The sequence below is a fragment of the Calliphora vicina genome, chromosome 3 (assembly GCF_958450345.1).
Source record: "Calliphora vicina chromosome 3, idCalVici1.1, whole genome shotgun sequence".
In the NCBI taxonomy this organism is placed as follows: Eukaryota; Metazoa; Arthropoda; class Insecta; order Diptera; family Calliphoridae; genus Calliphora; species Calliphora vicina.
This window is the reverse complement of record NC_088782.1, coordinates 100,439,274-100,583,452: the sequence shown is the minus strand read 5'-3', so window position 1 is coordinate 100,583,452 and position 144,179 is coordinate 100,439,274.

The following is a 144,179-nucleotide window of genomic DNA, read 5'->3' as shown; positions in this document are numbered from 1 at the left end:
CGTGCGACTTAAAACAAGATTTTAATTATTTGGACAAATTTCCAAAAATATCCATTTTTCTTCTCTAATAAAAAATAATTTAACAAAACCAAAAATTAACTATTGTTATTATATATATCTATTAATATTCTATTAATATTATATTAATATACATCCTTTCTTTTGACTGAACGATTTTTTATTTTGTTTTAATAAAAAAAATAATTTAATATACTATCTCAAATCTTAATTTGACAAAAAAGACTAAAAACCGGTTATTCGAACCGGTTTTTGATAGAAAAAACCGAAAACCGGTTTTTAAAAATTAAGCTTTTTCGAATTATTCGAAAACCGGTTTTTAGAATATGTCGAATAACGGCTGATTCGAATCTCCATTTTCAAATTTTTAAAAATTTTGTTAAACAAATTTCAGAATTGGGATTTATTGAGATCATAATAGAAAATAAAAATATGAAAAAATTATGTCAATACCTCCTACAGGTTTTCCGTAACTACGATTTAAATTTCGGGAAAAAACATTTTTTTGTCATATTTTGACGAATGGGAACAATTTACTTACTGTTATGAATTTTAAGTAAAACCTATACAGAATCTCATAGTTCAGATAATTTTAAATAGACTCTTAAAGTTTTACTAAAACGGACAACTTTGACTCTTAAAGGGTGAAGGTCAAATGTAAAATTTTGCAATATTTGGAATTTCTAAATGAAAAATTTCGAAATATAATATATTTTCTGGCCGATTTTAATGAAAGTTGAGAAAAATATACATTAGGGTCTAGTATTTACAATAATATACAGTGCGGCCAAAGGTACCTTTGTCCGGCCAAAAGTCGAAAATGGTACAAAATGATCCACAAATATGTATATGGGGTTTTTTGGGGTCGCTGATTACGAATCAGTTATCAGCAAATTCAAAATGGCCGACCTAATATGGCGTCATTTCATACGAAAAAAAAATTAAATGAATTTTCTAATTGATTAAAAGTTTTTGTTTTGATATTTTTAGGGTATATAATTAAAATTTTATTAAAAATTAACAAATTTAAAATGGCGAAATGCAATATGGCGATGTTAAGGTAGGGTCACACATGGCAAATATTTGCTCAAAAAAGCGTAACCACTTTTTTTAGTACAAATTTGTTTGACGTGTATACTCTTACAAGTGTTTTGTAAGATCAAACAGCATCAAATAAAACAAAAATAAATTTTTTGTTTTGAATCATACTAAAGGTAGGATCACACGATTGCCGCTATGCACCAATTATTGGTCTATTTTATACGTCAATCGTGTGATTTCACAACTTATTGGCTCATATGTCAAACCACAACAATATTGTGCTTATTTGGCCCAATCAAATGCAACACTGGTGCGGCAATCATGTGAATGCTTGATAGGCAACATGCACCAATAAAAAAGTTAAAAATACAACAATATTTATTGTGTTCTAGTGCGGCAATCAAAGAAGACAATTGCGCCAATATTCATTTTTGTAAAAGAAATATTCTTTTTGTGAGCCACTCTTTGACCCACATACATCTTTTAACATTTCTTTATTAAATTTTTTATACGATAATTAAGGCCGACGCAATTTTATTTTTTTATTTAGCAAATAATTTTTTCACAATTAGATTTTTTTACATTTATGTAAACAAAACAAAATTTAACATCTAGACAACAGCTGTTTCTCTGAGTTGCCGCAAACTAGAACAATCGTGTGACTGGAATGCGACAATTATTACCACTATATCGCTTTGCGCCAATTAACGACAATCAAATTTATATAAAATGAGGCAATCATCTGACTGCAGAGAATTTGATTGGGACAATTTCTTTATTGGGCCCCAATTCAGCACAATAAAAATTGTATTAAATTGGTGCATTGCGGCAATCGTTTGATCCTACCTTAAGTAAAATAAGTTTTTTAAATAAATAAATGAATTCAAATGTATTTTATTTAGTGGTTACGTCTTTTTCGTCAAATATTTGTCATGTGTTACCCTACCTTTAGAGTACATTCAACAAATACATGCATATGTATTTTACTGTATATTTCTATATATAAATGTGGTGTTTATTTTATGTTATTTCATGTTAAAGCGTACCACCTTACAAGCAAAAAAAAAGCTCTATAAACCTTCTAGTAAGTATTTTTGCAAGGTAGTTATCAAAAAAATTAAATTTTTTTTGCCGAACGTAGGGTAACTTGCAAATACTTGCAGCTAAATTTTATTTTATTTGTTAAATAATACTTTGACTTATTACCTACAATAGCTTAGAGAGCAGGAAAAAGCAGGAAAAAAATTTCACTCAATCACATCAATTTTGTTTAACAAATTAAAAATAAAAATTAGTCCTTACATATCACTTTCTTAAAATTTACTATTTAGAAATTTATATTCAGATTTTGCTTTTACGTATTATATTTACCTTCAGCTGTAGAGTCCATTATGTTTCGTTTGATTTGCTTGATTACAAAAACTTTGACACCTGTTTAACGGAAACTCCTTCTAGTCGATCTTTCCTACGGTAGTGTGCCATTCGTGTGAAGGCCTCATTCAAACTGAAATTATGAATGGTATTTGAGGCAAGGGCCTTACTATGATAATTTGTTATCTCCTAGAGCATTTCTTTAACAAACCCAATGACGAAATACCCCCAACTAAAAACTTTTTTTCTTCAACTTTTGGCCGGACTGTGCAACAGTGCAAAAATGGCTTTTAGCCCTTAAGAGCACTAGGGGTCAAAATGACTGTTTTTTTCGTAATTATAAAAGTTGAGGTTCATACCCAAGTGCTATTAAGAGTTAATTTAAATTTTTTGCTGTTATTTTAAATTATGGAGTTTATGTTATATTTTCCCCAAATTTCATTAAAATGCACAAAAATATATTAAATTTCACTATCTTTCCATTAGAAATTACAAATATTGAAAAATTTGACATTTGACCTTCACGATTTAAAGGTTAACGTTTTCCGATTTTAGTAAACCTTTCAGACTATATTTAAAATTACCTGGACTATAATATTATGAATAGGTTTTACTTAAAATTCATAACAGTAAGGAAATTGGTCTAATTCGCAAAATATGGCAAAAAAAAATTTTTTTCCGAAAATCACAAAATTTAAATCGTAGTTACGGAATTTTAATTCTCTTTTGTGATCTCAATAAATAAAAATGTGATAATCAAAAAATTCTGAAATTTGTTTAACAACATTTTTAAAAATTTGAAAATGGAGATTCCTAACAGCCGTTAAATTTTTTTTTTTTTTTGGACATACCTGCGAATAGGTTAACGGTATCCTACAAAGACAAAAATGCGGATATATATTAACAAAAAATTGGCTTTTATTTTAATTTTTCTCGAAAGATGTTATTTTTTTTCCAAAATTTCTTGTTCCAGTGGAGACACGTTAATGGTCTGGCGAATTTGTAATAACTTTAACATTTTCTAACCAGATTTTGTCATTTATATCTCATTATAACGATAATTACATACACATTTCGATTATTTTGCATTCAATTGCAAAAGTATTTATTTAGTAGAAAAATTTTTACAAAATCTAAAAAATTTTAATTTTTTCCGAATTTTGTCGATAATACAGTGTTTGACCCAAAGGAGCTACAATTTTTTTTTAATGTAATATTCATTAATATAAATAAATCTACATATTTCTAGAAAACAATGCAGAAAGTTAACGAGTTTCATCTATTTATTTCACATTAATAATAAAATTTTGCATATATCTGAACTTGACATCGATGCGCGCCCAGAAAGCGTTGTCCGATTTGGCTCAAATTTTCAGCACTTATTTTTTAGGCCTAGTGTCACATTATTCCAACCGGCACTCTTCAAAATTTTAACAAAAACAATTTTTCCATACAACTGATTGTCACTCTAGTGTACGTGTAAGTGTTGGGGATTTCTGTTAATTAAATATAACGCATACGTACTGTGGTAAATACAAAATGCTAGTAATAAACATATCATTCATAAATAAATGTTCGAAAAATAAATAAATAAATCGCATTAAATGTAAATGTTCATATGACATTTGCACAAATGTGCCCTTTTTATTATTTTTAGCAACAAATCCAACGTCAATAAATGGTCAATATATATAATGCAATCACTCGTTCTTTGATGTACTCGATGTCATTCAAGTATTTGTTTAAGTAAAGAATTAAAAATCATGTCATACTTGCTCAAAAGTAGTATTTTAAAATAACAAGTAATATAGTATTGTAGGACAACCTGACCATATATTACCCTATATAGTAGTAATAAAATTAACCATTTAGTTGGAACCATACAATTTATTTTCTCAGAATTTTATTACTATTACATTTTCAAAGTTATTTGGCTTAGACATAATATGCAAGTAATAGGGGGGTCAGACGGCATGTATTGCTTGTGTATTGGGACATGTATTCGATACATATGGAATTCCATGTGTATGTCAAAATTCACGTTATACATACGATTCATAACTTCCACGATCAAACGTACTTATGTAATTGCATGTGACATAACCTCTATTAGTTTATATGTTTGTTGTTTTTAACAATATATTTATTTAAAACATTTTTAAATCACAATACATATATTTAATGCAATGAAATTTATTTTGTTATGATTTTTCTTTACTATTTTTTGTTTTGTTTTTTTATTTTGCACTCACACAGTGTTGTATTTCAAAATACAACACTGTTATACACACGAAAATAGAACATGCTCTAATTGCAAAAAATGTCACGAGTAATACACATGTATTTTACATACACAAAGTTTCATATGGATCACACGGTATGTACATGTTTACATATGGAAAAATGTCCCAATACATGGCACAAAACACAAGCAATACATGCCGTCTGACCCCCCTTTAAGATGATACACAATATAGTGAGGCATACAACATTTTTGACATAACGGGTGAAGTCGTTTGATTTCACCAAATAATGTAAGTTGACTTGCACTACATGCAACTCTTCTAAAAATTGAAATAATTTTTGAAAGTAACAGTAGAGTATTTTTTTATTTCAACTTAAATGTAAATGTGATTAATGTTAGAAATGCCCTATATCACAATTTAAAAATATGTTTTTCTACGGATTACAAACCAAAGTTCACGCAGGGAAAAAATATGGTTGTGGTAAACATAATCTAAGGGCAACATTTTATGATATTAATAAAAGTAAACATATTTTGTGTGCATCTTGAACATACTATGAGCAGCCTTGTAGAGTCCTCGGCAATTCCAGTGCCTTTGCGAAAAGACAAAAGCAGATCGAATGTTATTGGAGTCGAACGATTAGTACAAGTGAGACAACATATTAGAAGTTTCCCAACAGTTGACTCCCATTATTGTCGCGCACCAACCAGCAGACAATATTTAAGTGCAGATTTATCAATCTCAAAAATGTATGCACTTTACGTGGAACAACACTCCAACCCCGTTTCGGAAAGATTTTACAGAGATCATTCAACCACAATTTTAATTTGTCCTTTACAAAGCATAGAAAAGACCAATGCAAACGTTGCGTACAATTTCAATTAAAAAATAATCCAACGAAGAATAACATTGAAGAAGTCTATATTCACAGAAATGAAACGAATGGACTTAAAGTGGAACGTGACGTAGATCGACGAAAACAAGACAACTTTTCTGTTGTTGTATGTTTTGATTTGCAAAGCGTTTTTAACCTTCCTAAAGGTTTTGCATCATCATTTTATTATAAGCTAAAACTAAATGTTTATAATATGACCGCTACAATTATTATTTCCAATAAGGAATAATTTACTTATTGTTGCATTTGGGACTGATTTAATAACAGTCGAAGAGGTAACGAAATAATTAGTTGTATATACGAAATACTTAATGTGATTCTTAATTGAAAACACAAAAAATAACAAAAATATCTATTCAATAATTTTTGTATTTAAAATTCAACAAATAACGAAAATTGTGTATTCAATTGTCAAAATTATCAAACTCAAAATTCAATAGAAAATATCAGAAATTTTTATTTTTGAGCACATGAATACTTGATTCAATTACAAAATAATTGAAACCAGTTGAATATGTGATATATATTTGAATTGAAACGGTTTAAGAAATAGTTTTTTCTGTGTATAGAATAGATGAATCCATACAAAATTTAATACACGTTTAAAATTAATCGAATTATTCGAATAATTGATTTTTTTTAAAAAACAAAGAATGAAGTTTTGGATTAGGTTTTTTAATATTTTATTTTTAAAGAAAAACAAAAAATAACGTTAAAGTTAACAAGTATTGATAATGTTGAAAAACATTCGAAAACAAAGTTCATCATTAAATTTTCATCAGAAATATTCTGATCAGATTCCCTCCCGAACAATGAACAACAAAAATTGACTAGCAACCACATTAGTTTCAGTTTTGGAGCTATTTTTTAAAAAAAATTGAGCTAGTTGGACATGATCCTGAATTCAAGTAGTCCAATTTTTGTCTGAAATATTTATACAAACGGCGGAATTGGACATGTAAAATTTCGACGACCGTTCCAAAATCACATTAGCCATCACTTTCAACACCACTTTAATCTAAGTTAATATTTTGATTATTAATTGCTATTCTGCTAATACTTCGCCAGCATATGTTCACCTTTTATTTTCATTGATTCAAGTCCTAAATTAAACATTCTGAAAGACTTGTTTTTAGAATTGTAAATTATTGCTGTAATATTTATATATTTATAGAAGCAGCTATCGGACCACTCATCTACAGTGATCGCAATACTCCCTTTATCTTTAGTTATTTGTCGAATTTCAGAAACAATACAATTTTTGTAAGTCATTATTACTTATTTAAATTTGGAAAATTGTAAAAAAACTTTTTTAAAAAAAAATTCGAAAAGAAAAATTTTTAAAAAAATTTATAAAAACTTTTATAAAAAAATTAATTTTGTTTAACTAAAAATATTAAGTATAATTTGGTGAAGGGTATCTAAGATTCGGCACAGCCGATAAAGATATTTATAAGAGAGAGAGAGTACTTAACTGTTTTTGGGAAGTGGTCAAATATAGACCTATATTCACAAAATCCTATTGTATGATTTTCAAATATATATTACGGATGTTTATGTCGATCAATGTGTTTTTCGGAAGTGGTCCTTATATGGGAGCTATAACAAATTATAGGCGGTGCTGCGGATTTGGTATACATGGGGATTATTTATGTCGAATTTCAACTTGATAGCGACATTTATGAGATATTTATGCTTATTTAAGTGATTTTCGGAAGTGTACTTTATATGGGGGCTATGGTCAAATATGGGCCGATCCACGAAAAATTTGGTAATGTAATTTTTTTTGACCACGAAACTTATTTTTGCTGAATTTTCTATGGATACTGCAGGCATTTATAGACCATAGAACCATATTTCGGGAAGATATTTGTATGGGGGCTAATATAAATCATGGACCGATTCTTATAATTTTCATCAGAGTTACTCATTTTATCATAAAAGTAAGAAGTGCAAAATTTTATGGTATTAGCTGCAATATATTTACACCAATGACCAAAAATATGTGAAAATTTCTATTTTTTTTTTGAGGTTGCACAGTTGAACAAAAGTTATGAATCAAAATGTGGATTCATAACTTTGGTTCTACTGTACCGATTTCGCTAATTTTCAATACCAAACTGCTTAGGACAATAATAAACATTTTGTTTGTAACTCTGCTGAATTTGTTTGCGTATTTTGGACGTGAGCGTGTTTTATGCAGACGGACAGACGGACATAGCTCAATCGACTTGTCTTAAGGATCAATAATATATATACTTTGTTGGGTCTAAAATATTTCTCAATGTTACACACGGATTGACAAGCTTATATATACCATCATTCACCACTTATGGTGGTGGAGGGTATAAAAAATTCGGGTTAAAAAATATTTTTCCCTTTAAAATATGGACTTTAAAATATATATCCATATTGTCTATATTAATGACTTAGTAATCGAGATATAGATCAAAAATAGGCCAAAATCGAGGTTTTCCCGGTTTTTTCCTAATATCTCAGCCATTTGTGGGCCGATTTGTCGATTTTAAATAGCAACCGAACCGGAAGAATTCCCGACATATTGATGTATCTGATATAGTTATGATACCGAAACCGGGAAAAGATGTCACTCAAGTGACATAATACCGTACCATTAGCCTATTGTCAATATTCTCAAAACTTTTTGAAAAGTTGTTACATGAGAGACTTATGGTGCATCTTGATGAAAACTGCATTATTCCTTACCATCAATTTGGTTTCAGAAGGAAACATAGTACTATCGAACAGGTACATCGGATAACTACACTTATTCGGAAAACCTTCGAGAGCAAGCAGTATTGTTCCGCATTATTTATTGACATATCGATAAAGTCTGGCACGATGGACTAATACACAAAATTACTAGATTACTACCGAACATACATAGACTGCTTAAAAATTACACACAAGAAAGATCTTTCCAAATCAGATCAAAGGATGTGATCTCAATACGTCGAAAAATATCCGCTGGTGTACCACAGGGAAGTATTCTAGGGCCGTTCCTATATATTTTATATACTGCAGATATGCCTACGAGCGCACTGACTCACACATTTACATTTGCGGATGATACCGCTTTTTTAAGTACACATGAAAACCCCGTAATAGCTTCTGAACAACTCCAGTCTCACATGGGCGATTTGGAAAAATGGCTGGACAAATGGAAAATTAAGGTCAATGCAACAAAATGTATTCACGTTACATTTACTTTAAGACGAGAAAGTTGCCCTTCCATACAGATTAATAATATTAAAATCCCAGAACAGAGCCATGTGAGATATATCGGTATTCATCTTGATCGCCGTTTAACATGGTCCAACCATATTGAAGCCAAGGTTAAGCAAATAAAATTAAAGTCAATCCAACTGTACTGGTTAATTGGCCCACGGTCTGCTCTAGACTTTGAATACAAAGTGCTTTTGTACAAAACAATTATAAAACCGATATGGCTATACGGCATTCAGCTATGGGGAACATCCTCCTCATCTAACGTTGAAAAATTGCAAGGAAAGCAGTCAGCACTGTTAAGGACAATAAGAGGTGCCCCATGGTACATTCACAATAGTAATATCCATAGGGATCTCAATGTCCCCATAATGTCTCATTAAAACGAAAATTATGAACACATTTCTACTTTTTTAAATTAAATTTTTTTCAAGATGATTTTTTTTTTACCAATGTTCACCAAACTGGGTGAAACTGGCCAAATTACAACTTTTGTTTATTAAGGGCCACTCTAATATATATGTCGCCTAATTGGTCTATAATTTGATTGGTGTAGGTTATCATATGATCGGGGATGACCGACTATACTTTTTTATTTGTTTTCTTCTAATTTTTAATAAAAAATTTGGTACATAAGACTGTATTCAATGAATATAATTACATCAACTGTTGTTTGTTCTTCTATTTAGATATTGCTGTCAATAAGTCATTCAAGCTTAAATAAAATTATAATTGACAGTAAATCTAACTAAAAAAGTTAAAACTAAGCAACATTGGATAAAATTCATTGGAACAAGTACAACGAAAACTCGAATGTATTTAATGTATCTATTCTTTTTAGTCTTTCATTTTCTACTGCTGTTGTTGGCTGATTTGGCTGTCATTTCCTTACTTTATATTTTGAAAAGTGTAGATAAAATGTAATATTTTATCATCAAATCGTACACAAATGTACACCAAAATATACAAAATCATTCACACTTGCACATAAATAAATACATAGATACATATGTATGTATGTAGATACTCGTACATCAATGTGTATAAATCAAGTGAAAAGGATAAAGCTTCTCTATAAATACATTTCTTATTTTTCATTGTGTGTAATGTGAATGTTTAGATACATACATATGTATATCCGTTCATATGTGTGTCAATTTGGTTTGTATATTTGTGTATTAAATCGAAAAAGAGTAAATATTTGCAGATGTAAAACTGTATTAAAATTGTATGAATACGACAATGAGAACACACACATGATGTTACATTTTCTTGATTATTGACAAAAATCCCATTTAATCTTGCTTTACGTATGCTTGAGTGAATGATTGCTCGATATTAAAACTTTCTCTGCTTTTATAGATTTATTAAACAGAATTTTGTATTCAATACTATATTAAGCTACATATGAGCATAAATAGATTGATTAGAGCAGAAAGTTTATACAAATATAAGTCCGAGATTTGGATTTAATGAATAAACTCAAAGTGATAAAATGATGTATTACGAAAATGATTAAAATTATGAGGTTTCTTTAATTTGCCACACAACTTCTATTTGGATTCTGGAGAATTTAATTCGAATGAGAGGCTATTGAATGAGAATATTTGCATTAACAAATTATTTGAAATTAGTAGACATTTGCATAATTAGATTCGAAACATGGAAGTAGTGGTGTGTATGATCTGAGAAGAATAAGTGAATTTACACAGAATTGGATTTATATACAAATCAAGTTCATCTGAAATTTAATTTCCATCAATATCATTGTTGCTAAGTATACGTTCTAATGGGACCACGAAAAGTGGGGAAACTCAAATCTGTAACTACTAAACGAACATGCCGATATTAACCAAAAAAATATTTACAATAACAGTGCAAAAATATAAATTAACACTTTGATTCTAAATGACCCTCAACTTTTAATATCACGAAAAACACAATCAAATTGAGGTTCATTTTGAACCCTAGTACTCTTAAGGGTTAATTACCGTTTTTTCACTTTTATTGTAAATCTAAGACCTTAAGGTATATTTTCGCAACTTTCTTTAAAATCGGCACAAAAATATACAATATTCGCTATCATTCATTTAGAAATTCCAAATATTTCAAAATGTTACATTTGACCTTCACGATTTAAGGGTTAAAATTTTCCGATTTTAGTAAAACTTTCAATAACAGTAAGGAAATAGAGTTCATTCGCCAAAATATGGCTAAATAAATAGTTTTTCTCGAAAATTTCAAAATTTAAATATCAGTTACGGAAAACTATAGGAGAAATTTTCATAATTTCAATAAAGCCCTGTGTGATGATCAAAAAATTCTGAAATTTTTTTAACAAAATTTTTAAAAATTTGAAAATGGAATTTTGAAACTGCCGTCAAAAAAATTAAATTTGTTTCATACTTGCTAATAGGTTAACGTTATCCTATGAAGATAAAAACTCATATACAAGTAAATATGGATATATTTGAAATAAAAATTAGCTTTTATTTTAATAATTCTCAAAATATGTTACTTTTGTTCCTACATATAATTTTTTAACCAATTTTTGTCTTTTATATCTCATTACAACGACAATTACGTACACATTTCTATTATTTTATATTAAATTGCAAAGGTAATTATTTAATGGCAACATTTTTACAAAAACTGTAAAAAAAACATTTGTTCCCCTTGTTTTTATTAACCGATCGAGCTCAAATTTTTGTCAAAATTTTTTTTAAGCTAACCTCACACAAAACTGCTCTTCGTTTTTGAAACAGATGAGTTTTCAATTTTTCCATATACTGAAGATTGGCTCATAATTGCTTATAGCTCTCATATACGGACCACTTCCGAAAAACACACTAACCTGAATAAATATCTATAAAATATCAATATACAACCAACATTTTACTCAGATCCGTAATTTATATTTAAAAATCATCATAATCAACTGTGGACCGATATTCATAGGATAGTTGACCATAGCTCCCATATAAGGTCCACTTCCGAAAATAAGTTATGTAGTCATAAATCTCTTATAAATAACTTTATCATGCTAATATTCGACACAAATAATACTCATATATATGGAAATAACTGTACCGAATTTTATGAAGATTGGCCCATAATTGGTTACAGCTCCCATATAAGGTCCACTCCCGAAAATCATTTAAATCCTCATAAACTTCATGCAGTTGAAATTCGAAACAAAAAATTTCAATATATATACAAATTGATGTACCAAATGTTATGATGAGCGGCCCATAATAGGTCATAGCCTCCGTATTAGAACCACTTCCGGAAAACATATCAACCTACACAAATATCCACAAAAAAATCTGTGCTGAACCAATATACCCATCAGTATTTTATATCCAAAAATCGTCTGTCTGTCCGTCTGTCTATTGAAATAAATTTTCTGATGACCCCATATACTTTAGGGATTCAAATCTTCAATCATTCTGTCAGACATGCTTTCGAGAAGTTTACTATTTAAAATCAGGAAAATCACTCCACTAATGGCTGAGATATGAGGAAAAACCAAGACATCCTCGATTTTTGACCTATATCTGGATTACTAAAGGTACGCTCACACATGGCAAATATTTACTCAAAAAGTCGTAACCACTTTTTTAAGCACTAATTTGTTTGGCGTGTTTACTCTTACAAGAGTTTTGTAAGATCAAACAGCATCAAATAATATAAAACTAAATATATGTATGTTTTGAATTGTCTTAAGTAAAAGGAGTTTTTGACAATAAATAAAATAATTAAAATAGATTTTATTTAGCGGTTACGTCTTTTTAGTCAAATATTTGCCATGTGTGACCCTACCTTAAGTAATTACTATAGACAGTATGGATATCTAATGATAGATATTTCAAAGACCTTTGCAAAGACGTATATAAGACCATAGTATGTTTTACCTACAATGGGCCAAAATCGGAAAAAATATTTTTTTTTCACCAAAAAAAAATTAAAAAAAATTTAAAATTTAAAAAAAAGGATTAAAAATATTATTTTTTTCCAAAAAATTAAAAAAACAACTTTGGAAAAAAAAATTTGTTTACCTAAAAATATTTAAAATTTGTATTTTGAAGTATAATTTGGTGAAGGGTATATAAGATTCGGCACAGCCGAATATAGCTCTCTTACTTGTTTATAATATGTTAAATATAATAGGAATAAATGACAAACTCTTTTGAAAATTTTAAAAATCTGTATTTATTTCAATTATAAATTGCTGAATTAGATTCATTTTTTTTTTAAATTTGAAATAAAATATCTTCAGCGTAAACCAGCCATTCCAACAATTGTTATATTATTTCAATTTTATATTTTTTGTACCCTGCACCACCATAGTGGGGAGGGTATTATGCGTTTGTGCAGATGTTTGTAACGCCCAAAAATATAGGTCTAACACCCACCTTAAAGTATACCGATCGACTTAGAATCACATTCTGAGTCGATTAAACGATGTCCGTCCGTCCGTCTGGTCGGCTGACTGGCGAATTTCCATGTAAACCTTGTGCGCAGAGTACAGGTCGCAATTTTGAAGATATTTCGATCAAATTTGGTACGTATTATTTTTTCGGTCCAAGGACCAAGCCTATTGAAACTGACTGAAATCGGTCCATTATTTCACCTAGCCCCCATACAAATGTCCTTCCGAAATTGGACTTTATCGGTCATAAATGTTTAATTTATAAATGTATCTCTACATTGCACTCCATATAAGTTTTATATATGGGGCATTTCACGTCAAGTGAACCAACTTTTGAAATCGATGTCTTCCGATCGCGATGAAATTTGCACCAATGTTAGTTCTATTGGATAGTAATTCGGACACCATTTTTCAACAAGATCGGTCAAGAACTCTCTGAGTTATAGGAGGTCAAAATTTGACATTTTGGCCAAACAGGTGTTTTTTTTTATCCATATAACTTATTACCTATTGTTCTTAGCAAAATGTGTCCCAAATAGTTTAGATAGCTATTTATGCAATCTTTCGAAAAAAAAAATTAAAAAAATTTAATAAAATATTTTTGATTTTTTTTTTTTAAATCAATAATATTTTTGACTTTTTTTTTCAAAATGGGCCCTTTTTATTTTTTTTTTTTATTTTTTTTAAGAAAGCTTAGGTCTTTTCCTAAGCAACCTATATGGTCGCTTAGTGGGATGCGAGTGGGATATCTATCAAAAAAATATTTTGTAACTCAAGATTTAAAATTTTTGAATTTTTTTGCAAAATCAAAAACTTTGTTGACTTTTTTTAAAAAAATGGACCCATTTTTTAATTTTTTTTTTGCTCAGAAGAAAGCTTATGTGTTTTCCTTTAACACCCTTTTTGTCGCTTAGTGGGATGCGAGTGGGATATCTATAACAAAAATGTTTTGTAACTCAAGACATACAATTTTTTACTTTTTTTTGAAAAATCAAAAACCTTTTTGACTTTTTTTTCCAAAATGGACTCTTTTTTTATTATTTTTTTTTTCTCAAAAGAAAGCTTAGGTCTTTTCCTTTAAAACCTTTTTGGTCGCTTAGTGGGATGCGAGTGGGATATCTATCAAAATAAATGTTTTGTAACTCAAGACAAAGGTTTTTAAATTTGCACTATTTTAATTTTTATCATATTTGTGTGTTAACCTAAAAAATTAAACTTACGCAGAGAAACTAGACACATTAGCCTTTACTAAAATTACCCAACTAAAATTTCATAGCCTCGATACTGTAATACCCATAATATGTTAACCTCAGGAATAAAAATCACTTTTTTTCTATGGAAATGTTGAATAATTTAATTTTGTTATTTATTTGTAATAATAATTAATTTAATATATAATAATAATAATAATAAAAAGATGAATAATTTAGTAAAATTTAATCTTAATCACAATAGATCAATTTATATAATAACTATTTTTACACTTAATTTATGAAGTTTTTAAATTTTCAAATATCCATACTTTTATCCTCCTTATTTGTCACCTTTATTAGCTGCTTTTTTTTGTCAATGCTTTCTTGGCGTTATTAGATTCAGCTACTAATTTCGCTGCTGGCTTCTTTTTTGGCTTTGGAAAGAAATCGCATTGAGTAGATGCAGAAAACTTTTTTAATTTGAGTCTTCCATCGACAAGCGGTATGAAAGCATGGTATTGAGCAGTGCCATCGATTGTTACCGCAGCATCGAATCTGCTCTTTAGTGTTTTCAATGTTTCCTCATGATCATCTTTGCTACTAAAAACTATTTTAGTTTCTTTACAATAATTCTTTGCCCAATGGAATAAAGCAGTCGCATCTAAGATGCGATCTTGATGAGAGCACTGGAGGCTATACTTCGCTGCATTTCTTTTGAGGTTTGCTCCAATACCATCACATGCTCCTTTACCATGAGCAGTAGGATGAAAATGCCACTCAGCTGGCATTCCAAAATCTTTTTCATGAGCTGTAAGATTTGCGAAGCTACTTTTGTTTTTAAAATGTTGACGAGCTCCGTCCGAAACGTAGTATACCTTTTCTACTGTAAATTTTGATTTTAGATAATTTAGTATTATCTTCTGGTACTCATAAACTGCAACGGTGTCATGTTTTAAATCGTCGGATATGATTGCCATACTTTTGTGTTCCAGGTTTTCTTCTTTCATGTAGTAAATAACTACTGTGAATATAGTTGCTTGGTCGTTATTGAAGTGGAATGCTTGTATGGAATCCTGAAGAACATATTTATAGTTCTCTGCGAAATCAAATGAAATAATGAATTCACCAGACTTCAAATATGTTTTCAAGTCCTTGAAGAATGACCACTGCTCTTTGACTAAAAAGTCATGGGTTCTCAAATTTAGCAATCCTCTACACAGTTCTTCCACAAAATCATCCACATTTAAAATTATGGTTTTCAGTGTGCATCTTTCAGTCTGAAGCCAAGATTCAAATTTTAACTCCTCAATACATTCTCGATCAAAAGAGTTGATTAAATTTTCTTTGATGGATGTGGTTTCCGGGCAATTCGAACATTCACCTGAGTGGCAAGAAGTTGTAGCATTAGGGCACATAGTCAATTTAAGGCAATCGCGGTAATGGTGTAAATCTTCTGATGAATCATCTTTTAAGTAATTTAAGTTGATTTCCTTCAACATCAATTTAACATTTTCATGGTAAATACAAACACATACTGTGTGAGTTCCGCTGCTTCCTGCCAAAACGCAATGTTTTGGCCTCAGTTGTGTAAATTTTGTGAATCCAATTTTGACATCCTCGTATTCAGATTGAAATGTTGCGAATAATTCATTCAGGTTACAGAGAACCATTCTCTTCTGCATTTGAACTTTCTTGCCATCGATTCGTACAGACATCCAGTCTTTCATCCCTGGCATCAGGCGACTCATATCATCTCGCTGATAAAACTGAGTTATTAGAGATTTAGTATCGCACTCCAAAGTTTTTCCCTTCTTTTTGTTTGGGAGTGTGAGAATCCCATGCTCAGCAACCAATTGTTTAGCAATTCTTGCTTTTTGTTGAGACGTTCCAAACTCAGTCATTGTTTTTGCAGAACTCCATGTTCTTGGAGCAAGCGTGAGAAGTTGAATTCTTTCAGCTTCACTCTGTGACGTTTTGTATTTCTCTTTTATTTGTTCAAGAACTTCTACTGCATCCTTATGGTATTGGTTTCGACACTCATTCGTTGAATTTGAAAAGTTAGAATAACCATCATCATCAACAGTTCTGTCTTCATTCTCGGAATTACTTTTGTCTTCATCTGGAATAACTTCAACGCAAGGCTCATTACTATTCAAATTCGGTAATTCGTTCAACTTTCCGAGCTCTTTCCTGCATGATCCACAAATTTTCAATCGTTTTGACAGCGTAGGGAATTTTTTTAATAAGCCGTCGGAAATATTTCGCATATCTGATGATCTGTGCTTCATTTTGTTAAAGGGATTAAAACAAAAAGACGAATAAATTTAATTTTCAACCTTAGCCTTTTTAGAAGTCGTAGACATTTTGAATTTTGTAAGTATTTATGTAAATAACACACGTCTTAACTTTAACGCTGTTTCTAAAAAACTGATTTCCGTATGTCTTCAGAATGACAATAAATAGTTTTTTAAGATCATATAGGTAGTACGTTTTAATGAATGAGTCTAAAATCTTTTATTAGGGTCAAGAAGGGCTTACATACTAAAGTACCTAGTTTAACCAAATGTTACAAATAATAATAAAAATAAACCACCATATAAATAACCTACCTGTCAACTTCTACCTCTCCACCCACTTCTTAAAGTCAAATGTCATAAAATAATAAATAAACTGGTACTTCGGAGAAGGGCCATAAAATATTTCCACTTGATTCCAAAAATTTGTTTCTGGGGCACCTGATATTTTAACAATGAAAATCACGTGCGCTGAAAACTACCTCTAGGATTGACTAAAAAAGCCGCAAGATACAAAACTCAGACAAATTTTGGGGGTGGAAAATTAATAGCGGTCGGCCTCATATTGCACCCCTCCAGTGGCTATTATCGGTCAGTTGTTGTGGTTTTTATTTTTAAGGTTTTAGAAACACTTACACACAAATATGAAAAAAATCAATTTAAAAACATTTGTCTTGAGTTACAAAACATTTATTTTGATAGATATCCCACTCGCATCACACTAAGCGACCAAAAAGGTTTTAAAGGAAAAGACCTAAGCTTTCTTTTGAGAAAAAAAAATTAATAAAAAAAGAGTCCATTTTGGAAAAAAAAAGTCAAAAAGGTTTTTGATTTTTCAAAAAAAAGTAAAAAATTGTATGTCTTGAATTACAAAACATTTTTTTATAGATATCCCACTCGCATCCCACTAAGCGACAAAAAGGGTGTTAAAGGAAAACACATAAGCTTTCTTCTGAGCAAAAAAATTAAAAAATGGGTCCATTTTTTAAAAAAAGTCAACAAAGTTTTTGATTTTGCAAAAAAATTCAAAAATTTTAAATCATGAGTTACAAAATATTTTTTTTGATAGATATCCCACTCGCATCCCACTAAGCGACCATATAGGTCGCTTAGGAAAAGACCTAAGCTTTCTTAAAAAAAATAAAAAAAAAAAATAAAAAGGGCCCATTTTGAAAAAAAGTCAAAAATATTTTTGATTTAAAAAAAAAAATCAAAAATATTTTATTAAATTTTTTAATTTTTTTTTTCGAAAGATTGCATAAATAGCTATCTAAACTATTTGGGACACATTTTGCTAAGAACAATAGGTAATAAGTTATATGGATAAAAAAAAACACCTGTTTGGCCAAAATGTCAAATTTTGACCTCCTATAACTCAGAGAGTTCTTGACCGATCTTGTTGAAAAATGGTGTCCGAATTACTATCCAATAGAACTAATATTGGTGCAAATTTCATCGCGATCGGAAGACATCGATTTCAAAAGTTGGTTCACTTGACGTGAAATGCCCCATATACAAAATTCATGTCACCAAATTTTGTTACGATCGGTCCAAATTAGTCATAGCTCCCATATAGACCCGCTTCCGAAAATCACTTTAACGTGCATAAATCGCTTAAAAATGTTGGTATACTCACAAAATTCGACATAGTAAACTTTCATATAGACACAAATCACACGACATAATTTCATGGTGATCGGTCCATAATTGGTCATAGCCCCCATATAAGGCCCACTTCCGAAAATCACTCAAAAATACAAATTATTGAAATTTTAAAAGAAAAATGTTCTTCCTCTTTTACTTAGTGTAGGGTATTATATGATCGGGCTTGACCGACCATACTTTCTTACTTGTTTTTTTTATCAAAATTCATCAAACTAGGGCTGAGAGTGAAAAGAATCTGCAAAAAAAAATTGCTGTTGAAGCGCAAAGAAACCGTAAAATTTGTTTCCAACATATTCGAATGAAATAAATGTAATAAGTACTTTCATTTTTATTACAAACATAGTTTTCATACTGCCTGCCAGTGGTTTACCCCAATTTCCATGTCAATGAATTTTACAGGATTTTCATTTACATACAGTAATGCATCTTGGTTATTGGAATATTTATTTATATAATAGCGCACAAAATCAAATTTGTTTGATTTAAGTTTTGAAATAAATTTTAAGCTCTGAGCTCATCAGTTTTTGAGCACTTAGAATAATAACTTATTTAAGTTTAAACACATATTCGAAAGTTCTTGTAACCAATTGTTTTACTGTATCATATAAAACTATATGCCGCTATACAAACATTAATGTATCCATAGGCAAGTGAGTAAAGTTTTCTGTGTTCAAGGGTGAGGGTGCAGAAAATCAAATCTGCTTAAAGCTTTACAATATTGAACAGTTTTTGTACAAAAATACGAGACCATTTGACCAACTGGCACTGTTGTACATACATACTGTTGCTTTCAATGGATTAAGGTTACACTTGCAACTCATGCTTGATGCATGCTTGGATACCACAATTTTTCTGCTTCCTTCCAACACAAACTCTTGCAAGCATTTGTATATGCCTGCAATTATTTTAGTCATTTCCTGTGTCAAAAGTTACTAGGCATTCACATGCAAAGTATTTGTTTTACTCGTTGTAGTTGTACTGTAAAGAGTTCATTCTTCATTTTTGTGTTATTATTATTTTTATTAAATAAATAACTTTTATATTTTATATCTAGTTACAGTTTGACTATATGTGGCAAACATATTTCTGTATGCAAGTGAATGTGTGTCTAACAGGGTTTGCATTATTTTCAACTTTTTGGATTTTCAATGTACCCAAGTTCTAATTGTATATAAAATATAAATGCGCTAAATTTTAGCAAAAGCCAATTATAACTTGACCTAAAAAAATAAAAATAAATCTCATGCATTTCAAATCCCAAATTTCATTTATCTAAAATCGGAAAACGGCTGCACCGATTTCGCTAATTTGTATACCCTCCACCACCATAAGTGGTGAATGAGGGTATATATAAGTTTGGCATTCCGTGTGTAACATTGAGAAATATCCATCTGAGACCCAACAAAGTATATGGGGCATTTCATGTCAAGTGAACCAACTTTTGAAATCGATGTCTTCCGATCGGGATGAAATTTGCACCAAGGTTAGCTCTATTGGATAGTAACTCAGACACAATTTTTCAACAACATCGGTCGAGAACTCTCTGAGTTATAGGGGGTAAAATTTTGACAATTTGGTCAAACAGGGGTTTTTTCTTATCCATGTAACTTATTACCTATTGTTCTTAGCAAAATGTGTCCCAAATAGTTTAGATAGCTATTTATGTAATATTTCGAAAAAAAAAATTAAAAAAATTTAATAAAATATTTTTAATATTTTGACTTTTTTTTAAAACACGTCCTTTTTTTTTTTTTTTTTTTTTCTTAAAATAAAGTTTAGATATTTTCCTTGAACACCTACTTGGTCGCTTAGTGGGATGCGAGTGGGATATCTATCAAAATAAATATTTTGTAACTCAAAACATAAAATTTTTGACTTTTTTTGCAAAATCAAAAACTTTGTTGACTTTTTTTTTCAAAATGGACCCTTTTTTAATTTTTTTTTTTAGGTCAAACAAAAGCTTAGATATTATCCTTGAAGACCCCTTTGGTCGCTTAGTGGGATGCGAGTGGGATATCTATCAAAATAAATATTTTTTAACTCAAGACTTACAATTTTTGACTTTTTTTTTTGCAAATACGATTTTTTTTCCAAATGGGCCCTTTTTTAAAATTTTTTTTGTAGTCAAAAGAAAGCTTAGGTCCATTCCTTTAAGATATTTTTAGTCCCTTAGTGGGATGCGAGTGGGATATCTATCAAAATAAATATTTTGTAACGCAAGACATACAATTTTTTATTTTTTTTTTGCAAAATCAAAATTTTTTTCCAATATGGGCCCTTTTTTAATTTTTTTTTTGCTCAAAAGAAAGCCTAGGTCCATTCCTTTAAGATATTTTTAGTCCCTTAGTGGGATGCGAGTGGGATATCTATCAAAATAAATGTTTTAACACAAAAATTGTATGTCTTGAGTTACAAAACATTTATTTTGATATATATCCCACTCGCATCCCACTAAGCGATCAAAACCATCTTAAAGGAATAGGCCTAAGCTTTCTTTATAGCAAAAAAAAAATTACAAAAAGGGCCCATTTTAAAAAAAAGTCAAAAAAGTTTTTGATTTTGCCAAAAAATCAAAAATTTTATATCTTGAGTTACAAAATATTTATTTTGATAGATATCCCACTCGTATCCCACTAAGGAACCTAAAATATCTTAAAGGAATGGACCTAAGCTATCTTTTGACTAAAAAAAAATTTTTAAAAAAGGGCCCATTTTGAAAAAAAATTCGAATTTGCAAAAAAAAAGTCAATAATTGAATGTCTTGAGTTACAACATTTTTATTTTAATAGATATCCTACTCACATCTTCCTAAGTGACAAAATAGGTCTTAAAGGAAAAGACCTAAGCTTTCTTTTGAGCAAAAAAAAATTTTTAAAAAAAAGTCCCATATTGGAAAAAAATTTCGATTTTGCAAAAAAAAATTAAAAAATTGTTACAAAATATTTATTTTGATAGATATCCCACTCGCATCCCACTAAGGGACTAAAAATATCTTTAAGGAATGGACCTAGGCTTTCTTTTGAGCAAAAAAAAAATTAAAAAAGGGCCCATATTGGAAAAAAATTTTGATTTTGCAAAAAAAAATTAAAAAATTGTATGTCTTGCGTTACAAAATATTTATTTTGATAGATATCCCACTCGCATTCCACTAAGGGACTAAAAATATCTTAAAGGAATGGACCTAAGCTTTCTTTTGACTACAAAAGGGCCCATTTGGAAAAAAAATCGTATTTGCAAAAAAAAAAGTCAAAAATTGTAAGTCTTGAGTTAAAAAATATTTATTTTGATAGATATCCCACTCGCATCCCACTAAGCGACCAAAAGGGTCTTCAAGGATAATATCTAAGCTTTTGTTTGACCTAAAAAAAAAAATTAAAAAAGGGTCCATTTTGAAAAAAAAAAGTCAACAAAGTTTTTGATTTTGCAAAAAAAGTCAAAAATTTTATGTTTTGAGTTACAAAATATTTATTTTGATAGATATCCCACTCGCATCCCACTAAGCGACCAAGTAGGTGTTCAAGGAAAATATCTAAACTTTATTTTAAGAAAAAAAAAAAAAAAAAAAAAAAAAAAGGACGTGTTTTAAAAAAAAGTCAAAAAAGTTTTTGATTTCGGAAAAAAAATATTAAAAATATTTTATTAAATTTTTTTAATTTTTTTTTTCGAAAGATTACATAAATAGCTATCTAAACTATTTGGGACACATTTTGCTAAGAACAATAGGTAATAAGTTACATTGATAAGAAAAAACCCCTGTTTGACCAAATTGTCAAAATTTTACCCCCTATAACTCAGAGAGTTCTCGACCGATGTTGTTGAAAAATTGTGTCTGAGTTACTATCCAATAGAGCTAACCTTGGTGCAAATTTCATTCCGATCGGAAGACATCGATTTCAAAAGTTGGTTCACTTGACATGAAATGCCCCATATATATTATTGATCCTTATGAAATTCTAAGTCGATTGAGCCATGTCCGTCTGTCTGTCCGTCTGTCCAAAATACGCAAACAAACTTAGTAGAGTTGCAAGAAAAATGTTTATTATTGTCCTAAGCAGTTTGGTATTGAAAATCAGCGAAATCGGTACAGTGGAACCAAAGTTATGAATTAAAATGTGGGACAACTTCAAAAAAAATAGATAATTTTCACATTTCTTTTGTCATTTTTGTAAATATATTGCAGCTAATATCATACAATTTTACACTCGTTACTTTTATGATAAAAGGAGTAACTCTGGTGAAAATTATAACAATCGGTCCAAGATTTCTCCTAGCCCCCATACAAATTTTTTCCCGAAATATGGTTCTATGATCTATAAATGCCTACAGAATAGGAATATCCATATAAAATTCAGCAAAAATAAATTTCGTGGTAAAAAAAAATTATATTACAAAATTTTTCGTGGATCGGCCCATATTTGACCATAGCCCCCATATAAAGTACACTTTCGAAAATCTCTTAAATAAGCATAAATGTCTTATAAATATCGCTATCAAGTTGAAATTCGACATGAATAATCCCCATATATACGAAAATCGCTGTACCTAATTCTATGAAGATTGGCCGATAATTGGTTATAGCTCCCATATAAGGATCACTTCCGTAAAACACAATAACCTACATAAATCTAAAAAATAGCAATATCAAAACAAAATTTCACACACATCCGTAGTTTATATTTAGAAATCATACTACTGGATTTTGTGAATAGCGGTCCATATTTGACCATAGCTCCCATACAAGGTCCACTTCCAAAAATCAGTTAAGTACTCATAAATTTCTTATTGGTCATAGCTTCCCTATAAGGCCCATTTCCGAAAAAAGATATTAACCTTAACAAATATTAAAAACTATCGATATCAAAATGAAATTACGCACAGATCAGTAATTTGTATACACTAATCATACTTCTGGATTTTGTGAATATCGGTCCATATTTAACCATAGCTCCCATATAAGGTCCAGTCCCGAAAATCACTAAAATCTTCATAAATTTCTTACAAATATAGTTATCAGATTGAAATTCAAAACAAATTTTTTCAATATATAAATCGATGTACCAAATTTATGATGATAGGCCCAAAAAAATCTATACTGAACCAAAATTTTACACCGATCAGTAATTTGTATCCAAGAATCGTACTACAAGATTTTTTAAATATTGGTCCATAATTCGGCATAGCTCCCATATAAGATACACTCTTGTTAACAGCGTTGTTTATATGAAATTCTACAAAAATAGCCCTTAAATACTTAGGACCATAATAGGTCATAGCATCGATATATTAAACTAAAATAGTACACAGATCAGTAATTTGTATTCAAAAATCATAATACTGAATTTTGTGAATATTGGTCCATAATTGGCCACAGCTCTCATATAAATACATAAAAATCACGTCAAAATATTTTATGACAATGGAATCATAATAGGTCATAGCTCCCACATAAGTCCCACAACCAAATATTTTGAAATTTGTATAAATATAATGACTGTGTTTTTCGTGATTTTAAAAGTTCAGGATCATTTGGACCCCAAGTGCTATTAAGGGTTAATTTCCATTTTTGTGATGTTATTGTAGATACTAGACTTCAATTACGTATAATTTTCGATTCTTTTAAATTAAATTGCAAAAGTTATTATTTAATGGCAAAAAAATGGGTTGCTTTTCTTATAACAATCTAAAAAATTTGTTGGTGATTTTTAGGTCATTATTAAAGTTTTCATCAGGTACCGTTTCAACAATTCAAAAAATTTAATTCTAAGGGACACTAAGCTCTCATAAATATCATAGTTATATAGATATCAAAACCAAATTCAGCAAGAATAAGTTTTATATAATCCGAACCCGCCTCACCAAATTTTCTGATGATCAGTCCACAATTAGGCATAGCTGCCATATAGACCATATATTCCAATAAAATTAAGTACAAATAATTTATATATATACAAAAGTAATTTCAACAAATTTTATAACGATCGGTCCATAATTAGTCATAGCTCCCATATAATGCCCACTTCCGAAAATCATTTTAATGAGTATAGATTTCTTAAAAATGTTGGTATTCAAATAAAATTCAATACAAACAGGTTAAATATATACAGAAGTCATGCCACCTTATTTTAATGGCGATTGGTCCATAATTATATTGGTGTAGGGTATCATATGGTTGGGCTTTACCGACTATACTTTCTTACTTGTTATTATTGAATATTTGGACTAAAAAAAATTTTAAATATAAAATTTGAAACCAAACAAATTTTATATTTAAATTTTATATTTATAACGAGTAACGAAATTCAAAAAGAGCAATATAAGGGCCACCCTTTAAATAAAACCAAATTTGTTTAACAAAAGTTTGAAATTTTTTGGCAGTATTGCTGTGTAGTGCTATGAGTGGCCTTTGTGTAAATTGCTAGAAAATTTATTCACAATTTGGCATGACCCATGCAAATACTTTTGAAATTTATTGACTTTAAAACAATTGAAAATACATACATACATTAAATTGCAAATATTTTTCATTTCTGACAAAGAAGTCTGTAGGAAAGATTTGTTTTTATTTTAAGAGATCAAAAATTTGTTTTTATTTGATTTAGAATTAAGAGTATAAATTTCTTGGTTTTGCAAATAAATTTAGAAGATAAATATTGACAATATACAATATGGGAAACATAAGTACATAAGAATAGTAAATTTATTTTGATTTATAAAAATCTTTTAAAACTGGTTTTGTGGGTCAATGGAAAAAGCTACTTTTAAACTTAAATTTTAATTTTTTAAATATTCTAAATTAAAATATTTGTAAACTGTTAATTAGAACGCAAATATTGTGTGTATTTTGTTTTAACTTGTTCCAAAATTAGATATTTAACCACATGCATTTCATCTAACACCATTTAATTTTATTTCAAGTTAATGTAATTAAAATTAAATTGTATTTGCTACCACTTAGTCTCATTGCAAATTAGTTACAATTTCGTATACATTTTACTTACGCAAGTATGTAAACAATTTTCTCTTTCCCCCCAAACCGATTCCACATTACGTGTTGCAACAGTTGTTTTAATTTGTTTACAGCTAAAAGTGTTGAATAGGACTTATAATTATCAACCACTGGAAATACAAACATACATACGAACTGTAACTTGGATGCCATCGCAAGCTGTAGTGTGACAGCAAGTACAGTAACATCCCAGCAGTTCTAGGAGACAGTCCCGAACTTGTGATTTTAGCCATGATTTAGGGTGGGAACTAGTTACTTCAATAGCTAGGTGACTCTTTTTGTTAACAATGAGACTGTCCGATAGCTGATACAAAGTAGTCAACCCATTGGATTTACATACTGCACAGTGGGGCAGAATTGAAATTTTTTTGGAAATAAATCTTGCATTTCTAAATAGCTGGTCCGATCGAAACAAAATTTGACGTAGACATAGCTAAGGAGTATTCGACTTTAAGTTATTCAAATGGGCCCTACATATGCTCCAGGGGCGGTGCTATGGTGGCTCAAAGTAGGATACCTTCGACATGCAACATTTTTAAACACGTGGCATTTTTTTGGTTCCCTACGATTCAAAGATTTTTATATTTTTGGAAAGCGCTCGGCTAGATCTTAAGTGTGTGCTATTTATCTCTTATAATTTCCGAGTTATAGGCATTTCAAAATTTAAATTTTAAAATTTTGCCATACCTTAGTCCGCTTTTTTAAAAGATGTATGGAGTACTTTTGGACCGAATGGAGTCGAATTTTTTTGTTAGTTAGACAACTACAATACCAATAATATACAAAAGATTTCAGAGCAATATCAATTATCAATCCAAAAATAAACGATTTTCGATTTTAAAATAAAAAAAAAATAGTAGATTTTTTCTGTTTTTTTTGTCGAAAAGGTGACTTTCTTTAAGAAAAAACTTTCTTTAAGAACATATAACAATTTTATGTTTTTCTGTAAGTTAACTTTACGGAGAACATTTTGGTATAAAAAATATGTTCTATTTTTGGAATATGTCGGCCTTACGCCCTTCGGAAATTGACCTATTTTTTTTATCAAAATTTCAACTTTGGGCTACATGTTCTAAAATCCCAAAGCTGGGATCAGAAAACGAAAAACAGCTTTGGAAATCTTGATGTGTTTCCTAGATATTCCCGATGTATTTACCCAGCTCTGAAGGAAATGTGGACCCTATGGGCAAAATTGTAAAAAATACGATTTTTGGGATTTTCGCTCCAATAGATTGCTATCTAAAGTTCAGTACAAAATAAACGTTCACTATAGGTTACTAAGAGACACTAAAGTGGCTATTGACTTCACGCTCTGTTACATGGAATATCAGTATACTTAAGCAAAAATAAAAATAAACTGTATTAGAATTATATCAACACAAATTGTTTAAAACTATTTTGTACGAATTACTCACATTACGTTTAAAGTGATTATACTCTAGATTACTTAGAGACACTTAAGTGTCAATTGTATTCACGCTAGATTACCTGGGATGTAAGAAGTAACTTATTGTCTTTTGTCTGCACTACAAAGTGCACATACGTATCAAATGACCCAAAATATATAAAGTGGAGACAGCCAAGTGATAGGACAGTGACAATTACTGTCTACAAGCGATACATTGACTACTTGCTTAACTGCTGGGCATGTACAGTAAAATCTTACAACAACATTAGTGTTGTCACAAGCGTAGTTATTAGTAAATTGATACGATTAGTGTGCAATGTTGAAAGTTTTGACTGTTTTGTTGTACTACACCACATTAGTGCACACTATTTTGGGTTAAATTGTACATGTTGATTATATTACATGGCTGTATACATGGATTAATTGGACCATACACTCAGTTGAAACTGGTACTGATGCACAATATACACGGCAGCTAATTAACGATGAGAGTGGTACATTAACTCATGTATGTATTAAAATAGTTGCAATTAAATAAATATGACACAAAATCAATTTAAATCTATTTATTTATACTTGTGTTTACTATCTGAGATATTGGAAATATACAATTCAATGAATCAGTTCAAAATGTAATCAAAGTCTTAAAAAAATTCACAAATAAACATGTATTCCTTTTGGCTTTAATTTGAATTTAATTAAAATATAATTCCTCATTTTTTAAGTCGCACGCCTAATCTTAAAAATGCTGTATTTTCCAAATTTTAAGCTTTTCTTTAAAACATTAAAATCGGTATGGATTAAAACGAGCATAACTTTTAAACGAAACAACGTATGTTAACATTTTATACACGAAATTAAAGATAATTTATTAAGATTTAAAGAGATATAACTGAAGGTTTAGGCATCTTTATTTCGAATACATTTTCTGGCTTTTCTTTTTATGCCTCCCATTAATAGCTGCACAACTTTTCTTCCCACTTCTACCGTTATTGCAGCATATTTTTCCACTTTGTTCTCATCAAAATCTGGTTATTTACTGTACCTGCACTCTTTTTCAATTTACGTTTAACAATTGTCCAATATATCTCGATTGGACGAAGATTTGGGCAATTTGTTTAATTGATGTGTTTTGGTATAGAGTAACTTCGGGTAATGTGGACTACCGTTTTGTTTTTTCTAAATTTTAGCCACAATATATATGAATAATAAAAAAGTTGTGAAGCAATAAATTAGCTAATGTATTCTCTAATTGTTTTTGCAGTTGCTAATTTTTTCCTTCAAAGGATAAACAATTTATGTGAAAATATTGTAAGGAACCCAAAAACCAGCATTAAAAAAATTGGAGGGTAATATGGACCACTATATGAGGGTAATGTGGACTAGTATTTAATACATAAAATTCATGAACCAGCTAATCATGAATGATTAAAAAATTTAATTTTAATATATTTTTATTAATACAAACTAAAAAGTCGCGTTCTTAGCTTAGATAGATTGCTTACAAAGTACATATTTATTGTCGGGTAATATGGACCAGTAGTACATAATCAAGTAATTTAAGTGGTCCACATTACACGAACTTGGGTTACAGTGGTAAAAAATTATTTTTACCTAATAATCTAAATGTGCTTAAATTCTTACCAAATATATGCAAAACTACGTGTCCACTTTAACTATATAAAACAACCAAACATTAAATTCTACCTAGTAACTGTACCAAATTTTGTTTCTTACTTGAGCCGAAAAAAATGTTGAGCACGCGCATTAATATCAATACAAGAATAAAAAGCCAACATATTATTTACTTATGAAAGCAAATGTGCAATTGTCGTTTCAAACAAATTGTAAAATGTACGACAAATCAGTTTTATCATACTTTCAATAGTTTCTGAAAAAAGACACTGGTCCACATTAGACGCATAGTCCACAATACCCGAAGTTACTCTAACATCAATATTATTCTCAACTTGTCATTGAGTACACTCTAATAAATTTTCCTGTAAATTTACTCTATTTATAGTAGGTAACTTTTCTCCTACTATAATTGGTGTAAAAATACATGTTGCATGTAAATTCAAATATTTACACACATTGTATGTACAAAAAATTAAAAAAAATGTGTAAATTTACTTATTTATGTGTTTAAAAAATGTTTAGCAACATACCAATTTCATATAAATTTAAATTTTGTGTGTCTAACAAAATATAGATAATATGTAAAATTGCATATAAAATGCTTAAAACTACACGTTTAATATATATATATACATTAAAAATGTTTTGTATTAAACAAATTATGTTTTGTATTAAACTAATCCTATTCAGAAGATGTGTATTAAAACAGGTTATTGATTCTGGTGGATTCGCAATGGTTCACTGCTATTTAGACACATCATTTTAATAAATTTTGTTCGTCTTTTGTATATTTTTACTTTTAAAAAATCTGTGAAGAAGAAAAATATAATTTTTGTAGCTGGACGTTATCTATTTTGTCCATTATTATAATCATTAACTTAATAAAGATGTAAAATTTAGGTTACCTTTTGACAATACGTTCCCAATTAGCATGAAGGAGACGTCACAATTCTCAGCTATCATAATCCTTTTTTGGTTTTGCTTATATGTTTACCAATACATTCAGCTGTACATACGACCAAAAAGTGGGAAAGATCTGATGGGAATTATTGCTAAATGACTCTGTTTTATTTATATTATTTTCCGCAATATTTTAATTAATTTTTTAAAAATGTTTGTTCGACATTTGCTCATATTATTCAATATTGAAATTTTTTATTATTTCAGAAACAAAATTTTGACAACTTCTATATTACTACTTCTAGTAAGTAAAATTACACACTTCGTGTTTAAAACTTACAAACATGTTAACCAACATTCAGAATACTACATTTTGTATGTATCTTAACAGAAAAAAGTATGTAATTCACTTTGATAAACATATTGAGCCTAAATATACACATTTTCTGTAATTTTACATGAAAAATTACTGACTTTGTAGTAGTAATATTACATGCATTTTTTAGAGTGTAATAACAACTTGGCTAAAACTTTGTATAAGATGTGTCATGTCTTATAAATGACAGCTATCGCTTTTCCAAACTCTTTTTTATACCCTCCACCACCATAAGTGGTGAATGAGGGTATATATAAGTTTGTCATTCCGTGTGTAACATTGAGAAATATTCATCTGAGACCCAACAAAGTATATATATTATTGATCCTTATGAAATTCTAAGTCGAATGAGCCATGTCCGCCTGTCTGTCCGTCTGTGTAAAATACGTTCACGTCCACAATACGCAAAGAAACTTAGTAGAGTTGCAAGAAAAATTTTTATTATTGTCCTAAGCAGTTTGGTATTGAAAATCAGCGAAATCGGTATAGTGGAACCAAAGTTCTGAATTAAAATGTGGGACAACCTCAAACAAAATTGATAATTTTCACATATTTTTGGACATTTTTTGTAAATATATTGCAGCTAATATCATAAAATTTTGCACTCGTTACTTTTGTGATAAAAGGAGTAACTCTGGTGAAAATTATAAGAATCGGTATATGATTTCTCCTAGCCCCCATACAAATTTCTTCCCGAAATATGGTTCTATGGTCTATAAATGCCTACAGCATAGGAATATCCACATAAAATTCAGCAAAAATATGTTTCGTGGTAAAAGAAATTATATTACAAAATTTTTCGTGGATCAGCCCATATTTGACGATAGCCCCCATATAAAAACACTTCCGAAAATCTCTTAAATAAGCATAAATGTCTTATAAATATCGCTATCAAGTTGAAATTCAATATGAATAATCCCCATATATACCAAAATCGCTGTACCTAATTCTATGAAGATCGGCCGATAATTGGTTATAGCTCCCATATAAGGACCACTTCCGAAAAACACAATAACCTACATAAATATCTAAAAAATATCAATATCAAAACAAAATTTCACACACATCCATAGTTTATATTTAGAAATCATACTACTGGATTTTGTGAATATCGGTCCATATTTGACCATAGCTCCCATATAAGGTCCACTTCCAAAAATCAGTTAAGTACTCATAAATCTCTTATAAATACATTTATCATGCTAAAATTCGACAAAAATTATACTCATATATATAGATATCACTGTACCAAATTTTATGCAGATTGGCCGATAATTGGTCATAGCTCCCCTATAAGGCCCATTTCCGAAAAAAAGATATTAACCTTAAAAAGTATTAAAAACATATCGATATCAAAATGAAATTACGCACAGATCCAGTAATTTGAATCCAGTAATCATACTTCTGGATTTTGTGAATATCGGTCCATATTTAACCATAGCTCCCATATAAGGTCCACTACCGAAAATCACTAAAATCCTCATAAATTTGTTACAAATATAGTTATCAGGTTGAAATTCGAAACCAATTTATTCAATATATACAAAAATCGATGTACCAAATTTTATGATGGTAGGCCCATTATTGGTCATAGCCTCCATATAAGAACCACTTCAGGAAAACACATTTACCTGCACAAATATCCATAAAAATCTACACTACTACAAGATTTTTTAAATATTGGTGCTTAATTCGGCATAGCTCCCACATAAGGTCCACTCTTGTTAATAGCGTTGTTTATATGAAATTCTACAAAAATAACCCTTAAATACTTAGGACCATAATAGGTCATAGCATTTATATATTAAACCAAAATAGTACACAGATCAGTAATTTGTATTCAAAAATCATAATCATGTGGTTAAAAGGGAAAAATGTTGATCCAAACATATTAACTAATTATTAAGTATATAAATTGTTAAATTTCATTTCGTGAGGTCCAGACTTAAACTCGACAACACTTCCCCTTTGCGCATGTGAAATTTCATTAAAATCGGACTAAGGGTTTAGAAGTTACAGATTTATTTCCCTCTTTTTTTCTCATACCACTGTGCGCCACTTTGACACTAAGATATTGTAGATCGTTTAACCCAGTTCCAACAAACTGTTTACGGTTACCTATGTAAGAAAATAATAATTTACATGAAGATTTAGAAAAATTAAATTTAGACGACAATTTCTCAATTAAAAGACAATAATTAACTGTGTCAAACGTTCTAATAGGAATTTCAGTTATAAATTGCTGAATTAGATACAATTTTTTGTACATTTGAAATAAAATATCTTCTGCGTAAACTAGTCTTTCTAACAATTGTTATATTATTTCAGCTTTTATACCATCATATTTACGTGGAGGGTATTTAAGATTCGGCACGGCCGAATATAGTACTCTTACTTGTTTATACAGTGTTTCTTCACTTGATGTTAAAAGGGAAAAATGTTGATCGAAACGTATTAACTAATTATTAAGTATATAAATTGTTAAATTTCATACGTTCAAATAGGAATTTTAGTTATAAATTGCTGAATTAGAAACAATTTTTTGTACATTTGAAATAAAATATCTTCTGCGTAAACTAGTCTTTCTGACAATTGTTATATTATTTCAGTTGTTATACCATCATATTAAGGTGGAGGGTATTTAAGATTCGGCACGGCCGAATATAGTACTCTTACTTGTTTTATACTCTGTTTCTTCACTTGAGGTTAAAAGGGAAAAATGTTGATCCAAACGTATTCACTAATTATTATGTATATAAATTGTTAAATTTCATATGTTCTAATAAGAATTTCAGTTATAAATTGCTGATTTAGATAAAAATTGTTTGTACTTTTGAAATAGAATATCTTCTGCGTAAACTAGTCTTTCTAACAATTGTAATATTATTTCAGTTTTTATACCATCATATTTAGGTGGAGGGTATTTAAGATTCGGCACGGCCGAATATAGTACTCTTACTTGTTTATACTCTGTTTCTTCACTTGAGGTTAAAAGGGAAAAATTTTGATCCAAACGTATTAACTAATTATTAAGTATATAAATTGTTAAATTTCATACGTTCTAATAGGAATTTCAGTTATAAATTGTTGAATTAGATACAATTTTTTGTACATTTGAAATAAAATATCTTCTGCGTAAACTATTATTTCTAACAATAGTTATATTATTTCAGTTGTTATACCATCATATTTAGTTGGAGGGTATTTAAGATTCGGCACGGCCGAATATAGTACTCTTACTTGTTTATATGTAATTCTGATGTAATTGTTAAACATTTCTGAAAATCTTGACTCTTCAAACCGCATCTGCTGATTGCCTGCCAAATTAATATTTTTGTTCAATTTTACGTATTCATATTTAAAGGCCATACAACCTCGAGTAGCCGAGATGTAAAATTTTTGACGTGATATCTGCCGAAAATCAGATTTTGGGTATTTTTTTACCCGACAAAGTCGAATTTTCTAGATATTTGTGCACAATTTTATCACTAGCTCTTTTTCCATTTTGTCTACACTTTTTAAAACTTGCAATTCATTGTAGTATAACGGTAGATTTATTGTTAAAAACTTATGTAAATCTTTTTCCGTTTGATAACAGGGGGCGTTGTTATGATCACTACAGTGCGTACCGATTTTAAGTGGCCCCTTCTTTACAATATAAATTTATTCAAAGTATTGGCCTTTTCTCATTTTGCTGGCATCATTTGGATTCCGGCCCTAAATAAATGCTCATCTCTTGAGCCCAAGCTCGAATTAAGCCAATATCGGATACTCTATTCCAAAGTGAAGCGTATCCCAGAGAGAGCGATCTGTATTGATCCAGACCGGGATATGGTCTGGACTATAAAGCGTATGAGGCAAAAATTCTCAACCACTTCATTATAAATAGTCTTTAACAGGTTTTGCAACATGTGGCCGAGTGTTTACATGATGGAATATTACGGTTTCATGTCCAGCCGCATATTATGGGCCACCAAATACAGAGAATTACCTTAGCACCATGGATTTTTGGCTGTGGTGTCGATTACGTTGCTTAGTCGGGCTTCACATATGATCAGCTATGCTTCGGGTTATCATAATGGATCCATTTTTCATCGCAAGTAATGATTCGGTGCAAAAATTATTTTCTTTTATATCGGTCAAGAATAACTTCGGATATGAAAAATCGTCTTTTGAGGTCTCTCGGCTTCAATTCGTTTGATACCCAATTTCCAAGCTTTTGGATGAATCCTGCTGCAGCACTACTGGCTACCAATAATGCAAGCTGCTGTTCAGTTTGGCAACAGTCCTCACAGTGGACAAATAAGTCCACAGTAAAGTGGACTTATTTTCGACCAATTATGGACCTATTTTTAAAAGTCCTTTACTATGATCTTGTACATACTGTTACAATCCCGGGAAATTGTGCGAGAACTCCCGGGAATTATTTTCCATAGTTTTATGTGATCTTCTTTGAACTTGACTTTCGGCAGGAACATATTTTACCGATTTAGGAATTTTGGTATTTAAGTGAAGACAATAGTAATCATTACACTGCGGAACAGAGATTTTGGTGCTCGAGATTTGAACTACGTTTTGTAAAAGCTGATGAATCCTCATTACTATGTTATACTTGTTTTTTTCCAGTCAGCTCGCGTTTTCGAAATATAGCGGTTTTTATATTTTCATTGAATACCATATTTTTTGTTGTTTTTCTTAAAAATTTTGGGTAATGCAGCTGAGAATCTGAATTTTTTTTAGCATGAGGCTGGTATACGTAAACATATGCTTCTTTTGACTATAATAATTCTAATGGATGTTTTAGCATATTTGTCTGATCTTTCAGGAAAGTTGAAATTTGACTCTTTTAGCTTTAACCTTAATAAAATTGTGCATTATGAAAATTTTAAATAAAAATTTAGCACTGAACATTCAAGGCATTATAGCGAACATAGTTTTTAAATAAAATGAAAAATTAGTTAAAAATTTAATGAAATATTTAGATAATATCCCGAAATTTTACATCCTAAAAAACCATTTTTATTATAAATAAATTTTTAGGTAGTTAATACACATTTAAATCTAACTACATTTAAATCTAACTTCATTTGACGTTTTTAAAATATTGCGAATTTTGTATTTACGTGATTTACAGCGTTTTTGGTGAAAATATCTTAAAATTTTTATTAAAAACACTAGTATTTTATAGAAAAAAATTAATTTTTACAAACATATAGATTTATTTCTATATTTTATATCCAGGAATTGTCCAAGTTGCGAATTTGAATACCAAAGTCATCAAAATACAATTGGAGAACAGTGTATGTAATTGATTTTCGCTGATCTTTTAATATATATTCGCCACAAATGTAGGAAAACATGTTACGATCTTTAACACAGCATCTCACCTTACTAGCCATAATGAAATAATATAACAAGAGAAAATCTTTAGTCTATGTATAATCTTGCAGGTGTAAAAAAATCAAGTTACGAACATTTGTATAATTTTTTAATACGAAAAACATATGAAAAATATTGTAAAACTTTGAGTTATTTGCAAAATAGTTTGGTATATTTTCAGCGACTTTTCAATATTTTTATATAAATTAGTTTATTGATATGTTTTATATAGTGAACAAAATTTGAACCTTTTTACCATATGTCAAACTTATAAGGATGAAACTGAAAAAAGTAAATTTTCAACATCCTTGCGATATCACCAATATATCCTGAAATTTAGATAAACAAAATTGATGTCAAAGAAAAGATAATTTTGTGTAGAATACCAGTACAAAAATTAATTTTTTTTTAATTTTAGTCTGCATTTATGAAATAATCAAACAAAAAGAGAAAAAAATACAGAATAACCAAAAAAATTAAAACCGCGATAGCTCAAAAAAACCTAAAGATAGTTTTGACTATGAAATGTCCCATACATGTTTTATCAAAAACATTTTCCGCGGCACCAAACCAAAATGTCAATTTTGTTCCTCTGTGTTATCAGTCCATTGATCACTCTATCGGTCTGTATAAAGTTCCAAAGTCTATTATGATATTTTGCAAATTCCAATTTTATATTTTTCTTCACAAAAAATCACTAAATCAATAAATATTTATCTATGCATTTGTTAAATCGAGAATCTATAATGTATCGTATGTGGAATGAAATTGCAACAAAACAAATAATATTTAAAACCTTTATAAAATAGCCCTTTGTAATTAATGCAAGCAAAAAATTTATTATATTCATGTACTTTTGTGGTAGTTATGAATAAATTTATATACAGGTGTTTGAAATACCGATGTTTGCACTTTTCTGAGCTCTTATTTGAGTTTCATGGTCTTATTTTTCTCAATTTTTATTTTATACTAGCTAAAACCCGGTGTGCTTCGCTACCCGTACCGTAAAGATTTACAATATATTTAGTCTATCTAAAATTAGTTTCTGTTCATGTGAAAAACATGGATTTTCAAGATTTAGTCCGCAAATTTGTTGTTCATTAATTGCCTTACTGTAAGTCGAGTGCCATTACAAACACGCAAACAATCATACAAACAAACACACATTGACTTTTATATATATGTATATAAGGGTTTCAAATGTATACATACAAATTTTAACATTTACTTAATATTTTTGGTAGTCCGCGCATTTCTGTACTAAATATTAATATTGATAGCTGCTATAGCTGTCCCTATATATAATTGTTCATCACATCTATGGGAGGTGCCACGCCCACTATTGCTATTTTGCCCATTTTTGGCGTAAATAAGTAGTTCATACACAATTTGAACGCTTTACATACTGCAATTATACAGATAGATATGAATTTTAGTATTTAGATTGTTTGGAAGGTGCCACGCCCACTACTTTAGTCCGCCCATTCTTGTCCTAAATATTAAAATTGATCCGTACAAAATGTATGGATTCTATCTCTTATTGTATCCCCATATATTAGATTTTTTAAATAATCATCATATGGGAGGTGCCTCGCCCTCTGTGGCTACTACTCCCATTTTTGCCGCAAATATTTAAACAAGCAGTGGAATTGCTCGTGCAAAATTTGAGGACTATAGCTATTATAGTTTCCTAAATATTAGATTTTTAAAATTAACTTTGTATGGGAGGTACCACGCCCACTTAAAATTTCAAAACAAAAAGTAGCCTATAGCTCCTTCCAGACATACATAAATGTACTGTAAAAATTTCAAGCAAATCGGTTCAGCCGTTTAGCCGTCTATAGATCCCAAACTAATAATAATAAACATACATACATACAGACACACATTCACTTTTATATACATAGATAATCTGCAGAAGCTCTTCTATTTAAAAAGGTCCAAAAACTCTCAAATTATTTTTAATTTACACAAGTGTAGGTCAAGCCTACACTAAGTAAAAGAGCAAAAACATTTTTCTTTTAAAATTTCAATAATTTATATTTTTGAGTGATTTTCGGAAGTGGGCTTTATATGGGGGCTATGACCAATTGTGGAATGATCAGCATGAAATTAGGTCGTGTGATTTATATCTATATGAATGCTTACTATGCTGAATTTTGTGAGTATACCAACATTTTTAACCTTCGCTTTACCAAAGGTTTTTTATGTGCATGGTTTATCAATACCCACCCGGGTGACACTACACTTCTATAAATATATGCGACGAACGAAATTTTAAAAAATTTAAAAAACCTTATAAAAAGTTTAAAATGGTTCTATTAAATTCTATAGAACTCTAGAATTTGTTCAGTGAGTACAAATGTCATTTAAATCGAAACAAAATTAAAAAAAATATTAAACCAATAAAATCGATGTGGTCACCCGGGTGGGTATTGGTAAAGCGAAGGTTAAGCGATTTATGCACGTTAAAGTGATTTTCGGAAGCGGGTCTATATGGGAGCTATGACTAATTATGGACCGATCGTAACAAAATTTGGTGACATGGATTTTGTATATACAAAACTTATTTGGAGCGCAATTTGTGGAGATACATTTATAAATTAAACATTTATGACCGATAAAGTCCAATTTCGGAAGGACATTTGTATAGGGGCTAGGTGAAATAATGAACCGCTTTCAGCCAGTTTCAATAGGCTTGATTTCTTGGGCCGAAAAAATAATATGTACCAAATTTGATCGAAATATCTTCAAAATTGCGACCTGTACTCTGCGCACAAGGTTTACATGGACAGCCAGCCAGCCAGCCAGCCAGCCAGCCAACCAGACGGACGGACGGACGGACATCGTTTAATCGACTCAGAAAGTGATTCTAAGTCGATCGGTATACTTTAAGGTGGGTGTTAGACTAATATTTTTGGCCGTTGCAAACATCTGCACAAACGCATAGTACCCTCCGCACTATGGTGGTGTAGGGTATAAAATTGGGACATTTTTTCACTTTAGAAAGTCTGCAATTTCAAGGGTGTTGGAAAACACCATAGTCATCTGGGCGTGACAGTTGGATGATGGACCAGCTAAGAAGAACTTTCTTTTTAAATAAATAATTTCTGATGTTTCTTTTTATGAAATGATTCATTTTGTGTACACATTTCATAATATATTAATTACAATTGATGGTCAAATCAAATTCCAAAAAAGTCAAAACTTGTAATTTACATCTGATTGATTAAGATCCACATATATTTTTTTAGAAAATATATTATGTTCTACTTTGCACATCTTATCAATAATAGGTTTATTTATTTCCAAAAAAGTCCACTTCTTTGCCTTGTACTGCCACTTGATGTAAAATATAACAAATTGTTCTCGAAGAAAATATATAAAATATGGAAAAAATTATAAATTTTTTTTTCAACGTAGTTTTTTTTTTGTTCACATTGTGAAATAACTAAAAGCCAGATTTTCAAACGGGGTTTTATAGTATTAAGGCAAAACTTAACGTAATTCAAAATAAGTTCTAAAACACTAATAGCTCATGTACTTTATTCTTTGGTCAGTGTCAAATTTTGGTTGCAATTTCATTCCGCATACATTATATTCTATATTGGGTCTCTGATGAATACTTCAAGGCTTAAAAATAAATTCAAAAAGATATCGGAAATACTGAATTCTACATATGTATATTAAGAACTACCTAAAGTTGTCCCGTTTGGGCCTCAATAAATATTCCCCATTATAAATATTACTTTAATGTGCATTGTGTTGGCACATGAATTTTTAGTTACTAAAGCAACTATAAACTGAAAACTTACTACTTTTAAAAGGGTAACTACTTACTTGACTGAATCCAAATCATTCGTGTGAGTAAAATATAAATTTATTGAATTTCATCATGTGGAAACCACATTATTTATACTCCATATAAAGGTATGGTGAATGAGGGTATATATAAGTTTGTCGTTCCGTGTGTGACACTAAGAAATATTCATCTAAGACTTAAGTGTATATATTGTTGATCACTTTGAAACTATGAGGTGATTTAGTTATGTCCGCCTAGCCGTTTGATTAATTTACATTAGTTAAATTGTTATTGTTCTAAGTAATTTGATATTTGAAATCGTATAATATTATAAACAGCTTCAGTAGTGCACGACAAAGCATTTTGGACATAAACAGTAAACCATATGTATATTCATGTCTATGAATGGACCTACTGTTGAAACCAGCCAAATTTGTGTAGTTATAGTTGTAGTGAAAAGGTATTTAAGATTCGTTACAGCCGCATATAACATTCTAACTAGTTACATTTATTTAAATGAAATTATTGAATACCCATTTTTTATTAGCAATTTCCTGTAATTTTATATTTTCCATTAAATATTTCCTTATTCTTAATCGTCAGGGGTGTATAAGTTTAGCTGGGTATTAAAATTATTTTAATATTAACTAAAAATAAAAAAAAAAAAATTCTAAACAAAAGTTTTTCAGAAAATTCTTATAATATTACAAGAAAATTAAATAAATTTCGTATAAACTCCAAGAAAGGTGTTAAACTGAGACATAACTGTTGTAATAAATATCCCAAAAAATTTAGCCAAAATTTTTATATTGTAGAAATAAAATTTTGTGTCTTTAACTAATAGTTATTTTCAATGAAAATAAGTTTTGCTTTATATAAGTGTTTTTCATAATATATTTTTTTTCGTTACTTATAACTTTTATTTTAGATTTTTTTTTCGTCGCCTTGCTTGCATTTTATTAGAACATACATTCTATTTTGATTTTAACAATTTTCTTTAAGGGTTAGTGTTTCGAATAAGTCTCGTCAAATTAATATTTTCTTTTGACTGTCTACAATTTAATCACAAGAATTTGATTAAAACCACATGAATTGACATGTTTGAGTAGACCAATATGTTTCTTTTTTAATAAAATACAAAACTACACTATTTCCAATTGTATTTCATAAGTTTCTAATTGTATTTCAGATTATATTTCAGAAATTTATAATTGTATTTCAGAATTTTTAAATTGTATTCCATTTGTATTTGAGACTTTTTTATTTATGTACATATATATACTTAAAAAGTTTCCAATTTTATTTCGGAATTTTCCAATTGGGAGAATCCATATCAAAACGGACAAAAACTGTTATTTTCGGATTTGACATCTTTGATTTAAATGAAATTGACCACACATTTTACGGTTCGAAAGGGTTCCTCAAATCAATGACTATGTTAATGTTAAAGGTCAATTTTCAGAGTATATATTTCAATGTAAAAAATATCAAAGATCGCGGTCTTAAAAATTCAAAAAGAACATGGTATGAGGACACCTAAACTCTCTACTATATTAGTACAAAAAAATTTCGATGGAGACTCGATTAGTTCAGGAGTTATAAAGAAAAATGTTATTAAAAGTACGTTTTTTCATATAAATTCATATAAAAATTTAAGCAAATAGAAAAAGGAACACAGAAGCTTAAATTTTTATATGAATTTATATGTAATTATAATGAATAATAACGTAATTTTAATAACGTTTTTCTTTATAACTCCAGAACTAATCGAGTCTCCATCGAAATTATTTTGCACGTATGTAGTAGAGAGTTTAGGTATCCTCATACCGTGTTGTTTATTAATTGTTAACACCGCTATCTTTGATATTATTAAATTGAAATATATACTCCGAATAATGACCTTTAACCTTTTGGAAGTAAACAATTTTATTCACACCATTTTAAGGACAATATCTTTGGCTTTAAAATGGAGTCAAAAAGTATGCTGGTCTTAGAGTAGTTTCAAAGTTATAAGCAATTATGATTATATAATTTTAGACAATTTTAACAAATTTTTCAATTTTCAAATCGTGATATTTTCACATTGGAATGAGTTTCCATTAAAAATGTCACTGATATGAAAAACGTATTGGATATGTTATGCAAGTGGTAAATTTCATTAAAATCGGAGATTGCAAATCCGACTGCTGTCCGCTTTCACATTGAGCTTCCCAATTGTGTTTCAAAAATTTCCATTTGTATTTCAGAAAATTATAATAACAATACAAATGGATCTCTTTTATATATTATTTTTGTTTCGCTATGTATTTTTTTGTGTTTAATTAATTAATAATTAAAGCAATAAAATATGACTATATATTCATAAATGTTTGTTTTATTTGACTTCTGACAGTTTTGACAATTCCATTGGCCTCTTGGATGATGTGGTTTCGTCGTTTTTGCCTAAAGCCAACATATCTAAGTAATTGAAACAATAACAAATTTGAGAATATCAACCCTACTAACATTTCTGAATACAAATCGATTAATTTTAGATATCTATGAAGAATATTGTGTTCTTCGGTTATTACAAATGATTGCAATGTAATTTCTTTGTATTTGAGGATTATTTTGGTTTCATATCATTAACTTTATTTATTCTCGGACTTGGACCTTATATGGCAGTTATAATCAATATTTATCATTCTTGGATACAGGTAAATTGTGTAAAATTTGTGTGCGAAATCGATATTTTTATATATTTAAATGTTTTTTTTTTGTGAAAGCCAAAACATTAGCTACAGTGCTTTTTTATATATGGTGATTATTAATATCGAATGTCAGCCTGAAAACCATCTATATATATAAAAGAGTAACGTTACTGACTGACTGACTGACTGATTCATCATCGCACAGCCCAAACGGCTGAAGCTAGAATCACGAAATTTTAACTGTGGGTTCCTCCCTCCCCAAAACGATCCGATAAGAAGGGATTTTTGGAAATTCGAACGTTTAGGGGGTAAAAAAGGGTAAAAACGGGTAAATTCGGTAACCTTATATCTTCAAAACTAATAAAGATATAAAAAAACTTGAAATATCATGTTACTCCATTTAAAAAATAAGCTGACAGGTGTTTCGTACTTTTTGGAAATTCGAAACTTTTAGGGGAGAAAACGGGTAAAAACTGTATTTTGGTACTTTTTTGCACCCTATGTATCTTTTAAACCAATAAACATAGAAACAAATTTTAAATCGTATTCTTTAATTAACAAAAAATAAAAAATATAAGTTTGGTACTTTTTGGAAATTCGAACCTTTAAGGGATAAAAATTGTGTTAATTTTTGGTACTTTTTCATAAAATATGTTTTTCTATAATTTGACATAGACATACGAATATTTTATTATGAGCTCCCACCACGTTACAGAAATTTATTTCAATGAAATTGTACCACCTCAATGGGGATAAAAAAGGTACCAAAAAGGGGATAAAATCGGGAAAATACATTATATTTGAAATTATTAAGCCAATTTTGATAATTTTTTTTAATGTTGGTTCCTGGATTCATACAAAAATTAACTAACAGGGTGTTATTTGGAACTCGAGTACCAAGGTGTATATTGGGCCAAATCCGGGTAAACAGTTTGGTACTTTTTTTAAAACATATTTATTCTTGGGCACATTAACACAGATTTTAATATTTTGATACATGCCTGTAGCATAAACAATTTTGGCAAAATGGAATATTTTTAAATTTCAAACTTGAGGGGTGTTCAAGTAAGAAAAGGGAAATTGGTACTTTTCTCCTAATGGTACTTTTTTAAAATTTAAATTATTTCAGTTATCGACATTAAAGTTAGCTGATATGTATTTGAGTGAAGTTAGTGTTAGGAATAGGGGATAATATTTAGGTACCAAAATGTGTGAACTGTACTATAGGTACTTTTTTGTTCATCTAATGGTACTTTTTGAAATTTCTATAATAATGGACTTAGAAACATGAAATTAAACATATATGGTCCTAAGTGAGTGAGAATTCTAGGGGGAGACTTTTTGGTACTTTTTCTTTATTGGAATGGTACTTTTTGTAATTTCTTCACCAATGAACTTAAAAACATGAAATTAAGACCGGAGTGAGTGGGAATCTACAAGTGACTGCTTTTTGGTACTTTTTCTATATTCGAATGGTACTTTTTGAATTTTCTGTAATAATGGACATAGAAATATGAAGTTAAGCATATATGGTCCTAAGTGAGTGAGAATTCTAGGGGGAGACTTTTTGGTACTTTTTGTTTATTCTAATAGTACTTTTTTGAATTTTCTATAACAATGAACTTAGAAACATGAAATTAAGCATATATGGTCCTAAGTAAGTGAGAATTCTATGGGGACACTTTGTGGTATTTTTTCTTTATTCGATTGGTACTTTTTGTAATTTCTTCACCAATGAACCTAGAAACATGAAATAAAGCTTATATGGAACCGAGTGAGTGGGAAACTACAAGTGGGTGCTTTTTGGTACTTTTTCTATATTCTAATGGTACTTTTTGAATTTTCTGTAATATAATGGACCTAGAAATATGAAATTAAGCGTATATGGTCCTAAGTGATTGAAAGTTCAAGCGGATACTTCATGGTACTTTTTGTTTATTCTAATGATACTTTTTTAATTTTCTATAGCAATGGACTTAAAAACATGAAATTAAGCATACATGGTCCTAAGTGAGTTAGAATTCTAGGGGGCCACTTTTTGGTACTTTTTCTTTATTCGAATGGTACTTTTTGTAATTTCTTCACCAATGAACCTAGAATCATGAAATAAATTTATATGAACCCGAGTGACTGGAAAACCACAAGTGTATACTTTTTTGTACTTTTTCTATATTCTAATGGTACTTTTTGAATTTTCTATAATATAATGGACCTAGAAATATGAAATTAAGCGTATATGGTCCTAAGTGATTGAAAATTCAAGCGGATACCTCATGGTACCTTTTGTTTATTCTAATGCTACTTTTTTTTAATTTTCTATAGCAATGGACTTAAAAACATGAAATTAAGCATACATGGTCCTAAGTGAGTTAGAATTCTAGCGGGAGACTTTCTGGTACTTTTTCTTTATTCGAATGGTGCTTTTTGTAATTTCTTCACCAATGAACCTTGAAATATGAAATAAAGGTTATATGGACCAGAGTGAGTGGGAATCCGCAAGTGGTTGCTTTTTGTTACTTTTTCTATATTCTAATGGTACTTTTTTGAATTTTCTATAACAATGGACTTAGAAACACGAAATTAAACATATATGGTCCTAAGTGAGTGAGAAGTCTAGGGGGAGACTTTTTGGTACTTATTCTTTATTCAAATGGTACTTTTTGTAATTTCTTCACCAATGAACCTAGAAACATTAAATAAAGGTTATACGGACCCGAGTGGGTGAGCAACTACAAGTGGGTGTTTTTTGGTACTTTTTCTATATTCTAATGTTACTTTTTGAATTTTCTATAACATAATGGACCTAGAAATATGAAATTGAGAGTATATGGTCCTAAGTGATTGAAAATTCAAGCGGATACCTCATGGTACCTTTTGTTTAATCTAATGGTACTTTTTTCTAATTTTCTATAGCAATGGACTTAAAACATGAAATTAAGCATACTACATGGTCCTAAGTGAGTTAGAATTCTAGGGGAGACTTTTTGGTACTTTTTCTTTATTCGAATGGTACTTTTTTGAATTTCCTATAATAATGGACCTAGAGTTTCCAAAAAATCGAAGAATTTCAAAACCACGGTTTCGGTTTTAAAAAATTAAAAACCGATCGGTTTCGGTTTTGTGATAATTTATTAAATCTAAGTATTATAGAAACAAAATTAGTTGATAATATAGGAAATGATATACAAATCTAAAATTCAAACTTGACGGGATATGGTTTAGTGAATGCGAATTTAAAAGTGATAATCAATGGTACTATTTCCTTATTGCAATGGTACTTTTTGAATATTTTATAATAATAAACATAAAAATTTAAAATTAGGAACACATTTTGCATTTTCTATAATAATGGACCCAGAAATATGAAATTAGACATTTACAATTAGATTCACAAACGGAGACTTAATAGTACTATTTCTTTCTTCTAATTGGGGTGGCGAAGCGCACCGGGTCTGCTAGTATTTATATATATTCAAGTGATTTTCGGTAGTGAATGAGTAAATTTTCTTATGGACCGATTCACAAGAAAATTGGTCATGTGATTTATTTTGGCTGAATTTTGTATGGATAGTGCAATTCTATAGATATTTATATACCATAACACCATATTTCGGGCAGAAATTTTTATGGGAACTAGGAGAAATCATAGACCGATTCTTACCAATTTAAACAGAGTTTGTTTTATCATTAGAATAAAGAGTGTAAAATTTCATGTTATTATCTGCAATATATTAACACAAACTGTGTGGAAATTTACAAATTTGTTTGAGGTTGTCTCATATTTTTTGATAAAGAACTCTGGGTCTACTATATCGATACTTAGTATCACACAAATACGATAAATTAAAGTTTTCCATCCCTGTAAGTCATTCATTCAAAGTCATGGGGTATTATGACTTGAAATTACATGAAGCGAACTAATTGTAAGAATTATATTAAGGGTTAGAACCCTTAGTATTTTCTCATATTTCTTCACAGGATAAGAAAGGCGTTTTAAATTTCAATAACAACAATTTGCAAAAAATATTATAAGTTAACAATAGGGCAATGTGGCATGTCAAGCAATATTATGGACAATTATGAAAAATGTAACAAAATAGAGAAGGAAAAAAAACACATTAATAACAATTAAGAGAGCTATATTGGGCTGTGCCGAATGTTATGTACCCTTTACCAAATTATACTTAAAATAATTTTTTTTTTAAATATTTTTATTTTAACAAAATTAAAATTTGTTTTTTTAAATTGTTTTTAAATTTTTTTTTTTTTTAAATTTTCTAAATTTTTTTTTTTCAAATTGTTTTTTAATTTTATTTAAAACTTTTTTAATTTAAAAAAAAAAATTTCTAACAAATTTTTTTTTGATGAAAAAAAATTCGGCTTAAACTTTTTTTCCCGATTTTGACCCATTGTAGGTACAACTTATTATGTACATCGTTGCGAAGGTGTTTGAAATATCTATCATTAGATATCCATATTGTCTATATTAATGACTTAGTAATCCAGATATAGATCAAAAATAGGCCAAACAACATGGTTTCCTTATATCTCAGCCATTTATGGGCCGATTTTGTCGATTCTAAATAGCAAGCAATCCGGAAGGATTCCCGATATATTGATGTATCATGTATTTAAGTTATTTGGGGGCTACGGAAAGTTGATTTCAACATACAGACGGATATGGATATATCGACTTCGCTATCTATAACGATCCAGAATATATATACTTCGCCACTCATGGCGAAGGCTATAATAAGGATGAGTATTTATAATGATTTAAAATAAAATAATATTAAAATCATTAAATAGAAGGGGACAAACATGATAAAGAACTATTTATGCTCTACATATTTCAAAACTTAATTTGATAAATATAACATTTTTTTAACAAAACCCAAACATAACACTGTGGTTCCAAATCATAATCTAGGTGGACAAAATTATTTGGCATTCTTTTATATAGAATTGGTATCTCCGATTCCAAAAAAAAGTTTAAAAGATCAATATAAACTTTTTGTCAAGTTACAGTAGGGTCTAGATATACATATAAAGATCGTTAATAAAAATTAAAAAAAAAAGTTTTCATGTGTTTCTGAAACTAAATTTTTAAAAATATCAGTATTTAGTATATTTCAAGTTACTAGATATATAAAAATCAATTATAAATAAAGAAATATTTCTAAAAATTCCATTCCGTAAAAATTAAAAAAAAAGTATTTCAGCGGGTGCTGGCGGCTACAATTTTTTTACAAAGACATTCCCCAGAAGTTTCTTTAAATGATGTATATAGTCATTGGACGGGCTTCGACGGTCTTTTTTTTTGGCAAGCTATATAACATTCTTAGAAATAAAAATATCAGTATATTTGAGACCCAAGTTGAAAGGACTATAACAGGAAAATGGAGAGGCCCAGAAATATAAGATATACACTTAATAAAAGCCTATATCAATGTTTATCTATGTTTTGAAGTATGAATTTCTATATGGTAAAACAATTGAGATATATCTAATTCAGTAAAGCAAAAAAATATTAAAAAAAATTAACCAAAATATGATTCAAAAGTTGTTGAACTTCTGGCGCTTCTGTCGAGAAATGAAATGTCCAATTGAAAAAACCCATTTGTATTGGAGGAGAGCAGATTGTCAGCTTCCGAAAAAATTTAGTTTTTCCAAATTCTGAAGATACCGATTTTCATAATTTTGTTCACCTAGATTTTGATTTGGAACAACAGTGCATAAAGAGAAAATTACAAGTTCAAGAAACTATTTGTGATTTACCTCAACTAATGTTGCTTTTTAACACAACAATAACTGAAAATTAAACTGAAATATCATAATAAAATCACGTTTGTAACAGAAATCACGTTTGCTTAAATTTATATTGCAAAATCTTTAAGTGCAAAATTTCTTTAAACTGCCAGCACTAGAATGTTGTAAAATAATTTCAGTTAATTTTCCCAGTACATTTAAAATAATCATGCTCCTCCCTCAGCTCATGCTATGCTGCTTGTCTAATGCCACAGCAAATATTTATATTTTTCTTATAAATTTTTCACAATAAAACGAAAACACACACTCACTCTCTTTCATGATCCCCCAACGTCATTCATTCATGCAACAAACAACAGCAGTTTGAAAAATAAAAGTGGGTAAAATTGGTTGGGGACAACTAAGTATGAGTACGTACAACAATGTATGTAAGTATTACAAGCGTAAAGCGACTTGTTGCACGACAACAGTTTTAATAAAAATATAAAAAAAACCAAAGACCAAATGAAAATTGAAAATAAAAATTATGTCACACACAGCAGTTGGTTGGCATGAACGAGCTTAACACTATTCTTACTTCCATGGAATTTTACTTTCTCTTTTATATTATTGCTTCTAACAAAGTATTACTTCCACTTTTTTTCTAGGAATAACTTTATATTTAAACAGCAAAAGCAAAAGAAAGAAAATAAAATACGAAAAACCATTAAAATCTTGCTGTGTTTAGAGACATTAAAGAAAATTGCTGGAAAACTGCACTAAAACTCTTGCGGTTTCTTAAGAGTTCATTTAAATATATTACAGAATACTTATGTATTAAAGGGAACTAACTGTAATGTATTACATATTGCAGGTGCAATGTAATCGTTTTAATATGGATACAAAAATATATCTGGTTCTTTTCGAGATATTACAGATAAAAATAATTTCATTATTTTAGTAGATGTGTGAATATTTTGGTATAAAACTTAAAACCTATCCTGAGATAATACAAATGGGATGATCCATCCCAAATGCATACAGCAGTATTGTCTCTCACCTCCGATTTTAATGAAAATTACCACAGTTATTATGTATTTCGGAAAGGCTTATCACACTTCTTAAATGTTTCATTTTAAATAGAGAAATTTCGTTAAAATCGAAGCTGAGAAATCCTATTTTGTATTATCCTGTATATTATAGATTCCAATTACAATTAGATTCCAACACCAAAAAAAAATCCGACCAATAAATTTTGATAGAGGAGACAATAAAAAAACGTATATATTTATATTTATATATATACTTGATTCAATTATAATATAATTGAATCAATTGAAAAATATTAGTCTAGTATACCGATCGACTCAGAATCACTTTCTGAGTCGATTAAACGATGTCCTCCCGTCTGGCTGGCTGTCCATGTAAATCTTGTGCGCAGAGTACAGGTCTCAATTTTGTACATATAATGTTTTCGGCCCAAAGACGGAGCCTATTTAAACTGGCTGAAATCGGTTCATTATTTCACCTAGCCCCCATACAAATGTCCTACCGAAATTGGATTAATTAATTTATTTGGATATATCCACAAATTTTACTCCAAATAAGTTTTATATATACGGAATTCATGTCACCAAATGTTATTGTAATCCGCCCATAATTAGTTATAGTCCTATAAGTCCCGCTTCCAAAAAGCACTTTAACATGCATAAATCTCTTAAAAATGTTGGTATACACATAAAATTTAACATAAATAACTTTCATGTAAACAAATTCACACGACCTAATTTCATGGTGATCGGTTCATAATTGGTCATAGCTCCCATAAAAGGCCGATTTCGAAAATCACTCAAAAATATAAATTATTGAAATTTTAAAAGAAAAATGATTTTGCTCTTTTTTTTAGTGTAGGGTATTATATGGTCGGTTTGACCAACCATACTTTCTTACTTGTTTTACTATGAGGCATATTCAAAACTTTTTGAAGGTTTAAACTATCACATAAAAACAAAACATTTTCCCTCCTTTGTTTTTGTTTCTTCAGAAAAATTCTTAACCCTTTCAGTGGTTTTGTCGAATATATTCGACATTATAATATACTCTGTTTCTATGCGCTTTTACTGTATAATAAAATACAGTTAGTTTTAATTTTTTTGTTTTAAATAAAAGACAGACACAGACAAGCAGAGCAACCATATACAAAAAATTTTATTTTTCCCGGATTCAGCGTATTCAAATTATAAATATTTCTTTTTAATACTTTTAGCTCAACCTAAATTATTTTTGACCCTGAAAGGGTTAAACGTAAATTCTTCTGTTTGGATGTGACAGCTGTTTAAATTTTATCCTTGATCACATTTAATACATCTATCTTTTTGTATTTCAATTTCTTTTGATTTTCTCTCTAGTTCTTCGGCTATTTACTTACTTTCATTTACTGTCCTTTTTTCTTTTATGTCGCTTACGTTATTTTTGCGGTAAAGCAAAAAGGTGAGTGTCGCTTACTATATAATTGAAATTGCGATATCTCTGTATACATATATAAACACTTGATTTTCATTATTTCGGATGTTGATGCGCACGAAAGTTTTCTATCGATTTTCATTAAAAAGTCTATTTTGAAAAAAAAGTCGCTTACTTTATTTTTGCGGTTAGGGCTCGATATGAATGGTAACATAAACATATTATGATTACCGCAATATTTTTTGTCCAAATTTAATGTATAATGTGAGCGTAATAGGGGTCTAAAGAAATCGACTTGCCTATTAATATTATGATTGAAAATATGTTTACTTTGACCCAGAACTCTAAACTTCATAAAAAATAAAATTCTTAATAAATGCGAAATTAACCCTAAGCTCTCTTTTGTTGTGTCTTATTTCTGACTTTCTGGTTGAATTTTCCGTTTTGGTGTATTTAGGGACTTATAGTAAAATTTTATGTGTAATTTTTTTGCAGAACAGTTTAACCCCTTAAATCCCTGTTTTAATGGTGGTTTTTGCACTTTTTTAAAAGAAGGACTAAAAAGACCCATGTCTTGAGGATTTAGAGGGTTAACATATTCTACAAAAATATTTTCCGTAACATTTTACATAACTTTGCGGAACACATTTTATATCTAAAATGTAAGGATCATATGGTTTCTTATGAAGATTAACAATAAGAATGTGCCAGAGTTGGGAAACTTTAACCCCCCCTCAAATGAAATTCAGATGTAAACTTTCAAAACGCCGATACACGTATCTTTTTTTTGTCTCCTCTATCAAAATTTATTGGTCGGACTTTGTAATTTAGGAAAAAATTTGATTTTGTTGTATAGTGTAATTATACTCCTGGATGAAAATTGATTGATTAGGAATGTAACTCAATGAAGCACTACCGATCATTTATAATACATAGAAAAATGCTAAAATTAAAGTCATTTTAGTCATATAACTTGTCCAAAAATTCGGGTGGTGGTCACTCATCTCTTTCCATTAATTCATCCGCTATTTCCTCGTTAAGAGTCAAACAGTTTTGTTCCACCTCATTATCTTCAACATCAGCAATATCTTCAATAACGCTTTCCATGAATCTGTTGCTCTATAAATTTACTTGGCATTGTTTTCGTAATACGTTGCAAATGTGCTGCGGGCTGGGCATTTAAAAAGAATTATAAAATAAGGCCTAGCAGTATGGAATTGGTAACAATAAATTATGGAATTGTTAACAATAAAATTGTATATTTCTTTTAGTTTTTACACTTCACAACTTTAAATAATGTATTAAAATGGTTAAGTGCTCAAGAAAACGTGTTCTACGAAGAACTGATCACAAAATTAATTAAAATTTTTTGAAAAAATTGTCCCTGTGTTTAAAACAAAAACAATTAAGAAAGTATGGTCGGTCAAGTCCGACCATATAATACCCTACACTAAGTAAATGAGCAAAAACAGTTTTCTTTTAAAATTTCAATAATTCATATTCATGGGTGATTTTCGGAAGTGGGCCTTATATGGGAGTTATGACCAATTATGGAGCGATCGCCATGAAATTAGGTCATGTTATTTATATCTATATGAAAGTTATTTGTGTTGAATTTTAAGTGTATACCAACATTTTTAAGAGATTTATGTTCGTTAAAGTGATTTTCGGAAGCGGGCTCCCATTTGTATGGGAGCGAAATATGTGTAGACACATATATGAGTTAAACATTTATCATGGATAAAGTCCAATTTCGGGAGGACATTTGTATTGAAGCTAGGTGAAATAATGAACCGATTTCCGCCATTTCCTTGGGTCGAAATAATTGTATGTACAAAATTTTATCGAAATGTCTTCAAAATTGTGACCTGTACTTTGTGCACAAGGTTTACAAGGACAGCCAGCCAGAAAGCCAACCAGCTAGCCAGCTAGCCAGAAAGTGATTCTGAGTCGATTTGTATACTTTAAGATTGGCGTTAGATTAACATTTTTTGGCGTTACAAACATCTGCATAAATCCAATATACCTTCCCACTATGGTGGTGTAGGGTATACTAATGATAATACAAATAGCATGGAGATATTTTCAATATTGTGACCTATAGTTTACAAGTTTTAGCTTGTAGAAAAATAATATAATATACATCATCACGTATGATTGATTTGTATATAATTAAATATAAAGTATACGCTATACACTGGTGCATATTCCTATAAACGCACTTAATTTTGTACTGTATTTTTATACCCTCCACCACCATAAGTGGTGAATGAGAATGTGTGTAACATTGAGAAATATTCATCTGAGACCCAACAAAGTATATATATTATTGATCCTTATGAAATTCTAAGTCGATTGAGCCATGTCCGTCTGTCTGTCCGTCTGTCCGTCTGTGTAAAACACGCTCACGTCCGAAATACGCAAACAAACTCAGTAGAGTTACAAGAAAAATGTTTACTATTGTCCTAAGCAGTTTGGTATTGAAAATCGGTGCAGTGGAACCAAAGTTATGAATGAAAATGTGGGACAACCTCAAAAAAAAATTGATAATTTTCACATATTTTTGGACATTTTTTAGAAATATATTGCAGCTAATATCATAAAATTTTGCACTCGTTACTTTTATGATAAAAGGAGTAACTCTGGTGAAAATTATATGAATCAGTCCATGATTTCTCCTAGCCCCCATACAAATTTCTTCCCGAAATATGGTTCTATGGTCTATAAATGCCTACAGAATAGGAATATCCACATAAAATTCAGCAAAAATAAGTCTCGTGGTAAAAGAAATTATATTACAAAATTTTTCGTGGATCGGCCCATATTTGACCATAGCCCCCATATAAAGTACACTTCCGAAAATCTCTTAAATAAGCATAAATTTCTTATAAATATCGCTGTCAAGTTGAAACTCGACATGAACAATCCCCATATATTCCAAAATCCCTGCACCTAATTCTATGAAGATCGGCCGATAATTGGTATAGCTCCCATATAAGGACCACTTCCGAAAAACACAATAACCTACATAAATATCTAAAAAATATCAATATCAAAATAAAATAAAATTTCACACACATCCATAGTTTATATTTAGAAATTATACTACTGGATTTTGTGAATATCGGTCCATATTTGACCATAGCTCCCATATAAGGTCCACTTCCAAAAATCAGTTAAGTACTCATAAATCTCTTATAAATACATTTATCATGCTAAAATTCGACAAAAATTATACTCATATATATAGATATCACTGTTCCAAATTTTATGCAGATTAGCCGATAATTGGTCATAGCTCGCCTATAAGGCCCATTTCCGAAAAAAGATATTAACCTTAAAAAGTATTAAAAACATATCGATATCAAAATGAAATTACGCACAGATCCAGTAATTTGAATCCAGTGATCATACTTCTGGATTTTGTGAATATCGGTCCATATATAACCATAGCTCCCATATAAGGTCCACTCCCGAAAATCACTAATATCCTCATAAATTTCTTACAAATATAGTTATCAGGTTGAAATTCAAAACAAATTTATTCAATATATACAAAAATCGATGTATCAAATTTTATGATGATAGGCCCATAAATGGTCATAACCTCCATATAAGAACTACTTCAGGAAAACACATTACCCTGCACAAATATCCATAAAAATCTACACTCAACCAAAATTTTACACCGATGAGTAATTTGTATCCAAGAATCGTACTACAAGATTTTTTAAATATTGGTGCATAATTCGGCATAGCTCCCACATAAGATCCATTCTTGTTAATAGCGTTGTTTATATGAAATTCTACAAAAATAGCCCTTAAATACTTAGGACCATAATAGGTCATAGCATCCATATGTTAAACCAAAATAGTACACAGATCAGTAATTTGTATTCAAAAATCATAATACTGAATTTTGTGAATATTGGCCCATAATTGGCACCAGCTCTCATATAAATACATAAAAATCACGTTAAAATATTTTATAACAATCGAACGATAATAGGTCATAGCTAACACATAAGTCCCACAACCAAATATTTTGAAATTTGTCTAAATATATTTGTATACCCTTTTTTATACTCTGTTTCTTCACTTGAGGTTAAAAGGGAAAAATGTTGAGGTCCAGACTTAAACTCGACAACACTTCCCCATTGCGCATGTGAAATTTCATTAAAATCGGACTAAGGGTATAGAAGTTACAGATTTATTTCCCTCTTTTTTTTCTCATACCACTGTGCGCCACTTTGACACTCAGATATTGTAGATCGTTTAACCCAGTTCCAACAAACTGTTTACGGTTACCTATGTAAGAAAATAATAATTTACACGAAGATTTAGACAAATTAAATTTAGACGACAATTTCTCAATTAAAAGACAATAATTAACTATGTCAAACGTTCTAATAGGATTTTCAGTTATAAATTGCTGAATTAGATACAATTTTTTGTACATTTGAAATAAAATATCTTCTGCGTAAACTAGTCTTTCTAACAATTGTTATATTATTTCAGCTTTTATACCATCAAATTTAGGTGGAGGGTATTTAAGATTCGGCACGGCCGAATATAGTACTCTTACTTGTTTTTGTTATATCTTTGTTGTTCTCATCCAAAAAAATTTAACTTCTTTAATGAGAGACAAATTAACGGAACTTTTTGAAAGTAAATAAGTTTTTTTCTTATTCTTGTTGTTTGCCTTAATTATGCGATCAAATATTCTTGGTGCTATTTTAAGTGGAAGATTCGTATAAACGCAGACGTGAAATTTGTTTTTAAAAAAGTTACCAAAAATAAAATATTATAAATTTTAGTTTTTTTTTTTTCAACCAAAGATACGTTTCTAATAGTAACATCTTAATTTACTGCAACTTTTTCTATTTGAATCAATAAATTTCATCATTTTTAAAGATGCCCAAGGGAACTTTTTTGTCCGATCAAGAAAAGATTCAAATTAAATTTCTTCACGATCAAGGATATTCCAATAGAGAAATTGGACTTAAAATCGATCGTTCGGAAAGAAGAAGAAAAGTCAAAATTATGGAGTTCGCAAACCTACAAAGGGAAATACAAAACTAGCACGAACACAACTTAATCTAATAAAACAAGAAGCAACCCGAACCAATTGAATTCCATACAAATAAAGGATAAATTGAATCTTCCAGTGACTTGGCGTTGCACACATTTTACGAAACGATGAAAACATAAAATGGAAAAAGCCAAAATGTAAATCAATGCTAAAAAAGCACCATAAAGAAAATCGTCTAAAATTCGCAAGAAAATATATGAAATGGACAGATGAGTGGAAAAAAGTAATTTTCTCTGACGAAAAAAATTTAATTTAGATGGTCCTGACTCATACTCATGCTATTGGCACGATCTGAGATCAGACGATGTTCGGATGTCAAAACGTAATTTCGGTGGTGGCAGTGTTATTGTTTGGGCAGCGTTTTCTGCAGTTGGCAAGTCGAAAATATAGTGCGATTTATAACGAACTGTTGGAAGATGCTCTTCTCTCATTTATGGATGAAAAAATGGATGAAGATTGCTTATTCCAACAAGATAATGCTGCAATCCCTATTTCTAAGCAATCGAAATCTTGGTTTAATGAAGATAGCATTCCTCTCTTGGACTGGCCGGCTTGTAGTCCGGACTTAAACCCGATGGAGAATTTGTGGGGATACATGGCCTATAAAGTTTATGCAAATAATGCCCAGAATGAAAGTATAATGACTGTGACAGAGCTGAAACTAAGAATTAAACAAGTCTGGGAGGAAATTGATTCCAATCTGCTTAAAAAATTAGTGGAATCAATGCCAGGCCGTATCCATAACAAAGGATCATCCACACATTATTAATAATGCTACAGTGGCCCATATATTAAAGTACGTTTATAGGATAATACCCTTAAAAAAGGCTGTTAATCTCGAAAATTAAGTAAAAAAATAAATAAAGTACAAATGATTTTTGTTTGTAAAGAATATTTTAAGTGAAGTCTTAACTAATTTAATAAACAAATTTGTAGCCCCCTAAATATGTTCTTGTTTAATTTTTAAAATTTTTTTAAAAATAAAGTAGTGTGCACCAGTATAGTTAAATTTAAATGTAAAACAAAACTTATAAGAGAGTATGGTTCAGGGATGTCAAAGTTGGTACAATTTTAGTTTTTTGTTACAATTCTATTCGAAAAGTCTGACCCGACAGATGTTGTCTTATCCAAATTACAAAGCTGTTTGAAATGTGTAAAAATATTTAAAAGAGAAAAAGAACATAATTTTTAATGAAAGTCAGCAATTCGACTGCAATTCCACTTTGAATCTTAAAATTCAATTCGTGTTCGCTCAACCAATTGTAATTTTGTGCAACGTTAGGAAGCACCTTTCGAATTCGGGGAACTGGTAGAAAGTGACAGAAAATTGAATGCAGCCTGTCGAAGTTTCAACCGGGATTTTATCGTTGCCAATGTCTAGCAATTGTTTGGAAAATACTTCTCCAGATTGATCAATCTGCAGCTCGACACACATGTTCACAGTCAATTTGAGATTCTTGTAGTGTTTCCACAAAACGGACGACTTAAAGAGATTTTCTTAAAACGAGAATGAAATTCTTGAATTAAGTAAGAAAATCTTGTTTTAAGTACAAGTGTGAAGTTAAATCAAGTAGTTAACTCTTAATCTTAAAATTAAGAGTGACATAACTTGAAATAAGAAAACAATTCTTATATTGATCTCTAAGAGAAAAAGAGCGGTATAAAATTTACTCTCAGAGCCAGCGTTGCCGCTTTGGTCCAAAAGTGGTAGATTTTATTTACAAGTACAACGATTGGTAGTTTGGTTGGTTTGTTCAATTTTTTTTAATTTTTTGGTAAGAAATACAATTAATATTTTTAAAATTTATAGTTTTTAAATTTAAAGATAACAAATAAAAAACATGTGTGAAATAAAATAGTTGGAAACCCTGATTATTGAACTTAACGCTGTTAAATGTATAACATCTTTGCATTTATATGAAAAACATCAAAATCATAGTGTCAGTGCAAGTTAAATGTAAACAAACACTTGTATTTCTTAAACAAAAGGCCGCAAAAAAGTTATTTTTTTACAATTTTATTTAATAGTTAAAATATGTAGTATTTTTAGATATCTTTCAAAAACTCCAAGACTGGCAATTGATGCTGATGGAGAAAACCAAACATCAAACGGCAAAGATAGAAAATAAATATGAATAAAATATCTATAATTTTACTTTTTTGTATTGAATAAAGTTGCAAAACAAAGCGGAAATTTGGGAGTGAGTGGATTCAACTTTTTGATTGGTTGCAGGAGAAATATGGAAGCAGTTTTTGCATTGTATGTTTCAAAACAATCTTAAATCACTGCTCCCACGTAAATAATGGAATTTGATTCGGCTAAGTGATATATCTTTAGATATTAATGCTCGCATAAATTTGTTGGGGAAAATGTAAGCACACTTAAAGATGGATTCAATGAACTCTGTTATAGTGACTTATGTAATTTTATTTTTAACATACTTTCACTTCCAAATAGTTCTGATGCTGCAGAACGAAAACATAATTTATGACAAACCCTAATATAATAGCAACTTAACGAGATACATATATAAAAATCGATTAATTATTTTCGAATTTATTCACAATTAAGTGAATTCGCTCATTTTCACAAAATTTTACTTTTTTGTTTGATATACAATAAAACTGAGTAGGAAATGGTTCTTCTTTCGATTGACTGAATTTTGAAAAAAAAAAATATTTTTTATGTAAAAATCTCCAATTTGTTTGTTTTATAAAAATCATGAAAAATCGAAATCGGCAGAAATTGTTCAGATTTATTGCATTATGACAAACCCACATGTAATAGCAACAAAATGATTTTGTTGCCCTGTGTAATCAAATGCTTATATTTATTTAAAATTAAATTTTTGGTAGCATAGGACAGAATTTGGTAGGTTTTAGAGTGTATGTTGGTAGGAAAAATATTTTCTTTGTGGCAACGCTGCTCAGAGCTGCTATCAAAGTAATTTTCTACTCGCGTTGCCGGTTAGTTACAAGAATAGACACGCAATTTGCATCAGTCTGTTTTGTGTGTTTAACGGTGTACGTTATTTAGTGTACGTGGTTTGTGTTTTGAGCTTTGTGTATTTTAATTAAATAGTTAAAAAATAATATGAGTGAAGTCGTTCCTGACGACACCCTCCTACTCCAGCTGCTCCAGGAGTTTAATCTCCCAAATGTCTACGATTTTTTAAAGGTAAGTGTTTTTTTATTTAGTACAAATGAAAAAATAGTTTATACCATGTTGTACTGTTATTCCATTAAATAATTTGTAGCAAATTCAATCTAATTATAAAACATAATATAGAAGGCCAAAAGAAACAAGTAAGAGTACTATATTCGGCCGTGCCGAATCTTAAATACCCTCCACCTAAATATGAAGGTATAAAAACTGAAATAATATAACAATTGTTAGAAAGACTAGTTTACGCAGAAAATATTTTATTTCAAATGTACAAAAAATTGTATCTAATTCAGCAATTTGTAACTGAAATTCCCATTAGAATGTATCAAATTTAATAATTTATATACTTAATAATCAGTTAATACGTTTGGATCAACATTTTTCCCTTTTAACATCAAGTGAAGAAACAGAGTATAAACAAGTAAGAGTACTATATTCGGCTGTGCCGAATCTTATATACCCTCCACCTAAATATGATGGTATAACAACTGAATAATATACTTAACAATTGTTAGAAATACTAGTTTACGCAGATAATATTTTATTTCAAAAGTACATAATATAATTGAAATTCCTATTGGAACGTATGAAATTTAACAATTTATATACTTAATATTTAGTTAATACGTTTGGTCAACATTTTTCCTTTTTTACCAGATTATAAAAAAGGGTATACAAATATATTTAGACAAATTTCAAGCTATATGCGAGCTATGACCTATTATGAGTCGATTGTCATAAAATATTTTAACGTGATTTTTATGTATTTATATTGGAGTTGTTGCGAAATATGGACCAATATTCACAAAATTCAGTAGTATGATTTTAAAAATTACTGATCGGTGTACTATTTTGGTTCAATATATGGAAGCTATGACCTATTATGGACCTAAGTATTTGAGAGCTATTTTTGTACAATTTTATATAAACAACGCCATTATCAAAAGTGGACATTATATGGGAGATATGGTTAATTATGGACCAATATTTTAAAAATCTTGTAGTACGATTCTTGGATACAAATTAGTGATCGGTGTAAAATTTTGGTTCAGTACAGATTACTTTAAATATTTGTGCAGGTTAATGTGTTTTCCGGAAGTGATTCTTATATGGAGGCTATGACCAATTATGGGCCTATCATCGTAAAATTTGGTACATCGATTTTTGTGTACATATATTGAACAAATTTGTTTCGAATTTTAACCTGATAACTATATTTGTAAGAAATTTATGAGGATATTAGTGATTTTCGGGAGTGGACCTTATATGGGAGCTATGGCTAAATATGGACCGATATTCACAAAATCCAGAAGTATGATTACTGGATTCAAATTACTGGATCTGTGCGTAATTTCATTTTGATATCGATATGTTTTTAATACTTTTTAAGGTTAATATCTTTTTTCGGAAATGGGCCTTATAGGGGAGCTATGACCAATTATCGGCCAATCTGCATAAAATTTGGTACAGTGATATCTATATATATGAGTGTAACTTTTGAATTTTAGCATGATAAATGTACTTAAGTACTTAACTGATTTTTGGAAGTGGACCTTATATGGGAGCTATGGTCAAATATGGACCGATATTCACAAAATCTTGTAGTATGATTTCTAAATATAAATTACGGATCTGTGTGAAATTTTGTTTTGATATTGATATTTTTTAGATATTTATGTAGGTTATTGTATTTTTCGGAAGTGGACCTTATATGGGAGCTATAACCAATTATTGGCCGATCTTCATAGAATTAGGTACAGCGATTTTGGTATATATAAAGATTATTTGTGTCGAATTTCAACTTGATAGCGATATTTAGAAGACATTTATGCTTATTTAAGAGATTTTCGGAAGTGTACTTTATATGGGAGCTATGGTCAAATATGGGCCGATCCATTAAAAATTTTGTAATATAATTTCTTTTACCACGAAACTTAGTTTTGCTGAATTTCATGTGGATATTCCTATTCTGTAGGCATTTATAGACCATAGAACCATATTTCGGGAAGAAATTTGTATGGGGGCTAAGAGAAATCATGGACCGATTCTTATAATTTTCACCAGAGTTACTCCTTTTATCACAAAAGTAACGAGTGCAAAATTTTATGATATTAGCTGCAATATATTTACAAAAAATGTCCAAAAATATGTGAAAATTATCAATTTTTTTTGAGGTTGTCCCACATTTTCATTCATAACTTTGGTTCCACTATACCGATTTCACTGATTTTCAATACCAAACTGCTTAGGACAATAGTAAACATTTTTCTTGCAACTCTACTAAGTTTGTTTGCGTAGTTTGGACGTGAGCGTGTTTTACACAGACGGACAGACAGACGGACAGACAGACGGACATGGCTCAATCGATTTAGAATTTCATAAGGATCAATAATATATATACTTTGTTGGGTCTCAGATGAATATTTCTCAATGTTACACACGGAATGACAAACCTTTATATACCCTCATTCACCACTTATGGTGGTGGAGGGTATAAAAATGTAGAAAGAAACTTATCCAAAATTTACGATTGGCTTGCTAATTATGTTTTATAAATATATTGTAGAATTTGCAACAAATTATTTTATGGAAATAACAATACAGCGTGGTATGTACAATAAGAAAATTTTTTTTCATTTGTGGTACAAAAATACCACATTCATACATACATTCACCCAACGACGCAAACTACAAAGTGTGCCCATGTAAATATATAAACAAACAAACACCCAATACCTCATATGTTTGGTTTAAGAAAAATCAAGCACGAGAATTCTTAAACTAAGAACAAAATTCTTGTATTATTTACTTACAAGTGCACATTTTGTTGTTTGTCTTAAAAACCTGTTTCTAACTGATGTGTGAACTATGGATGTGTGTGTTAGTACAAATGAAAAATATATTTTAAAATATATATTAAAATATGCTGTCAAATTAAAATCAGAAATACAGAATGATTAAATATTTTCGGAATTAATAAATTACTCGGAATCTGAAGAACTTAAAACGAAATCGATCGGAATTGAAACCATTCCAAACAAAATGTGTGACAGGCCTGTATAAAAGTAAAGATTGTTTAAATTTGTTTATGTCACTGACTAAAACCCACGGCTCCCAGAATCGCTTGCGGAGTACTGCGTATCCTTCTTTTTATAACATTGAACAAACATGATTTTATAATTTCTATTTATTTTAAGGAAACAAACTTTTAAAATACGTCGTCGGGATTTATTGGAACTCAACAATGCAGATTTCTTGAAATGTTGGTCAAAATTAAAAAAAAAGACATTAAAAATTAAGTAAAAATTTAATTCAATATTAATTAATTTCTTTAAACTCGTATATTTGAAGATAGAAATAGATTTCGAACTCCTTTATCCAGGCAAAAGGTTAATGTTGCTTTCCAAATGGGAAGCATTTAAACAAAAAAAAATAATATACTACGAAAAAAACATAACCAGTGAAGTCTGCAAGCAACAGCTCACTAAAGCAAAAGAAACGAAAAATATAGGTACATATCTATGGTATTTAATTTTTATTAATTTACAAAAACTAATATTACTATTTTTTCTCTAGATACGCAATTTTATTAAATTTAATTTTTCCATCTTCTGCTCGATTCAAAAATAAAGACGGCAAAAAACCAAAGAAGTTACTACTTCAGACTCTGAGGAAAGTTTTGTGCTTCATTTACCAACTGTTAATGACTACAAACGGAAAATTGAAGAAATAGTCAATAAATACTATTCAGCGGGATTGACAGTCCAGCCATTTTTAATTTTAGAAGGTGAAGAAAGCGACGTGAAGGGTTTTTATATATATCTTGACAACAACTTAATTAAATTTAATTCATTTATACAAAGTCTTGATGTTTGTTTGAAAATGTTTCATGTACTTTCACTAAAGTACCCTTTAGCTTGTGAACATTGTTGGCTGTTCATTCAAAAATATTTTTATGAAATTAATACTGAATTTGATTCGAAATCATCAAATGTAATATCTGTACTAAATTATTTAAACAATTAAGCTAATCAATATGTATGTCTGTTTCCAATGTAGCAAAACACTCCAAACCCCAAACCTGTTAAATCAATTCATTTCTTAACCCGACAATCTTTAAAAATTATTTGTATTCAAAACTTTTGCAACCAAACCTTCACTAACTTTTCTCATTTTCGAAAACACTTAGAAAAAGTTCATATAAATGATCCCATCCAAAACGATATCCCTGTAACTTCTAGAGTATCTTTTCCTACTGATATCAAATTGCTACTGTAACAAAGAACACACACATAAAAAATATCAAAGAATTTAATACTCCTCCTTTACATTTGTATCCTCTTAATAACGGAAAGACTTTTATTAGAATAAAAAATATATTTTAACAATTTTATATAAATTTATCACATATTGAACTGGTTTCAATTATTTCATAATTAAATCAAGTATTCATGTGCTCAAAAACTAAATTTTCTGATATTTTCTATTGAGTTTTGAGTTTGATCATTTTGATAATTTAATATACAATTTTCGTTATTGGTTGAACTTTAAATACAAAAATTATTGTCAAAATCATCAAATTCAAAACTCAAAATTCAATAGAAAATATCAGATTGATTGAAAATATTGATTGAATTACCAAAGTAATTAAAATAAATTTTAATTTTCTTATAAATCGATTAATTGAAAATGTTTAAGAAATCATTTTTTCTGTGTTAATTTATGAAATTACTACATTTTTAAAATAATAAAAATTTATTATATGTATATGAAAAAAAAAATTGTGTTTTTCTTAAATCAGTATTACATCAAGTACGAATTCGAGCTTAAATCTAGTTCAAAATTCTTGAAACAAGCTCATTTTGGGATTAATTCTATCTCGGGCATTCTTAAATCAATCCTATTTTTGGATTATATCAAGTACGAATTCGTGCTTAAATCTAGTTCAAAATTCTTGAAACTAGCACATTTTGGGATTAATTCTATCTCGTACATTCTTAAATCAATACGATTTTTGGATTATATCAAGTATGAATTCGTGCTTAAAATAAATTTAGAATTTTTGAATCAAGCTCGTTTTAAGATTAATTCAATCTCGGCCGTACTTAGGGAGATCTAAAATTAAGATTTTTGGGCTTGATGAATCCGTACTTTAATTAAGTATTTTGTACTCGGTATAAGAAAATCCGTACTTACCCTACTATTGACACCGCTCCGGATTGATTTAAGTACGGTTTACTCAATTTTTTTATGAGTATACTAACATAGCTCCTCTTTTGAAATTGAGTGACTTCATAGTAGAAATTCTCCGCACTAATCATAAATGAATAGAACCTTATCATATTGTAAGGAGTTACCCAACATTCTGAATAATTTGGCAATTTTAAATAGTTCAGATATATGTATATTAGAGTTAGTTTCAAAAATATGTCGTAGTATTTTAGTACATCTAACTCTGTAACAAATTTTGAATTGTGGTAACAAATCAAAAGTAGAATGTTGATAAACTTTTAGCCAAATGAGTTTTTTTTTATTTTGAATTAAAATATACCAAGTTTATGTAAACTGAAAACCTCAGAACATTTCTCAGATCACTCAATACTAATTACAGACAAATCACTCAAAACTAATTACAAATGTTAACATTATAAAATAAAATATTAAATGTAGATATACACTCATATGTTTATTCAAATAATTATAAATACGTATGTTAATATAAGTATGTAAGTATATCATAAATTATGTTAAATCATGATGCAATTATGCTCACACCAGTAGCACAACATAACCAATATATCTCATGCCATATGATAACATAATTTATGTCTTACAATTATGTCAGATATAATAGTTACGAGTACTAATGTAGTTAGCAACATTGATAATATATCGATAACCAATATAATTATCAAGTAATCACATATATGAGATATCTAAGCATAAACGAAGTGTAAAGCTTGATTCAATCTTCCGCTCGGCCTTTTTTATTGAAATTTCTAAGAGTTAAGTTAATTTACGGAATATAAAGAACTTAATAAAAGAATTTTTTATATATATTAAGATTTATATACTTATGTATATAAAATAATATAATTTGCAAATAGTTTCATAAAAATATTCAGAAATACCGATCTAGTGTTTTTTTTTATCGAATGTGTAAAACCCAAATTAATTTTGGTAAGAATTTGAATAAAATACTATTTAAAATGTTTAAATAATATAAAACTATTTGTAGGGTTTTTATAACATTATAATAATTAATACTGGAGATGTTTTAATGTGGTCTTAATTACTTGAGTAATTATTTTTGATGAAATCATCAATTTATCATTTTACTTGAGCATCGTCCAAAGTTCAACATTATGCAAATGCACGTTTTCTGATTGCATTTACAATAAATCTTCTCCTAATGTTTGCCTCTAATACTCAACCATATACATCATCATTACAATAAAATCAGCATCATCGTAAAATTCGTCCAAATATTGCTCCCATATTAATTACAGAACTCCAAACTTTTATATACAAGGCCGTAAAATTATTAAAATAAGTTATCGATTGCCAGCATGAAATTTTGTCATAACCTCAACAAACATTAATTCTACATAATTGTAATGCAATCTTCATTATGACGTTAAATCATATTAATCAACAACAAAATTCATCACATCATCTGTATAACTTATAAAATGAATGATCTTCAGAAGATTTAAATGTGCTCAATTTTAGCCCACAATTGTATTATTTTATTTTATGACTTAAGACGTACCAAAAAGAAGAACACAAAAATCCCAAATTATTGCGTGACGTCATCGATTTATTACAAAGCAAATCAATCGCTAAGAGCATTTAAAATAAAAGAAACACTAACAGTAAGCTTTGTAATGTATATTATATATGTAAGTAAGTTAACATTAAGATTTTTTAATTAACCTGAAGAGAGTTTCTCTTAAACTTTGTTTTATAATTTTTCTACTTTACATCTGTAAAGAATAATGTTCATTTAACATTAACATTTAATATTATTTTCTATCAAATGAACAAATAAGAGATTTAATATATTAATGTTAATGAATCAAACATTAGTATTTTGTATATATATATATATTGTTAATGTAAATTATATTGCACATACCTATAACTATAATGTTAATTTAATTATTAATTTATAAGTTTTGGCATGTTAAATATATTTTGTATATTATATCTACAGATTTAAATAATATTTTTGCTAATACAAATTTCTCTGAGTTACAGTATACTGGATATTTTGAGCTCAAACTATCAGCCGAGTAACAGAAAAAGGGTATTTAAAAGGGTAACATTTTACATCATCATCACCAATGAAACACAAAAATCGTAAGTTATAATATACAAAACTAAATAACATGCGTTCGTTTAACATTTAATCGTTTAAAATTTAATAATTTTACTAACAAATTTTATATTATTTCATAATAATTATTTGAAATAAGATATATATTTTAAGTCTGATATGAATATCTTGCTTTATATAAAAAGAATTTATTATATTAATAAACAGTTTTGAATTGACAAATATGGAAAGTTCTGAGTAAAGATAATTTTATTGGGAATGCTGAGAATTAATTATATAATACGGATGATTTAGTAGGATGTTATTTTAGGGTAGATACTGAACATTATTTAAAGAACACTAGGGTATCATAGAAGAATGAGGGTGGGTAATTATTCAATAGTGTTCAATGTGATAAGAACATCTATCACTTTTCTATACAGATTTTACAAAAATACCATATTTAGTATTCATTCAATAGCCAGGTTTTATTGTTAAATTTAGATTTCTTTTAAAGTCAAGTCTTGGAAAGATTTATTTTCTTATTTGTTTGTGTAGTGTGTAAAGGTCAGGTGTGCTCAAGAACCCTCCCCAATCCGGCGAGCTAAGCCTATTCTAGCTTTCCAAGCACCGAGTACATTTGCCATAAAACTCATTAATTTGAAAACACTAAAGAAAATTTGCTACATAAATAGAATGGCGCCCAACGAGTTCGGCTTAAATGTCGTTTTCGATTTTATTTTTAATTTCTACGTAAATTTGTCTCGAACTGATTATTTTCTTGTCAGCTTCGATTGCAATTTACTATTCCATTTTTAATTTTTTTACTTATGCACAAGACATATGTGGTAACATTACCTATATTGCTGTGATAAGTCATTTCACCATTATTTGTCAGTTTTTTTTAAAGTAAGTCTTTCAATATTTGGTTGAAATCGAATATTGTTTTTGCTATTTTTTTTAACTGATATGATTTTTTATGATTCCACTTAGTTTCAATAGTTTGTTTTATATTGTTATGTAAGTCATGGATTATTCTATTCAAATAGATAATCTCATTTGCGACACAATAATATAATCAATTAGTTTACCAGATAATTGGAGGGGGTATTTTGTAAAATATTTGTATAAATTTTTATCCGTATTTAAAATTTCAATTCAGCATTCCCATAGATTTTGAGATACGTTTTTGAAACAATAGTTTTTTTTTTAAATTTTCTATAAAGTTTTTTTTTGAGTAATGTCAAAGAGAAAAGGGAAGTCGAAAGATAGAGAAGAACCAACTAGTGATAGCCAAATTGATTACACGTTTGACGAAAATTCCGAAAATCCATTTATTCCTCGACCGAGGATAAGCGAAAGCCCAATTTTAACAAGATCTAAAGCTCGAATTCTTAATTTATCTGTTGAAAACTCAGACAGCCCATTTGTGTCAAGGCCTAAAATTGTAAAAAGTCCAATAGCTTCACAGGCTAGAAATAATTTACCGTCTTCTTTGCAACCGGCAGAATCAGCTGTTGACATGGGTAATGAAAACGAAAGTAGTAGTTTGCCAAGTGGTTCACAACAAGTCCCTACTGGCGGCGTTAACGTAAACGATTTAAGTATTTTAACTTCAAGGTTAGAACGTGTCCTCACGTTAAATCATAATGCGTTTATGGGTGAGATATCCAATTTAAGACAGTCTCTAGTAGAAGGTTTTAACCGAAATTCAAATACTCATAACCAACCACAGGTAAATCAAAACAATTCAGGCATCAATACTAACAACGGCCATAATAACTCTATCCATAATCAAAGTATGAATTCAGATGCGGGTAGAAGTACATCTTCTAATGATTATGTTCGATTAGACAAATGGAACATCATTTACGATGGTACAGATGATGTCAACGATTTTCTCTTTAAAGTTGACACGCTCAAAAATAGATATAATTGCTCAGACAAATATATAAGTTCCAATTTTCATACTATTTTAAAAGGCAAAGCCGACACTTGGTTTTGGTCATTTTTGAAACAGCACCCTAACTCAAAGTACGACGAAATCAAATTTGCATTAACAAAACAGTTTGGAAAGATAGAAAATGACTGTGACAAAATCGTCAGAATGATTGAACGTCGACAAACGCCAAAGGAATCTTTTGACGACTACTTTTCCGAAATGATCGCAATGAACAATCGTCTCTCCCAGCCGATGAATGAGAGTAAAATGATAGAGTTGATCAAAAATAATCTTAAGGAATCTTTAGGTTCACTTTTGTTTGCCACGGAATTATTCAGCTTAGATCATTTGAGAGATTCTGCTAGAAAAGCCGAAACGTATGTTATAAGACAACAGTATATTCGATTTCAGAAGAAACATGTTGCAGAATTAGAAGCCAATGAAAACGTAAGGGAATTAGATGACGAGGAAGAGGAAATAGCTGCATTTAGGTACCAGGGCAACCAAAATAGGGAGCGAAAGGAATTGGACACACGCCATTATAAATGTTGGAATTGTGACCAAATTGGCCACTCTTTCTACGATTGTCCGTCCGAAACACGTACTCTATTCTGCTTCAGATGTGGCGAGAAAAATATTACTACTCCACAGTGCAAAAAGCACTCGAAAAACAGAAACTCGAACGAGTAGAAGAGGGTTCCTCGTTCTCTCACAAAAATCCCTCAGATCTAAATTCTTATACACCAGTTGAAGACACCGGAAATGAAAAGTTTAAAGATAATGAAAAACCAGTTGATGACATAGGAAATGAAAAGGCTAAAGATAATGAAAAAATTAAAATTTTGACTAGGCATAGTGACAATAATGACCACAATAACAAAATTCCGAGCATTTTTGAACCAAATGAAACTTTTCATCAGAGAAAATTAAAATATGAGCAGGCAAGAGAACGCATTTTTAATGAAAATTTAATTCCAAAAAGGTTGATGAAATGTAGAGAAAGATATAGGAAAAGGAAAAAGTTTGCAAGAATAGTCGAATCTACAGTTATAGATGAATTGAAAGATACGAGGCCATACGCAAAAGTTAGTTTGGCTTCTCTAGAACTTTTCGGGTTACTTGATTCCGGGGCCTCGATCAGTGTTCTGGGAAAAGGCTGCTTGGAGTTTTTAGCCAGGATCCATTTAGATTATACACCAACTTTTACCTCACTGAAAACTGCGGACGGCGGAAAACAGAGTGTTATTGGGTTTGTAGATATACCAGCGACTTACAACAACGTTACAAAAAATATACTTTTTTACTTATGTCCTAATTTAAAACAATCTCTCTACTTAGGGATAAACTTTTGGAAAAGTTTTAATATTGCACCTCAATTGTTTGTTTCTGAAATTTCTTTAGACAGTGAAGCATTTTCTTCTGACATTAAAACCAATATTCATAATCTTTCAGACATAGATCTTTTTGAACTTGAAAGTGTAGTGGAAGAATTTCCATCATTTAGTAAGCTTGGCTTAGGCCGCACTTCATTAGAAACTCACTCAATTGATACTGGCGATTCGTTACCTTTCAAGATAAAGCATTATCCCTTATCTCCACCACGACAGGCAGAAGCTTATACCGAACTGGACCGTATGTTACAATTGGGAGTTATCGAAGAAAGCAACAGTCCATACTGTAGCCCCATTGTATTGGTTAGAAAACCGGGTAAGATTCGACTTTGTCTCGATTCTCGAAAATTAAATACTCTAACAAAAAAAGACGCGTATCCTTTACCATATATCAATGGTCTTTTGAGTCGTTTACAGGATACTCACTATATTACAGGTATTGACCTAAAAGACGCCTTTTGGCAAATACCTTTAGATGAGTCTTCCAAAGAAAAAACGGCATTCGCAGTACCTGGTCGGCCACTGTATCACTTTACAGTTATGCCTTTCGGGCTGTGTAACGCCGCACAAAGAATGAGTCGTTTAATGGACAAGACTATTCCCAGTCGACTCCGTGAAAACGTCTTCATTTATCTTGATGATTTGTTAGTTTGTACAAAAGATTTCAAAACACACATTGATATTTTACGAGAGGTGGCAAAATGTTTAAAAAGCGCGAATTTGACAATAAATGTCGGGAAAAGTCGTTTCTGCCAAAAAGAAATAAAATACCTCGGGTATATCGTAGGGCAAGGTTGCTTACGGACAGACAAGGCAAAGGTAGCTGCAATAATGGATTTTCCATTACCAAAAAGCGCCAGACAGATACGTAGGTACATTGGGATGACTGGGTGGTATCGTCAGTTTATACCCAACTTTGCTGATTTGGCAGCACCACTTACTGACTGTTTAAAAAAAGGAACAGAATTTCGACTAACACCAGAAGCTGAAATTTCATTTGGCAAGTTAAAGGAAGCTTTAACATCCGCTCCAGTGCTCGTACAGCCTGATTTCGGACGACCATTTAGTATCCAGTGCGACGCGTCGCGTGTAGGTGTAGGTGGTGTACTCACACAGACAGATGAGGAAGGCAGAGAACACCCAGTGGCGTACGTGTCACAAAAATTGAATAAAAACCAGAAAAATTACACAGTTACGGAACTGGAGTGCCTCGCCGCGATTGTGTGCCTTAAAAGATTTCGTCCCTATGTGGAAGGCCTCCCATTCAAAATAGTGACCGATCATTCCAGTCTCCGCTGGTTGATGTCTCAGAAAGACTTATCCGGTCGACTTGGCCGTTGGAGTTTAAAGCTCCAAAGCTTCGATTTTGAAGTTGAGTATAGGAAAGGTTCAGCAAACGTGGTACCTGATACCCTGTCTAGATTAGACGTCGATGAAATTTCCTTGCCATCATTTCCAACTGAAATTGACCTCAGTTCACCATTTTTTAAATCTGACGAATATATAAAGTTAATTACGCAAATTTCTGAAAGTCCTGCTAGTTTTCCCGATACTGTAGTATCTGAAGGTTTTATTTACCAAAGGGTTAAGTTTCGAAAGGGTGAATATGTCGAAGAAATGTCATTGTGGAGATTGTGGTTGCCTAAAGAGCTTTGCGAGCAGGTTATTGAATTAAACCATATTTTATTGTCGTGTCATGGTGGTTTAGCAAAAACACTAAACAGAGTCAGGGAAAAATACTTCCGGCCAAAAATGTCACTTGACATAAAAAGATTTGTTTCCAATTGCGAAGTTTGTAAACTTGTAAAACCTGCAAACCAAATCCTTAGACCACCTATGGGTAGACAAATTGTCACTGAACGTCCATTTCAGAGGATTTATATGGATTTGTTAGGACCTTATCCTAGAACCAAGATGGGTAACTCAACAGTTTTCGTAGCTATTGACCATTTTTCAAAATATATTTTCTTGAAACCACTTAAAAAAGCTACAAGTTCTGCTATAATAAAATTTTTAGAGGAAACAGTTTTCCATCAATTTGGTGTCCCACAATTTATCCACTCGGACAATGGGAAGCAGTTCGTATCATCACAAATGTCCGATTTTTTAAAAGTTTATGGGGTGACTCATATAAAAACAGCTTTCTACTCCCCACAAGCGAATGTTTCCGAAAGAACAAATCGCGAATTCTTAGTAAAACTTCGTGTATTATTAAAAGATAAACAAGATCGATGGGACATGCATGTGTCTAAAATAGCTAGTATATTAAGAAGCGATTACCATGGCGCAATCAAGAGTTCGCCATATTTTTGTGTCTTCGGCTATAATATGGTAACTCACGGATCTGCCTATGAGATTCTTCAAAAATTAAATAGCTTAAATGAGCCACAATGCAATTTCATACCAAATGACTGCAGAATGTCCAATTTACACGCAAAAGTGAAAGAAAATTTACTCATAGCTCATGAAAAAGCAACGAAAAGATACAACCTAAGATCTAGAGATATTAATTATAAGCCTGGTCAGGAAGTTTTGCGAAAAAGCTTTCAGCAATCTGACATGAAAAAGGGCGTTAATGCGAAATTATTGCCACCCTATGTTAAATGCAAAGTTAGAAAGAAAGTCGGTACATCTTATTATGAGCTTGAGACTACTACAGGCAAATATATTGGCATGTATCATGCAAAGGATCTTAAGCCTCTAAATTAGTTTAACGATATAGATTAATAATTGCCCGGCTAATACTATAATCAGGGTGTGGTCGTGCCCCACGAAAACCTTTCAAAATTAGTTTTTCCTTATTTTCGTCATATGTATACTAGTACTACAAAGAAGGTTTTGTAACAAATTTTGAATTGTGGTAACAAATCAAAAGTAGAATGTTGATAAACTTTTAGCCAAATGAGTTTTTTTTTATTTTGAATTAAAATATACCAAGTTTATGTAAACTGAAAACCTCAGAACATTTCTCAGATCACTCAATACTAATTACAGACAAATCACTCAAAACTAATTACAAATGTTAACATTATAAAATAAAATATTAAATGTAGATATACACTCATATGTTTATTCAAATAATTATAAATACGTATGTTAATATAAGTATGTAAGTATATCATAAATTATGTTAAATCATGATGCAATTATGCTCACACCAGTAGCACAACATAACCAATATATCTCATGCCATATGATAACATAATTTATGTCTTACAATTATGTCAGATATAATAGTTACGAGTACTAATGTAGTTAGCAACATTGATAATATATCGATAACCAATATAATTATCAAGTAATCACATATATGAGATATCTAAGCATAAACGAAGTGTAAAGCTTGATTCAATCTTCCGCTCGGCCTTTTTTATTGAAATTTCTAAGAGTTAAGTTAATTTACGGAATATAAAGAACTTAATAAAAGAATTTTTTATATATATTAAGATTTATATACTTATGTATATAAAATAATATAATTTGCAAATAGTTTCATAAAAATATTCAGAAATACCGATCTAGTGTTTTTTTTTATCGAATGTGTAAAACCCAAATTAATTTTGGTAAGAATTTGAATAAAATACTATTTAAAATGTTTAAATAATATAAAACTATTTGTAGGGTTTTTATAACATTATAATAATTAATACTGGAGATGTTTTAATGTGGTCTTAATTACTTGAGTAATTATTTTTGATGAAATCATCAATTTATCATTTTACTTGAGCATCGTCCAAAGTTCAACATTATGCAAATGCACGTTTTCTGATTGCATTTACAATAAATCTTCTCCTAATGTTTGCCTCTAATACTCAACCATATACATCATCATTACAATAAAATCAGCATCATCGTAAAATTCGTCCAAATATTGCTCCCATATTAATTACAGAACTCCAAACTTTTATATACAAGGCCGTAAAATTATTAAAATAAGTTATCGATTGCCAGCATGAAATTTTGTCATAACCTCAACAAACATTAATTCTACATAATTGTAATGCAATCTTCATTATGACGTTAAATCATATTAATCAACAACAAAATTCATCACATCATCTGTATAACTTATAAAATGAATGATCTTCAGAAGATTTAAATGTGCTCAATTTTAGCCCACAATTGTATTATTTTATTTTATGACTTAAGACGTACCAAAAAGAAGAACACAAAAATCCCAAATTATTGCGTGACGTCATCGATTTATTACAAAGCAAATCAATCGCTAAGAGCATTTAAAATAAAAGAAACACTAACAGTAAGCTTTGTAATGTATATTATATATGTAAGTAAGTTAACATTAAGATTTTTTAATTAACCTGAAGAGAGTTTCTCTTAAACTTTGTTTTATAATTTTTCTACTTTACATCTGTAAAGAATAATGTTCATTTAACATTAACATTTAATATTATTTTCTATCAAATGAACAAATAAGAGATTTAATATATTAATGTTAATGAATCAAACATTAGTATTTTGTATATATATATATATTGTTAATGTAAATTATATTGCACATACCTATAACTATAATGTTAATTTAATTATTAATTTATAAGTTTTGGCATGTTAAATATATTTTGTATATTATATCTACAGATTTAAATAATATTTTTGCTAATACAAATTTCTCTGAGTTACAGTATACTGGATATTTTGAGCTCAAACTATCAGCCGAGTAACAGAAAAAGGGTATTTAAAAGGGTAACATTTTACATCATCATCACCAATGAAACACAAAAATCGTAAGTTATAATATACAAAACTAAATAACATGCGTTCGTTTAACATTTAATCGTTTAAAATTTAATAATTTTACTAACAAATTTTATATTATTTCATAATAATTATTTGAAATAAGATATATATTTTAAGTCTGATATGAATATCTTGCTTTATATAAAAAGAATTTATTATATTAATAAACAGTTTTGAATTGACAAATATGGAAAGTTCTGAGTAAAGATAATTTTATTGGGAATGCTGAGAATTAATTATATAATACGGATGATTTAGTAGGATGTTATTTTAGGGTAGATACTGAACATTATTTAAAGAACACTAGGGTATCATAGAAGAATGAGGGTGGGTAATTATTCAATAGTGTTCAATGTGATAAGAACATCTATCACTTTTCTATACAGATTTTACAAAAATACCATATTTAGTATTCATTCAATAGCCAGGTTTTATTGTTAAATTTAGATTTCTTTTAAAGTCAAGTCTTGGAAAGATTTATTTTCTTATTTGTTTGTGTAGTGTGTAAAGGTCAGGTGTGCTCAAGAACCCTCCCCAATCCGGCGAGCTAAGCCTATTCTAGCTTTCCAAGCACCGAGTACATTTGCCATAAAACTCATTAATTTGAAAACACTAAAGAAAATTTGCTACAACTCACACATTTTTATACCGATTTAGAAATTTTAAACAATTATGAATAGAAAATTAATTAAGCTTTCCTTTTATGTAGGCATAATTTTTTAAATTCAACAATGTTATTTAAAATTGTTTCTATGGAAACCAATTTTTTTTTTTGCACAGTGTTTTAAACATAATTTTATATAGACAAAAACGTGATATTTCTTATTAAAATCGGCGCTGGGGGAGAAAATACTAAAAAAAGGTATTAATGAAAAGTTCAATAACTTTTACAGTTTTCATCCGATTTGAAGGTGACACAATTTGTAATGTACTCAGCAACACCTTTAACCCACGCTAGGTCGTTTTCCAAGTTTTTTTTTTTTCATCGAAGCATCGTGTAATTTTAGTACGCACTTTTTTCTCGTCACTCATTTTAATCAGATTAAGAACAGATGAACATAATTGACATTAAACATATTAACTGAAAGACTTTTCAAAGGTAACTTGGCCAAAAAAAATTATACTTGTGTTAAAGGTTTTAATGAAAAACGTATGTTAAGAATTTTTCGATATCAGTCCTTATATACCCTGTTTTGTCTTAGGTGAATAATTCACCCTCATTCATCACTTATTTTGGTGGAAGGTACAATTTCGTTTTCGGTTTTAACCGAAACATCGGTTTTGCATCGGCCTAAAACCGAAACCGAAACCAACAATTATTCTTCGGTTTTTACTTTTAATCTTTTTTCAGTAGAAAAATTTAAAATTTAGAAATGAGAAACAAACTTTTTCATCCAATTTTTTTAAAAACAAATCGATGTAAAAATATCATAAGATTTTTTTAAATTTTATTACAATAATTGATTCTGATGAAGCCTGCTCACCTTTTACAAGCTAGACAATGAAACCTGTTAATAAAGAATGACACAAACTCATTTAAAATGATCAGCTAACCCGGTGCGTGCGCTGATTTTCTATTTATAGGTTCATTATTATAGAAATATCAAAAATACCATTCGATGAACGAAGAAATACTAATAGTTTTTGTTACCTCAATATAATTAAGCCAACTAACTAAATTTGTCAGGCAAAAATATGCATGAAACAATTGTGCAAACAATAATGACACGAATTCAAAAAATCAATATTTTGCATACAAAACATCATCTGATTGATTTAATTCACAGAAAAAAGTGGCGATAACAAAATTAATTCGCAGTAATCATATTCTATTATGCGTAACAATATAGCAGAGCATTAAATATTTGGCTGTATCAATTACCGACATAAAGAGAATACTTAATTTCGAAATTGTTAGAATATTCATTTACTTTAAACAGAAATTGAATTATCCACTTCTTTTAAACTTACAGTCTTATTCACAAACGGCTACTAAAGTAAATCAATAGAGTTTTGTATGCAAATGTTGCTTAATAAACATTAAATAGGATATATATTTGTTTTGTTATTGTAGCCGTAATTAACTTGCCTTAAATAACATAAAATTCCTTTTATTGAAATCATGTTATAATAAAACTACAAAATATTCAAATAGCCCACACTGCGTATGATTGACATTTATTTTAATTGTTTTACATATTAATCATTCGCATGTTAAGACCATATTGCGACACAAATAATTACACTAGTTTACAAGATTTTTGTTCATGATGTGATACATTTTAGATCGTCTAAGTTTGAGAAAATCATTGAAATAATTGCGAGACATCAAACTTTTGAGAAATAAAATATTAAAAATAACATTAAAATTGGAATACAAAATTAAAAATGATCAGTGTAAATTCTTATTTTATAAATATTTGTCTTCCTCAAGACACTCAAACTTTAGTCACCACCATACTGTGGTCCTAATGACCTAGATTAATTTATATGCATGCGGGTGGATGAAAATAAAAGACACAACATATATTTCATCCACTACCGTACATAGCCGTCTGGCTTTAGCTGCTAATACCAAAAAATAATTAAAATAAACAAAAAATATAAATTACGTGTTTAGTATTTGCTTTTGTTTAAAAATAAACATGATGAGCATTGGGCATTTTTTTTATCATGACAGGCTTAACACACCATGGTGATAAGTTGTTGACGTAGTGAGTGGTAAATCTAATGTATGTAAGTTGATAAATTTGTACTTTATTTTTAAATAATGAATTTTTTAGCGTAAAGTACATTTCGTACCATGCTAACGATATGATTTTGATTTTCTATGTTATTTTCTCTTTTTAGTTAACTGTACGGAGTCAGTGTTAAGAAATTAAATCATATACAAAATCATATTGAAACACTTTTACAGTTATAGTTATATTCGAAATTAACTATTTACTTTCTATGGGAAGTGCCACGCCCACTAATCCATTTCCGAAAATTTTCGGTGATAAGAAATTGAGTTGTATAAAATTTGAAGACATTCACAATTACAGTACTCCATATATTCAGAAATAACTATTTACTTTGTGTGATAGGTGCCACGCCCACTGATCAATTACAGCCCATTTTTTAAATGAGAATTGTGTTATTCGAGCAAATACATAACGTGATATACATAACTCATTTCAATATGTAAAATTTATTCTGATCAAAAATATACACATGAATTTTTTATAAATATATTTTTGTATGCCATATTAATTACATTAATTATTAAATAGAAACAATATAGTAACAATCTGTAGTTATATGTACAATTGTGTTTCTAAGAAGATATAAAATACTAATACAAAACGCATTTCGCATATAATCAGTCAGGATAATCTATTGTTTATACCAATGTAATTTTCATTATATTTATGTGAAGGATGTTTATGATTCGGCACAGTCGAATATACTACTTACTGGCATGATTTTACATTCCTTTTTAGATCTTTACACAAATACATGATGAGGATAACATATACATATATATATGTGTAAATAAATCTCAAATAAAGGATGTATATTTTATTAATTTAAATAAATTTAAACAAGAAGTGTTATTGTTCATTTTAAATCTGCAACTTTTTAAACATTCCACTTTAAAAAACAAAAAACAAAACAATATATTTTTCTTTACAAAAAAAAATGGTATTTTTTCCATACAATAGTTGAAATAATTGAGGGATTCAAACGGTCTGCTATTATGTCGTATTGTCATAATGTTGAAAATATTTGTTTAGTTTAAAAAAATTCTTGTTGTGCTGCAAACAAAAAAAAAATGTGTTATTTTATGACAAACCAATAAACATAGTTCAAAAAGTCTTATTGGTTTATAACTTTTTTGTTTGAAACCCAACAAAAATTTGTTTAAACTAAAAATATATTTTATGACATTATGACAATACGACCTAATAGGAGACCGTTTGAATCCCCCAAATGTTTAAAGTAAATAAATTATATTTTAACTATCTTTTTTTTCAACTATAATGTAATTATTTTTTTCTCGGAGAGGCATCACATTTTAAAATTCTTACATTAAAAATAAAATAAAAAAGAAAATAAATACTATAAATTCGCAATGTAAATGTGTCCATTTACATATTTCTGTAGGATTAGTAATTTTGATTTGAAATAACATCCCCTTTTGAATTACCCTTTTTAAACATGTTTGTATTATACTCCGTAGTTAGAAAACACGTACAAATGTGTTGTAATTTTATTAAAATACACAATAATAACAATAATATAAACATGTTCACCTTTTCCTGGAATTCTTATTTAAGCTCTGAGGTAAACACAAAATTGTGCAGATAATTTACAAAAAATTGCGAGAATTGATATGAAACCAATGTATGAGGCTAAACGAAGTGGCAAGTGGGTCGCATATAAAACCTCAAACAATGGTTTTTAAAATAAATCAGCTATGTAAGAGTTTATCTTCAAGGCCAACATTTCCATTCTATATTCAGGAAATGTTTTCTGACCTTTTCTCATCTTTCTGGCAACATATGGATTACGGGCCAAAAGAACTGTTCATATTTTGAAGCAAAATTTCCCAACCACTTAGTACAGTTACATGTCTAGCAGCATATTCTGGCTTTTTTTCGGCCAATGATCGCTTCATACGAATCAGTTGCTTTCGGTACAGGTTCCCTGTAATGGTCTGACCCTTTTAGTCCCACCAAATACAGAGCATTACCTTAGCGCCATGGATATTTGTCTTTGGTGCCGATTATGCTGGTATGCCGGGCTTCACATACGATTTCATACGCTTCAGATTATTGTAATGGATCTACTTTTCATCGCATGTAAAGATTCGGTGCAAAAATGATTTCCTTTAATAGCGCTCAAGCAGAAATTTGGACAACCAAAATCGTCTTTCAAGGTCTTCCGGCTTTAAATCGTATGGTATCCAGTTTCCCAGCTTTTGGATGGATCCTGCTGATTGAAAATATTTTTAAATTTTAGCTTGAGTAGCTCCCAATGGTTTTGCAAGCTCTTGTTGAGTTTGACAACAATCTCCAATTCTTGGCATTCTTTTTTTGGCTGGCCTGGAGATCTTTGTCTTCCGTGTCAGAATCACCACTTCTGAATTGCACAATCCATCTCTCGCACGTTTAAAAATGTAATGGAACACATTCACCATAACCTTTAGGAAGCAATCGGTGTGCTTCAGCGGCACTTTTTTTGAAATTAAATGTTAAGCCAAATTAAAGTTAAGCCAAACTTCTCGCATATGACGCTTTGTTGGGACAAAATTCTACATTTTCGAAGTAAAAAAAATCTTTGCTGTTTACATTATAATGCTCAATAACTCAGTGAGAATAAATGACAGATATGTACCCTTCAAAATAACAGATAAGTTATTGAAGACAAAAACCTCGTTCTAAAGATATGCCATCAACTGTAAATCCCGCATTTTTAATAAAATATACATGCAGATAACTAAAACCAAATAACTCCCCACGAAAAGATGAAATAGCACCGAACAAAAATTTTTCATACAACTTAGGACTTATTTCATTATGAAACAACTCCTAACGCATAGGGAGTTATTTCATAATTTTTTGTTGGGAGTTATTTCATAACGCAAAAAATGCCAATGAAACAACTCCCAATGAAATTTACGTTGGGTTTTATTTCATTTTATTTTGGAAATTTAGAGTTATTTCACTGTATTGGGAGTTATTTCATTTTTGTTGGGTTCTACTTTGCAAAAGCAGAAACATATTATAAAACCTTTCTGCAATGAAAGAAATCTTTTCTGAGCGAAGCCAGATTTTGATACACCCTGGAGGATAAAACCTTATCGTACGGCCGAAGGCCGGCAATGCTAAAAACTTTTCTGAGCGACGCCAGTTTTTGAACACCCCAGAGGAGAAAACCTTAGCGCCCGGAAGAAGGCCGGTAATGCAAAACAAATTTTCTGAGTGAAGCCAGTTTTTGACACATCCCAGAGGAGTAAAACTTTGCGCTACGCAAAGTAGTTCTGTATTTCATTGGAGTTATATTACACAAATAAATTGCTTCGGATTGGGAATTATTTCATTTCTATTGGGAGTTATTTCGCTTTTTTGGGAGTAATATTTTTAAAATTATGAAACCTTCGATTATTGGGAGTAATTTCATTTTACCCTTTGGTAGTTATTTCATTTTTCAAGTTTGGGAATTATTTCATTTTTGATGGGAATTATTTCATAGGGAGTTATTTCATTGGGAGTTATTTCATTTGGGAGCTATTTCACGGTACCATTTCAATAGGCTTCGTTCTTGGGCCAAAACAGAAATTTCAAAGTTTTCGTGTTTTAGTTAATTTTGAGAACATCGCTATTTAACATTATAAATTATTAGTTTATTTTACTATTTTTTAAAATTTTAGCTTGAAAATAATTTTTTTTCGAGTATTTGAATATTCGAAATTTTAATCATTCGAATTACAATATCATTTTCCTCGTTGATTCGAATGACAATCCTAGTTTGATACTGTAGGGAAAATATTTCGGTAGGTATCCTGCAGTTTTAGTTGACGGTAGCAATTTATATCTTTACACTTGTAAAGATACGTTATGGTCTTCATGTCGAACTTATCAGGAGCATTGCTACAAACCAATATAAATGAACGCGATTACGATTAATTAATTAATAATTCCATTATTAAATGGTTGTACTGAATATATGTTAAGTTAGCCAGTTAAAATAATTGTAAGTAAGATCCTAGTTAATACATTCGTCAAAGACTGCAGGGTATATCCTACTATCTTAACGACATCAAAAAGAGCTTCAAAAATAACAAGAACATCATAAACATGAGCTACAATGACGCCAACAACACATGGACATATTTTGAATGTAATAAATTATAAATATTGTGACAAGTCATTTTACCTAAGCTCTGCAGATGCTGTCGACAAAGTTACGAAACTTTTATTTTATTTTGTATTTGTTTTTGGAATTTTTATTAATTTCTGGTTCATTCTTGTTCAAAAATTGTTCTGGTGAGTTATTAAAAAAGTTAATTGCTCAATTTTCCAAACATTGAAAGTAATATAAACTTTTAAATTTAATCAATATTGTAAATATTTCTAATAAATATGAAATGTTTTTGAAACAAATGCACTGCACTGGTATATGGATTCTATGATGATACATTTCTTTTTGGTTGGCATGTTTGATCAAAAGTGGTTTTTGGAAAAGACATTAGAAAGTGGTTCTTAAGTCACAAATACGTGTTTGAAAAGTTTACGATATTCCTTCGAAACTAAGATCAAACATTAGATAGCAACCATACCACAGGTTTATTCTCAGACATAAGTTTTCATTAATATCATTTTTTAAATTTAAAACTTTCTTAATTTCACCTTCTACAAAACCCTCCACTAGAATAGCTTATCATGTACCAATCTATTTATTAAAACTAAGACTATAAAATAAACTTAGTATGAAATTACACAATACAAAACATTTATATTTATATTAAAAATAAAACTTTTTCTTCTTTTCTTTTCGTTTAGTTTTCCTTGGCAGAACAGAAATAATTAAAATGCATTTAAACTGGTGATGTTAATTATCCTCATAGTGGAAAAACATTGAAATATGCTAAACCTAAGTGTTAAAGGTTCCATGAACAAGAGCTCTGAAACTCTATTTTCTCCCTTGTCGCCGACATTCAACTCGCTTCTATTATATTCATTAAAAACAATGAAATTATTATGATTTTTTTTGTTGTGCCAGCTCTTGATTTCCTTTGCTTTTATTTCCTGTTTTTTTAACTTTAATTTTTTTGTTCTTTTTTTCTCTACTCCTTAATGTGGTTTTCTTATTGTAAGCTCTGCTGCTTTATTTAACTCAACTTTATGTTGCTGTATTTTTTGCAGTTTTTTTTTTCAAGCTGCAAAATGCTGAACAAATAAAAATAACATTAGCATTTTATATAAATACAAATACAGAATACTAACAACTTCATTTGTACATATATTAAGTTGTTTATACAATTAACCCTTCTAGAGCTGCAATAAAACATTAAATTTTTCTTAAAAATTGTTTCCAATATTTTTCATACACACTTCGTTAGCTAAGTGTACAAACGTCCCTTTTCACAAATTTTAGAGGAGACACAAAAAATGTTCAAAAATTCTATGTCTTAAATAGTCATAGTCCAATTTAGGTTTTAACGGAATGAAAAATTTACCATGCCGCTTCTACGCCCACTTTTGTTAGAGAATGATACTCATTGGGAATACACCCTCGGATATACTATTGGCATATGATTTTCGGCAAACATTGATAGTGATTCCACGGTCAAAGTCCTCCAATGAACTTAATGCATGTATGAAGTCGTCCGTTTTGTGGAAACACGCCAAGAAACTCAAATTGACTATGAACATGTCAGTTCACCGAATCCGAAAGGTGTTTCCAAACATTGCACAAAATTACACGTTGATGTCTACGAATTGCATTTTAATATTCCAAGTGAGATTGCAGTCGAATTGCTGATGTACAAATCGGTGGGTTTTGTTACATTCCAAGATGATGTCTTGAAACCCAAACCTATATGAATAACAATTATCATTAAAAAATATGTTCTTTTTCCCTTTTTAACTATTTTTACACATTTCACACAGCTTTCTAATTTGGACAGGACAACGTCTGTCGGGTCAGCTAGTTAAAGTACAATTCTTAAATTGAACCAAATGAGTCATTGGTATCCATAGTACTTTTCCGAATAGAATTGTACCAAAAAAGTACAATTGTACCAACTTTGCCATCGCTGAACCACACTCTCTTACAAGTTTTTTTATTCAATTTAAATTTAACTGTAGCGAATGCTTAATATTTAATTATAACCACCAATCAATCATACGTGATGATAAGCGTTGCCACAAAGAAAATATTTTTCCTACCAACCTACAAAATTCTGTCCTATCCTACCAAAAATTTAATTTTAAATAAATATAAGCATTTGATTACACAGGGCAACAAAATCATTTTGTTGCTATTACATGTGGGTTTGTCATAATGCAATAAATCTGAACAAATAAATAAAACAAAAAAATTGGATATTTTTACATAAAAAATATATATTTTTTTTTTTTCAAAATTCAGTCAATCGAAAGAAGAACCATTACCTACTCAGTTTTATGTATATCAAACAAAAAAGTAAAATTTTGTAAAAATGAGCGAATTCACTTAATTGTGAATAAATTCGAAAATAATTAATCGATTTTTATATACATATCTCGTTAAGTTGCTATTATATTAGGGTTTGTCATAAATTATGTTTTCGTTCTGCAGCATCAGAACTATTTGGAAGTGAAAGTATGTTAAAAATAAAATTACATAAGTCACTATAACAGAGTTCATTGAATCCATCTTTAAGTGTGCTTACATTTTCCCCAACAAATTTATGCGAGCATTAATATCTAAAGATATATCACTTAGCCGAATCAAATTCCATTATTTACGTGGGAGCAGTGATTTAAGATTGTTTTGAAACATACAATGCAAAAACTGCTTCCATATTTCTCCTGCAACCAATCAAAAAGTTGAATCCACTCACTTCCAAATTTCCGCTTTGTTTTGCAACTTTATTCAATACAAAAAAGTAAAATTATAGATATCTTATTCATATTTATTTTCTATCTTTGCCGTTTGATGTTTGGTTTTCTCCATCAGCATCAATTGCCAGTCTTGGAGTTTTTGAAAGATATCTAAAAATACTACATATTTTAACTATTAAATAAAATTGTAAGAAAATAACTTTTTTGCGGCCTTTTGTTTAAGAAATACAAGTGTTTGTTTACATTTAATTTGCACTGACACTATGATTTTGATGTTTTTCATATAAATGCAAAGATGTTATACATTTAACAGCGTTAAGTTCAATAATCATGGTTTCCAACTATTTTATTTCACACATGTTTTTTATTTGTTATCTTTAAATTTAAAAACTATAAATTTTAAAAATATTAATTGTATTTCCTACCAAAAAATTAAAAAAAATTGAACGAACCAACCAAACTACCAATCGTTGTACTTGTAAATAAAATCTACCACTTTTGGTCCAATTGGACCAAAGCGGCAACGCTGGTGATGATGTACATTATATTATTTTTCTAAAAGCTAAAACTTGTAAACTACAGGTCACAATATTGAAAATATCTCCATGCTATTTGCTACATCACTATTTTTGGGTTAGAATCGGTCAATTATTTCACCTATGACCAATACTACAGATCTCTCTGATTATTTCATACAGAAAACTATGTATTTTTAAATAATTTGTTTGTCAGCCTTGCATACAATGCTATATTTGATAAAGATCAGTCAATAACTTACCACAGCTCCCATATAAAGACCCGTTCCGATAATGCATTTAACGATATTGGTATCATTTAGAAATTCTAACTAAGTAATTTCTTTTCAACCGAAATCAATCTTCCAAATATTGGAAGGATCGGTCTATAATTATCCATATCTTAAGTACTTTGAAAGGAAAATCAAATATGTTCTAAATAAGTTTCTTAACAGCAGAAAGTACATCTATAATTTTCCGAGGATCAATCCATAATTGCTCATAGTTCCTATACAAGGTCCCTCTCCTAAAATTACTTTAATGGGTATCTGAATTTTAGAAAGATCGAGTCATAATTGAGCTAAACTCCCATATATTGGAATAGCTAAAATCTACAAGAGAATTAAAACAAGTAAGAGTACTATATTCGGCCGTGTCGAATCTTATATACCTTCCACCTAAATGGTATAACAGCTGAAATAATATAGCTGAATAATTATACTTAATTGTTAGAAATACTAGTTTACGCAGAAAATATTTTATTTCAAAAGTACAAAAAATTGTATCTAATTCAGCAATTTATAATTGAAATTCCTATTGGAACGTTTGAAATTTAACAATTCATATACTTAATAATTAGTTAATACGTTTGGATCAACATTTTTCCTTTTTAACCTCAAGAGAAGAAACAGAGTATAAACAAGTAAGAGTACTATATTCGGCCGTGCCGAATCTTAAATACCCTCCACCTAAAATGATGGTATAACAACTGAAATAATATAACAATTGTTAGAAAGACTAGAAGACGCAGAAGATATTTTATTTCAAGTGTACAAAAAATTGTACAAAACAGAGTATAAACAAGTAAGAGTACTATATTCGGCCGTGCCGAATCTTAAATACCCTCCACCTAAATATGATGGTATAACAACTGAAATAATATAACCAGAGACCGAAAATAACGGGTTCATGGTAAATTCTCATTCGCAGCCATTTAAAAGTAATTTTTTCTGATATATCACTGAGAGAGTGATTTATTCGAGAACATTTTAGGTTTGGGGTTGAGAGAAACAGAAAAGAAACAAACACAAATAATCTGGATGAGTGATTTATTATCTATTTTTTTCGTAAAGGTCAGCTTGTGACTTTAATTTAAGAACATGAAAAATGCATTTGATGCAAATCAACGCTTAAATATATAAAATTTATCAAAAGATTAATAACAAATTAAAAAAATTCTCATTTCTGTTACTCAGAGCTCATTACTTCATACTTATCATTTCCATAATTTGTTAAAAATTACTAACAATATATTATTGTATGTAAATAAAAGAGAAAGCAACAGTTATTAAGAACAAGAACAAATGAAGTGTTAATCTCACACCAAACCATTAAAAAACAAGTAAGAGCACTATATTCGGCCGTGCCGAATCTTAAATACCCTCCACCTAAATATGAAGGTATAAAAGCTGAAATAATATAATAATTGTTAGAAAGACTAGTTTACGCAGAAGATATTTTATTTCAAATGTACAAAAAATTGTATCTAATTCAGCAATTTATAACTGAAATTCCTATTAGAACGTTTGACACAGTTAATTATTGTCTTTTAATTGAGAAATTGTCGTCTAAATTTAATTTTTCTAAATCTTCGTGTAAATTATTATTTTCTTACATAGGTAACCGTAAACAGTTTGTTGGAACTGGGTTAAACGATCTACAATATCTGAGTGTCAAAGTGGCGCACAGTGGTATGAGAAAAAAAAGAGGGAAACAAATCTGTAACTTCTAAACCCTTAGTCCGATTTTAATGAAATTTCACATGCGCTAAGGGGAAGTGTTGTCGAGTTTAAGTCTGGACCTCAACATTTTTCCCTTTTAACCTCAAGTGAAGAAACAGAGTATAAAAAAATTTCATATTAACAACGCTATTAACAAGAGTGGATCTTATGTGGGATCTATGCCGAATTATGCACCAATATTTAAAAAATCTTATAGTACGATTCTTGGATACAAATTACTGATCGGTGTAAAATTTTGGTTGAGTATAGATTTTTATGGATATTTGTGTTTTCCTGAAGAAGTTCTTATATGGAGGTTATGACCAATTATGGGCCTATCATCATAAAATTTGGTACATCGATTTTTGTATATATTGAATAAATTTGTTTTGAATTTCAACCCGATAACTATATTTGTATGAAATGTATGAGGATATTAGTGATTTTCGGGAGTGGACCTTATATGGGAGCTATGGTTAAATATGGACCGATATTCACAAAATCCAGAAGTATGATTACTGGATTCAAATTACTGGATCTGTGCGTAATTTCATTTTGATATCGATATGTTTTTAATACTTTTTAAGGTTAATATCTTTTTTCGGAAATGGGCCTTATAGGGGAGCTATGACCAATTATCGGCCAATCTGCATAAAATTTGGTACAGTGATATCTATATATATGAATATAATTTTTGTCGAATTTTAGCATGATAAAGATATTTATAAGAGATTTATGAGTACTTAACTGATTTTCGGAAGTGGACCTTATATGGGAGCTATGGTCAAATATGGACCGATATTCACAAAATCCAGTAGTATGATTTCTAAATATAAACTATGGATGTGTGTGAAATTTTGTTTTGATATTGATATTTTTTAGATATTTATGTAGGTTATTGTGTTTTTCGGAAGTGGTCCTTATATGGGAGCTATAACCAATTATCGGTCGATCTTCATATAATTAGGTACAGCGATTTTGGTATATATGGGGATTATTCATGTCGAATTTCAACTTGATAGCGATATTTATAAGACATTTATGCTTATTTAAGAGATTTTCGGAAGTGTACTTTATATGGGGGCTATGGTCAAATATGGGACGATCCACGAACAATTTTGTAATATAATTTCTTTTACCACGAGACTTATTTTTGCTGAATTTTATGTGGATATTCCTATTCTGTAGGCATTTATAGACCATAGAACCATATTTCGTGAAAAAATTTGTATGGGGGCTAGGAGAAATCATGGACCGATTCTTATAATTTTCACCAGAGTTACTCCGTTTATCATAAAAGTAACGAGTGCAAAATTTTATGATATTAGCTGCAATATATTTACAAAAAATGTCCAAAAATATGTGAAAATTATAAATGTTTTTTTGAGGTTGTCCCACATTTTCTTTCATAACTTTGGTTCCACTGTACCGATTTCGCTGATTTTCAATACTAAACTGCTTAGGACAATAATAAACATTTTTCTTGCAACTCTACTAAGTTTGTTTGCGTATTTTGGACGTGAGCGTGTTTTACACAGACGGACAGACGGACAGACAGACGGACATGGCTCAATCGACTTAGAATTTCATAAGGATCAATAATATATATACTTTGTTGGGTCTCAGATGAATATTTCTCAATGTTACACACGGAATGACAAACTTATATATACCCTCATTCACCACTTATGGTGGTGGAGGGTATAACAACAAAAACGAATAAAGGTCATACCAAACCATTTAAATAAAAATCATTTTATAACTGTTATTTTCAGTGATTTATTTTTATCACAAAAATATAAATCACAATTTGGGTTTTTTGGTATATCGACGAGTTATTTTCGATCTCTGAATATAACAATTGCTTGCAAGACTAGTTTACGCCGTTCAGCAGTTTATAACAGAAATTCCTATTAGAACGTATGAAATTTAACAATTCATATATCTTATAATTAGTTAATATGTTTGGATCAACATTTTTCCTTTTTAACCTCAAGTGAAGAAACAGAGTATAAACAAGTAAGAGTACTATATTCGGCTGTGCCGAATCTTAAATACCCTCCACCTAAATATGATGGTATAACAACTGAAATAATATATTTTGGTTTAATATATGGATACTATGACCTATTATAGTCCTAAGTATTTGAGGGCTATTTTTGTAGAATTTCATATAAACAACGCTATTAACAAGAGTGGACCTTATATGGGAGCTATGCCGAATTATGGACCAATATTTAAAAAATCTTGTAGTACGATTCTTGGATACAAATTACTGATCGGTGTAAAATTTTGGTTCAGTATAGATTTTTATGGATATTTGTGCAGGTTAATGTGTTTTTCTGAAGTCGTTCTTATATGGAGGCCATGACCAATAATGGGCCTATCATCATAAAATTTGGTACATCGATTTTTGTATATATTGTATAAATTTGTTTCGAATTTCAACGTGATAAAACTATATTTGTAACAAATTTATGAGGATTTTAGTGATTTGCGGGAGTGGACCTTATATGGAAGCTATGGTTAAATATAGACCGATATTCAAAAAATTCAGAAGTATGATTACTGGATACAAATTACTGATCTGTGCGTTATTTCATTTTGATATCGATATGTTTTAAATATTTTTCAAGCTTAATATCTTTTACGGAAATGTGCCTTATAGGGGAGCTATGACCAATTATCGGCCAATCTGCATAAAATTTTGTACAGTAATATCTATATATATGAGTATAATTTTTGTCGAACTATAGCATGATAAGTGTATTCATAAGAGATTTATGAGTACTTAACTGATTTTTGGAAGTGGACCTTATATGGGAGCTATGGTCAAATATGGACCGATATTCACAATATCCAGTAGTATGATTTCTAAATATAAACTACGGATGTGTGTGAAATTTTGTTTGGATATTGATATTTTTTAGATATTTATGTAGGTTATTGTGTTTTACGGAAGTGGTCCTTATATGGGAGCTATAACCAATTATCGGCCGATCTTCATAGAATTAGGTACAGCGATTTTGGTATATATGGGGATTATTTATGTCGAATTTGAACTTAATAGCGACATTAATAAGACATTTATGCTTATTTTCGGAAGTGTACTTTATATGGGGGCTATGGTCAAATATGGGCCGAACCACGAAAAAATTTTTAATATAATTTTCTTTACCACGAAGTTTATTTTTGCTGAAGTTTATATCGATATTCTTATTCTGTAGGCATTTATAAACTATATAACCATATTTCGGGAAGAAATTTGTATGGGGGATAGGAGAAATCTTGGACCGATTGTTAAAATTTTCACCAGAGTTACTCCTTTTATCATAAAAGTAACGAGCGCAAAAGTTTATGATATTAGCTGCAATATATTTACAAAAAATGTCCAAAAATATGTGAAAATTATCAATTTTTTTTTGAGGTTGTCCCACATTTTAATTCATAAATTTGCTTCCGCTGTACTGATTTGGCTGATTTTCAATACCAAACTGCAACTCTACTAAGTTTGTTTCCGTATTTTGGACGTGAGAGTGTTTTACACAGAAGGACAGACGGACAGACAGACGGACATGGCTCAATCGACTTAGAATTTCATAAGGATCAATAATATATATACTTTGTTGCGTCTCAGATGAATATTTCCCTAATTCACTTATGGTGGTGGAGGGTATAAAAAGGGTATACAAATATATTTAGACAAATTTATAAATATTGGGTTATGGGATTTATATGGAGCTATGACCTTTTATGATTCGATTGTATATTGGGTTATGGGATTTATATGGAGCTATGACCTTTTATGATTCGATTGTATATTGGGTTATGGGATTTATATGGAGCTATGACCTTTTATGATTCGATTGTCATAAAATATTTTAACGTGATTTTTATACCCTTCACCTTCGTGAGAAGGGTATATATAAGTTTGTCATTCCGTTTGTAATTTCTACATTTTTCATTTCCGACCCTATAAAGTATATATATTCTGGATCCTTATAGATAGCGGAGTCGATTAAGCCATGTCTGTCTGTCTGTCTGTCTGTCTGTCTGTCTGTCTGTCTGTCTGTCTGTCTGTCTGTCTGTCTGTCTGTCTGTCTGTCTGTCTGTCTGTCTGTCTGTCTGTCTGTCTGTCTGTCTGTCTGTCTGTCTGTCTGTCTGTCTGTCTGTCTGTCTGTCTGTCTGTCTGTCTGTCTGTCTGTCTGTCTGTCTGTCTGTCTGTCTGTCTGTCTGTCTGTCTGTCTGTCTGTCTGTCTGTCTGTCTGTCTGTCTGTCTGTCTGTCTGTCTGTCTGTCTGTCTGTCTGTCTGTCTGTCTGTCTGTCTGTCTGTCTGTCTGTCTGTCTGTCTGTCTGTCTGTCTGTCTGTCTGTCTGTCTGTCTGTCTGTCTGTCTGTCTGTCTGTCTGTCTGTCTGTCTGTCTGTCTGTCTGTCTGTCTGTCTGTCTGTCTGTCTGTCTGTCTGTCTGTCTGTCTGTCTGTCTGTCTGTCTGTCTGTCTGTCTGTCTGTCTGTCTGTCTGTCTGTCTGTCTGTCTGTCTGTCTGTCTGTCTGTCTGTCTGTCTGTCTGTCTGTCTGTCTGTCTGTCTGTCTGTCTGTCTGTCTGTCTGTCTGTCTGTCTGTCTGTCTGTCTGTCTGTCTGTCTGTCTGTCTGTCTGTCTGTCTGTCTGTCTGTCTGTCTGTCTGTCTGTCTGTCTGTCTGTCTGTCTGTCTGTCTGTCTGTCTGTCTGTCTGTCTGTCTGTCTGTCTGTCTGTCTGTCTGTCTGTCTGTCTGTCTGTCTGTCTGTCTGTCTGTCTGTCTGTCTGTCTGTCTGTCTGTCTGTCTGTCTGTCTGTCTGTCTGTCTGTCTGTCTGTCTGTCTGTCTGTCTGTCTGTCTGTCTGTCTGTCTGTCTGTCTGTCTGTCTGTCTGTCTGTCTGTCTGTCTGTCTGTCTGTCTGTCTGTCTGTCTGTCTGTCTGTCTGTCTGTCTGTCTGTCTGTCTGTCTGTCTGTCTGTCTGTCTGTCTGTCTGTCTGTCTGTCTGTCTGTCTGTCTGTCTGTCTGTCTGTCTGTCTGTCTGTCTGTCTGTATGTCTGTCTGTCTGTCTGTTTGTCTGTCTGTCTGTCTGTCTGTCTGTCTGTCTGTCTGTCTTTTTTTTTTTTTTTTTTGATATGGGGTGCGGAATCTTCATAGATATGAATCAGTATTCATTATGTGAGATTCAACAAGAAAAATGTAGCTTGCTACCTACTCACTAAACCGCCTTCCCATCGTCAACCGCAATCCCCGCGGAACTGCCGTTAAGTATTACGTCGCGGGGATGGTTAGCATCTAAGCTACTCCTGCATTTACAACCGCCCTTTGCACCTTCCGATGTTCTTCCTCCTTTCTTAACACCAGGTTCACTCTAGTTATGAATTCCGAAACTAATGGCCAATTTTCCTCTGAGCATAGCATTACGTCGATTATATTCTCGGGAGTAATGGTGCGTCCTACATCAGCCTCCAGCTCCTGTCTTAATTCTATAAATCTAGTACACTTGAAAACTACATGTTCCACATCTTCTGTATCCTGGCATGTTGGACAAAGCGGTGAGTCATCGTGACCAAATTTAAAGAGGTAACTCCTGTATCCTCCATGACCTGAAAGAAACTGCGTGAGGTAGTAGTTAACCTCCCCGTGCTTGCGTTCCAGCCACCTTTTTATTGATGGAATCATTCTGTGTGTCCAACGTCCTTTGGGTGTGTTATCCCACCTTCTCTGCCAGTTGCTTATAGTTTTCCTTCTCTCGAGGATCTTCCTCTCACGTCTGTTTTCTTCCGTATTCCTTTCCTTTGCTGTATACACTCTGTGGACCTCTTCTGCAGCCAAGTCGATTGGAATGGATCCGCTAATAACATATATTGCTTCCATGGATATGGTTCTATAGCCGCAACATACTCTAAGACAGATCTGTCTAGAAAGAGAAAGTACATTTTTTCGAGATGTGTTCCTAATTGCTCTAGACTAGATAGGTGCACCATATAGTAGGATTGATGTCGCTACTTTTGAGAGTAGGATCCTTCGATTCTGTCTAGGTCCTCCCACATTTGGCATTATTCTGCAGAGGGAGTTGATTACTGCCGATGCCTTTGCGCATGAGTATTCCATATGGGCCTTAAAGTTGAGACGCTCGTCGATCAGCACACCTAGGTACTTAATAGACGCAGATGATTTAATATTTGCTGTTCCTACTTTTATATTTAAGGTCTCCTTTTTCCTTCGACTGCTAATTAGAACTGCTTCCGTTTTGTGATCTGCAAGTTCCAGTTCAGCTTTCTTTAACCACGTTTTGATGATGCGGATGGTATCATTTGTGTAAAGTTCCACTTCGTCTAGGAAGCGTGCGCGAACTACGACAGCAATATCATCGGCGAAACCAATGATGTTAGCCTCCTCAGGAATATTTAACTCCAGTACTTCATTGTACATTACGTTCCAAAGCAGAGGCCCTAACACTGATCCTTGGGGTACTCCTGCTGAAGTTTTATATTGCTGCATTCCTATGTCGGTATCGTACCATAGGGTTCTATTTGTAAAATAATCCACGAGTATCCTTATGATGTAGCTTGGGATTTCGAGCTTGCGGAGAGAGATCATGATTTGTTTCCAGCCTGCACTATTAAAGGCGTTTTTGATGTCCAAAGTAATGATTGCACAATACTTTCTATTTGCACCTTTACCTTCTATAGCCGTTTCCGCCATTTGCTTTACTCTATTTATTGCATCTATCGTTGACCTGGCTTTTCTAAATCCATACTGTCTATCTGAGAGCCCGTTTGATCTTTCTACTGCGGGTAGTAGTCTGTTGTATATAACACTCTCTAGTACCTTTCCGAGCGTATCCAACAAGCAAATCGGTCTGTATGAGGATGGCTCTCCGAGTCGTTTGTTGGGTTTTGGTATTAAAACCAACCTTTGCTTTTTATAGGACTCCGGAAATTTTCCATTTCGGAGGCAATTGTTCATTGCATTTACAAATATATGCGGTTTATATCTTAGTGCTAACTTCAGGGCTTTGTTTGGGATACCATCTAAGCCTGGTGCTTTCTTATCTCCGATCTTCGAACATATTTGCATCAATTCATCCACTGATACTTCATCTATATTCGCGTTTGTGATTGCCATAATTTCCTGGCATGGTTGACCAATTGGGAAAAGCACCTCCACGATTTTTTTAAGTAGCTGAGGGCATGTAACTTGCGGAGTTCGCTGGCCTTTAAGACGTGACATTACAATCCGATACGCATTTCCCCAAGGGTTCATATCAACTTCCTTGCACAATTGTTTAAAACTTTCTCTTTTGCTTCTTTTTATGGCCAGTTGTAGGGCTCGTCTAGCGTTCTGATATATCAGAAGTCTTACGTCGACGTCTTGTCTTGATCTTCCCCTTTGGAATAGTCTTCTTGCTCTCAGGCATTCGCTCCGGAGGTTCGCAATTTCCGAGTTCCACCAGTAGTTCGGTTTCCTGCTAGCCGATTGTCTTCTCCTAGGCATTGCTACATCGCAGGCTTTCTGCAGGGCCTCCGTAATATGGGCTTCTGTAATTGGGCTTACCTCGTCCCATGTCAAACGGGTAGAAAGTTCATCCAAAAACGTTCTTTGGTCAAGCTTATCCTGTGCCCAACTTTTCGTTTGCAGTGGTCTCCTTGATCTCGATGACGAATTTTTTCCATTTCTAATCGAAACTATTATGGCCTGATGATCACTGTGAGTGTAGTGTTCACTGACGCTCCATTCAAGATCCCTTATAAGGGTTGGGCTCGCGAATGTTATGTCGACGACAGACCCAGTTTCTCCTCTTCTGAACGTTTGAGTATCTCCAACGTTGCAAAGCACGAGGTCTAGTTTTGAAAAAGCCTCCAAAAGAATACGGCCTCTTGTATTTGTAGAGCGACATCCCCAGTTAACGGCCCAGGCGTTAAAATCTCCACCTATAATCTTCGGGTTGTAGTTTAGTGCGTCATCCACAAGATTGTCAATAAAAGTTTCAAACTCATTCAGTGAAACGTTTGGTGAGACATAGCAGCTGTAGAAATGGATTCCGTCGATCATGGCCCTAGTGAATCCAACCGCAGGGTGTTTCATTGAATCCTGAAATGCAAGATTGCCGCATGACCAAATTGCTGCTCTCCCTGAGCTATCTTTCTCCCATATACCGATATAGAGGTTTTTGTATTGCTCACATATCATCGCAACATCTACGTCCATTTCCCGAATTGTCTGGCTAAGAAGATCTTGAGCCGCAGCACAGTGATTTAGGTTCAGTTGTATAATCTTCATTATTTACGCAGGCTGAGTGCCCTCTTAAACACGGGACATTTGCTGCTACCCGCGGTGTGTCCAGTTTCGATATCGTTATTAGCCACACAAAACATGCATCTCGGTTCGGATGTGCAGTACTTTGCGATATGGTTTTCCTCCCCACATTTACGGCATAGTTTTGATCTGTCGAATCTGCTTTTACAATCAGCAGCTATGTGTCCAAACTCCAAACATCTAAAGCACCTTTTCAATACAATTGTCTCGCGTAAACGGCATATTGACCACCCTATTCTTATTTTTCCCAATTTCAGAGCTCTTTGGGCAATAGCATCTGGTAAGCCTATTTTAGCTATTTGCGTTCCTCCGTATGCTTTCCGAATATTCTTAACCACACTTTCGTTTAGTCCAGTGATATTGAGTTGCTCCTCGAATGCCGCACAGATATCTGCCTCCGTTGTCACTTCATCGAGATCTTTACACTCTATTAATGTCTCGCTTATTCTAGTTTTTATTTCGGCTCTCCCGTCTAGGGTTTTTTCAACTAGTTCATTGAACTCTCCAGCTATCTCCTTGTTATCTGGGTTAATTTCAAGGAGTAGTTCACCTTTTTGTGTTCTTCGAATTCTACGTACATTCTTTCCGAAATCTTGTAGTCCTGGAGCGCTTTTTATTTTTCGCAAAATGTCTGCGTACGATGTTTCACCGTTAGCCGATATTATTATCGCATCTGGCCTGTCTTTTCTACGTTGTCTAGCTTTTTTCCGATTCACCTTTGTCCAGTCGGACGACGATGCGATATCCTTCTCGTTGGATTGAGGTAGGGTTTGATCGGATCTATCGACAGCTGAGTTTGGTGGTTGTTTCATCTTTTTCTTCGGCTTGGGTTTTGGTGAGTCCTCATTTGGGTCTCTGCTCCTTTTTTTTGCTTCCGCGTTATCCTTCTGTATTTTTGGTGTTGTTTGCGTTGATTGCTCCGCGTGTTTTCTGGTATCTGATTTCTTACCGTGAAGTTCATCAATCGCCCTGTTATATGTAGCTCTTATTGTGCGAACTTGCTCCTTGATTGCGTGGTGTACATTGTTTTTTGTCTTTACAAAGTCCAGCAGAGACGATATAAGTACGCCAAGTTTTGTAATAGCATCGGTGGAGTTGGCATTCATCCCTTGAGCTTCCTTGTTCTCCTGTGTTTCCCCCGTTGGTGTAAGAGGGTCTTCATTATTTACTAGTACATCGGTACTTGTATCTTCGTTGTTATTGTAATTTCGTGTGTTGCTGTTACTCATTCTGTGTGGTCCCAACTCAAAGCCGCTATCTCCAATTGTTGTGCATTCACGATTAGATCCCATGGTTGTCTATGCAAGCAGGGAGGCCATGCGAGGGTTGACGTAAGGTCCTTATGAGGCCTTCTGCCAGAGCCAGATCCGTGCAAATCGGGGAATAACATCCGAACCTGCACCGCCAACTTAATGGTGACAATTTTCGAACGTACCTTGAGACTTGCCAGGTTTTATTGGGACGGAGGCAATTATAACATTAGCCTGGAAGCCATTTCTGTAGGATTTCACTCCTACATACTGAAGTTCCAGAATATCATAACTGTCAGCCCTTTAGTGCGTCCATCCATATCCATTATTTCCAGAAATACCATAATTAAGACCGTACTGGGCTTGGCCTTAATGCCTTTCGGCGGGATCCTTTTCGGCATACGCTCCATATGTCCAAGACTATGGGAAAAACCACGGAGTCGTCACTCTCCTTGCTAAACCTCTCTTGAGGTTTCCCCTTATGGTTGGATACCTAATTAAGGGCGGTATCCGCTCGCCCTGTCACAGGACTTCTCCGAGCACTTGCACCCATTTTGGTACGCTCTCCGTGCCTGCCGCAACTAGGGTCCGCGGGGTCGTTACTCCCGTTATCCTCTCCTGAAGATACCCTTGCGGGAGTCTGTCTGTCTGTCTGTCTGTCTGTCTGTCTGTCTGTCTGTCTGTCTGTCTGTCTGTCTGTCTGTCTGTCTGTCTGTCTGTCTGTCTGTCTGTCTGTCTGTCTGTCTGTCTGTCTGTCTGTCTGTCTGTCTGTCTGTCTGTCTGTCTGTCTGTCTGTCTGTCTGTCTGTCTGTCTGTCTGTCTGTCTGTCTGTCTGTCTGTCTGTCTGTCTGTCTGTCTGTCTGTCTGTCTGTCTGTCTGTCTGTCTGTCTGTCTGTCTGTCTGTCTGTCTGTCTGTCTGTCTGTCTGTCTGTCTGTCTGTCTGTCTGTCTGTCTGTCTGTCTGTCTGTCTGTCTGTCTGTCTGTCTGTCTGTCTGTCTGTCTGTCTGTCTGTCTGTCTGTCTGTCTGTCTGTCTGTCTGTCTGTCTGTCTGTCTGTCTGTCTGTCTGTCTGTCTGTCTGTCTGTCTGTCTGTCTGTCTGTCTGTCTGTCTGTCTGTCTGTCTGTCTGTCTGTCTGTCTGTCTGTCTGTCTGTCTGTCTGTCTGTCTGTCTGTCTGTCTGTCTGTCTGTCTGTCTGTCTGTCTGTCTGTCTGTCTGTCTGTCTGTCTGTCTGTCTGTCTGTCTGTCTGTCTGTCTGTCTGTCTGTCTGTCTGTCTGTCTGTCTGTCTGTCTGTCTGTCTGTCTGTCTGTCTGTCTGTCTGTCTGTCTGTCTGTCTGTCTGTCTGTCTGTCTGTCTGTCTGTCTGTCTGTCTGTCTGTCTGTCTGTCTGTCTGTCTGTCTGTCTGTCTGTCTGTCTGTCTGTCTGTCTGTCTGTCTGTCTGTCTGTCTGTCTGTCTGTCTGTCTGTCTGTCTGTCTGTCTGTCTGTCTGTCTGTCTGTCTGTCTGTCTATCTATCTATCTGTCTGTCTGTCTGTCTGTCTGTCTGTCTGTCTGTATATCTATCTATCTGTCTGTCTGTCTGTCTGTCTGTCTGTCTGTCTGTCTGTCTGTCTGTCTGTCTGTCTGTCTGTCTGTCTGTCTGTCTGTCTGTCTGTCTGTCTGTCTGTCTGTCTGTCTGACTGTCTGTCTGTCTGTCTGTTGAAATCAGTTTTCTGAAGACCCCAGATATCTTCGGGATCCAAATCTTTAATAATTTGTCAGACATGCTTTCGAGAATTTTGCTATTTAAAATCAGCAAAATCGGTCCACAAATGGCTGAGATATGAGGAAAAAACCAAGACATCCTCGATTTTTGACCTATTTTTTTACCTATATCTGGATTACTAAGACATTAATATAGACAATATGGATATCTAATGATAGATATTTCAAAGACATTTGCATCGACGTATATAAGACCATAGAAAGTTGGACCTACAATGGGTCAAAATCGGGATTAAATTTAAAAAAAAAAAATTAAAATAACAATCGAAAAATTTTTTTTTTCCAAAAAATTCAAAAAACAACTGGAAAAAAAATTAAATTTTGTTTACCTAAAAATATTTAAAATTTTTAAGTATAATTTGGTGAAGGGTATTTAAGATTCGGCACAGCCGAATATAGCACTCTTACTTGTTATGTATTGATTTGATCTGTGCACTATTTTGGTTCAATATATGGAAGCTATGACCTATTATGGGCCTAAGTATTTGAGGGCTATTTTTGTAGAATTTCATATAAACAATGCTATTAACAACAGTGGACCTTATATGGGTGTTATATATTATATAAAAAATCTTGTAGTACGATTCTTGGATACAAATTACTGATCGGTGTAAAATTTTGGTTCAGTACAGATTATTTTGGATATTTGAGCAGGTTAATGTGTTTTCCGGAAGTGGTTCTTATATGGAGGTTATGACCAATTATGGGCCTATCTGCGTAAAATTTGGTACAGTGATTTTAGCATGATAAAGGTATTTATAAGAGATTTATGAGTACTTAACTGATTTTCGGAAGTGGTCCTTATATGGGAGCTATAACCAATTATTTTCCGATCTTCATAGAATTAGGTATAGCGATTTTGGTATATATGTGGACTATTTATGACGAATTTCAACTTAATAGCGACATTTATGTTTGTTTAAGTGATTTTCGGAAGTGAACTTTTAATGGGGGCTATGGTCAAACATGGGCTTATCCACAAAAAATTTGGTGTTGTGATTTTTTAAAGCACGAAAATTAGTTTTCCTGATTTTGATAAGGATACTGCAATTTTGTAGGCATTTACAGACCATAGAACCATATTTCGGGAAGAAATTTGTATGGGAGCTAGGAGAAATCATGGACAGATTCCTATTATTTTTACCTGAGTTAGGCCTTTAAACATAGAAATAACGTGTGTAAAATTTGATGGTATTATCTGCAATATATTTGCACTAATAACAAAAACTAATTTAAAATTATCAAGTTTTTTTTAGGTTGTCTCACATTTTAGTTCATAACTCTGGTTCCACTGCACCGATTTTGCTGATTTTCAATACCAACTTCATAGGAGAACAATAAACATTTTGCTTGCAAATTTACCAATTTTGTTTGTCTATTTTGGACGTGAGCGTGTTTTACACAGACAGACAGACAGACAAACATACATACGGACAGAAAGATGGACATAGCTCAATCGACATAGAATTTCATAAGGATGAATAATATATATACTTTGTTGGGTCTCAGATGAATATTTCTCAATGTTACACACGGAATGACAAACTTATATATACCCTCATTCACCACTTATGGTGGTGGATGGTATAAAAATATCACAGTTTTGTTTGGGTTAGAAGAAGATGGGGAAATTGTAGTAGGATCATAACGCAGTTCAGTGTCAAATAATACTCACGCGAACATCTCTAGATGATAGTAATAAGTAAAATCTAACACAATGGGAATTTGTATTACGCTTATTTTATTTCAATGACAAATAAGCCCCTCAAAGGGTTACATTACAAAATGCATTTGCTCGACATGGCCAGGCTATATGGCTGACAAAACATGCAATATAATGCTTAAATTGCAGCAAATCTACAAATATATGAGCAGAAAAAAAAAACAAATGAATAAAGCTCAACAAATTGCAACAAACAAATAATGTTGCTCTACTAATGTTTGTTGAATAGTTGCCACATAAAATGTCTAAAGAAAACTTGGAACGAAGCATACTCAATTTCAGTTCATTTAGTGAGGAAATAAAATTTCAAAATTTAAAAGGAATAATTCTTTTTGGTAGGGCAATTTAAAGGATAAATCATGAATAAATACAAATTTTAAAGGTGATAAATAATATTTGTCTCACTCCTTTTGCATTCGTTCATTTACGCTCACTCACATATAATTATTTTTTCGTTGGTCAACCATTTTTTTCTAAAAATAAATTTAATTGTATTCAAGAATAAAATGTTTACCAACTCTGCAAATTAATGAAGAAAAAAGAAATAAATAAATGAATGCATAAGAAATGTTTTAACAAAAACTCAACTAAAGAAAAATATTATGTGGGATGAAGTCAGCATGAAAATGCTATTTTAATTGTCACAAAGTATTAAAGAGAAACATAAAGTTGATTAAGATAAAGTGTTTGTTTGTTTGTTGGTTGGCTTCTTTCTTCGGTAATTATTCTATAAGAATTAGTCAGTGAAGCGTATATTTATGTGAAAGAAAAAATAGGAATTAAAACTGCATGAGCAGCAAAATAAAATAGTTATAATTAGTCATATGCCACTGATGCCAAAGGATTATTAAACAAAGTCTTTGTGGGTTTTTTCATAACTGCATCATTTGTGGCCATGGACTAAAAAGTTAAATGAAATTTTAGAAAATATAAAAAACTAAACAATTTTTCAGTTACTATTTTTCCTTAAAATGTTATATATAAATGAAATTCTAATAATGCGTATGTAGGTTGTTTACACATGTTAAAGTCCATATACATTTGAGACTATACATTGAATATTCAGTTTTATGATATTTTTTACTTAAAACATAAATTTGCCGATTGTATTTGGTAACACACATTTATTGTTAGTGGCTTACGTGTAAACCATGTCATTGATTAACATATTTGTAGTTCTTGTGTTAACCTCCCATCTTATATGGCAACATTGTAAGAGGTGTGGTGAGTTTCTTACAACTCGACGATCTTTTGCAAGTTAAGTGGTTTTTTGGTTTTAATAAGAAAGAAAACAACAGGTTAGACGGACAGACGCCGGCAAATAATAAAAGTAATTAATATAAATAAAAGTTGAGAAACCAGCTAACTTAAAAGAAAAACAATATCTACATAAAACAACTAAAAGTGAATAAAAGCAAACATAAATATAAAACAAAATAAGGGTTGTTTTTCATTTGAGTCGAGTGTGTGTGTTTGAGATACCACACTGACCTGCAACAACAATCGAAGCCGCAAGAATAGAGAAGATTCAGTGAACCAGCCCTCCGTGTAAAAATTGTACCTGAACAGGCGTAGCCAATGAGTATTCGAGTTTAAGTTATTAAAATCCTCCAGGGGCGGCCTCCAGAGTTTACCTTCGACATTTAGAATTTTTAAACACGTGCCATTTGTTTGTATCCCATCCGATTGGGCAAAATTGTAAAAATACCATTTTTGGGATTTTCGCTTAAATTTTCAGGAATTAGGGATTCATTTTAAGCTTTTGAAAAGTTGCCAACGTGTCATTTGTTTGTTTCCCATCCGATTGGGCAAAATTGTAAAAATACTATTTTTGGGATTTTCACTTAAATTTTTAGGAATGGCGGATTCACTTTGACCTTTTGAAAAGTTTTTTTTTACACTTTGTTTTTTAGAATGACAAATTTAAAAAACTTTGAAAATTTCATTGAGTTTTGTTAATAAATAAAGATTTTATTACATATTACAAATTTATTGAGTCTCTAAAACTGAAATTTGTATCAAAATTTTAATACACATGTGAACGTCGTATAATCGAGCTCAAATTTCGGCTATCCGAATATTTTGAAAGGGAAATCGTTTTGTGGTTTCCAGACAAACAAAATTCCTCCATCGATTTTTGTGGTCCTCAAATAAATAATCCTGCAAACATGCTTTAATTACGAACTTAAAAGTTTTTAACTTTTTCAATTAAATTCCTCTTTCCTGAGATAAAACTGTTATAAATGATTTTTTTAGTGAAAACCTATAAGTGGAATTATCTTGTAAACCAACCGTTTTCCATATTTCTGTTCAGTCTGTCAAAATTGAATAAAACAAGTAAGAAAGTATGTAATACCCTACACCAAGTAAATGAGTAAAAAAATTTTTCTTTTAAAATATCAATACTTTATATTCGTGAGTGATTTTCGGAGGTGGGCCTTATATGGGAGCTATGACCAATTATGGACCGATCACCATAAAATTAGGTCGTGTGATTTATGTCTATATTAAAGTTAACTATGTTGAATTTTGTGTGTATACCAACATTTTTAAGCGATTTATGCACGTTAAAGTGATTTTAGGAAGCGGGTCTATATGGGAGCTATGACTAATTATGGACCGATCGTAACAAAATTTGGTGACATGAATTTTGTATATATGAAACTTATTTGGAGCGAAATTTGTGTAGATATATATATAAATTAAACATTTATGACCGATAAAGCCCAATTTCGAGGGGACATTTGTATGGGGGCTAGGTGAAATAATGGACCGATTTCAGCCAGTTTCAATAGGCTTGGTCCTTCGGCCGAAAAAGTAATATGTACCAAATTTGATTGAAATATCTTCAAAATTGCGACCTGTACTCTGCGCACAATGTTTACATGGACAGCCAACCAGACGGACGGACGGACGGACATCGTTTAATCGACTCAGAAAGTGATTCTAAGTCGATCGGTATACTTTAAGGTGTGTGTTAGACTAATATTTTTGGGCGTTACAAACATCTGCACAAACGCATAATACCCTCCCCACTATGGTGGTGTAGGGTATAAAAATGTTTTGGTTGTCGAGTAGTGTTATTCAAATCTTAAGTTGTAAAGCACATAAAAGTTTTGTTTATCGCAATTTGTGTAAATGTAACATGCAGTTAATATATTTATAAATATAACTTGTGACTGTGATAACAAATAAAAACAATTGATCCATAGGATAAACACAGCTGCACAATGTTCTAAAAAACTGCTTTAAAACGACAAAATTACTGAAAATAAGTTAAATTTTTTCTTTGGATAGACTTTCTTTATAAAATTACTTTAAGTTTCTTTAACTAACCTTAACATTTCAATTAAACAACAGTCCCCCCAACAGCATCAGCATCACATTTTCAACAAGCTTGTTGGAAATCAATCATTTATGTCATGGTCTGACTTTAATCATCTGTACAAGAGTGAGAGAAATTTCTACAAACTTGTACAACAAACCTCAGTAAGTACCAGTAACGAAACATGCGATAGTTTAGCAACACCAAATAATCAGTGTAAATGACAACATCCGTTCCAAGAAGAAGTAGTTTGTCATTAATTTGTAGTGATTTTCATTGATTGGTGCAAAACGCAAGGAACTTAAATGTCACTTCACTTAATGGGATTTTGGTACGGGGAAATAGATTTAAAGATTTTCTATTAAAAAATGGGAAAATCCACAAGAGGACTAAGGGGGAATGGGAAAACATTATGAAATATTGTTTTGTGTAAATTTATTTAATTATAAGTAAACTTGTGCTGATAACAGAAAGCCGCCAAAGAAACTTTATTAAATACAAGTGCTTTTTACTAAAACTGAAGGTGTTGTTTTTCAAAATAATTTCTTGGATGTTTGATTTTACGATTTCCTTTGTAACCATTTTTCTTTCTGAATATCTTATTTTTAAATTCTAAAAATAACCTAAAACAAAACCAGCATTTTTCTGTGGCCAAAAAAGCCGATACCAATAACAGAACATGCATGCACAGCGGAAAAATCACTTGGTTTCTTTTAGAAAAAGTAAAAACTAAATGAAACAGCAAAAACCATTAAATGCAGCTTTAGCTTTACTGCAGCTAAACCGCACTTTGCGGTTTGGTTTTTATGTGAGAAAATTTGCATAAATGGGCTTAGATATTTTGTGTTTAACAATTTCCTTACTATTGCAGTTAAAACGGCCTGAAGTAAACAGTTGTTCAAACTGGTGTGAACTGATAGCGAAACCAGGCCAGCGGTATTAATAAAGACAATATTTAAATTTCATATGCAATAATAATGAAATGAATTTAAGACACATTCATACAATTTCATACAATAAAATCCCCTACAGTACAGAAATATATTGGTTTTGCAACAAGTGCCCTCAAAAAAGCTTCAAAAATATACTTCTATTATATAAAATTTCATAAAATTACCAAAAAGTATCTATGAACAAAATTGCGTTGTTGTCTTTTGGGCCAACAAAACTACAAAACTTTCAAAAATTTCATTCATTCATGGAATTTATTTTATTTTGTTTTGTTCATTTGTTTGTTTGGGGTTTATATTTGTTGCAAAAAAAACCACAGATAAAGACAAAATATATATTTGCGGAAATCGCATGTGAATGGCAACAGGAAACTCGGGAGACACATTATTCATAACAGCTGCACTTTTTGTCCGTTGCTCACATCCATATGTGCGTTCATACATACATACATTTAAACACAGAATATTATCCCTTTTTCCTAAAACTTTATATTCTATTCAGTTCTTTTTTCATTATATCTGTATAGAAATCCAATATTTATTTCGTATGACTGCATTTTAATGGAATGTAATAAATATGTGTGAGTATACATAGAGTTACGGAAATAAAGTTTTACAGCAATATTGAATGAATTGTGTAAATATGTGTAATGCTTAAAAATATCGACCATGCTTTTATTAATTGTTAGGCCGTTTTGTTTTATATTATAAAAAAATGGGACTAGGTGAAATAATGGATTTATTTCAACCAATTACGTCCTGGAGTCGAAAAAATAACTTAAAAATTGCAACCTATGCTTTGCTCACTAGATTACATGGACAAATAGTTAGACAGACGGAAGGACGGAGATTGTTGAAATAATAATGTCTTTTGTGAGACGTAAGATTTTTAGTTACAAATCTGATTTGAATTTAACCCAATACCGCCCACTGTAACTAAATTGTCAATTTACTAAATAATTTACAAATGTGCTTTCATGTTTATTTTATGTGTTAATGTCCCTCCTGCATCTGCAAATTATTATTTCCCTAGTTCACCTCTTCTTTTGGTGGTGTAACGTTATTTTGTAAACTTTGTTTTTTGAAAGCATGAAAAATAAGATATATGAAGACACGAAGAAAGTAAAGTAGCTAATTCTATACATATGTATTATTTTAAACATAACTAATACATACATACTTATAGAAAACATATAAAATTAGATTATTTATGTGTAAAAAAAAATATTCGATGTATATACACAGAAAAAAATTACGACAAATCAATTGTCATATTAATTACCAAATTCGTCAATACAATTATTTTTATACCCTCCACCACCATAAGTGGTGAATGAGGGTATATATAAGTTTGTCATTCCATGTGTAACATTGAGAAATATTCATCTGAGACCCAACAAAGTATATATATTATTGATCCTTATGAAATTCTAAGTCGATTGAGCCATGTCCGTCTGTCTGTCCGTCTGTCCGTCTGTGTAAAACACGCTCACGTCCAAAATACGCAAACAAACTTAGTAGAGTTACAAGAAAAATGTTTATTATTGTCCTAAGCAGTTTGGTATTGAAAATCAGCGAAATCCGTACAGTGGAACCAAAGTTATGAATGAAAATGTGGGACAACCTCAAAAAAAAATTAATAATTTTCACATATTTTTGGACATTTTTTGTAAATATATTGCAGCTAATATCATAAAATTTTGCACTCGTTACTTTTATGATAAACGGAGTAACTCTGGTGAAAATTATAAGAATCGGTCCATGATTTCTCCTAGCCCCCATACAAATTTTTTCCCGAAATATGGTTCTATGGTCTATAAATGCCTACAGAATAGGAATATCCACATAAAATTCAGCAAAAATAAGTCTCGTGGTAAAACAAATTATATTACAAAATTGTTCGTGGATCGGCCCATATTTGACCATAGCCCCCATATAAAGTACACTTCCGAAAATCTCTTAAATAAGCATAAATGTCTTATAAATATCGCTATCAAGTTGAAATTCGACAAGAATAATCCCCATATATACCAAAATCGCTGTACCTAATTATATGAAGATCGGCCGATAATTGGTTATAGCTCCCATATAAGGACCACTTCCGAAAAACACAATAACCTACATAAATATCTAAAAAATATCAATATCAAAACAAAATTTCACACACATCCATAGTTTATATTTAGAAATCATACTACTGGATTTTGTGAATATCGGTCCATATTTGACCATAGCTCCCATATAAGGTCCACTTCCAAAAATCAGTTAAGTACTCATAAATCTCTTATAAATACATTTATCATGCTAAAATTCGACAAAAATTATACTCATATATATAGATATCACTGTACCAAATTTTATGCAGATTGGCCGATAATTGGTCATAGCTCCCCTATAAGGCCCATTTCCGAAAAAAGATATTAACCTTAAAAAGTATTTAAAACATATCGATATCAAAATGAAATTACGCACAGATCCAGTAATTTGAATCCAGTAATCATACTTCTGGATTTTGTGAATATCGGTCCATATTTAACCATAGCTCCCATATAAGGTCCACTCCCGAAAATCACTAATATCCTCATAAATTTCTTACAAATATAGTTATCACGTTGAAATTCAAAACAAATTTATTCAATATATACAAAAATCGATGTATCAAATTTTATGATGATAGGCCCATAAATGGTCATAACCTCCATATAAGAACTACTTCAGGAAAACACATTACCCTGCACAAATATCCATAAAAATCTACACTCAACCAAAATTTTACACCGATGAGTAATTTGAATCCAAGAATCGTACTACAAGATTTTTTAAATATTGGTGCATAATTCGGCATAGCTCCCACATAAGATCCATTCTTGTTAATAGCGTTGTTTATATGAAATTCTACAAAAATAGCCCTTAAATACTTAGGACCATAATAGGTCATAGCATCCATATATTAAATAAAAATAGTATACAGATCAGTAATTTGTATTCAAAAATCATAATACTGAATTTTGTGAATATTGGCCCATAATTGGCACCAGCTCTCATATAAATACATAAAAATCACGTTAAAATATTTTATAACAATCGAACGATAATAGGTCATAGCTAACACATAAGTCCCACAACCAAATATTTTGAAATTTGTCTAAATATATTTGTATACCCTTTTTTATACTCTGTTTCTTCACTTGAGGTTAAAAGGGAAAAATGTTGAGGTCCAGACTTAAACTCGACAACACTTCCCCTTTGCGCATGTGAAATTTCATTAAAATCGGACTAAGGGTTTAGAAGTTACAGATTTGTTTCCCTCTTTTTTTTCTCATACCACTGTGCGCCACTTTGACACTCAGATATTGTAGATCGTTTAACCCAGTTCCAACAAAGTGTTTACGGTTACCTATGTAAGAAAATAATAATTTACACGAAGATTTAGAAAAATTAAATTTAGACGACAATTTCTCAATTAAAAGACAATAATTAACTGTGTCAAACGTTCTAATAGGAATTTCAGTTATAAATTGCTGAATTATATACAATTTTTTGTACATTTGAAATAAAATATGTTCTGCGTAAACTAGTCTTTCTAACAATTGTTATATTATTTCAGCTTTTATACCATCATATTTAGGTGGAGGGTATTTAAGATTCGGCACGGCCGAATATAGTACTCTTACTTGTTTATACTCTGTTTCTTCACTTGAGGTTAAAAGGGAAAAATGTTGATCCAAACGTTTTAACTAATTAAGTATATAAATTGTTAAATTTCATATGTTCTAATAGGAATTTCAGTTATAAATTGCTGAATTAGATACAATTTTTTGTACATTTGAAATAAAATATCTTCTGCGTAAACAAGTCTTTCTAACAATTGTAATATTATTTCAGTTTTTATACCATCATATTTAGGTGGAGGGTATTTAAGATTCGGCACGGCCGAATATAGTACTCTAACTTGTTTTACATTACAAATATGAACAAATATCAACATATTTGGCATTAGTTTTACTTTTACAGTATTTTTTTTACATACGGGTATTTAACATTGGAAGATGAAGCCACACAATATCTTGAGTAGCTTTTGTCAGATGATGGTCTGGAAATTATTATTGAACAAGAGGTCATAGAGCCGCCCAGTGCTAACTATTTGGCGTCTGATGAAGACTCTGGAGATAAAGATGGTAATGGGCAATGGGCTCCCACAAAATTTGCCTAAAACAAATTTCGGTTCGGATGTACGGATCATTATGCGATGACGATCAGAGAAACGCGGAAGACATGGAAAATTTTTTGCTAGAACTGACATTGCAAGATGTTATAAATAACATTTCCATGAATATACGCTTTTCATGGGGAGGTTATTTATACCAAATTATTCAGATTTTTCCGAAAGCACAAGAAAGAAATTATGATTCCCTGTGATCAAAATATGGGTGGAAATGAAAGTACGAACCCCTGTGTAAATGCATATAGAATTGGGACGCGTGGAAAGAATTAGTGGTTTTCAATATTTAAATGGCTAGGAAATGTTTCAATACAAAATGAGTTAAGCGTTCGCCGTTCAATTGCAACTCGGTATTGTAAATCTTATGACAATAAAGAACCACCTCAGAGTAATCGTAGTTTAGCTACAATTAAACAAGAGTATTCAACCAGATATGATGGGGTAAATCACTTTGTCGTCGAAACAAATGACAAAAAAGACGTCGTTGTTCAGATTTGAACTGCTTGTGCATTAAATGCTTTGAAATATACCACTATTTTTCAACAAAAAACTAAATAACATACAAAATTTTATGAATTACATTATTTGTTTATTTATTATTTTTATTGTGTTTTATTTAATAAATACAAGTTTTTGTTAAGTTTTTTTTACAATAAAAATATGTTACATTTGGAAAAATGCAAGGTACAAAAATTTTATGTGCTGCCCACTGTTACGTATATGTAACAGCCCACAAAACCCATTCTGGGCCAATTGGAAAATTTTTTTTTATTAAAATATTTCAAGTAAATTTCTGTTCCAAATTTCATTAATTTATATAGTCTAAATCGCTATGGGCATTAAAGGGTTAACGATCTGTGACGACAGACTGCAACATTCTTAATGTTTATAAATATGTCCATCAGTTGAAGCTTCTACTTATCAACAATATTGATAACTACATAGTTATTGACATTGTTTGTAAGTATAGCATTAACATCGAAAGCTCTAGAATATACGAGTTTTGACCGTTAAGAACAGAACCAAAATTTATTGAAATAAATCAGGCATTTCTAAACGGCTGGTCCGATCGGTATAAAATTTGACTCGGGCATAGCCAAGGAGTATTCGAGTTTAAGTTATTAAAATAAGCCACAACAAATGCTTCAGGGGCAACACTATGGGGGCTCCAAGTAGGGTATCTTCGACATGTAAAATTTTTAAACACGTGACATTTTTTTTGTTTCCCGAATGTACTCGAATGGACTCGAATTTTTCTTGTTAGTTAGATAACTGAATTACAAATAACGTTTTTTAAATTTATCATTCTAAATAATAGAGTGGAAAAAAAACTTGTCAAAATGTCAAAGGGAATCTCGCAATTCCTAAAAATTGGAGCGAAAATCCCAAAAAAATTTTCTTTGAGACTGGGAAAATACTTTGGAGATAAATAGAGAACACATCAAACTGCTTTCCGTTTTCTGGTCCCAGCTTTCCGATTTTAGAACATGTGGCCCAAATTTGAAATTTTGATAAAAATATGTCACATTTCGAAGGGCGTAGGGGCGACATATTCAAAAACATGGGACACGTTTTTTATACCAAAATGTTCTTCGTTAACCCTCTAACCGGCAAGGCTGCCTTTAGGCGGGTATGTTAAATGTATGTAATGCTGTTTTATTTGGTTATTTTCCCGTTATAACGGTAAATATGTGTAAAGAGACAAACAATTTACTTATTGTGATAAACAAGAACGTACACTTGTCTTTTGTTTGTTTTTATTCCAACGTATTTCTATTTTTTTCAAACAATAACCCGGTATATTATTTTACCTCGAAATAAAATTGGCCGGTTAGAGGGTTAAGATACCTTACTGAAAAATATAAAATTGTTATATATTCTTAAAGAAAGTTTTATTTTAATAAAAAAAGGTTTAAGTCACCTTTTCGCCCAAACACCAAAAAAAATCTACTATTTTTTTAATTTTCAAATTGAAAATCTTTTATTTTTAGATCTTTAATTCATATTGCTCTGAAAACTTTTGTATATTATTGGTAATTTAGTTGTCTAGATAACAAAAAAAAACTTAGTCCATTCCGTCCAAAAGTACGCCCCATATTTTTTAAGAAAGCGTAACAAGTTATGGGAAAATTTTTAAATGCCTATAACTCGGACATTATAAGAGATAAATAGCACACGCAGGAATGTTTTTTCAAGACCTAGCCGAGCGCTTTTCAAAAGTATATCGGATGGAAAACACAAACATGGTATGTGTTTAAAAATGTAACATGTCGAAGTATTTGTATAACTTCATGCGTGAAGAAAAAAATTAACAGCGTATCTGCATTTACCAATTTTCTGTGCCGTTTTGAAAAACAAAAATTTCTAAATTTTACAAAAAAATTATTTTTTATTAGCAAAAAAATTATATTTCTAAAATGATTAAAGATTAAAATAAAGTTTGAGTCTTACTTAAAGGTAATTTTATTGCCGAATTTTGTTTTTTTTTTTGTGTTTATTCAATAAGCTAAACTATTTTTGAGTGACGCGAATATATGTTGTGCAACCTTCTCCCGCCGGGTGCCCCGCTTGACAGTTTTTCAACTAAGTAAATACAATGAATATGTTTTTTTTTATAAATTTTCAAACTTATCATTTGCTATGCTTACTACCAGTGCTGCCAGGAGCTGGCGAAAAAAGAAGCTATATTGGCTTCAAAAAAAGGCCAGAAAAAGCTAAACCGTTTTAGAAAAAAAAAGCTAAAATATTATAAATTAAGAATTTTGGTTTATATTTATTTTTAAATAAAAAATTAGAAAATATGTTCATAAAATTCATCTGCTTTACTTAAAGGAATATGATATGACATAATATATTTTTTTTGGTTTTACTGCTTTATTATCAACGGGAAAAAATTGATTTTGCGTAGAGTTTTCATATGGTAATCTTTGTCGCAATTGCTCAATTAGTTTAATTTGTCGTATTATTTTTGTCATAATCTTCACTAATTAAAACGTTCTTTATTTTATCTCTCATTCATCAAACTAGTATGAAAAATGTGTCAAAAACATTAAACAATTTTCAATTGGCGACGATAATGGATCAAATTCCTTGAATTTTAAATCAGAAAACAGCAAATGATTTATTTACTTTTTGTACTTTGTGCAATACTGGTTTTAAAAAAAGATGGTACGCCAAATTGTAATCAGTGTATTAATTACTTAAAAGTTTGGCTTTTTAGAATTGCTGGTTTGACGAAATTAAAACAAAATGGGTTTTAACTCGAAGCATAGATCCACAAGACGTTTAACGGCTACTGATCGCCATCGAGTATCACAAGCCTTCAAGAGTTTGTGGGGCTCTTGTCCATTATATAATGATGAATATAATGTGTATAACAATTTTGTCTTGAAAGATAATTTGCTAGACATTTAAGCTTTCAGATATAAAATACTCTATTTCATTTTGAACCACTTGATATTGGCAATTGTTATTTGTTCTTTTAATACTGCACAATTCTTGAGTATGTTGAAAAGCTAAATGAAAATCAGTAATGAATTAATATGAAAATGGTTCACAAATATAAATTTTGCCTTTTTATTTACTCTTTCGTCTCGAAATTTTTAGCCTTTTTTAATTTCAAGAAAGGCTATTTTGAAATTAAGAAAACGCTAGAAAAAAGCCACGAAGCTAAAACCAAAATTTCGAGGCTAAAGAGTAAATAAAAAGGCTAAATTTAGCCTCAAAAAGGCTAAACTGGCAACACTGCTTACTACAATCCACACTGTGGGTGCATAAATTTATTTAAAGGAAAACCTACTAACTTTTATCATCATCTGATAAATACGCAACAAAATCTCTTAAGAAATTTTGTTTTTTTATCTTTTTAAAAATATCTATTTTTACTTGTTGTTTGTTTATGAGCTTTAAAATTCCTTTAGATTAAGCTAGATTTTTTTTTTTGCAAACTTAAGTAGACAAAAATATGAAAAATACGGACAAGCGAACGTATTTATTTATGAGATTTTCATTATTGTGTCATACGCAATCTTCAGCATACATCACACTGTCTTAACCCAGCAAACATTTTAGGAAAATACTCGACAAAGCAGTGCTAAGCACATTTGAGTAAATAGTTTGCTGGACAAAGAAAAAACTTTAACTAAACTTATATTATGACTTTAATATGAAAAGTACAATGTGTATGCAACAAACATAATGAAAGATGTACAGTCAGTCAAGCAGTCAGTCAGTCATCAGTCAGTCAGTTTCTTTCTCCCATAGTCTCTGGAAGAACATTCCTACATAATCGGTTAGAGGAAAATAATACAGAAACTATACAAAAACCAAAAAGCAACCATTATTATTGTCCCCAAGACTAACAAAACTTATCCTCGTTCTTCACTTTGTTTCTGGGATTTTGTTTTTGCTGTACATTTTATCATCACAACCATCAACGTCATCATTGTCATTTCTCAACAGCTCCGGCATAGTGTTACAGTTTTGTTTGTTCTAGGAAGATAAATATACTTAGTAAAGCAAAAATAAAACCGCAGGCTTTAGTTTAGCCTTAACAAATTTTTTAGCAGGTAAAACGTGAAGTAAGTAATTCCATGAGACTTTGAAATGATGTGGTCAAAATTTGGGCCAGATTAAAAATGTTGGTTTGCTTAGTTGTGAAGTAATTTTTACGGCTTTAGGAACGAAAATATTTTAGTTTTGTGGATCTGTAACTAAGCGTAATACGATGTACTTTACAGAGTTAAAAATGCTATATTCGCCTGTGCCGAATCTTATATACCCTTCACCAAATTATACTTCAAAATTTTAAATATTTTTAGGTAAACAAAATTTAATTTTTTTTCCATTTTTTTTAATGGGCCCCCAAAGTTTCTGAAAATTAGTGGGGCCTCTAAAAAAGGTGTCATCAGTTTTGGGTTAACAGCTAATTCAGACTTTGTGATACGGCTTAACTTTATATGGCAGTAATATAGCTAAGAGTCCGCCAAATAAATTTTGTTAAATTTGTTGTTTTTTTTTTCCAATAAATTGCTTTTTCGTGCACTTTTGTTGAAAAAATATATTAAGAAAAATTTTTTCTTTACTTTTTTTAGAATAACTTCTAGGGACTCCTAATTTTTCAAGAACAATATTTTGTAAAGTTGTAGCTACGGTAAATTTGAATAACTCTTGTGAACAAATCAATGCAATCCGAACATATCTAGGTATTCTAAATAGCTGTCAAAAATCACTTTGTAGCATAAAATTTTTAGTTTTTTACAATTTTTTGACTCTAAAAGAAAAATTTTTTGTTAAAAATTTATGTTCGAGTGTATACTTCTCTATTGTGCTGACATAACGAAGAATGGGCAAATCATTATTGGTATGATCCGGGCGCATCACTTTATCCAATTTTGATCACGCAAGACCGGCTTGATGCAAGATATGAAAAAACATTAAAATTTTTTTAAGTGGGCATGGTTTGTGGAGCTTCTGAAGAGTAAATATAAGCTTTTTATATAATTTTTTGATATCGGTGGAAACCTTATGACTTGTAGATTGACATTTTAGTCAAATGAATAATTTTGTGTTTTTTCAGACGTATTTTACCTTAAAAAGAACTAATATAGATCTAAATGTTCTTAAGTCAATGGCATCACTAATGTTGCCATTATTTGTTTTCAAACATCGAAATTCCTAAAACGGGGAAAATGTGTTCCAAAAACTGAGTTTTTTTTAGAAAATAGCCCACTTTGGCGTTATTTACAGTATGATAGTAAAAACGTTTTGTATGTATATAAACAACATATAGGCCTATACAAATATGATGAGTTTTTGAGGATCGGTGCTTTGCGTTTTTAGAATATTTTACTCAAACCTAAAATTTTGTTTCAAAATTGGCCAAGTTTGGATAGGGCTCGGGGGTACAATGACCGCTTAAGTTAGTCAAATTTTACTTTGTACGTTTTTGCGTTAAGTTCTCTTTCCAAATCATAAAAAAATTTATATAGCCATGAAGAAAATTAGTTTTTTATAAAGGAAATAATATGGGGACTTTTTTTGAAAAAAACTTAAAAAACACACGCATACAAAGTTGAAATATATAAAAAGATGTTTCAACTTTGGATGTGTGTAACTTTTTATAGGGACGAAATAATTGTTATCAGGTTGGTTTTATTTTCTTTAGAATTTTATCGCAAATATACGTCATATATAAAATACAAATTTCGACCTTTCGTACGCCCATCATATATAAAATACAAAAAAAAATAGAGCAAAATTTAAAAAAAAAAATTAAACCTAAATATCTCTTGAACTAAAAGAGATAACCTACAGATAAAAGCATATTTTTGTAGACCTTCTCAACGACTATCTATATTTTTTATTTCGGATCACAAATGGCTTTTTGGCGATTTTTTTAAATGTGTGACATTGAGGGTTCACTCACTGATCCCCATTACGAACACCTCAGCCGAGTAAATAATACAGCACAACATAGAAGTGTGGACTTGATCATACTATTTTAATAAAAAATCTTTGGTTTAGTGTCAAAAAATAGTAAAAACGAAAATTGTTAAGGTACAAAGTGATCTTTATGTGCTATTTAGAGTGACTAGACACGTTGAGAATGCATTGATATGTTCTCAAGAGTTGTTCAACTTTACCGTAGCTACAACTTTGCTAAATATTGTTAGTGAAAAATTAGGAGACCCTGGAAGTTATTCTAAAAAAAGTAAAAAAGCACGAAAAAGCTATTTTTTTGGAAAAAAAGATTTAAACAAATTTATTTGGCGGACTCTTAGCTATATTATTGCCATATAAAGTTAAGCCGTATCACAAAGTCTGAATTAGCTGTTAACCAAAAACTGATGACACCTTTTTTAGAGGCCCCACTGATTTTCAGAAACTTTTGGGGGCCCATAAAAAAAATCGGTCACCAAAATGGACAAACTGAGTACTGGGTTTTACTACACTTTGGTAGTAGAGTCAAACCTATACTGTCATGATCTTCAGTTTTTCCAAAAGTCTTCATTTGTTGCATAGTGTTATCAGTAATACTTACTATTTGAAAATAATAGTTCATGGAATTTTTATTGAGAAAATACATTTTGGTAAAAAAGTACCAACAAAAAAAAAAACAATTTTTAGGCCTTAGGAATTCGAATTTCAAAAAGTACCAAAAAGATTTCTAGTCTATATTGATCTGAGCCAAATGCATTTAATATAGTATTTATATGTTTATTTATGCAGGAGATATACATTTTAGCAGAGGGTTCAACGGGGAATATTTTAATCCCATATTGAATTTCGAATTTCAAAAAAGTACCAGACACCTGTCGGTTCTTTTTCTAAGTTTATTCCTTTTGTAGATATAGAGGTACAGGTTTTACTCGTGTTTGCCTCATTTGTCCCCCTTAACGACAGAATTTCCAAAAATTCCATCTTAGTGGATCTACATGTTGTAAAGGGAACCCATTATCCGAAATTCAAGTTTCTAGCTTTAGCGGTTTGGCCTATGCGATGATGAATGAATCAGTCAGTCAGTCAGTCACGGTACTCTTTTATATATATAGAAGAGATACAAACTTTTTTAGGATAGGTCTATAATTAACCCTACCCCCATATAACACTATATCAGATACATATTTTATTGTCAACAAATAATTTGTATATATCTAGCTGACCCGACAGACGTTGTCCTGTCCAAATTAGAAAAAATGTTTCGATTTGTGAATTTGTGAGAAGATGTTTGAAATGTGTAAAAATAGTTGAAAAGTGAAAAACGTACTTTTGAATAATAACTTTTATTCATATAGGTTTGGGGTATGCTTTATTTCCATTTGATTTGAAAATATGTGCAATGAATATTATGGTGTTCTATTTTCACTTTGTAATAAAGAAATACTTTTTTCGATTGCAATGCTCTATGATACACAAATAATACTGACAAATAATTCAAACACAAATAGAAACGTTCGTGGTCCAAAATCATTCAAATGCTCATCGTTTCTTTGATGGATTGTGTAAATGTGACCTAATGAGTTGGTGGAAAAAATGATGGAAACCTGCAACTGGATTTCCTTGTATCCGCCGTTGAAATTTATTTGAAGATTGATTCCTAGTAAAATATCTTGGCATTTCGGAGTATTCCTGCGTTCGGGCAAAGTCATCATTCCGGCACATTTCCAAAAATCTGGTCACTGTTGTTGATGGCGGTAGATCAACTCGTTGTAATACATTCTCCTCCGTAACGTACACTCTTTGACCATTTTCCAGATGTACGGTTGCACTGTTGTTCATGAATGGCAAATGAAATTGAGTGACTTCATCGTTGGAATTTTCCACACTAACTCCAATCACAGTCATGTCAGTAGCTTTGGTTACATATTTATTTACAGATGTATTTGATAAGTGGGCGTATTAGTGGGCGCGGACAATTTTTCATTCTGTAAAAAACTATTGTGAACATTTAAAAAAAATTATCCAAATCGGCCCAGGCATTCAGATATGTATATCGAAAAAAGTGGGCGTAAAAGTGTTAAGATTTTCTTTCAGTAAAAACTTAAATTGGATTACTAAGAACATTCAAACAAAAAAATTTGTCAAATCGGTGCAGCCGTTCCAAAAGAAAGATGGCAAACCCGTTTTCTTGAAGGGTTCAGTATTCGATCAAGTCTTGTACCATCTTACCGTTGCCGTTGTGCAAATTGTTCTACGACTTGTCTGTACCCAAAACCGATTAGATGTCTGAACTCCGGCATTCATTGTGTTAAGCTTATTTAAGTAACAAACCAAACAGTTTTAGATAAATTTTATATATTATGGGTATATAAATTTTGGAACTGCAGAATATAACACTCTTAATTCTTTATGCTATATCCTATTGTGTTTTGGAAACATATTTGTAGAGGCTCAAAAATTATTTTTTTTAATCGAAATTTTTCGTTTTGCCCCAAATACCTTATCTAGAAAATTTAGCTGTATTGAAAATGTAATATAGCAAACAAATGCAAAATTAAATTTTATTACTTTCTATCTTAACCAAAAATCTTAGCTACAATTTATTTCACAAAAAAACATCTATTCATTGCACTGTGCCTAATCAACACCATCTTTATCCATATAGTTTAAGTAAATAAAGAAACATTTCATTTTATCCCCACTACTCTTAAAGTCAATTTTTTTTTTGCAATTTAAGCTTCAACTTTTACTGTTGGGTATTTCTTCAAGTCTAGCTAAGAGTTGCTGTTATTATTTGGTTCTTTGTTGAAAAATTTCATGTTGAGTTTTTGTTTTTTTTTCTTCTTCTTCTTATAAACAACACAAGAAAAATCTTAACAATTCTTCTAAAAGATTTTGCTTTTCTCTAAATTTAATTAAAAGTTTTTCATAAATTGCACCAAATACTTATTTTACTTTTAAACGTATAACAACAAGGACAATACTTATAATGCAAAGAAAGTATGAGTAAATATTTCAACAAAAGTTTTGTGTTTTTTAGTTTTTAATATCCTGAACACCTCTCCAATTATAAAAGTTATTGAGGAAATAACTGAACTCTGGTATTCTTCAATTGCATCAATACATAGAGTACGATAAATGGTCTTGTAGTAAAAAGTTATTTAAGACGACATAAATATTTTGTATTAAAGTTGAATACATTTTTTATTTTTACAAATTTTCAAGTGCCCTACAGTACTAGAATTTACGAACAATATTTTTAGTTTAATGGATTTAAATCAAAGGTTTATTTAGGTTGTAATTATGGTTGATTGTAGTAGAAGTAAATGCAATATTTATTCTAATCTGATTATGCTCACAATTGTAGTTAGACTGTACTAGGATCAGATTGGTCTGATTTTCAGTAATAAAGATTAAATAATTCAAATTTCAGTTCATTGAATCCATTCGATTTTCTTTGTTTTAGCTTTAAAAATAATAACGTCTTCAGATTATTGTACAGTTGTGTTAAAATCACGAACCGCAAATAACATTGTGCACGAAATTTACTTTTCTTCTGTCAAGAGGGGCACCCGCGCTTACGCTGAATCCAGTGGTGCTAACCGTTTTTTAGGTAAGATCTTGTTTTCGAGATATACCGTTATTTTGAAAATGGAAGAGGTTGCACAAAATATATTCGCGTAACTCAAAAACGGTTTAGTTTACTGAATAAACTGAAAAACCGAAATTTCGAAATAAAATTACCTTTAAATTTAAATCTGCGCAGTCGATTTAGAAATATTTAGAATTTCTTTCCGCATTTTGCAATTTTTTATCCTGTTTAAAAAAATAAAAATTTCGAAATTTTGCTAAAAAATATTTTTTTTTGCAAAAAAAAATTATAATTCTAAAACGATTTTTTTTTTATAACAATGGACCTAGAAACATGAAATTAAGCATATATGGTCCTAAGTGAGTGAGAATTCTTGTTGGAGACTTTAGGTACTTTTTCATTAAGGGGATATTTCATAGTACTTTTTTCTTATTCTAATGGTATTCTATTCACAAATGAACATAAAAAAATTAAATAAAGCTAATATGAACCTGAGCGATTGGTACTTTTCCTAATTTTAATGGTACTTTTAGAATTTTCTACAATAATGGACATAACATAATTAAATTTAATAGGAAGAAGATGGAATAGGACTATTAAATATTTTGAAAATTAATTACAAACGTAAACGGTTAAACAAATAATTTGGTAAGTTAAGATGTTTAATGCTACATAAATAACACATTTTTATACCCTCCACCACCATAAGTGGTGAATGAGGGTATATATAAGTTTGTCATTCCGTGTGTAACATTGATAAATATTTATTGATCGTTATGAAATTCTAAGTCGATAGAGCCATTGCCGTCTGTCTGTCCGTCTGTGTAAAACACGCTCATGTCCAAAATACGCAAAAAAAATTAGTAGCGTTGCAAAGAAAATGTTTATTATTGTCATAAGCAGTTTGTTATTGAAAATCAGCGAAATCGGTACAGTAGAACCAAAGTTATGAATTAAAATGTGGGACAACCTCAAAAAAAATTGATAATTTTCACATATTTTTGGACATTTTTTGTAAATATATTGCAGCTAATATCATAAAATTTTGCACTCGTTACTTTTATGATAAAAGGAGTAACTATGGTGAAAATTATAAGAATCGGTCCAAGATTTCTCCTAGCCCCCATACAAATTTCTTCCCGAAATATGGTTCTATGGTCTATAAATGCCTACAGAATAGGATAATCAATAGAAAATTCAGGAAAAATAAGTTTCGTGGTAAAAAAAATTATATTACAAAATTTTTCGTGGATCGGCCCATATTTGACCATAGCCCCCATATAAAGTCTTATAAATATCGGTATCATGTTGAAATTCGACATAAAAAATCCCCATATATACCAAAATCGCTGAATCTAATTCTATAAAGATCGGCCGATAATTGGTTATAGGTCCCATATAAGGAACACTTTCGAAAAACACAATAACCTACATAAATATCTAAAAAATATCAATATTAAACAAAATTTCACACACATCCATAGTTTATATTTAGAAATCATACTGCTTGATTTTGTGAATATCGGTCCATATTTGACCATAGCTCCCATATAAGGTCCACTTCCAAAAATCAGTTAAGTACTCATAAATCTCTTATAAATACATTTATCATGCTAAAATTCGACAAATATTATACTCATATATATAGATATCAGTGTACCAAATTTTATATAATAAGGCCCATTTCCGAAAAAAGATATTAACCTTAAAAAGTATTAAAAACATATCGATATCAAAATCAAATTACGCACAGATCCAGTAATTTGAATCCAGTAATCATACTTCTGGATTTTGTGAATATCGGTCCATATTTAACCATATCTCCCATATAAGGTCCACTCCCGAAAATCACTAAAATCCTCATAAATTTCTTACAAATATAGTTATCAGGTTGAAATTCAAAACAAATTTATTCAAAATCGATGTACCAAATTTTATGAGGATAGGCCCATAATTGGTCATAACCTCCATATAAGAACCACTTCAGGAAAACACATTAACCTGCACAAATATCCATAAAAATCTACACTCAACCAAAATTTTACACCGATCAATTTGTATCCAAGAATCGTACTACAAGATTTTTTAAATATTGGTGCATAATTCGACATAGGTCCCACATAAGGTCCACTGTTGTTAGTAGCGTTGTTTATATGAAATTCTTCAAAAATAGCCCTAAATACTTAGGACTATAATAGGTCATAGCATCCATATATTAAACCTTTTTTATACTCTGTTTCTTCACTTGAGGTTAAAAGGGAAAAATGTTGATCCAAACGTATTAACTAATTATTAAGTATATAAATTGTTAAATTTCATTTCATGAGGTCCAGACTTAAACTCGACAACACTTCCCCTTAGCGCTTGTGAAATTTCATTAAAATCGGACAAAGGGTTTAGAAGTTACAGATTTATTTCCCTCTTTTTTTCTCATACCACTGTGCGCCACTTTGACACTCAGATATTGTAGATCGTTTAACCCAGTTCCAACAAACTGTTTACGGTTACCTGTGTAAGAAAATAATAATTTACACGAAGATTTAGAAAAATTAAGTTTAGACGACAATTTCTCAATTAAAAGACAATAATTAACTGTGTCAAACGTTCTAATAGGAATTTCAGTTATAAATTGCTAAATTAGATACAATTTTTTGTACATTTGAAATAAAATAAGGGTACTCATTTAAACGCTTATGTTTACCATTTGCTCAATTGTGCAAATTTGCGCGACGTGTTTCATGAACCCACCTTATCAATTTTGTGCAAGTTTATACTTTAAATTTCTCTCTATTTGATATAATGTCAAATAAAAATAAATTCAACAAAAGCCTTAACAAATTTTTCAAATTGTATAAATTTTAATTTTAAAAATGTTGAATGAAAGTTAAATCTTTGGAACAAACGGTGATATACAGAGTTTGCAAGATTTTGTTTATATTCTAGCTGCTGGTTAATGTTTTCATACACAATGCCATTTAATACAATCATTCTGTTCCAAAGTTACACAATTTTCACATGCACAACATTTTTATATTTTATTTGATTTTTATTTCTTATTAATAAAAGTAAACAAAAGCAGCTGATTCATCAAATGCACAATAAATTCAAGTTTGCGAGTCTAAATTGTCGCGCAAACTTATCGGGGTTGTGCAAACGAATTTCCATACATTTTTTGACCGTTCATTTGCGAGAGTGTAAAAATGCACAGATTGCACAGTTTGCGAGGCATTTAAGCGTTTACATGAGGACCCTTAATATCTTCTGCGTAAACTATTCTTTCTAACAATTGTTATATTATTTCACCTTTTATACCATCATATTTAGGTGGAGGGTATTTAAGATTCGGCACGGCCGAATATAGTACTCTTACTTGTTTATACTCTGTTTCTTCACTTGAGGTTAAAAGGGACAAATGTTGATCCAAACGTATTAACTAATTATTAAGTATATAAATTGTTAATTATGATACGTTCTAATAGGAATTTCAATTATAAGTTGCTGAATTAGATACAATTTTTTGTACATTTCAAATTAAATATCTTCTGCATAACTAGTCTTTCTAACAATTGCTATATTATTTCAATTGTTATACCATCATTTTTAGGTGGAGGGTATTTAAGATTCGACACGGCCGAATATAGTACTCACTTGTTTTTATTATGTTTTTATTGATTTTAAGTTGATTTTTCTCTTTGTGTGCTAGCTTAGTTTCATTCGGATCAGAAACCACATCTTAATTGATTTTATGGAAGACTTTTTGGAAGTAATTGATTGATTATTTGGAGAAGAGCAGGACTTTGCCAGCTAAGGTCTTCAGACAGATCCCATGATGAAAAATAATAGCTCCGCGATTCAGTTTACCGGCACTGAACCTTTTGCCACAAAGTATACAGAGGCAACACGGCAAAAAAAATATATTTGTCTCTTTCGCTCGAAACAATTTCAACTGGTTTGGTTTTGTGCTTATTTATATAGTTGTTTGTTTTAACTCACTGTCTGTATTAAACCGTAAATTTGTTTTCTCTTTCTATCGAAACAATTTCAAAAAAAGCTGATTTTAGTGTTTTTGAACTGTCAAATTTGACGCCTCTGTATACTTTGTGCTTTTGCGCTAAAAGTCATTTTCTATCCAATATCTGCAAACTGGGTCAAGTGATTTCCTTATCCTGCGAAAACCCAATTTTTAAAAGAAAATGAGTTGTAAAAATTGGTTGAAAAATGTCTTAGTTACGGTAGTTTAAACTCAGGATGCTCCCCAAATAAAGCAAAATACTGACAGTTATGTTGCATATGTATGATAAAACGAAAAAAATGATACCAAAAAAATTAGCATAACTCATTAGTTTTTAATAGATTTATATTTACATACATATTTAACAATGCTTACTTAATATCAAAATTATATGCTTGAGAAATTTATTGTCAAAAGTAGATGACCGAGAAATTTACTTTTAAAAGTATATATCCGATATATTTATTGTTATAAGTAGAGAATTCTACCATTAAAAGTTATTGTTCTATAGACTTACTATTAAAAGAACATGCTGGAGAAATTTATTATCAAAAGTAAATGATCGACAATTCTACTAATATAAGTAGATGTCCAAGAAATCAATTTTGTTTTTAAACAAACACAAACTGCTATGCGTTTTGCTTGTCTGTTATAGAAATTGACTGTCAAAATTGGATGCACGAGAAATTAGCTATCGAAAGTTGTTGTCCTAGATTTTTTCTTTTTTTAGTATCAAAAGTAGATACTATTGTCAAAAGATGCTTGAGAAACTTAGTATCAAAAGTTTATGCTCGAAAAATTTACTGTTGAAGTTAAATGCTATAGAAATTTACTGTCAAAATTGGGTTCTCGAGAAATTTACTCTTAAAAATAGCTGACCGAGATATTTACTGTCAAAGATACATAAATGCTATAACAATTTACTGTCAAAATTGGATTTTCGATAATTGTTTTCAGCGATATTAACTGTGCATTGAACGGCGTAGTATTTGGTGCTCTCGTGTAGTTAAGAAGGCGTTTCAAATTGCTTTTTGTCTTAAATTGTTCGTCTCGCAGACCTTTTCTATTATTTAATATTCGGTAATGCTACTGAACACCTCATTCCATATGATATGGAGCTTTGTGGTGTTAGTGAGTGCATGCAATATGGAAATGCGACTTCTGACAGTAATTTGTACGATGCTCCAGTCATCTTTCAAACAACACCGTCTTCGCTATGTCTTCTTTTTTCAAATAATTGTTCCTTTCTATATAAGCTGGTTCATCGAAAATAAAAAATTTTCGTTAGAGTACCCTAATTAAAAACACTTTTGAAAATTGAAGCTTATTGAACCACCATAGTGGGGAGTGTATACCGATCTGCTCACAATCGCTTTCTGGGTCGATTCAAAAGGTCGCAATTTTAAAGATATTTTGATAAGCCTGTTGAAACTAGTGAAAATCGGTGCATTATTTTATCTAGCCCGAATTGAAATATAGTTTCGAAGTATGACTTTTTTGTCATAAATATCTGATTTATACAAAAGGAAATCAGATTTGAACATTTTGTGCTTAGCCCACTTTCGAAAATCACTATAACGAGCATTAATCTCCGAAATATTTTGCTATCCACGTAAAATAAAACATAAATGAGTTTCATATAGAAATAAAGCACGCGACATAATTTCAGGACGATAATTGCTCATAGCTCCAATAAAAGGCCCACTTAACAACTCTTTATTTATTCAAATGTACAACAACAGAATTAAATAGCCACTCAGTGTTTTTATACACGTTTATAAATTTGCAGAAATACAGACACACTTTATAATGTACAAGAATTCACTGGAAAATACGGCACACAATTGACGTTAATTTACACAGCATCTATCATGAACTAACTAACGACTGAAACCTCTGCCACTATTTACATACACGCCATCTCTTGTGAATTTTCTACAACGATCTTAACGGACAATTACTATACTCGAATTCTAGAGCTTTCGAAGCTAATGTTTAAACATACATTGTTGTCATACTCTCAAACAATGCTAACAACTGCATGCTATCAACATTGTTGACAAGTAGAAGCTTCTACTGATGGAAATGTTTATAAACACGATGAATGTTGCTGGCAGTTGCTACCGACCGTTAAATTCAAATTGTTAGTGCAATTTTACTTTTTAAAGAAAGTCTTTCAGTGAGCTATTAGAATTAAGAATTTTTATTTTATTAAAACTTAATACATATGAATATTTTGTATATCTTGAGTTATTGCAATTAGAAAATCATTAAATTTTAGATATTTGTTGCCACATACATCTTCAATATTAATCTATGTACATGACATTGCGAAATATTAACTCTAATGACTTCTGCTCTTTTAAGTACTCAAAGGTGCGTACTCGTATGCTAAGCATCTCAGGATGTTGATGAGTGTGACACTCCATGCGTTTGAATAACAATGTAAGAGTCTTGTCACTGATGGCACGTAGAGCAAATGTTAGATGCAATATTAAGAAATATTCAAGGAAAATTATAACACTCCACTAAATCCGGTTTTATACCAATGTTCCATTGAGATTAATCACTGAGATACATAAACTAACAGCAATTCGCAAGTATGAGTATGTTTTCATAAATTAATTAAACACATAAATGCATTTGCAAATTCTTAAGTGCATTTCAAATTACATTTTAATGGCACTTTTAAGACTATCGTACGTACCAACATAACTATATATTTCCATACTAAACGGTTGTGACACCAAAAGTTTTAAAAGAAATAAATACTGCTGAGAATGAAGAAAAAATGCACAGAAATACAACAATCATTAATAACTTCACGTTCAAATTTTAAACGAGTATGATTCCAACAGTGCAATTCTGCTTGAATTCAAGCAGATGATGAAGATGACAAAGACGTTGACTATAAAGAAATGTGAGGAGAAGTTCAGAAAATAAAATGGATGGAGCAGTAAACTTTTCAGCATCGTCTATATATTCATGGAAAATACTTATCTTTAAAATTGCTTATATTTTGTGGGGTGTTGGTACACGTTTGTAATTTAGAGCTTAAATCACAAAAACTGCATTATGCTATGTAGAATCAAACAATGTTTTCAAATTTGTTGCAGAATGGAAATGCAAACAATTTTAATACAATTTTAGCAATAAAGAAAGGTTATCAAATTTACAAAATATTGTAGTTACTATTAAATCAAAACTAAATATAGTTTAACACAAAGAATGTCGAGCAAGTACAAGCATTAGTGGTATGTAAATAAAAACAAGTAAGAAAGTATGGTCAGTCAAGCCCGACCATATAATACCCTACACTAAGTAAGAAAGCAAAAACATTTTTCTTTTAAAATTTCAATAATTTATATTTTTGAGTGATTTTCGGAAGTGGGCCTTATATGGGGGCTATGACCAATTATGGACCGATCTCCATGAAATTAGGTCGTGTGATTTATGTCTATATGAAAGTTAACTATGTTGAATTTTGTGTGTATACCAAAATTTTTAAGCGATTTATGCACGTTAAAGTGATTTTCGGAAGCGGGTCTATATGGTAGCTATGACTAATTATATACCGATCATAAAAAAATTTGGTGACATGAATTTTTTGTATATAAAACTTATTTGGAGCGGAATTTGTGGAGATACATATATAAATTTAACACTTATGACCGATAAAGTCCAATTTCGGGAGGACATTTGTATGGGGGCTAGGTGAAATAATGGACCGATTTCAGCTAGTTTCAATAGGCTTGGTCCTTGAGCCGAAAAAATAATATGTACTAAATTTCATTGAAATATTTTCAAAATTGCGACCTGTACTCTGCGCACAAGGTTTACATGGACAGACAGCCAGCCAACCAGCCAGCCGACCAGACGGACGGACGGACATCGTTTAATCGACTCAGAAAGTGATTCTAAGTCTATCGGTATACTTTAAGGTGGGTGTTAGACTAATATATTTGGGCGTTACAAACATCTGCACAAACGCATAATACCCTCCCCACTATGGTGGTGTAGGGCATAACAAACACATAATTTTACTCAATCAAACTTTTTAATTTAACAGTATTTCTTGAAATTCCTCGAGCATATTTGTAAAGTTCGTTACCACCAAGCTGTGCCATTAAATATTGAGTCCATTAGCATCTGCCAATTCCAATAACATTCCCCTTTTTAAAATAAAAACTCTTCAGTTTGATTTTCTTAACAATCAACAGGCTGTACACGCAGCGATATAAAGTTAATGAAACCAATGAATAAAAAGTTATGAAAACCAAGGATAAAAAACTAAAATGAACTAATAAAGTTGGAAAATAATTTATTTAAGAGTGGTATCAACAACAGGAACCGAAACAATATAAAATTAATAAACAAACACACCTTATACTAACATTTACACAATTTTACTACATAACACCCTGCAGTTTTTTAAGCAGTCAATGAATATCCTATAAGTCAGTAATTTGTACATTAGGGTGGGTCAATTTTTTTTCTGAAATTTTTGAAAGGCTCAGCGATAAAAATGTGCCAAATGGTGTAGCTAATATGTATCTAAACACTTATTGCATTATTTAAAGTTTTACTGCCTCCGGATCGCGATTGAATTTTTAGAAAGAGTCAATTTTTTACATCACATTAATAATACTTTTTTAAGCGAAATAATATTAACTACAGATACCAATATAAAATATTATCATTCAAATCCGGATTCTTACTGTTACATTGTTACAAATACCATAAAAAAAGTTTAATCGAGTTTTCTACATATTTCTATAACTTAGGAAAAAATTGCTATTAATTATTTGGTTTTCATAATCTGAGAAATGGGGCGTAACAGGAATTGTTGGAAGTGGCCCTTATTTTTTGTTTTGTGTGATTTGAAATATAATATATTGCCAACCTATGCAGATCTGATGAAATTTTATGAGTGGACCAGTCATAGCCTTAAATATGAGAGGGAAACTAAAGAAGAGCCAACATATAAAGAAATAGAAGCCAAAAAATACCTGCTGGAGAACGAATTTTGATAATATACCAGAGAACGGTTACACAAATGGCTATAAGTAGCCAGATATATTGAGCAGTGCATCTGAACTTGAATATGACCAGTCGGATTGTGAAGAAACAGAACAATTACGAACATTAAAAACTTTTTCTTGGATAAAATTATTTAATTGCATATTCGTTTACTAGAAAAAATATTGGGTAGAGCCTAATTGTGTACCATTTGTATATTGCATATGAATGAACTGCCATTCAGACACCTGTTTCAACATATTGATGGTGGTACATCAAGACCACGAACATTTTTAGGAAAAATTCCAAAGAACTTGAAAACTTTGAAAAAAGACCAATAGTGAAGTTTAAACCAATTCCCACGAACTTAATAGAGCTTTGCGTTGAATATATAAGTGCAGATCTTCGTCTATATATTTCAGTTGAGAACAAATCTAACAACTCTTGCAATATACATATATTGTAAATGTTTACTCTCCAGTGTGGTAAACATTTCTTCCCAGCTGTAAAAATGGACCTCGACACCTTTTTAAACTAATCAAACTTAGCAGATATGTATTAACAACAACTTTGAAGGTTTGTCGGCCCAGTGATTCAAAGAAACAGCACATCCAGAAAACTTATTAATTGTAATGTTAACAGATCCCCAACAACATATTCGTGAATTTTGAAAGATAGATCCACAACGTCAAATAAATTACGGCTGTTTCTTCATACTTGACGAAAATCAATACCAAAATTTGATATTAATAAGAATTTTGTCGCTAAATGAACACTTCATTATTATTTTGATTATCCTTTCTTTCACTTCTGTAAACATTTTTGTAATGTTTTTTTTCTCTAAATATTTAATATGTTAAGGTATTTATAGATGTATAAGGTAGAATAGATGTTAAGGTATAAGTATCATAATACAATTTCATCGTCGAAAAAATACTAATGATTTTAGTAATCCAGATATAGGTAAAAAATAGGTAAAAAATCGAGGTTGTCTTGGTTTTTTCCTCATATCTCAGCCATTTGTGGACCGATTTTGCTGATTTTAAATAGCAAAATTCTCGAAAGCATGTCCGACAGAATTATTGAAGATTTGGATCCCGAAGATATCTGGGGTCTTCAGAAAATTTGAACACGATTTTTTTTTCACCAAAAAAAAATTTTAAAATTTAAAAAGAAAAAATTTTAAAAAAAAAAATTTTAATTAAAAAAATTTTTTTTAAAAAATTTAAAATAACAATTAGAAACTTTTTTTTTTTACAAAAAAAGAAAAAAACAACTTTGAAAAAAAAATAAATTTTGTTTACCTAAAAATATTTTAAATTTTTATTTTGAAGTATAATTTGGTGAAGGGTATATAAGATTCGGCACAGCCGAATATAGCACTCTTACTTGTTTTTATTCATAAGGGTTTGGGTTATATTTTATTTACATTTGATTTTAAAATATGTACAATGAATCTTATGGTCATAGAATAAAATATAAATAGAAGCGTTACTGAGAGACAAAGAACCTGTTGTCAAAAAACTAAAAATGTTTTGATAAAAAAAAACGATTTTTGTTCAGAAATATGAGTGATCACAGATCGAGCTGCTTTTCTTGATTAAACGCTTATTGTCCAAGTTATTACCGAATTTAGATATTTTAAGTTTTTATATAAAAAATCGATTTTTGGTCAGAAATATGAGTGAGGTGAGGGCATACTAAAACCATTTTCAAAGATTTTGAAACACCCTCAAAATTTTTAGTTATTTTGAAAAAACTGTTTTAGGGTAGGTCGTAGTACTTTAGTACCTCTAACTCACATATTCTTATACCGATTTAAAAATTGTAAACAATTGTGGATAGGCAAAGAATAAGGCTTTCATAAAATGTATGCATCATTTTCCAAAAAATTCTTTAGGTTTTTATAAAAAGTTTCGCTTTATTTTTCTTACGAATTTCAATACTAACATTTAAAAACAAATTAGCCAAATAAATCGAAAAAAGTGGGCATAAAAGTGGGCGAGGTCAATTTTTCCCTCAGTAAAAACTTAAATTGGATAACTACAAACATTTAAAAACAAATTAGCCAAATAGGTGCAGCCGTTTTCCGATTTTAGAATGTTTTCTTAATCGGTCCGGCCGTTCTCAACTGATGCAATTATGAACGAACGCATTTGATTTATATTTATTTAGATTGGCAATGTTTTGCTTATTAAATCAAAAATTAAGTAAAGATGTTAATTAAAACTTTAAGAAAACCCTATAGTATTAAATGAAATTCAATTCCACGGAAGGTGGTTTTATTGCAAAAAATTTCATTTTACTCATTCTGAACAACTAGAATACTTCCACTTTCGATCGGCATAGTTTTCAGCGTCAGCCCTGAGCTTTCACGAGATTTTCGAATAATTTGAATAACGAACTTGTAATTGGTATATTTGGGTTAATTATTTTATGTTATATGAATTTTCTGCATTTGTTTTGGAGCTTTAAGCTTCTTGTAGAGATATCCAAGTTCAAAGAACATCGCATAAAACTAAGGAAATTAATTCCTGGGAATTCTCGCACAATTTTAAGGGATTGAAAATTTTGCTGAAATCCGGTATTTCCTGTCCCGGGCCTCATCTCTCGGCGATCTGTTCATAATCCCATATAAGTCCCACTTTCGAAAATCACTCACGAATATAAACTATTGAAATTTTAGAAGAAAAATGTTTTTGCACATTTACAGTGTAGGATATTATATGGTCGATAATTTCTTACTTGTTTTAATTTGAAAGAGAAAATTTCATTTAAATGGTAAATAAATTTCGATTTCTATTGTTAAATTCGTGCCATAAATATTGTCTCAGTAAATGTAGTGCAAACTAAATATAAGAATTAATCGCACATTTGAATACACTATACTAATATCTCCATAGCTTCATCAAAATTTTGCATTCCAAAATATTCAAAATTGGATGAAAGAGATAAATTTATGAGTGATTTAAATTACAATTTTTCTAAAGTGCAAACCGAAGAGATGATTTTTAATAAATTTCATGAATATTTTGGAACAGATAGCCATATTATCTACAAGATGGATAGCTAAACAGGAATCTTAATTATTATTTACCATTAACCGATTTTGAGTTTTAAATCAAAACGAAAGCCTAACATGACTTGAATCTAATCTAAAGTCGAATGCGGGAAAATTTGCTTTACTTCTTTAACTTTCGAGCAGCAGGATTTATCCCAAAGCAGGGAAATTGGGTATCATACGAGTTGAAGCCCAGAGACCTTTAAAGACAATTTTGAATGTCTGAAATGCTGATTGAACGCTATAATAGAAAATACTTTTTGCACCGAATCATTACTTGCGATGAAAAATTGATCCATTACGATAACCCGAAGCGTAAGAGTTCGTATGTGAAGCCCGGCCAACTAGCACACGATGGGGCCAATGACCAGTTTTTGAGGCAGACCTTTCAAATTTCGTACAGATGATAATAATGAGCTTTTAAGTCTTCAGTAAAAAAATTAAGTCAATCGGGCAGTGCCACGCCCATTTCCAGTAGGTGGATTAAAGTACTACTGCGGTTGATGATCACCGGGAAATAATAAGTTTCTGAGTTTCAAATAGGTCACATAAATGCTCACCTAAGAATTTAGTAATCATTTCAAGTCAATCCGCCTACTGGCACACCCACCTCTAGTGACAGGAAATATATGCATCTTGAGCGATAATTGCATCAGTCTGTTCAAGATACATTTATTTAGAAACTTACTTTAAATAAACAAAATAATTCATATTAATACATTTAAGAAAATTACTTAAAAAAATAATAAAATTCTTGCTGTGTGAGTGTTCACAACAAAGAATAATAACAAGAAGTGAAACGCTGTCAAAAAAATCCTAAGTCGGTTGTCATAAAAAACCTAACTATTTGAATGTATTGGTAACATTTTGTTTATATGTATTGGTTTTCAAACCACTTTCACCACACTCCTCAAACACACAGAGTTGTAAAAAAGCGACCTTAAAAATTATAACAAAATTTTATTACAATTAAATTTAAGAATTCAAACAAATCTCAAATTATTTAATTTATATTTGACCTGGAAATATTATATAAATAGATTTTTTTGCTTATTATACCAAAATTTCTGCAAACATTAAATTTATTTGAATTTTTTATTAATTTTCAATACGAAATTTTACAAATGTGTTTTTTTTCAGTTTTAATTTCAACCCCCAAAAATTTAATGTCAAAAAAATTAAAAAAAAATATTTTTCGTTTGTGCAAAATATATGTTTCGGTTACTTTAATGGTTTGAATTTGTGTAAAAAAATAAAAGAATATTATGTTTTTATGAAAGAGTGTGTTAGAACTGCAATTTTATTGCAATTTTCAAGAAAAAGTTTTGAAGTTAAATCTCTCTCTCAAGTGTGTTGAATTCACATACTACCCGTATGTGAGAAGAGAGAGAAGTTGTTGTTGTAGAAAAATTGAGAGGCTTCCCTTCTTGTTATTCTTTGGTTCACAACATAAAAGTGATTTTCGGAAGTGGGCTTATATGGGAGCTATGTCTAATTAAAGACCGATCGACACAAAATTTGGTGGTACGATTTCGGCTTATATAAAACTTATTTGTGCTGAATTTGGTTTGGATATCTATATAAATAAGATTTTTATGAGAGCTTAACTATTTTCAGATAGGACAATCGTATGGGGGCTAGGATAAATAATGGACCGATTCTAACCAAATTCAACAGACTTTGTCCCTGGGACAAGAGAAAAGGTTTACATTGACAGAAGGACAGACGGACGGACATCGCTTAATCGACTCAGATCCTGAGCAGATTGGTACACCGTAGTAAGGTGGGTGTTGGAACAATATTTTTGCTCGTTCTAAACATCAGCACTAACCCAATATACCCTCCCCACTATGGAGGTTTAGGGTATAAATATCAAAATTTTTAAGTTATAAGGTATCTGGAAATAAATTTTTATAAACAGCGGCAAATGGCGGCAGATGGTTTTTCCAAAAAATTATAGTACACATTATTACCTTTCCCCACACATATATTTTTTCACGGATACGCTCGGATAAACAAAGTTCTATTCCAAAGAATATATGGACGACAGCAAAAACTTCACAAAAAAGACAACACAAGTTGACACAAAAAATTATTTACTACATCTAACTTTTTTTTTGAAATTTTTAATAACATTTTAATTTGCACACCTTTACAAGTGTTTTCCATTTTACAAAATTTTTATAATCTTAAAAGTTTTTGTTTGACGACTAAAATTCCTTTGTTGTTTCATTATGATTGAATGTCGGAAAATGTAGCAAAGCAAAACTTGGCAACTTTGGCAGCTCGGCATGTCGCCATGAGTTGCCACCTGACTTTAATTTTTTAATATTTGAGTGTTTCAAAGTGTTAAATATAAAATTCCGTTATTATTTTTTTTTAAATGGTTGACTTGAAAAAAGGACTGTCATTGGCCCCATCGTGTAGCATAGGGACCAAAAGGGTCCTATCTATTAAGAGCTGCTGAAATCTAACCAGACCATCACATGGAATTCTTTTCAATCTCCACTCCTCTCTCTTCTATAAACTCAAGACTTGCTCAAGTAAACTTGACGTGTGTGAACCAGAACTTATACATAATTGTGATATGACTACTGTTAATATTTCCGAAACTAATGTTTCTGTAGGTGAAATTTATTGTGGTAAAAGATCTAGCTGTAAATTTTAAAGAAGGTCTAAAAAATCCAAACAGTTATTTTCCATACCTGCTTTATACTAAGTATTAAATTCAAGTAGAGTTGGGTTTATTAGCTTAGTGAAGTGACCGCTCTTTTCAGCTCAGCTCACTGAAATGAACTAGGTCGCTCTTTTAGCTCATTAGCTCAGTATGTTGTAGAATGACCATTTCATTTTGAGAATTGCTTGTAGTGAATTAAATCAATTATTTCTGTTGTTAGTAAAAACACACAGTCTTTTGACAATTAGAGATTTATGCGTGAAATAATTCATTAAAATTTTAAAAAATAAAATTGTATTTTATTAAACTCATATTTTTGCGGAAAAAAGAGTTCATTTTTTATTATTTCTAATTTCCGATGCTAACCAAATGTTTAGACAATATTTGTTAAGCAGAACATTCACTAACTATAAGGTATTCTTTTACCACAAAATAATAAAATTACCAAAAAACTCGAGATATTAACTGGAATTTGAAAAAGGAAATCTTATAAATCTTATTCCTTAAATTCAGAAATTCTAAACTGTCATTCCAAAAAACAGCGAAAAACCCACGATAGGTCGCTCATAGCAGCTGACAAATGTTCTGTTGATGTAGCAGTGTAGTAAAAAAGTGCATAAGATATACATATGTATGTTTTCTAAAAAAAGTGATTGAAATAATATTGCTAATTTAATTAAGAATATCAGTACTTTGTATTTTTTTAATTATGTTTTTTGGTAGATATAATCCCACTAATGTATTTTTGAAATAGCATTTTTTTACTAATTACATACTTTCAATTACAATTATTATTTTAACAATAACAATTATGTATTTGCCTTTTTTTATTATTTTTTTATGAAATTTACTTACAAACTGTAGCAATATTCTTTCTTTTTTTCATTCTACATCACCATACCATAAATAAATTCACATTCATTCAATAGCACACATATAAAAATTCCTTCATGAAACCAAAAACAATTTGAATAACTCTAATAATTCTTGAAACAAAAATATATACGCGGCAGCATACGATCATAAACATACATAACAAACCTACATTCGAATGATCGTTTTATTTTTGTAGGACACAATACTCACTCACTTTTCAATGTCAGTGAGCGAAAGAATGTAAGAGCATTGACGAGTAAAGTGAAACATGTGAAACATTGAAGACGACAAATGAATGTGCTTGTGCAGCTCTTTCATGAGCACTGAACTGAAACAGCTCAGAGCTCAGTTGAAAACGCTCAGCGCTCAGTTGAAAACGCTCAGTGCTGAGCTGAAAACGCTCAGTATGATGAATGATTCACTTCGCTCAGTTGAGTGAATAGCTCAATTGAACTAGGTCATTCATGAGCTACACAACTCTAAATTCAAGTCATTACAAATTATATCGACAATTGCGTGCAACAAAATATTTTACAGCAAAATATTTCACTAGAAATTATAAAAAACGGTAAAACTGAATAAGCAAGATCGTTAAACTTTGTATGAATGTATACACATTTAAATATATTTTAATTTATGAACTTTGTGCAGAGTTACATCTGTTTTCAATTTAACAATTCACATTTCATTGTATATTTAAATGGGTTAATTTTTACACAATAAATTTAATCGTTACATTGTTTTAAAAGTACTGCAAAATGGCTTGAAGTTCATTGTTCTTTTAAATTTAATTTCTTGTTGATTTAACTTTATTTTTTATCTCTTCCTATAAATTTCCTTTTGTTAAAGCGGTTTTCTCAAAAAGTTAAAGGTTTTTACTTGAAGTAGTTGAAAAAAAAGAAAATAAAACTATTCTCTACGAGAATAACATTTTCTTCGTTCTTAGATCGTTTATTTTGAGAATTTTTGGTCACAAATGTTCTTATTGTCATACAGGTTTGTGTATTTCCGTATCCGCTTTGTTTGTTTTTGTATAAAGTAAGTAAATGTGTGTCCCTTTAGTGTGTAGGTGTGCACAGGAAGTGACAAATTGCAATTTTCGAAAGTTCAACAAACATGACAATAGAATAGAAATTGCTAAAAACTTTTGTATTTGTCTGAATGTAACACTCCATTGCTTAAATATAAAATTCTACAATTGGCAAACACGTAGTAGAACTACAAAACGAATTTCTATGGTCGACGAGCTGCGTTTGCGAGCAGGTGGAAATTTCTTTAAGTTTCTTTTTTTAACAATTGCAGTAAAGATGTAATCGGAAGTTTTTTTTAAAGTTCTTAAGCTGCACAAAATACTGCATTTGTGTGTTTTCAGTAGAGAGATCAACATACTAACCTCATTGGGATTTATTTCTGGTTATATTTTAAGTATTTTAAGGGGTATTAAACACTAAATAAGCAACCTTTTGAAATATTTGTTTTCTTAAGATAACTACTAGTATACAATTAAAATTTATTTGCAATATTTGAAAATGAACACAAAACGATTGTGCTTTACTGTTTCAAAAAGGACGTCGCCCCTATTAATTGAAGGTTCTTTTAATGGTGTCAATCTTAAAATATTTGAGAGTGTCTGTTTACAATTTTCGTACAGTGGGTCGGTTTAACGATGCACAGTGGGGAATCACAAAAGGAATTTGTATAGTCGAAGTAATCTTTCGATCGCAATCTTTAACTTCTAAACGAATAGCGCGATTTTAATATACATTTGGTCAGTCTTGCCGTTTGTAATATATTTTTGGAACTGCATTGCCGATAACTGCATTACCAAACATCGGAGAAAACCACAAGATAAAGCTATTTATTGCGAGTTACGTATTTTAAAACCATTAATGAAACAGGTGGAAAATATGAAATTGATATATAATATATCTACGGGCATTATATGAAAAAACGTACAAATTTGTCATGGTTTGTGGTACTTCAGAGGAGTAAATAAAGGCATTTTGTATAAGTATTTGATAGTGCTGAAAAGCTTAGGACTTTATGATTTTTATTTTAGTAAAATTAAATAACTTTTTAGTTTACCATAAAAACTAAAAAAATTATAATATGGTGATTTTCCTAGAATAAAAATATATAATTTGAATTAGTGTAAAATTTTAACAGTTAAAGGTATAATAACAAAATTTGGAACCAATATAGACTCAAATATCCTTAAATCAATGGCATTAGAATTTTTGACATTTTTTATTATTAAATACCGAAATTTCTAACACGGGGAAAATGTGTTCGAAAAACAGAGTTTTTTTATAAAAGTACCTACTGTCATGTTATTTACCGTGTAACAGTAAAAAACTTTTGTAAGTATTTAAGAAATATATAAGGCTATACAAATAAGAAGCTTTTTCGTGGATAGGTGCTTTGCCTTTTTAGTATTTTTTATTTAAACCGAAATTTTTTTAAAAAAATTGATCAAGTTTGGATAGGTCTAGGGGGTGGCATGCCCGCTTCAGTTAGCCAAATTTTACTTTACACGCTTTTGCAATAGGTTAGTTTTCTGGATCATATAAAATTTGTATATAGACCCGAAGGAAAATTTTTTCTACAAAAGAAAAAAATACATGGACTTTTTGGGAAAAAACTTCCTTTTTACGTGTACCAACTTTGGAAGAATTTCATCGCCAATATAGTTGATATTTTAAAAATAAATTTCGACCTTCTGTAGGGCCGCCATATCTAAAAAACCATGAAAAAATCGAGCAAATTTAAAAAATAATCAATAAACCTGAATATCTCTTCAACTAATAGAGATAACCTACACAAGTTAGCACATTTTTCTTCTCAATAACTATTTATATTTAAAATTTCAGTTCATTCGGATCATAAATGGAATTTCGGCGATTTTTTTAAAAAGTTTGAGGCCCTAAGTGACCATATTTGAGCGCTAGCATTAGCGCTAGGAAGCTGAGCAAACGTATATCAACTCGAAAACAGTTCAGCTCCAACCATAAGAAATTTCGTAACATTATCGTTAATAGCTCCCGAGATACCGAATTATTTACAAACAAAATTGTCTAAACCACTGTGTTATGTCAGATACATGCACTGCGCGTAACCTGCAACTATCACCAGCGAAACCTTCGGCAAAACTCAGCACCAGCAGGATGAAGAAGTTTAAGCATAATCTAGGCATCGTAGTCGATAGCGATAGGTGATACCCACAAAAATTGTGGGTGTCATTTTATAAAGAAACTTTGCTACCTATAAGACGATTGGTTGGTCAGTATCAAATACACAGCTACACTGAGGTCACCTTCGTTAAGTGATATGGAATATTCAAAGCAGACAAAGGCCGTATTAATGACTATCGCGAGAGAGATATATATAACCTCGTATTTCCTCATCTACATAAGGAAATGAAGATTCTTACTGTCGTCCAAACAGTTCCTACTGAGACATAAAAACCAGAAATTGCTCAAAAAATGTTAAAGTTATTAAAAATTCGCCAGGCCATTAACGTGTCTCAGGCCACTAGAACAAGAAATGTAGGAACAAAATTAACATATTTTGATAAATATTAAAATAAAAGCTCATTTTTACTTAAAATATGTCCATATTTACTTGTATATGAGTTTTTGTCTTCGTAGCATACCGTTAACCTATTCTAAGGTATGAACAAAAAAATAAATTTTTTTTAACGGCAGTTTCAAAACTCCATTTTCAAATTTTTAAAAATTTTGTTAAACAAATTTCAGAATTTTTCGATCATCTCCTTGGAATTTATTAAGAATATAATAGGGAATAAAAATGTGAACAAATTATGAAAATATCTCTTATAGTTTTTCCGTACCTGCGATTTAAATTTTGAAATTTTCGAGAAAAACCAATTATTTGGCAATTTTTAGGCCAATGAGCTCTATTTCCTTACTATTATGAATTTTAAGTAAAACCTATTGAGAATATTATAGTCCAGATAATTCTAAATATACTCTGAAACTTTTACTAAAATCGGAAAACGTTAACCCTTAAATCGTGAAGGTCAAAAGTCAAATTTTTCAATATTTGGAATTTCTCTTGGAAAGATTTCGAAATGTTCGAAATGTTGTATATTTTTGGGCCGATTTTGATGAAATTTAACAAAAATATAACACAAAGCCTAGTATTTACAAAAACAAAAACTGAAAAAAATGCATTTTTCCCCTTGTAAATGCATCTCAAAACTTCAGAGGATGATTTTTTTACTAATGTTCACCAAAATGGGGGGTGAGAATGGCCAAAATCCAACTTTCGTTTATTAAGGGCCACCCTAGTGTATCTGTATACAAGCAAAACGCTTCGCAGTTTTTTTAAACAAACAAATCTATTGGATCGGATTTCGTATACCTGTACGCTATTATTACCATGTTATTACCATTCCGAATTTGGAGATCAGTTATTACCCATAACAGACACAGATAAGAATCAACCGCGGAAAACAAGTGTAGTTTTGCCACAACTAAGTTTGATATAGAGTAACAGGCTTAATTTTAACTACCCAACCTACCCTACTTCACTTCGTCCAATGGAATTATATGCATTCTAACCAAATAGGAGTTTCATACACTTTTCCTGGACCTAGAAACAAAATTTGATATTCCCGATTGATTCAAGCAATTTATGATAAATGTATCCATAATTCTACCAATGTCTTCATTATACAGTAAAAACGACTGATAGGTTTGTAGTCCTTTGGAATGTTGCCCAAATTGTTGCAGCTTGCAATACAAAATAGTTAATTATAATATTAATATTCAGTTGACTTTAAAAATCATTCAGTCATCCGACAATTTAATTTTAATATAAATAGCTAGTCGAAAATCTACCCAATTATAAGAAATATATTCTATAGGAAAAAGCGATATAATAAAGTATTCTGCTTTTGAGGAATAAAATTAATTATAAACCATATTATGCATACATTGTCTCTTTAATTAGAGAATTATTTTTTTAATAAATAAGTAGTGCATAAATACAGAAACCTCATTCGTTATTGTGTCACAGTATTTATGCAAATAAACGTTACATTCACAAAATAACTTTTCTCTTCGATGTAAATTACGATAAGATTGTTTGGTTGTGGTTTTTACTGAATATTTCTACGTATGCACATAAATATTAAACCCACACAGAGAAAACAGATTCGTGATAGCAACCGAATTTGTTGCCAATCGAATGATTCTACCTTAGTGACCGAAATTTACAGTTGTGGCTATAGAATTTTAAAAGGGGTAACAAAAGTTTGGTTGCTTTAATAGAAATTCTTCTTTGTCAACTGTCTTTCTCTTGATAAAACCAAAAAATTCTATGTGTACAACCGAATCATTCGATTGGCAAGAAATTCGGTTGCTATCACGAATCTGTATTCTCTGTGCAGTAAAATAATAATAATACAATTTCAAAACATTAATAAATTTATCTGAAGTACTTATATGTAAATGTACTGGAGTCATAGGTTTTATCTGCTGGAAATCGGCATGTTTATAAATATTGCTAGTCTGGTACATAACCATTATAATGTCTTCTCTTTCCAAAATGTTTTCTGGGATATTCATAACCAAATATATTATGATATTTTTACACAGAGCACAACATTTTATAATCATTTGGGAGATTTTAATATGCAGGGATTTTTAACATCTGATACAAATTCTTTTTTATTTTTTTCATATTAGTTAAACACAATATTGCTTTAAATAAATATGAGACATACAAATATATATAAAATTTTGCTTTTTTACTTTTTGGATTTTCAATGCTCCCAATGGTAAAAATATCACCTAAATACATATATAATGAGCAACGTCATTTTATTTACAGTTTGGAGTTTTAGGTCAAACTAGAATTATTTTCAAAACATGTTTAAAATTAAATGTTAAAACAGACAAAATTGAAAATAGTTTTTGTATTTTACTTATCTATAGATGTTAAAATGTATATTAATAGATTAACCCGGTGCCCTGCGCTTCCCCTATCGTGTAAAAATATGAAAGTACTTTATACAAAACTAGCTGACCCGGTGCGCTTCGCCACCCCAATTAGAAGAGTGAAATAGTACTATTAAGTCTCCCTTTGTGAATCTGATTGTAAATGTCTAACTTCATATTTCTGAGTCCATTATTATAGAAAATGCAAAAGAAAGTTACCACTAAAGTCACCTTTTGTGAATTCAAATTCATTCAGAATCATGTGTGCCTAATTTTAAATTTTTAGGTTTATTATTATAAAATATTCAAAAAGTACCATTGCAATAAACAAATAGTACCATTGATTATCACTTATGAATTCGCACTCACTAAACCATAACCCGTCAAGTTTGAATTTAAAATTTGTATAGCCTTCAACTAATTTTGTTTCTATAACAATTAATATTTAAAAATTATCACAAAACCGAAACAAAACGAAACCGCGGTTTTGAAATTCTTCGGTTTTTTGGAAACTCTAGGTCCGTTCTTATAGTAAATTCAAAAAAGTACCTATGAGAACAAAGCAAAAGTACCAAGAAGTATGGCCTTGAATTTTCACTCACTTGGGACCATAGACGCCTAATTTCATATTTCTATGTCCATTATTGCAGAAAATGCAAAAAGTACCATTAGAATATATAAAAAGTACCAAAAAGCCCCCATTTGTGGTTTCCCACTCACTCCCATATAAGCTTAATTTCATGGTTTTAGGTTAATTGGTGAAGAAATTACAAAAAGTCGAATAAAGAAAAAGTACAAAAAAGTCTATCTCTAGAATTCTCACTCACTTAGGACCATATATGCTAAATATCATGTTTCTAAGTTCATTGTTATAGAAAATTTGAAAAAAGTACCATTAGAATAATGAAAAACTACCAAAAGGTCTCCCCCTAGAATTCTCACTCACTTTAGAACATATACGATTAATTTCATATTTTTATGTACATTATTACAGAAAATTAAAAAAAGTACCATTATAATATAGAAAAAGTACCAAAAAGCAGTAACTTGTAGATACCCACCAACTCCGGCCCATGTAAGCTTTATTTCATGTTTCTAGGTTCATTGGTGAAGAAATTACAAAAAGTACCATTCGATTAAAGAAAAAGTACCAAAAAGTCTACCCCTAAAATTCACACTCCATTGTCATATAAAATTCAAAAAGTACCATTAGATGAATAAAAAAGTACCTATAGTTCAGATCTCTCATTTTGGTAAATATTGTACCCTATTCCTAACACAAACTTCACTCAGATACATATCAGCTAAATTTAATGTCGATAAGTGAAATAATTTAAAATATTAAAAAAAAGTACCATTAGGAGAAAAGTACCAATTTCCCTTTTCTTCCTTGAAACAATCAAGTTCGAACTTTAAAAATATTCCATATTGCCAAAATTGTTTATGCTACAGACATGTCACAAAATATTACAATCTGTGTTAATGTGCCGAAGAAAAAATATGTTTTAAAAAAAGTACCAAACTGTTTACCCGGATTTGGCCCAATATACACCTTGGCACTCGAGTTCCAAATAACACCCAGTTAGTTAATTTTTGTACGAATCCAGGAACCAATGTTAAAAAATTATCAAAATTGGCTTAATAATTTCAATAAAATGTATTTTCCAGATTTTATCCCCTTTTTGGTACCTTTTTTATCCCCATTGCTTTGGTAAAATTTAATTCAAATAAAGTGGTGGGATCTAATAATAAAATACTCGTATGTCTATGTCAAATTGTAGAAAAACATATTTTATGAAAAAGTACCAAAAATAAACACAATTTTTATCCCTTAAGTGTTCGAATTTCCAAAAAGTACCAAACTTGTATTTTTTATTTTTTGTTAATTAAAGAATACGATTTAAAATTTGTTTCTATGTTTATTGGTTTAAAAGATACATAGGGTGCAAAAAAAGTACCAAAATAAAGTTTTTACCCGTTTTCTCCCCTAAAAGTTTTGAATTTCCAAAAAGTACGAAACACCTGTCAGCTTATTTTTTAAATGGAGTAACATGATATTTTAATTTTTTTGTGTATCTTTATTAGTTTTGAAGATATAAGGTTACCGAATTTATCCGTTTTTACCCCATAAACGTTCGAATTTCCAAAAATCCCTTCTTATCGGATCGTTTTGGGGAGGGAGGAACCCACAGTTATAATTTCGTGATTCTAGCTTCAGCCGTTTGGGCTGTGCGATGATGAATCAGTCATTCAGTCAGTAACGTTACTCTTTTATATATATAGATTAAATAAATATAATTAATATCCGAATTTCCTGTTAGCTTTTAAAAATCGTCCAAGTGACAAAGAAAATCGCACTCTATGGATCAAAATAAGAAACTTTGCCCAAGAAACCAGACCTCTAAAATGAATACTGATGTTACTTATTTTGACCCAAAGGTCAAATTTTGAAAAATCCCACTTTGACCCATTTAAAATGCTCCAATCGAGTCTAAATGTATGACCGCCTCACTAACTTTGGGGTGCAGACCCACCCGTGCTAGTGGCACACCCCTTGGAGCCCCCTAGGTAGGTCACCATACAAAAATTTCAAAAAATCACCATTTTTAGCACTTTGTATGTATTGTTTATAGAGCGTATGATATATATAAATGGGATTTAGGTAATATTAATCATTTGCCTATGAGAATCAGCATTGCTTTATTTTTAAGTTTTAGTTTAACCCTTTCGGGACGAAGTTTTATTTTGAGAACCAAAATATATATGGTAGAAATGTTTGCATATTCTAAAAGATGAGAAAAAAAAAATTATGTTCTGCATGCTCAGAAGGTACCGTGAGATAAATGAAAAAATGAAATGAAAAAAACTTTTCTGAGCGAAGCCAGTTTTTGATACACCCCAGAGGAGAAAACCTTAGCGCTTAGGTAATGCAAAACAAATTTTCTGATTGAAGCCAGTTTTTGACACATCCCAGAGTAGTAAAACTTTGCGCTACGCTATAGGCCCGCAATGCAAAAAATGTTTGGTAAGCGAACAATAATTTCACTTTTGTAGATCCTTTTTTTAGATTACATAAATAAATTGCTTCGGATTGGGAATTATTTCATTTCTATTGGGATTTATTTCATTGGGAGTAATTTTGGGGAGTAATTTAATTTTACCCTTTGGTAGTTATTTCATTTTGCATGTTTGGGAATTATTTCATTTGTGATGGGAATAATTTCATTGGGAGTTATTTCATTTGGGAGGTATTTCACGGTACCACTCAGAAATCCTGAAATCGTTCATTTATATTGGGACATATAATCCCAATAAGCATTTTTCGTAGGACTTATAATCCCAATCAGTGTTCTTGATGTGTGATTCGAAATTAAAAAATTAATAAAACATCAGAATATTATTAAATTTAGATGAAAGTACACATTTATTTGCATTTGGTAAATGTAATTAGGGATTTAATTTGTGGAATGGTCCAAAACACTTATAACAATTTTATTTTGTTTTCACGAAAAGGCAAAGTAACATATACAAACAAATTCTTTCGTAGATTTCAGTTTTAATTTGTATGAAAAACTATTTTTTAATGTTTTGTTTTTCCATATAAACTTTCACTTGAGCTGGGTTTGAAAATAAGGCGCCAATAAAACGCTAAAGACAACACAGCCTTCCCACAGTTTTGAGCTTTGCACTATGTGCCCATTTCCAATTTTTGCGGGAAAAATTAAAATGTTCAACTAAGGTTGAAAAACCTAAGGGTTTTTTTTAAAAAAAAAGTTTACGGTTCAATTCCTAACACTTTGGCGGCACAAATGCGAAACATTCATGCCAATTGCCCACTCAGTTTATATATAAACGCTGTGAAAGTTTACATTTTTTAAATGTTTACAAGCTGAAAAAAAGTAAAAAAAAATTGCATTAAGAAAAAAGTGATTTTACCAAAATGGATTACAATACCGGAGGTGTCTGTTCTTAAAAAAACTTTAAATTTTTTTCTAAATGTTTATATTATGTGTAAAAGTGGTTAGTTGAGGCAAGGTCAGTCAAGGTTCATGTCATACTCAAATTTTTTGCAACTACTGAGAATATAAATTTAAATTTATTTTGAAAATTATTGTTGGAGGGGGGTTATAAGAAAATTTAAATTGGTATTTGTGGAAAGTGCTATGAGAATATAGTTTGAAATATATTTTGAAAATGTTTGGTGAGTTGAGGGAGGGGGGGTTATCAGAAAAGATGGTAAGGGCCGGCCTAATGTACAGTCTAATTCAAATTTATTTGAAATGCCTTGGAGCAGTATTTTTGACTTCGGGTTAATATGGGTTAAGGAAGTCCATGTCCAAATGTATATTACTGTTGTAATAGTCACTATTCAATACAGTACAAAAATGTAAATTAACAAACTAATTTTTTCTATTTTATATTTTCAACCATTTTTAGTTTAAAGGTCATCTGAACATTTTTGATCTCAGATATAAAAGGTTTAAAATATTCTAGAAACAATATATAATTAAATAAAAATATCCTTTATATGTTAGTAATTTAGTAGAATATAAAACTCGAAATGTCAGCTAAAATGTGCAATATTTGAACTTAATTCGATTTTGATCATATTTTCAGCATCTTATTTTTAGATGAAGGCAAATTGAATATCAAAGAAGTGCAAAAGAGGCCCACCCTGATATACGTACCTTTTGAATACAAACAAACTTGTTTTAATTATAAAATTTTAAGTTGCATCATAAATAACCTTTAAAGAAATGTAAAATAATTACAGGTTTTTTTAAACATATAAAAAAATAATGAAAATTATATACTTGCGCATTAAAAACTCATTTAAGATTTATTTAAATTATAAATATAACTTTCTTAAATTAACACCTGTCATCCCTTTTTCCCATAAAAACAAAATCAAAATGTATGCAAATCAATTTTTAATAATCTTCTACTTTCAATGACAATTTCGAAATCCTTTGCTTAATTTTACATCCCTGCGTCATGAAGATTTCCTTTAATAATAAATATTCTTTCCATTGCCTGAAGCTCATAAATAATAATAATAATAATGCTGTTATATGAGAAATATATTCATAAGTATGTAGGTTTGAGTGACATACATGTATGTATATAGAATATCCTTTAACCCAGACTACCACATACTCATACATATGTGTATATGCATGTATATATTCCGGTCTACAAAATATATAAAAAGGATTTTATGTACAAAATCAAACTTGTTTTCAATAAGGCCAGGAAGTCATGCTAAAAAATATGTGTAGTTATATTGTAAAATATTGTATGCAAAAGGAAGTGATAATAAATAAACTCACTTTTTTTGTAAATTGTTTTATCATTGGTTTCCTTTTTATATTGCGAAATAATGAGGTACG